At 29.5% G+C, this 144,179-nt stretch overlaps 6 protein-coding genes and 2 long non-coding RNA genes across 8 annotated transcripts; 3 read left to right on the top strand and 5 right to left on the bottom strand.

The window, feature by feature from the left end:
- The first annotated feature begins 14,283 nt into the window (after positions 1–14,283).
- LOC147807572 (uncharacterized) lies at positions 14,284–16,206 on the top strand. Its single transcript, XM_087166693.1, has one exon. It carries the CDS (start codon positions 14,284–14,286, stop codon positions 16,204–16,206), a length of 1,923 nt encoding a protein of 640 aa, XP_087022819.1.
- An 8,063-nt stretch (positions 16,207–24,269) lies between these two features.
- LOC147807571 (general transcription factor II-I repeat domain-containing protein 2-like) lies at positions 24,270–25,175 on the bottom strand. Its single transcript, XM_087166692.1, has 2 exons — positions 24,771–25,175; positions 24,270–24,647 (listed from the first exon to the last, which is right to left on the bottom strand). The coding sequence occupies exons 1-2, from the start codon at positions 25,173–25,175 to the stop codon at positions 24,270–24,272; spliced, it is 783 nt and encodes a 260-aa protein (XP_087022818.1).
- Positions 25,176–26,402: 1,227 nt separating this feature from the next.
- LOC122273883 (uncharacterized) lies at positions 26,403–113,473 on the bottom strand. The gene is made up of 2 exons (XM_087166572.1): positions 113,352–113,473; positions 26,403–29,020 (listed from the first exon to the last, which is right to left on the bottom strand). The coding sequence occupies exon 2, from the start codon at positions 28,289–28,291 to the stop codon at positions 26,624–26,626; it is 1,668 nt and encodes a 555-aa protein (XP_087022698.1). The 5' UTR covers positions 28,292–29,020; positions 113,352–113,473; the 3' UTR covers positions 26,403–26,623.
- LOC147807570 (uncharacterized) lies at positions 52,050–56,156 on the bottom strand. The gene is made up of 3 exons (XR_015434530.1): positions 56,015–56,156; positions 55,262–55,308; positions 52,050–52,234 (listed from the first exon to the last, which is right to left on the bottom strand). It is a non-coding gene; the product is annotated as an uncharacterized LOC147807570 (long non-coding RNA).
- Positions 67,860–69,308, top strand: LOC147807569 (uncharacterized). The gene has a single exon (XM_087166691.1). The coding sequence runs from the start codon at positions 67,860–67,862 to the stop codon at positions 69,306–69,308; it is 1,449 nt and encodes a 482-aa protein (XP_087022817.1).
- Positions 69,393–71,018, top strand: LOC147807568 (uncharacterized). The gene has a single exon (XM_087166689.1). It carries the CDS (start codon positions 69,393–69,395, stop codon positions 71,016–71,018), a length of 1,626 nt encoding a protein of 541 aa, XP_087022815.1.
- On the bottom strand, positions 88,075–99,172 carry LOC107441009 (transposable element P transposase). The gene is made up of 3 exons (XM_087165444.1): positions 96,818–99,172; positions 96,165–96,251; positions 88,075–95,350 (listed from the first exon to the last, which is right to left on the bottom strand). The coding sequence occupies exons 1-3, from the start codon at positions 98,499–98,501 to the stop codon at positions 94,794–94,796; spliced, it is 2,328 nt and encodes a 775-aa protein (XP_087021570.1). The 5' UTR covers positions 98,502–99,172; the 3' UTR covers positions 88,075–94,793.
- Positions 113,474–116,150: 2,677 nt separating the features above from the next.
- LOC147807567 (uncharacterized) lies at positions 116,151–119,251 on the bottom strand. The gene is made up of 3 exons (XR_015434529.1): positions 119,069–119,251; positions 117,986–118,087; positions 116,151–116,248 (listed from the first exon to the last, which is right to left on the bottom strand). It is a non-coding gene; the product is annotated as an uncharacterized LOC147807567 (long non-coding RNA).
- Between the last annotated feature and the right edge of the window lie 24,928 nt (positions 119,252–144,179).

Here is a 144,179-nt window from a genome sequence, read left to right as displayed (position 1 = left end):
CCTTCACAATCAGATTCTTTAACAAAACACCTATCACATTTTAAAGGGCATTTATGTTGATTTGAACGTTTATAACCCACTTTACAATAATTACAATAATTATTCTTACCTAAAAATCCTGTCATTGATGTAATGACATCGAAATGATTTCTATTCTTATATATAAAAATACATGTTGATTTATAATCACCATTATATATAATTTCATTACCATTTTCTCTACAAACTATATTGATCTGAATGTCTAAAAATTTTTCAAATATTTTAACTTCTTCTAAACTACACACTTCTAAAGGAATTTTACATACATCATGTAATTTTATAGCTAATGTTTTTTGTAAAACACGACCTTTTTTAATATAAATTATTTCATTACTTGATAATTTTTCAGTACATAATTTATCACTTAACAGTTCAGGATTTTGGATAGTTAAAGCTGTTACAATTGATCTAGCCAAACATATATTATCATCATTTTTTATTTGACAAATACTTTTCTTTTTTGCTGGATCTGTTTCAGAATACATTTTTAAAGCCTTGTGTCTACCACCATGAGGTAATTCGATGACATTAAAATCAAATATACACTCTGTTATATCCAGTTCTTTATATTCAATTTGGTTGGATAATTTATCAATGTATTCATTAAAAGCAGTTTTAGTTGACATCATTTTATCATGAAAAGGTACATTTAATTTAGGATTATGTATAATTACATCTACTTTTCCTATAATATTTCCAATAGCCCTTTTAAATATATTTCTTAAAATATTATAGTATTGTTCAGGTAAAATTTTAGATCCTACCACTCTATATTGTTTTCTATAAACTTTATATTTTTCAATATATTGACCTCTGAATTCAATAATTTTATAATCTGGTTTAAAGAAATTTTTAAGATTTACCTCTACTTTTACCTTATCTTTTATTTTTTGAGGCCTATACAAAACATTTAAATTAGTTTCAGTTAAAATATTTTTTTCTACTTTTGGTATAAATTTACCATCTTTATATTTTAAATTATAAGAATCAAATAAATTCTTGATTCTCTTTCTACTTTCTGGATGATTTATAAATATTTTCCTCTTACGATCTAAATAGTTAGTAGCATCTAATCCTAAATAATCTGATAAAACAGATTTATAATTTCCTGTACTTTTGATATAAGAAACTACTGATTCAATAATATTTGATTTTAATCTCTTATCAGTCAGGACAGAAATTTTAAGTTTAGTTATCAATTCTCTTAGTTTTTTAATACTGAAAGTTGAGAGTACATTACTCAAGTGTTTGAACTCCTTTGTCATGTTACTCATTTATAAGGAAGAAAATTTATAAATACTTTTATAAAAAGGAGTTCATACGTTTTATATGAAAATTACTTCTAAAATGTCTTTGTTTATGTGAATAAGTATAATTTTTGCCACAATCGCATTCATAATATATATATTTTCTTTTAAGATCACAATCTATACATCTTTTAAATAAATATTTTTTATATTTGTAAAATTCGTCAGCTGATTTCAAAGTCTTACAATCGCAACAAAATTTATCTTCCATTTATTAAATGGAGTTTTTATAAATACTTTTCTGTCTCTTTAAGAAACGAATTCCAAATTTCATCATAAATGTTTTGTTTTTTAGGACTACCTAACTTAATATTGTTAGAAATATTATAATATTCACATATCTTTTTCATAAAATATTTATAATTTAAACTCTTTTTAAAATACATATAATCTAAAAATTTTAAAAACATTTCATCTGTTTCAACTGTAAAAACCAAGTTCAATTTCCGTTTTAACCTTTTAAAAAAACTAATTCTAGAATTGTATCTCTGTTTTAAAAAAATATCAAAATCTTTCGTGTCATAAAAATATTCATCTTCTTCTGAATCGTAACTTATTTTTTTATTCTTAATTTGTTCAAATATTTCTGTATAAACTGATTCCATTTATTTACATAAGATATTTACTGGTAAAATTTTATATTAATAATTAAAAAAATAACATATGAAATTAGAGATTATAAATAGATATAGATAATTAGATTAATTTAATGTCAGTGTTTCTTTTATACTACTAGATGACACCACTGTTTCAAAGGAAATCAAAAAGTTTTATATTTTCTCTTGTTAAAATAATAAAAGCTCTTCTTCAGGCTGGGACCCCGTAGCTCTGTGGTTAAGTCTAAGCTTAGCATCACGTAGATCGTTGGTTCGATCCCCAGAAGCTTTCGTGAGTAGCAGGAGTGTTATTTGCGTTAAGCGTCAATAGGGGAGATCATTATAAAGCCATATTATAAAACATCCCACAGAGCGTCATGTTGTTTGTATGTTTATGTAATGTTGTTTGTATTGTTTATGTGTTTATATTGTTTATGTATTAATAATGTATATGTAATGTTATAATAGTGTCGGCCACGTAGGCTGGGTTGGTGTACTGGGACTCTGGTTCTGGAATTCGTAAACAGCTGTAGGAATCGGAGTCTCAGTACATCAATCCGGTAGGCCATTTTGCCATTTTTTTCTAAATTAATTAATGATGTTTTAATTAAATAGTAAAAATTATTAGAGACTTTTTTGATCAAGTTCCTTATCCTAGTTCTAGAAAACGTCAGTTAAAACTTTATGGCTAACTTTATGACCCCATTATTTTTTAGATATAGATAATAAAATTATATTACAAAAAATGTTCTTAAATAAATGGAAGAATTTAATGACCTCAAACGATTTCCTGAAACATACAAATTAAATGAACTCGAGATAGGTAAATATAATTTAATATCACTGAGAAAAATAAATACAAAATACGGTGACTCTATTATAGCTAGATTAGAAGTAGACAATGATGAGAAAGATTTTTATCTCTCGAAATGTCATGGTGAATTATCTGATAAAGCTATAAGAAAAATTAATAATGGAAAATATATTTTTGATTTTAAAGGTAAAAATAAATATTACGATTATGAATTACATGTAAAATAAAAAACGATATTTTCAATAAGAACATATAAAATACAGGATTTTTAATAAAATAAAAATTATTAATATAAAAATAAGAATTTTTAAATATACTGATATTTCGTATAAAAATGTAAAATATAGGCCTATTTTAAATTTTTTTAATATAAAAAATAGGAAATTAATAGTAGTATATAGGGAAGGGCAAAAGTGTCCTGTAGCCCCCCCCCTATATACTACTAATTACTTTTGTGTATTGAATTTTCTTGAATATTATTTGCAATAAGTTATAACTTTAATACAAGGTTGGAAGGAAACCACTTTTTTGTTTCTGATGAGTGGAAGGTTAAATTAATAATATTTTGGTTGGAGGTTAAATTAATAATAATAAAGTAACCATTGAAATTATCAACTTTCCTTGTATGAATATGCTTAAATGGTATTAAAATAAAATATTGATTTACATTTTATTATATTACTAGTTTTAAAAATAAGCTTACATGAGTTAAAGGTTTTTTGTTTACATATTTTATTATTATTAGTTTACATATTGTATTGTAACATAAATTGTGTTTTGTATATCCCGTTGCAATGCTTTTAGCTTTGTTCTAGGTTGTTATGATCATCAGTTAAATTTGAAAAAAAAGGCTCCTGCATTGACTGAATTTTTCACAGTTCTGACCTGAGTATTGTCAGGATTACCAGGTCAGTGCCTGTTGAAAATCCAATTTTGATCCTTCGGTACAGAAATAGAAATTCTACATTTTAATTTGTTTTACTGATATAGTTAATAGTGATTGGGTAAATTAGAGTTAATAAATCATATAGTTTACATTTCTTATTATTTGAGAGATTCTGCTTATTAAACATTACTATAAAGGACATTTTGAAAACTGATATTATAGTTTAAAATAATATGAAGGGACTTGAATAAAATTTGAATAGTTGAGAGGAAGCACAAATATGTACCAATGAGCAACCTGCATGTTTTTTTTTTTTTTTTTTTTTAAATGAAACTTCGTGACATTCTATGAAGATAGACACCAATTTCAGACCTGTGCGATAACTAGTTATTTTGTTATTAATAGTTAAAATCGCTCGATTAGCCCCGCCCCCTAAATCGCTGCTAGGTATCCCATCCGCTCTGATGACGTCACGATACAGTACAACCTCGACTCCCTTCATGTTTCGAAACGGCGAAAACGTGTGGTTGTCATCAGCGTTACTACAATTTACTCAAATAAATGAAATTCAAATGTAAACAAAGTCACTTTTCTCGATAGAAAGCTATGGTTTAACTCCTTCCGCTCGCTGAGATACTGTATCCTGACGTCATAGCAAACCACGCCCCGTTTTGTGTCACATGATGTTAGTTTCGTTTTGGGCTAATTAAGTTTTTTTTAATATTCGGGTCAGTTTTTTAAATTCTGAATTGATTTTAGTGAGTTTTAAGATATAAACTATTCAAAATAATCAACATTCTGCGATTACCCGAAGCATGCAGGTTCCTCATTGTAATGTAATGATGTGTTGTATTGTTATAGGTTATGACTTTTTTGTCATCAACTAATGAAATGCATACTTTTAAAGCTCCTTCAACAGCCTCAATGTGCCTGTATGTCTTAAGTGGGAGTTGTGTGGAATTTGTTGAATGGTTTTTATTTGAAGCAATTTTTTTTGTGCTCTTAATTATAATATTGGATATAGTTATAACAGTATGGAAACATATTCAAATTAATTACATGTGCTTATTGAATTTTCTTGAATATTATTTGAAAGGAAATAGGAATAACAAATAAGTTATAACTTTAATAATACAAGGCTGGAAGGAAACTACTTTTTGTTTCTTATGAGTAAACGATTAAATTAATACTATTTTGTACCGTAAATTTAAAGTAACCATTTAAGTTATAAACTTTCTTTGCATGAATATGCTTAAATAGTATTAAAATAAAAATATTGATTTACATTTTATTATATTACTAGTTTTAAAAATAAGCTTACATGTGTTAAAGTTTTCTGTTTACATATTTTATTATTTGTTTGATGCTGCAATGATAACATTACTACTATAAGTGATATTTATAAAATTCATATTAAAATTTAGAATAATAGTGAAAAGCACAAGTTGTATTGTAACACAAATTGTGCTTCGTGTTTTGTATATCCAGTTGCAATGCTTTTAGTTTTGTTTTAGGTTATGATCATCAGTTAAATTTGGAAAAAAGGCTTCTACATTGACTGAATTTTTCACCGTTCTGACCTGAGTATTGTCACAACTGCCAGGTAAGTCCCTGTTGAAAATCCAGTTTTGATCCTTCAGTACAGATATAGAAATTCTAGGTGACCCAAATGAATGTTATGAAGAAAGCTGACATAATGGATTAGTGTACATTTTAACTACTTGAAAATAATGTTTTAAACATTTTAATTTATTTTAATGCTATAGTTAATAGTACTTGGGTAAATTAGAGTTAATAAAGTATATAGTAGTATTTTTTATATTAACCCTATTTTTATATTGTAAATGAGTATCTCATATTACAATATAATTTACGATTTAGGACTATTTCGAGAGCACAATAAACTTGACATCAGAGATTTTCCTTTCCGTCCATGCTGAAAATGCCCTAAACCTTCTTCGAAGAAGCATTATTTACATCCCAAGTAGCACTCAATATCGATCGATCTCACAAAAACTTCGCTAACGACGTCGATCGATGTTGTTCCGAAACATCTATCCAAGTAAACCCGCCCGATTTTTTTATATTGTACGACAGTGGTACTTATGAGTTATATTGTACTTATGAGTTTTGTGTACCCATTCTAAATTTTTCGTAACGCTGTGTACCACTCATAAAAAAATGAATGCATTTTTTACTGTAAAAAAATTGCGCAAAAGTTAAAAATCACAACTGGCTATTGACTCCGCTAATTATTAACTGTTAACTCTGCAAAAAATAACCAATAGAAAAATACGTAATCGTACATTTTCATGGCTAGCTTTGTTTTTAATTAAATTTTTTTGAAATTTTCGTTTGTTGCAAGATATTTCGCATAAGAACGCGTACCCCCTCTAAACTGTTCCCGTACCCCAGGGCGTACGAGTACCACACTTTGGGAAACACTGTTGTACGACATTGTAAAAGTGATATGGATCGATTTTTCAATAAAGCCGTAGAATGTCGAGTTTGAAAAAAAAACATATTCCACGGCGTCTACAGATACAGTAGAATGTCGATGAATGTTTTCATCACGTTATTCATATAACAAATATTAATAAGCATTTAAAGATATGGCAGAACGCTGATCGATAATTTTGATACGTTATTCAAGAAAATTTTTTCACTGGGTATTGTAGGATATATGTACATGTCTGGTATATAAGCTTTGAACCTTCAGATTTTATTTCGCTAATTACACTCCAGGCTGTATAGTTGCAGATTCAATTAATTAGATTTATAATGAGTAAAAAAAAAAAAAAAAAAAAAACATCGATTTGTATTGCGCAAAATTTGTTCAGGATATCTTGAAAAGAGCTACATCATCTGCTCAGTCTGTGGCTATTTAACAGAAAGTTAACTATTTCCTCGCATGCTAGACAATAAGCATTCTGTAAACTAGTGAGCAAATATTTCATATTGTTTTTAACATTGCCTTAGAATAAAATATCTACAAGTATTTAAGCCATACTTTCAAAATACAGGGCGCATAGCCAGATTTTTCAACAAAAAATAAGTACTCAAAAATATTTTTAATCAGTTTCCAAAATAAAAAATATAATTATGATTTGCTAAGGAATTAATTTAAAAATTAATTAAGTGTAAAATAGGTGAATAGGAATAGGTGAATAGGAATAGGTGTAAGCACTGTAGGTGAATGGAAAGAAGTGAATATTAATGTAAGGCATGATAATTAATTATTTTCAGCTCAACTATGATTTATAAATCAAAATCAAAGATTATTTGCTTGTTTTAAAATAACCACATTTTACATGTATGTAAATTAGTTTTCTTGTTTTTTAGCATTAGCAATGCACATTTGATCTTCAGACAGGATTCAGTCACTGAAAATTAGTAATTTAATATGTTGAAATATTATGGGTTTAATAAAATTCCCCTTCTGATATGAACGTACTTTGTAATATAGAAGGTGTGAATGCAGAGGAATAAAACAAAAAGTAGCTATGAATATTTTATTTGAATTGGTAAAACAAATTGGCACATTTTTGGGTCTCTAAGTCTAAAGAATTGGTCACGTCAATTATCTTAGGTTTTCGTCCTTCCCAATCAGTGGCTGTAGCCAGGACCTTCCCAAATTTTTCCGCAAATCTTGGCCTCAAAGCGTTTGAGAACTGTAGTTGGAAGCAAAATATTGAGTAATATTATTTAAAAAATAAAAACTGAAAGACTATCTAACAAAACACAATTTATGAATGTGTATATAGCGAAACTTAGAGAACTGAATTGAATGAAGGGCTTAGAGCAGTGTTTCCCAATCTTATGACTTTTGTGTACCCTCTCTAAATTTTTCGTAACGCTGAGTACCACTAATAAAAAAGTGAATGAATTTTTTACTATAAAAAATTGCCCAAAAGTTAAAATTCACAACTGGCTGTTGACACCACTATAGTGGTGTCAACAGCCAGTTGTGAATTTTATTATAATTATAATTATTAACTGTTAACTCGGCAAAAAATAGCCAATAGAAAAATACGTTTTTCAAAACTTTTCATGGCTAGCTTTGTTTTTAAATAAAGTTTTTGAAAAGTTTCGTTTGTTGCAAAATATGTCCCATAAGAACGCGTACCCTCCTAAACTGTTCCCGTACCCCTGGGGGTACACGTACCACACTTTGGGAAACACTTGCTTAGAGCAATGATTCTAAACCTATTTTTTTTTTTTTTTTTTTGCGGCACACACTTTTAACGATTTTAAAATTTGACGGCACACAATGAAAAAAATTAGATTAAAAGTTGTTTACTTACCTATAATACACAGTGTTAAATAGTTTGTGATAATAATATGTACTATAAAAGCACGTTTATTAAGGGATTAATTATTTCTTTAGACTGATTTTTTATTATTTAGTAAGACATTTTTTTTGCTAGTTATTAATTGTTACTTTGTTTTCTATAGTTATTAACTGTTATTTTTTGTGATTTCTTGTTTAGTTTTTTTGCTAATTATTAATTGTTAGCTTACTTTTTTGTTAGTTATCCTTTGTTAATTTGTTTATTAATTGCATAGCTTAGTTTAATGATTAGCTTTTATTTCTGTTTGTAAGTTAATATTTAGCTTGCTTTCCTTTGTTAATTAATAATTATAATAGTCATTAAATTTCCTACTTATTTTAACATTTTTTTTAAAACTGTGTGTCAAAGACAATTTAAACACTTCCATCTTATTTTAAGATTGTCAGAGACAAGACAATCGCTGACAAAGATGTTCATGCGGTTAAAGCGTAGAAAAATTATAAATATTACATATATACGATATTATATACATACAATATTATATATATATACAATATTATATATAGATACACTTTTCTTTAATTTAAACTTCACTAAAAAAAAAAAAAAAAAGCATTATAATTTTTAATGTATCATTTCTAATATTTGGCGGCACACAAAAGTGCCGCGGCACAGTGATTGAGAATCACTGGCTTAGAGAATCGGCACAAGGATCAAAAAAGGACATGTTGCATTAGACTCTGTTTTGTAAAACTATCTGAATAATTAAGCGGCAATGCTATATCTGTGATTAAATAATAAATTCTTTAACAACAAAAAATACTATAATTATAATATTCTATTAATAGAAAGCGTATCAGTTCAGCTTTAATTGTATTTCGTAATATTCAATTTTACTTCTATGTATTAAAGAACATTCTCTTAACTAATGTGAATACAGAAAAAATGTTGAAGTTGAAAATAAGATTTATTTTTAAAACTAGTGGGCTGCACCCCCTGCTCGCCAACCCCCGAAAATTGCTACGCAATCTTATATGGTTTGCTTCGCTCGCTACTAACTTAGGTACATTGAAAATGCACAAAATTCTAAAAATTCAAAACAATCATTCAAATCCATATTAAAACGTTTTTTTTTTTTAAATTACATCTTTTTAGTAAATACTAAGTCAATAAAATAAATTTGAATTCAAATAAATGACATGAAAATCGTCAAAAAATGGGAAAAATCGTCAAATAAATTCGTAATATATAAATTCGTGAAAAAAAGCGCTTTCGACAAAATACTAAAATAGAGACAAAGACTACTCACAACTTAATAGTATGAGATTATCGCTGTTTTCTGAGCTACCTTAAATATACCTCAAAACAGCCTCGATACCTAAAAAATACCTTAAATTTTCGTAAGGGTACAGAGAGAAAGCGGTTTCGGACAGTTTATATCGAAAATGTGGTGCCAGTTGACATTTATATTTCGATGTCTCCGAGCCGTTAAATAACAGTCAACATTGCGCGTTGTTGCATGTTTATGCCCTTGCCAGATCCTGGAAATCATACTTTGTGAAACTGCAGTGGCTTCTGCTACTTCGGCTTGTGTTTGATCACCTTTAACGACCAACAACTCTTCAATTCGGTTAAATGATTTCGTAGAGACACGAAATTTTTATTTGTGACTCTCTTTTTTCGCACACAAGAAAATTTGCTCATACCGTTATTTTATACGAAATCCTTTTATTGTTTTGAGCAGTGTAGTACATCTCACAGTTTGGGCATTCACTCGATCGAAACGCGCATAAATATTTTCGAAATCATTCCGCTTTTAAATGTATTAGATTAGTGATTAAAATATTTTATCAAATAATGCATGTTTATGTTTTAATGTTATTTCAAACCTTACGTTAAATGTGTTGAACTGTAAAATATGAAGAGAAAAAGTAACAAAAATCAGCATATTTAAATAAAACTTTTGATTCCCAATTTTTCAGATAATTTTTATTTCAGTGTCTAATATCGTATTTTATATAACAAGTGGGCTGCACCCCCTGTTCACCAACCCCCGAAAATTGCTACCAAATCTTACATGGCTTCACAAACCAAACTCGCTTCGCTCGCTACTAACTTAGGCTGTTGAGGATTTATAATAACAGATGGCGCTGAGCGCAAACAATTTTTTTTATTATTTTTTCTTCACTTCTTAAGTTTCAGTTTGGATTTAACCACTGAACCACAATGAAATAAAATCCTTTTTATTATTACAATTTGTGTAATTATTGTCGAATTATGGTGGAATTCGAATCATGGTGCATCGGCCGGGAAATAGGCCACCTGCATGAAATGTAAGTTAACATTTGTTTTGTTTTGGTCTCCCTTAAGTCGGTAATTTATTTTGATATTTTATTGCATTAATTGTATTGTATTTATTAGAGTAACGTGCGAGCTGTTTATAATGGATGATTTTGAAAAATTAAAGTTCAAAAGAGCTGTAATCAGACAGCTGATTACAAAATTAATAAATAAAATTGATAAATCGTTATTAGAAACACTTCCTGATTATCCTGATTTGTATGATTCAGTAAATCAGTTAATTGATAAAAACGAAACTTTAAAGGCTGTTGATTTGAAAATTGAAAATTATTTTGATAAGAGCGAGGAATTAGAGAGTGAAATTATACAAAGTCAAGAGTATCAAGATCGAGTAGTGGCTTATAAAGGCAAAATCGAAAGATATTTAATGAAATGCCAGACTACAAGACAGGAAGTAACGGTTAATAGTGGTAACAATAATTTACAAGAAAATATAACTTATGGAAATATCTCGCACGTTGCTAACGTTAAGTTACCTAAATTGGAGATTAACAAATTTTTTGGTGATGCTTGTGTGTGGCACAGTTTCTGGAATAGCTATAACATAGCTATACATAGTAATGAGAGTCTTAAAAAAATTGATAAACTTAATTATCTTAAGATGTATTTAGGGGGAGTTGCTTTGAGTGCAATTTCTGGATTCTCATTAACTGAAAGTAATTATGATTCTTCTATTAAGTTGCTTACCGAAAGATTTGGTAGGCAAGATTTAATTATTAGTAGTCAAATGAATAAACTTTTATCAATTAATTCTGTAAGAAATTCATATGACATTAAAGCTCTACGTAAGTTATATGACGAATGTGAAATCCACATTCGCAGTTTGCAATCAATGAATGTAACAAAAGGTAGTTATGGTAATTTACTCTGTCCTGTTATTTTGCAAAAGCTACCAGAGGATTTAAATATAGATTATAATAAAAATAGAAAATCAAGTGTAGATTTTGACATTGATGAACTAATTTCATTTATTAGAAAAGAGGTAGAATGTAGAGAAGCCTCACATGTGTTGTCTAATAGTTCTAAAAAACAAAGTGTTCATTTTGAAACACAGCAACGGTCGGAGAGCCATAGTAAACATAATTATAATCGGAAGTTCTCATCTTCCTCAGCATTAGTTTCGGCATCTAACAACATATTTTGTTTGTTTTGTAATTCCAAAAATCACGAATCGAAAGATTGTTCTCTGACCATCGAAGAAAAAAAACAAACGCTAAAAGATCAATTTCGCTGTTTCCGGTGCTTAAAGAAATATCACACATCCAAAAAATGTTGGAATAAATGTATTTGCACATTATGTAAGAAACCGCATAGCGAATTAATTTGTGATAAATCAGCAATAAATAATGAGTCAAAAGAGAAAGACGATACTTTGGCATCCGTTACCGCTTCATGTGTTTCGAAACGAAAACAAAATGAAATGATATATTTACAGACTTCTTTAGCGTATTTGATTTATGGTAATGTAAAGAAGTTGGTTAGAATTTTATTTGACTCTGGTAGCCATCGCAGTTTTTTGAAACGGGATATTTGTAATGAGTTGAACCTCAGGACCATTAAAACTGAACGGTTGCATGTTTTCGGTTTTGGAGAAAAAATTTCCAAGGGGTGTTCTTATGATTTAGTGAAAGTGAATCTTCAGAACAAAAACGATAAAAAATTAAATGTGTGCATTGAAGCATTTGTAGTAGAAAAAATAACGTGTGGGAAAAATAGCCGCACCCCATGAGAGAATTAAACAATTAGCAAGGAAAAATAATATTTTTCTTTCGGATACCGGAGAAATTGCTGATATAGACATTTTGATCGGCGCCGATTTCCTACATGACGTAATCTTTGATACGTCTTTGAGGCTGGGAAAAGGGCTCGTTGCAACCGATAGTTTATTTGGTTTTGTGGTTCAAGGGAGATTCATGAATAATTGCCAATTAAGTAGGATTGTAAACAATACTATAATATCTGATGTTGATTATTCTTTGTTTTGGAACCTTGAAGGATTAGGAATAAATACTATGAACGAAGAAAAAGTTGATAATAAAAGTGAATTGTTAAAAGGTTTTAATTCTGATTTGCTTTTTGAAAATAATAGGTATAGTGTGCGACTTCTCTGGAGACCAAATACAAAACATTTGTTAAATGATAACTTATAGCTGGCTTCAGAGAGGTTTGACAAATTAAAAAGGAGATTTAAAAATGATAAATCCTTGTTTGAAGAATATAAAAAAGTTATAAAAACTTACGAAAATGAAGGGATAATTGAGAAAGTTAAAAACACTGATCCCCAAAATTATAAACAATGTTATTTACCTCATAGGGCGGTTATAAGAAACGATAAACTAACTAGCAAATTAAGGATTGTATTTGACGGTTCCGCGCATAAGAAAAATGTCTCTTAACGATTGTTTGTATATTGGGCCAAATTTATACCCAGATATATATGAACTTATGCTAGCGTTTCGGGAAAACAAGATTGCTTTTATAGGGGACGTGCAACAAGCTTTCTTACAAATAGGGATTAATGTAGAAGATCGAGATGTCACAAGATTTCTTTGGTCAGATGACCCCGATAATGATTCGTCTACAGTAATTTATAGATTTTGCCGCGTGCTATTTGGTATCAACTGTAGCCCCTTTCTCTTAAGGCCTGGTTTCTTAGGACAGGACGCCGTCAGCTGGAAATCAGCGTTAACCTCTGATTGGTCCATTTGTGAGTTAGATTGTATACGTCATCGTACGCTCATCTTGAACTGCAATTACCGTTCAACTCAACTGTAGTTGGATTACAACGTGACGTTAACCACAGAAGCAATGGCGGACAACATCCAACAGCACATTGAAATCAGCCAAGATTTTGATTTTGACATTAAACATAGCACTCTTCATTTAGCTCAGCTATAATGTGTTTTTTCTTGGACGAAGTCATTATTTGTTCTCTAAAACACTGGTCGACAATGACAAAATAAATACAAATTCAAAATAAATATTTGTTTACGTTATTAACGCATGCGCAATGAGAGATAATGTCTGCGTTGGACCGACTGCTCATGCTGAGCTAACAAAAAAGTATTTTTTTGGCGTCAGATCTACGTCAACTTTCCGCTGACGCCCAGATAAGGCGCTAGTTCTAAGAAACCAGGCATTGAGCTAACAAACCAGTATTTTGTTGGCGTCAGCGTGACGTTGACGTCCCGCTGACGCCCAGATAAGGCGCTTGTCCTAAGAAACCAGACCTTTAGCGGCTACTATTAAAGAGCATATTAAAAAGTTTGCAAAATCAAAGCCTCTTGCGTATGAATTACTAAATGAAAGGGTATATGTCGATGACGTCATAGGGGGAAGTGACAGTACAGATACAGCATTTCAAATAAGTTCTGATTGTGTTGAAATATTTCGGGATGCGGGCATGGTATTGATAAAGTTTCAAACAAATGATGAAAAATTACGCGAATTATGGAAGAATGCAGGTATAGATGTTCAGAATGAAAAGGAATCGTTAGGTCAATCAGGCTTTCCATTTAAAGTTTTGGGAGTTTGTTGGGATCCTAAAAAAGATGTATTTTACTTTGAGTCCAAATATCTGTTAAAATTGATAGACACAGGGCAAATAACAAAACGATTTATTTTGAAAATCATTGGGCGTATTTTTGATCCAGTAGGATTTTTGGGACCCTTTACAATGCTTCTAAAATCTCTAGTTCAAAGCATTTGGAAAAGCGGATTGGAGTGGGATCAAGAGCTACCCTTAGATATGGGAAATCAGTGGCGCGAAATATGTAAACAATTCGGTGAACTTAATGATTTGAAAATACCGCGTTATTATTTTTTCGAAGCAGGTAACAAAGAAATTATAAGTTCACAGTTACATATCTTCTCTGAAGCCAGCTTAAAGGGTTATGGTACAGTTGCATATATTAGATCAGAAACTAGTGATGGGCATATTTCTACATGTTTTGTTTCAGCTAAAAGTAGAATTGCTCCCATCAAAATGATTACATTACCACGACTTGAGCTACTAGGTGCCCTCCTCTCTGCTAGATTATTTCGAACTATTACTAGAGCCATAAAAATTCCGTGTGACAGTTTCTTTTGGTGCGATTCCTCTATTGTGTGTTGCTGGATAAAAACTCCTGCCATTCGTTTTAAACAATTTGTGCGTAACCGATTGGAAGAAATTCAAGAGATTACTCAACCTAAGGACTGGTTCCACTGCCCCGGAATTGACAATCCTGCCGATCTTATTAGTAGAGGTGCTTCCATGAGTATATTAAAGAATTCCGACATTTGGTGGAAGGGGCCACCTTGGTTGTCGCTTCCGACCGAAATGTGGCCAGAATTGAAACTCTTCAAAGAAAATGATGAACAAATTGAGTATCGTAAAAATGAAATCACCGTTATGAATTGTGTAGATGGTGAAGAACTTGAGTTGATAAATATCGCTAACTTTAGCAACCTCGAAAAAGTTGTTAGAATCATAGCGTGGGTAGTGCGATATTTGAACTGTTTAAAGAAAGTTAAGCCGAATATGGACACTCTGACTGCAGAAGAGCTCCGAAATTCTGAAGATATTCTAGTAAAGCTTACTCAAGCAAAATTCTTTGAAAGTGAGATACGAGCTCTCCAATCTAGTTTGCCTATTCCAGCTTCTTCTACTATTTTCAATTTAGCTCCTTATCTTGATGAAAAAAGTATCCTGAGAATCACAGGAAGATTGGACGAAGGAGATTATTCTTTTGATGAGAAAAAGCCTGTAATCATACCAAGGCAGTCTAAATTTGCAGAGTTGCTTGTCAAGCGAGAACACGAAAATGTATTTCATTCTGGAGTAGAGAGCACTCTAGTACAAATTCGGAGAAGATTTTGGGTGCCTAAAGGAAGACAATTAGTAAAAAAGGTTGTCTCGAAGTGTTTGATTTGTCGCAGATACACAGCCAAGCCTTCTACCCAAATGACTGGACAGCTTCCAAAAGATCGAATTAGTAAAACTCCTGCTTTTACTGTATGCGGAATTGATTTTGCCGGACCAATCTACATCAAGGGTGAAAATGGAATAGAGAAATCATATATAGCCTTGTTCACATGCGCAGTCACGAGAGCAATACATATTGAATTAGTCTCAGACATGTCTACTTCAAATTTTCTGCTCGCATTCAGAAGATTTCTCTCTAGAAGAGGTGGTTGTCATACAATCTACTCCGACAACGCCAAGACTTCTAAATGTACAGATAAAGAGCTTCAGAGATTATTTGATATTTTGGAAAATTCCGAATTCAAAAACTTTCTTGCTGCTAAAAGAATATCCTGGAAATTCATCGTCCAACTTGCCCCTTGGTGGGGAGGATTTTATGAAAGATTGGTAAAAAGTGTCAAAGAGCCTCTAAAGAAAATACTTCGAAAAGCTCTCTTAAATTTTGAAGAGATGACCACTATATTGACTGAAATCGAAACCATCGTTAATCTTCGACCCTTGTCCTACGTCACTAACGAAATTGGTGAACCGGAAATTCTTACCCCATCACAATTTTTAACCCCTGGTAAAGAAAAGGCAGAGTATCCAGCCCATTTCATAGAAACCATCTATAGAGAATCCACCAAAAAGATTCTTATAAAAAGAAAAGAATACCAGGCTACATTATTGGCTAATTTATGGAAGCGCTGGAAGGAGCGCTATTTGTTTAATTTGAGATCTGCACACAACTTTACTTCTCCTAACCAAACAAAATGTTTGAAAGTGGGAGATGTGGTTATGATGGAGGGCACCACAAAATCAAAACTATTATGGGACATAGGTATCATAACAAAAGTATTTCAAGGGCGTGATGGACTTGTAAGATCTTGCCTTATTCGCAAATCCAACGGCGAGTATAAACGCCCTGTACAACTTATTTATCCTTTAGAACTCAATGACTGAAATGAACAATGATAATGTTTTTATTTTAATTTTCTTATTAGATTATGTTTTTTTTTTAATTTTCTTTCAAGTGAATATTTGCATCTCATTTCAAATTTATTTGCATTTAAATGTTATTTTTTTAATATGTTTATGTTATTTTTGTCTAATTTTTATGTTTAAAATTTTAGTGAACTCGGAGGAGTTCAAGTGGGGAGTGTTGAGGATTTATAATAACAGATGGCGCTGAGCGCAAACAATTTTTTTTTTTATTTTTTCTTCACTTCTTAAGTTTCAGTTTGGATTTAACCACTGAACCACAATGAAATAAAATCCTTTTTATTATTACAATTTGTGTAATTATTGTCGAATTATGGTGGAATTCGAATCATAGGCAAATGCACAAAATTCTAAGAATTCAAAACAATCATTCAAATCCATATAACAACTTTAAAAAAAAAATTACATCTTTTTAGTAAATACTAAATCATTAAAATAAATTTGAATTCAAATAAATGACATGTAATTCGTTAAACCTATTAGAAATGTGCTATAGTATAAAATCTTAAGATAAAATTTCTAAAACTGATATCTCTTTCAAAAGGTTAAAATTTTGGCTGTAATTAAGTCTATTAAAAATTGAAATAAGTGAATTGCAATGAAGAAACCTGCATAAACAAATAAATTCTAGTAAAACAAATAAATTCGTGATATAAATCAAATTCGTCAAATAAATTCGTAATCTATAAATTTGCGAAAAAAAGCGCTTTCGATAAAATACTAAAATAGAAATCTATCGACGAAGACTACTCACTTCTGCCTAGCTTATGCTCTCTCTGGTTATTTCAGTTTCCGTTTTTAAAAGCGCTATATGTTGAGCCATCTCAGCTAAATTTGGCATGTGACATTTTTACCGGCAATCATTGGTCGATTTTCTAGCGTTGCCATTCGGGGAGTTGTAATGAGGCTTTTTTTTGCCGCCGTGTAAGAAATATATATATAGATTGAACGTAAATATATGAATGAATAAACCAATTTTCATTATTGAATAAATTTTGTTCAGAAATCAAATGGATTGATTTAAAAACTGAATTTTTTTCTTTTCTCCTGCTTTTTAAAAAAAAAACAACCAAAAAAAAAACACTTCTCCGACACTATCAAAATTACGATTTAAAGCTCATGCTCAAGTTAAAAAAATCATGTTTTAAGATGTAATTGTTTAAAGATAACGATATTATTTATATTCGAAAGCTTCATTACTATTTTATATTTTTACAGATTTATTAAAAACATTCTGAGCGAGTTGTTTCAGACATTTTCAGCATAAGGCTTATGCAAGAAATAATTTTCTTATTTCTACACTACTGGCCATTAAAATTGCTACACCAGGAAGGAATGCAAATAACAGAATGATATTTATTGGGCACATATATTATAGTTAGAAGAACAAGTGATTAAATTTTCATGATATTTGGATGTATAGATCCTGAGGAATCAGTCCTCAAAGCAACCTCCCCTGGAAGCAATAACAGCAGTTAAACATGTTCTGCGTCAATGAAGGTCAGGACAGTGCGGGCCACACACACACGGTCATGCATTGTCCTTCTGAAAGTAGCGTTTTGAGGCCTCAAAGATAAGGTAGAGCAACTAGCCCTAACACATCAGAAATGTAACAGCTGCTGTTGTGCTTACAATGCGAGCAAGAGGTCACCCCATAGCATTACTCCAGGCGATGGGCCAGTATGACGATATCGACTGCATGCTGCCAATGGGCGTTCTCTCCACGATGTCGCCAAACAAGGATGCGGCCATCATGATACAGAACATGGATTCGTCTGAAAAGACGACGTCATGCCAATCCTGTGTCCAGGTTTGTCGGTGATCACACCATATGATGCCGCGTCAAGGATAACCGAACTGACAGTCCATACTGCTGCAAATGTCGTCAAATTGTTCATGCAGACACTTGCTGTCTTGCAAATGACCCCATTTCTTGACTCAGGGTTCGTGACGTAGCTGTTACGATCCCTTAAGACCATGTTGATAACGCGTGTCTTCTCGGCAGTAAGAGATGGGGGAGGGGGCACTGAGATCCTGCACGTCGTTCCGTATGACCGCCATGAAACCATTGATCCCATATTCTGCTAACAGTCATGGGATCTCGACCAACGCCAGTCCAATACTTCGGTATAATAAATCGCAATCCCGGTAGGCCACAATTTGACCTCGATCAAACTCAGGAACGTGCGGGTAGGCATTTTTACTTCTTACACGAGGCACAATAACTTTTTTATTCAAGAACAACGCTCAAATTCATTCCTGTATGGGAAACTTACTGCCAAATATCGTCTTTTATAAACATTGTAGGTGTCGCTACCACTGCCAGCTTTGCATGAATGCGCTGATAAGTTAATCACTTGCATACCACAACATGCTTCATCCGTCCTGCAAATTTCACGTTCAAGGTGTGTTCCTATCTTGGTGTAGCAAATTTAATAGCAAGTAGTGTAGTAGTAGGTTTTTTTTCTTCATATTTTGAAATAATCTTTTTCCCTGAAAGTACTCTTTTTATAAACTAATGACTACGCTAAATTTAAAATTTTGAAATATGAGATATTCATTAAAAGCTATGTTCCCAAATAAACTTTTTAAGAGTATTTCGACCAATTTCAATTTAGAAAACCCTGTAACAATATAACTGTTACAGTGTTAAAATAAATTCTTAAATAGTTTTTTTTTTTTTTTTTGCCATTTATTTCCTACTCATGAGAATCCCCGCAATTACAACAATCATTGCGCATCATAGCACTTCACTAAATTTTACCTCATGCATTAAGTGTTTGTGGGTATAAGTTGAGTTGATTCAGAAAATTATAAGAAACCCTAAGTTATTATTTAACACTGAAGCAAGTATTCCCAATTACTAAATTTTATGTTCTTAAGTCAATATATAAATGAGCATATAATTATGTTTTAATAATATAACAAGAAACTAAAAATAGTATGGTTAACACTTTAAAGATCTTTACCAGTCATCAAATTGTAGTCTTTAAAATGTAGAACTCCGGACTATTAGACAAAATAAATTTAAATTGGAAACGCTTTTTTTAAAAAAATATAAGAAATGTCGTATCCTACTTATAGCCTAGTGCTATGATATTGTATATAGTCATGGCTATTTTTTGCTAGTTTTCGTTCAATTCTACATTTCCTTAATATGGATTTTAAAATATAAAAAATTATAGAATATAATTTTATCTGCTTAAAACTATATAATGTATTATTGATTCCGATATTTTATTTATTTTAAATAATTTATTTCTTAATTAATTTCAAAAACATTAAAAAATGAATTCTAATTACAGTTTTAAGACATTGTATAACACGTTTTGATAAGAAGATATAACTTTTATGTTAGACAATTTTAAGTTGTATCAAATACAGGTAAAATTTGATCAAAGTAATTTTTATAAAAAATTATTTATTTTGATAGTATAATATGCAGGCATTATTCTGAAAATTTATACTACAGTTTGCTGTCAAACAGAATGTTGTAGTAAAAAAACTTAACAGTCAGCCATTTATAGTAAAGTCAACAGTAAAGTCCCTATTTCGAAGTCTCATGATATTGAATGTCTTACACCATTTCCGCCCAAATGAATTAAAAGGAAAAAAATATTCTTCTTCTTCACAAACAGATTTGATATTAAAAGCTCTGGACTAGACAGTTAAAATACTTTTCCATAAAAATTGTTAAATAAAGTTACACGATGAGATTAATAACTAAAATGAAAATTTTTAAACATTATCTGTATAAACTTACAAAAAAAATAAAGTTAGTCAGCAGTATGAACAGAACATTAAGCATAAAAATCCTTAACAGATGTTTTCCTCGACACCGTATTCACTATGGAAACTAACCCACAGGTTTTACGAGAGCAAATCCAGGTAAGATTCCAAAATTTCTTTTCACCATGTATGTAACTGAATGTCAGTTGGTCCCAGAGTTAATTAAATTAAATCTGAAGATTTCCTCGGTTCGACTAACTGTAGGTGCATATTAGGCAAACTTTTACTTGTTTATGTTTTCAAAATTAACACGTTTGATGTTCAGTGAGGACAATTTATTTCTAGATGTAACTATAATTAATTTTAAATGTTTATTAATAAAATGAAAACTAAATTTTCTTGGGTTAATATCTTCAATAGAATATATTATGCATATTTCTCAAATTATTATTAGCAGTCATTCCTGCACTTAAATAATTTTTCAATCGGAAAAAAAACGTAGATAATTCAGATTGTGTCCATAATAATAATTCAAATGAATAGTGTAAGTAATAAGATTCTAAATAATTTAATTTGCTTTTATCTATATTTTTTCAATGAAAAAAAAACAAACAACTGATACTTCAAAGAAATATAAAATTTGAAAGAGAATACAATTCATAAAATTATTATAGATCCGAATGATGTACATTCAGATGATAGATCTTGCCCAAAAATAAAATATAGTATAGAGATGAACAGGCAAAATAATGTGCAATATTTAGATATGAAGATAGCGAATGACATTTTATAAATTTTTATACATAAAACAAAGCTACTAATAAAATTAAAAACATTATTTTACTTTATTTTTAATATATAATAATATTAGGGTGATCTGGGGAAATTCCTGATCAAAAAATGCAAACATCTTTTTTGTGAAAAAACTATTCAAAATAGAATTTTAATATTTACTGCAAGTTTAGGGCTATATGAGATGAGTCTTATGCTACCTTCTTTTGTTTGAAAATCTAATTAGAATTTAAAAGATTTGGAAATTTTAGTGATCAGGAATTACCCCTGGTCTTGATCATTTCTGGGGTAATTCCTGATCATTTCTGGGGTAATTCCTGATCATTTCTGGGGTAATTCCTGATCACTTCTGGGGTAATTACTGATCACCAGTTTTTATTGTGAATGGGCTGTTTAAAAATAATTATATAATGGTAATTAACAAATAAGACATCAAGATCAAACAAGTAAACCAAAAAGATATGTTTAACCAGCCAATAAAATGATTTATTTAAAAGCAAGAAGAAAGATTAACACTTTAAATTTTCCAAAAATCTTTGCATCGTGCCATACATTTTAGGCAATCAGCCAACTTATTCTCATGTTCTGCTGAAATATAAGAGAGTTCCCCCATGGGTTACTTTTGCTGGATTTTTTAACTTCATTAAGGGAAAGTGTAAAGTTAAGTAAGGTATGTCAACAGCTCTGGCACTGAAATTTTCATTTTCAATCATTAAAAGAAATTAGCTAATTTTGCTTTCTAGAAGCTTAGTATCCTTTTTAGGCTTATAATTTCTCACCATATTTATACTAGGCTAATGTATAAACTTAAAAATTATTCTAACAATTATACTAAGCTAATTTATAAACTTAAAAATTATTCTAACCATGTACACACATAAAATTAAGATAGAAGCAAGGTAAGACAAACCAGAAATGGTGCAAATCAGAATACAGTCTTGTATACAGTTAAAAACATATTTTGTGATGACAAATAAAATATATTTTATAGTTGTTCCACTTAATAAATATGAACTGTTATTTAAGAAAAGACAATTAGCTATTTTACATACTATTTATAAGAAGAAATGACAGTGACCAATAATTTTGATATAGTTTCCTATAATCAGTTATAATGTTTACAGTAGATGTGAAACAATTAAACAAAAGCTTACACTACTTTTACACCAAAGAAAAAGAAAGTAACTCAAAATATTTATTATTAAGAGAAGGAATGTGATGCAGAAATGTGCACATTTTGAAACTCATCTTTGAAATGGAAAATACAGAAAGCAGTTTAAAAGATACTTATTTTGTTCGATTAAACAAAAAACTATTATTAAGTAAATGTAGTTATACTTTAGTAAAGTGTACAAGCATTCTTGTACATGTCTCAAATTTAAAAAAAAATATATTTTTTTAAAATAAAGGTGATCATTATTTACCCCAGAAAAAGAGTGATCGTGAATTACCCCGGGTCACCCTATTTAAAATATATAATAAAAATTATGCTGAAATAAATATTACGTAATCAATACAAATCTTGATGAGAGGTAACATTCTGCATCAAATAACTTTAATAACCATTTAGAATTTTATAACTATCAAACAATCAGCTGAGTATTTGGAAAAAATAGAATCATTTGGGAGAGATTAATTGCTTAATATTATATGAAGATAAAATGCCATCTTTAATTAACAATTTTTTAAATATAAGGCCTGGCTACTTTATGACATCTGGTGTATATACGACTGATATATTTTTATTTACAATTATTTAAATGATAAAATTTTTAAATTGATGATTTTTTTTTTAAAGTTTTGGAATATTTGTTCATATTATGACATTTGCCTTTAAAATAATTGTTATATTATTCATCATATCTCTGACGGTAATTTTCTCTATCTGTTACGAACTAGCCACTCCCTCTATTGGAGATCCTCCAAAGCAACAATAAAACGCAACCGTAACTTTTGACACTGAGAACTGTTCTATGTTGATTCAGTCGAGGAGCAACCGCTCTGTTTAAAAATGGATACCTCTACTTTTTAATTTTACATTTGTATAAAAGATATACTTTAATAAATTTTCCTATTATTTCCTTATATCATTAGAGTCTCAAAGAGAAGAAGGTACTATTTACTTTCAGGAACATACGGCCAGACCCTTAGTAAAGAAGTAGCGGAATTAAGGAAGAGGTATGCTTTTACCTAAATCAGGGGTCTCCAAACTACGGCCCGAGGGCCACATCCGGCCCGCGGACAGATTTTGCCCGGCCCTCGGAGAGCTAGCATACTTGAAAACTCCTTTTAGAGAACATATTTTTTATAGCAAATTAAATTTGGTTTACTGAAGTGTTCTAATTTTATGTTGAATAATTATTAATATGACATCTACATTGATATGGTCATGGGCTAACTACTCATAACATTGTTGTAGGCTTATTGTTATTGTTTTTGTGATAAGTTGGATAAAGAAACACAGAATTGTAATGAGTAAATACATGTATAATATGCAGAAAATTTAACTACAGTATAAAATAACTAACAAATTATTGAAATGAATCCAACTAACATTTTATACATTTTAAATAAAAACATAACTTATAACAAGCATAATGACATATGAAATACTAATGAGATTTATGTAATTGAGATTTTCCACTGACAATAGTTTGTAGTTGTGGACTAATTTTACTTGTACCAATTATTAAAAGAGATTTAAGATGCTCATCAGTTAATTTAGATCTGTAAACATTTTTTGTGTACTTCATTTTGGAGAAGGTCTTCTCACACAAATAAGTAGTACCAAAAACAGAAAACAGCCCACGAGCAAATTTATGCAAATTATCAAATTGTGTCAGTGGAAGACTCTTATAAAATTCCAACAAAGATGAGTTTTGATATTTGTTCTTAATTATATCACTGCACTGTAGATCAATCATTTCCATTTGAAGTTCCGGGGCTAGGGTTTCAATGTCAGTATCAAAAGGATTCTGAAAAATCTTAATTTGATTCGCAATGGCATCAAAGTCCGAGAAACGAGTATCAAAATTTATTTTCAAAGCACTCAAAGTTTCGATTGCAAAATCGATAGGAAACTCAGTCTCAGTGGTGTGGCTGAATATTTCACATGTTTTAAAATGGGAAAAACATTTACTTCGTAGTTGTGATTGAAACAGTATCAATTTCTTCCGGAATGATTTGATATTAGTGTATAAATCAGGAAGATGCTGGTTTTCTCCTTGCAATCTCAAATTCAGTTCGTTCACATGTTTTGTCAAATCAACATAGAATGCTAACTTCCACAGCCATGCGTTGTTTTGTAATTCAAAAAGAGGGCAATGCTTTTCATTCAAAAAAATTTCGATCACTGCTCGAAGTTCAAAAAAGCGCTGAAGGACTTTCCCACAATTAAGCCAACGTACGGCAGTATGATAAGGTAAGTCATTTTCTCCAATCTCTGCAATAAATTGTCGGAATTGTCGGTGATTCAGCCCAAAAGATCTGATAAAATTAACAGTTTATATGACTGGTTTCAGAACTTCCGACATATCCAAACATTTTCCGCACAAAGACTGTTGATGAATGATACAATGTAAGACTAATGGTTTTGAACCACCGTCATTTTCTACAGCCTTTGACACAAGAGCGACCACTCCTTTATCTTTCCCACTCATGTTTTTGCCTCCATCAATTGTAATACATTTCAAGTTTTTCCATCGAAGGTTCTTTTGATTAATGGCCATTTCCACTCCTTTAAAAATATCTGTACCAGTAGTTGTGCCATGAATACTATACATATCAAGAAATTCTTCATGCACTTCATAGCTTTTATCTACTCCTCGAATATAAATCAACACCTGAGCAGTATCTGACACATCCGTTGACTCATCCAAGGCCTAAGAAAACCACTCAACATGTCCATTTTTGTCGAACAGTTGAGAGGATATATTTTCAGCGATGTTTTCTACCCTTCGAGCCACAGTGTTTGCTGACATACTGACAGTTTTTAATAAATTTACCTTTTCAGAGCACATTTCTTCGGCTACTGCAATTATGAATTCTTTGATCATTTCTCCATCGGTGAATGGTTTTCCACGTTTTGCAATTTCAAGAGCCACACGAAAGCTGGCACGAGTTGCAGCCTCTTGTTCAGTTTTGAGTTTTGTAAATGAAGATTGCTGCGATTTCAATCCGCGCTTCATAGCTTCGAATTTTTCTGTCCGCAAACTTCCTGTATATTTTGAGTAATTTTGAAAATGTTTTGTTTCATAATGACGCTTAATGTTATATTCTTTGAGAACGGCTATGCTTTCATTGCAAATCAAGCATAGCGCCTTGTTACTGGACTCAATTACGAAATACTGAATGCTCCACTGATCTTTGAATTTTCTGCATTCACTATCAATTTTTCGCTTCTTTTCCATACTACTAAATCACACACAAAAGCAACAAATCAAAATACTGTTACAAAGATGTCTTGAACTTAACCACGCACAAACACGTTTTAAGGAGGTACGCACTATTTTATTTCACAACAGTGTCATAGGAACTGACTTGTGGTTGCGCCACTAGCCTTCTTATATATTCCAATTACTGCCATCTAGAAGTGAGTGGAAGACACCAGAACTTTCTTGAACCAACGAGATTATTTTGTACGTGCTATTAGCGCCATCTGTTAGCGATAGAAGGTATTACCTATTTCCGCTTGTGTCCACCAGATTTCGTGTCACGTTACTCCTCATGGCTCGTATTCTGCGACTAATCTAGAAATTACAGATAATGACAGGAAAATTAATAATATGCAATGTTGCCGTTTTGCGGACTTTAGTCCGATTTGCAGCCTTTTTTAAACGTTGCGTACTTTTTCGGACTTTTTTTTTCATCAGTGGACTATTTCACTTTTTACCACCGGCAACAATGATAATATGGTTTTGGCCCTCGGAACTTACTGGAGTAATCAGTGTGGCCCTAAGGCTGGAAAGTTTGGAGACCCCTGACCTAAATAATACTTTATTGGATTTATATCACAAAGGAAGTTATCTCTTTTTTAATACTATCAATGGCAGAGGCAGCCAATAATAGTCATTTCTAGCTTATTTTGAACAATAGGAATGTATTGATTTATGCTTATCTGAGCTGAGAAGTTTATTGCATACAATTTCATTTTAAGTTTTTAGAAAAAAGGAAAATTTTTCTCAATGGTTTTAGCTATTGATAATATGCTATATTATTAATAAAATGTTATTGATAATATGTTAAATATTCAAAATGTGAATAAGCATAAGAATGATGTAGCATAATCTTCTTGATCCTTGTTTAAAATAAAAGTATTTTTAATTAAATTTTAGTAATATTTCTATGTTTGTGTGCAGCTTTATGATATCCATAATAATAAAATATCTAAATTCATAATGATAATACTTAGTTCCTTTTGCTCATTTATGCAACTCAGTTAGATAAACGAAACTTAACATCTTTTTCATTTGCCCAGTAAAAGAGTGATTCAAATTTAATTACTCAATGCCATCTATTTTTAATTCTTTCATAAAAAAATTTATTTAAAAATAGCAGCGAAAATTGAAAGCAATCACAGTTAATAAAGCTGTAAATCTAACATGGGTGTAAGTTAAGGGTGAGTTCAGAAACCCCCAGAAAAGTAACAAAGTGTATTTATTACATATATTTAGTACTTATTACATATACTGCACAGATAAGGTATTTCACAAGTATGAACATAACTGTGCTTAGTCAGATAACTTTTGCAAGAAAAACTCTTTACATGCAGCAACAAGAATACGGATATTCACCAGTGTGAACAAGACTGTGTTTAGACAGATAACTTATCTGCAAAAAAACTTTTGTTGAATATACGTTAAGAGTAAGGTTTCTCAATAGTATGAACACGACTGTGTTTAGTTAGATAACTTTCTCGTGAAAAACTCTTGTTGCATATACTACAAGAATAAGGTTTCTCACCAGTGTGAACACGACTATGTTTAGTCAGTTCACTTTTTTGCGAAAAACTCTTATTGCATATACTACAAGAATAAGGTTTCTCACCAGTGTGAACACGACTGTGTTCAGTCAGATGACCTTTTTGCGAAAAACTTTTGTTGCATATACTACAAGAATGAGGTTTCTCACCAGTGTGAACGTGACTGTGTACAGTCAAATTACTTTTATGCGAAAAACTCTCGTTGCATATACTACAAGAATAAGGTTTCTCACCAGTGTGAACATGACTGTGTGCAGTTAGTTGACTTTTTTGCGAAAAACTTTTGTTGCATATACTACAAGAATAAGGTTTCTCACCAGTGTGAACACGACTGTGAACAGTCAGATAACTCTTTTGCGAAAAACTTTTGTTGCATATACTACAAGAATGAGGTTTCTCACCAGTGTGAACGCGACTGTGTACAGTCAGATTACTTTTATGCGAAAAACTCTCGTTGCATATACTACAAGAATAAGGTTTCTCACCAGTGTGAACACGACTGTGTTCAGCCAGATGACTTTTTTGCGAAAAACTTTTGTTGCATATACTACAAGAATAAGGTTTCTCATCAGTGTGAACAAGACTGTGTGCAGTTAGTTGACTTTTTTGCGAAAAACTTTTGTTGCATATACTACAAGAATGAGGTTTCTCACCAGTTTGAACACGACTATGTTTAGTCAGATCACTTTTTTGCGAAAAACTCTTATTGCATATACTGCAAGAATAAGGTTTCTCACCAGTGTGAACTCGACTGTGATTATTCAGATAATTTTTTTGCGAAAAACTCTTGTTGCATATACTACAAGAATAAGGTTTCTCACCAGTGTGAACACGACTGTGTTTAGTCAGATGACTTTTTTGCGAAAAACTCTTGTAGCATATACTACAAGAATAAGGTTTCTCACCAGTGTGAACACGACTGTGTTCAGTTAGACGACTTTTTTGCGAAAAACTCTTGTTGCATATACTACAAGAATAAGGTTTCTCACCAGTGTGAACACGACTGTGTACAGTTAGAGAGAGTTTTTGCGAAAACCTTTTGTTGCACATACTACAAGAATAAGGTTTCTCACCAGTGTGAACACGACTGTGTTTAGTCAGATGACTTTTTTGCGAAAAACTCTTGTAGCATATACTACAAGAATAAGGTTTCTCACCAGTGTGAACACGACTGTGTTCAGTTAGACGACTTTTTTGCAAAAAACTCTTGTTGCATATACTACAAGAATAAGGTTTCTCACCAGTGTGAACACGACTGTGTACAGTTAGAGAGAGTTTTTGCGAAAACCTTTTGTTGCACATACTACAAGAATAAGGTTTCTCACCAGTGTGAACACGGCTGTGTTTAGTCAGATGACTTTTTTGCGAAAAACTCTTGCAGCATATACTACAAGAATAAGGTTTCTCACCAGTGTGAACACGACTGTGTTCAGTTAGACGACTTTTTTTCAAAAAACTCTTGTTGCATATACTACAAAAATAAGGTCTCTCACCAATGTGAGCAAGACCCTGTTCAGTTAGAAGACTTTGTTGTGAAAAACTCATATTACATAAACAACAAGAATAAAGTTTCTCAACAGTGTGAACAGAACTCTTCTTAGTCAGATGACTTTTGCATGAAAAAACTCTTACTATATACTAGAATAAGGTTTCTCACCAGTGTGAACACGATAGTGTTTAGTTAGATTACTTTTTTGTGAAAAACTCCTATTACATAACTACAAGAGTAATGTTTCTCAGCAGTATGAACATAACCGTGCGTAGTCAGATTACTTCTATGGGGAAAAGTCTTGTTATATATACTACAAGAATAAGATTTCACTCTTGTAGGAACACAACTATCCTTAGTCAGATAACTTTTAGAAGATATTTCCGTATGATGATCTGTGACGCCCACTAGATTCGCCAAGACGAGATTCAACTGAGGTCCTCTATTTAATACCAATAATTATATTTCTCCATTCATTGCCGATGTATTTTCGACAATCATTGTGGAAGTACTTAGAGCACATAAACTAAAATCAATTAATATATTTCGCACATATTGAAGCAAGATTTACTATTTAACATGATACACAAATTATTTCGAGCACATTTTTCCTGATTCAAATTTCCTAACTCATATAAGTTCGGATTATAGAGGCTCGGATTGTTTGGAATGAAGGATTGACAAGTTGATGTGTGTAGTATAGTGAGACGAGATCTTTGCTTAAGCTTATAGCTTTCTGATTCCATTAATAAGGCTCTGGCTTAAGCTAGAGAGACAGCAAATACCTTGTGACTTTACATGTTAAAAGCAGAATTGAGGAGTCTGCTTGGTGCAATACTTTTCTCCAGGCAACCACGATTCATGCCCCTGATTTTCTGCTCTTTTGGGAATGCCGTCTATATTTTTGTTTGCCAAGGTATTTGCCTTGGTCACCAAAATATAGGCCCGCTCTTTTCCGTTCTATCCTACAGTAAAGCTGCGTTCCAATATTCGCACCGGTAACACTGGTTACACGAAAGCAAACTAGTCACGTGACCTCAGTTCGCACCGTAATTTAGGAACGATCGGTGCGGTTAGGTCCAGTTCTGGTTGAGAACGATTCCAAACCGTAATGTTCCCAATCCTTAAGACGGGGAATATGCAACTTTTTCCCTCTTTCGCGGGAATACGTGATTCTAAGCAATGACGTCAGAATAAAATAGGTTTGTGCGCATGTACCTCTTCTGGAAAAGTCGCAGTATGTTGATATACAGCTTCGAAATCGCCATGCTTGAAACAACTATTTATGTCATTTTCATTAAGGTGGTCCTAAAGCCGTATACCTGTAATGTTAAAAATCGCCGAACAGTTACACAGATTAAATAGCGTACTAAGGGTCTCGAAATTTTTCACGACATTTAAAAATCTTGTTAGCCAGAACCTAAAATGTTTATTTTTGGAAAATTAGGTTGTGAATTATTTTTAAAAGCATATAAAAGTTTTGTTACATTTGATTTTGTAGTTCTGGTTCTGGAAATTAGATGGCGCTACAAGGCTACGAGAAATGCGAATTTACCGCTAGTGAGGACAATTTGCGAAAAAAAGCATAAAATACTTATTTATATTCTCATTAATTGCAAATTCTTTTTGTTTTAGGTATTAATACAGATTGTTAGCTTTATTCCAATAGCAGTTTTAAAACATTTTATTCAGTATTTAATTTGTTTAACTGTTCGGGAGAAAAGTCACTAATTAATAATTTTTCCAGCATCGAAAATCAGAATACTTTGTTTTTTCAGTTGTTTACGAACGCGTTTGAAAGAGAGTTATTCAGGATTTAGCCACTAGTATCAGCAATTTTAATGTTTACATTGATATCACGTAGCTTTCATTTATGTTGTTTCTTCACATTTAAATTCGAAATAAACTTGAAAGTTGAACCAAAGAAAAATCGTTGGAAATCTAGATGCAAAGGTGTTAAAACATCGTATTTCTTATGTTAAAACTTAGAGACATAAGAATAATTTAATCTACATACTCTGTTGAAATTTCTGGCAAATGTCTCAAAATAAAATTATCTGCTAGTTAGTTTTACTAATATTTATACGCTACTAAAATATTTCTATCAAAATCGTTATATTTTCTAAACGAATAAGAGCTCAATATTTTTTTGTTTTCTCAAGAATCGGAAGTTTAAAAAATTGTATTTAATGTTAGTACGTACACAAAAAATCAATTTCAATCTTGCATTATTTGGAAATTATTATTATCAAATAAAATAGATGATCCTGTTAATTAATGACCTATTATTAATAATTTTTTAAAAATATATATACGATTAAAGTGTTAAATTCACTTTTTGTGTATTAAGTGTTGATGGCACTGGAATTTGACTAACTGGAATTTCTCAAAAGAATTTTAAAATTTGCAAGCATTTTTTCTTCAAAAGCATCTACTAGAGTTTTGAGTACGGATAATTTAATTAAAAAATATAGCTTTACTTTTGAGTATTTTATTTATTCAAAAAGCAGTATTGTGATGGCAAATTTTGCAATTTGAGAGAACTAAAATTTACAAATTTTATAAATATGATCTTTCTTTTTTTTTCTTCTGAAAATAGCATGTTGAACTTTTGCAATTTATTTTAACTGCAACTAATTTTAACTAGAACCTGGTTACAGTGGTTTCACTCTTTTTATTTATTTGTTTATTTTATAACATAATTTAATGTTTATTATAATAATAAAGAGTTGTTACCTTATGCATACACATACATTTATTAATTTTTTGCCCATTTAAATTTTATTATATTTAAATTATATTATATAGATGAATATTGGAAAAAATTTAAGCAATTTTGCATTAATAAAACATGCTTAATTTATGATTATCATAACAAAAACAATCAAACGACAGTATGCCATGCTCCTGTATACATTCCTACTGCACCCTATTAAAAGAAATTTTCTACATAAGCAAGGTATACACACTTCCTTTGAAATAATGGCATTGAGTAGAGTACACACTGTGTGATTTTTGTGCCTTCAGCCCTTGGTTTTTCAAATTAACCATGTTTATGATTATAAAAAAATATTTGAAAGTATTTACATTTTTAAATGTAATATAGAAGATTTTTGTATAAGTATATCCTTCAAAATAAGTGACATTAAAGCAGTAGCATTTAATTGAATGTATTAAAAATTTATGATTATTCTGTTTGCGCTTTTGAAATTCGAATAATACTTTTATTTTCGTCCAACTAAGATTATTAAAACCCTTTTATATAAGATAGGTTAAATTTAATTATGTCAAATTATAATTTGAATACCTTCAGTTTGAAAGCCTTTGTTTTTTGTTAATATTAAAACATGCAGTCTTTAAATGTTGATTATTGCTTCAATTTTAAAATATCAGTTTTTAAAAGAAACACAATTGTCTAATAATGACTGATGTTTTATAGTTTTGCTAAATGGTAGAATAGAATTGTATTACCAGTGCTTTTGCAGATGACTTTTTTACCTTTTTTTTCATTCCATCTGATTAAGAAAATGTTTAAAAAAAGTTTATCTATTTTCGATAGTTTCGATTATATAACTTCAGTTTTATCCAGGATTGGCATGATTCTTTTTTTTCATGAGACATTCATTTGAGAAAAAAGAAAAATTTTAGTGCAGAATTTATCCCTATATTCACAGTGTTAAGTTTTTTTAAATTTTGATTTTATCAATATTAAAAGTCGTATCTAAAGTAACAAAAAGGAAAGAAATGTATGTAAATTATTTGATGTCAAAAATTAACTGATAAATGTAAAAAGATACTAGTATTTGTTAATAAAAGCTCCATGAAACCTTCAAATTGTACCATATATAAATAATAATGTTAAATAATTTGTTGTTTAATAACCATTATACATATTTAGTGTTGTTTATCTGATAGCAAAAACTTTAAAAATTCTGCAGCAGTTCGATCAAAGTCTAAGAGGTTTAAATTAACACTCTTTGCATTAGAATTCTGCAAATATTCTTTACTACTTTTTTCAAAATAATTTTATATAGTGATATGGTTGAATAAAATGACCAATCTAAATCCTGTAAAATTAGGGGTGCACAACCTTTTTCAGTGAAGGGCCACATGCACAACAGATTGACCAATGAAGGGCCGCATGCCAAAGTGTTTAGACCGACATATTGAAAGCAATTGTTGATAGTGATTGTTATATAAACATCATTGTTTATATAACACTAAATTCTTTTTGTCGGTTAACCTTGTAATTTCTTTGCAGAAAATAAAATACTTTAAAACGCTTAAAATTAGAAAATGCAAAACTGATTACTTAAGAAGGAAAACAGAATTTGAAAATCAGAATCAACAGAAAAAATTTAGATAAATTGAAATAATTAAAAAACTATGGAAAAATTGAAATTTTTTTTATCACATTACAAAATACAAAAGTCCATTTAAACATAAGTTTTAACGTTAAATTTTTTTTTTCATAGAATTAAATTTTAAATAAATAAATAGTCTAGTTATTAATATAAATTCAAGTTAAATTCTTTGATTTAAAGAAAGTTATAGGGTTAAAAATGATTAAAACTAAAACAAAGTGGAAAATAAGATTTAGCATTTATTAGGGAATGTACTTTAACTTTCAGACATTTTTATTTTAAATTAATAATAAGAGGCTGAGAGAGAGAAGAAAAAGAAACAAAGAAAACACATTAAATTTTAAGGAACTATATTCCTTAATAATAAAAAACTATTAAGATACTTGTTTACAACTTTTTATGACGAATATATTTTTAACATGACACTTACTATTTACAATTAATACACAATCAATTAACAATCAATAAAATTTACATTACTTTGCGAAACTTATCTTGATTTAATTTTTTATTCAGTTAAAATTTAATGATATACAAATCATTTCCCAGCATATAATCATAAATGATATAAAATGCTCCAAGAAGGTAGAAAATGGTTTAAAAAATTTCTTAATGGTTATACTGTAATTTGCAAAATTTTTGAATATTGTGATAATTTTATCTACTTGATCATGTGATATTTTTTGAGCCATTAAATGAAAATGTAATGATTGTATTTAAAGACTACTCCGTAATTTTGAACAGGCCAAATTCATTCTGGAAAACAGTCTTTCGACAGAAGCTGTTGTTGTGGGTAGTATTAAACTTAGAACAAATAACATCATCAGTTTTGGAATTTGTCCTTTCTGAGTTTTTAAATCGCGGAAATACAAATAGCGATGTGTTATTTTTTAATTGCTTGAATACGAATTGCTGTGTGTTACTTTTTAATTGCTTGAATACGAATTGCCATGTGTGATTTTTAAATTGCGTAAATAAAAAACTCGATGCTTGTTTTTCAAATCGCGTGAATACGAATCGTGTGGCTTTTAAATTGTGAAAGGACTACTCACAACATTTGAGTTAAAAATGCATGAATATGAATCGCGATATATAGTTTTTAAAACGCGTGCATATGAGTTGCGAGAAAAGTATCAACGGATGATATTTTAAACGCCAGAACACGAATTGCGATATGTGATTTTAAATCCCGTAAATACGAAACGCGATGGATTATTTTTAAATCTGGTTAATGTTAATACGAAATGCGATGCGCAATTTTCAGATAGCGTAAATGCAAATTACGATGTATGACTTTTAAATTACATGTGACAACAAAAAGAATAGGTTCGATGTGTGTTGTTAAACTTGCACATGTTCATGGGACTAAAGAATTATGCCGTGTTTTGAATTTTTTTTTTGCAAAACGGACCGCGTTTAATTTAAGCACGTCTCGTTTTTCCCCCCTGGGAAGGTGTTGATTTGGCTAAGGTACGCAATTACTTTTTAAGTTACGAAAAAAAATTAAACCTGAATCGAATTTCACGAGTTGTAATATTGTGTGAAAATATCAGGTATATTCTAAATCACAAATAAAAATGCAGCAATAACGGGAAAGAAGAAAAAACACGTTCGAAAAATCTCTTAAAAGATGCGTGTTAAAAACGGTACAACGCAAATGATAAAATCGGCACAAACAGAGCACGTAAAAAATAATTATTTTAATGCGCGATTCAAAACTCGCTTGCTGTCAAACCATAGTGTTAGAAATATCATAATCTTTTTAAATCACGGGGAAAACGTAATAACTACTGAAACAATAACCAAAATACTTTTATATTTCAGAATAAATTGGAGTAAATAAAATCCATCGAAATTTTATGTAATTTAAATGCGGGATTTGAAATTAAAATGTCCCAATAGCGTATAAAAAATATCGGTACTTTCAAAACCTTGTAGAAATGTGTAACAATAATTTCTAAAATAACGATTGAAAAATGATTTGATTTGCGATAACATCGTTACAAATAAGCCATGTCAAAAAATGGTTATCTAAATGAGCGATTCTTTACTCGCGATTCGTAATAATATCGTGCTAAAATATCGAAGTTTTAAAAACCGGGAGGAAATGTGCAGCAATAACTGTTGAAGAAAGGATCTAAAGTCATTTAGATTTTCCATGAAGTTTGCACAAATAAAGCGTTTCATAACTTTAAAAAATCGCTATTTCAGAAACTACTTGAAAATGGGTAGCAATAACTACCGAGAAGTCATTGGAATCGGCACATACGAAAAGCGTCAAAAGTGGTAATTAAATTTCGTAAATCGTAATAATGATGTATTAAAAATATTGGAATTTTTAAAACTATGCTGAAATCCGTAGCGTTAACCATCGAAAAACTACATTGATTGAGATTGGGTGCGTCAAAAACTTAAAAGTGTAAATTTAATTTTTTTTATTATTTTTCAAAAACAAATATTTAATTTTTTTCCCTTCATTTTGTTCAGATTGCGGCCGCGGGCCGCACATCGAGGGTTGGCGGGCCGCATTTGGCCCGCGGGCCGCAGGTTGAGCACCCCTACTGTAAATGTTATTATACAAATAGTGACGAAAGTTAGGTTTTGTGTTCTAACTACGAAATTCTTTTTCAGTCTTCCTGTTTTTATATAATTTAAAATTTTACTTCCTTTGACAATTTTTTTACGTTTTTATTTAAAAAAAATACTTTATTCTTTTAAATGTAACAAAAGTTTTAAATGTAACCACTAATTAAGAAATGCAGTCCAGAAATATAGTTGACTTTTTTTTTTTTTTGTATTAGCTCAATTGACCATCAGAAACATTTTATTAAAATTATTTGCCATGGTAGATTGTTTTTACCTCTTATTCAAAATATTTACCTTATTTTTACCCAAAATGATGAGTTAAATTAAAATGTTTTCCTTAAATTAAAGGAATTGAGACCAAAAATATATGTTATATGGTTATGAAAATCATATTTCTAATCTCATTTCTTAGGATGTACTTTTTATGTCTTGATCAAAGTTGTAACAATTGAACTGAAATTGTTTAAATTTTTTTTTTTTGATATTTAAATTGAATATTTTTTTCTTTCTTTTGTAAAATGATTATTTTTTAGCTTTGATGGATTCCCTCTCCATGAAATCTTCACTATATTAGGAAACTTGTCTCTATTTATATTTTTACCTTAGGTTATGCAATTTGGAACTAAAATTATAAATTTTATTTTGGTGTGTTTAATAACAGACTTAAATCACAAAATTTATTAAAAACATGTGGTGTAACTACCAATATGATTATTAAACATCGATTCACTACACACAGCCATGAACTTAATACAACTCTCATGGCTAAAGCTCAAAACCTGGTGACCTTAATCCAGCTCTCCTGGTCTTTCACAAATACAGAGGGGATGAATTGTGGCGTAACTACCACTACTAATAGGACATCGAAACCTATTTGATTGGTAAAACTAGAAGGCGTTTCTAAAATTCTGAAATCTATCAGGCTTTAATTTTTTTTCTGTCACAAAATTTATCAGTAATTAAAAATAATACATTTATTCCCAATATTGGTTCTGTTTTTTCGTTGATTAAAATGTTTAACATTAACAGATAGTTGTCTTTTAAAACATTCCATTCCATAATAAAATTCATTCCATATTCTACAATTGTAATTATCTAAAACTAATTGATATAAAGCATTAGTGTGTTTCATTGATATGTTGAATGCTCGTTTTGACTGGATGCTGCTCTTGCACATCCTAGCCACTATACACAAAGAGACGAGCTGATACTTCAAACCCGTATTACATTTATTCTCTCTGATATTTAATAGACCCTTTAATAAATCCTTAAAAATATAAGCCAAAAATTTACATAAATAATGACAATTTTTATTCTTGCACTAAAATTTAACAAATGTACTTGAAACAATTAAAAAGAAAGCAAAAGTAATGAAGAAATATTTTTAATGTAAACATCAATTAAATAATATCAGCTTACGAAATGTTCTTTTTATTTTTACAAACAGTATTAATATAACGGCCCTCACCTGCTCCAGGGTGTAGGGACTGCTGGATTGGGAATTGACAAGGCTACTGATTTGAATATTAGTAGTCGTAAACTCGAAACTGGGTTGGCTGTGCAATGACTGTTATAAAATAAATTAAAAATGTGGGCGGGATAGCCTGGTTGATGGGGCTCTTGACCAATACCTCCTAGATGGGATGTTCGTGAGAATTGGAGTTTGAATCCAGCCGGCAGAAGAATACCCATGTATAAAATGGTGACTGACGCATGTTAAATCTGTTGGGGTCACAAAGTCCTCCAAGTTCTCATAAGAAATACCTCTGGGTACTGATCCAGCAGTTCCCTTGTCTTCCGGCTTCGGTTCAAAATTACAAGGCTACCGAGTTAAACATTGGTAGTCGTGAACAATTGAGAATCGTAAAGAAAAAACAATTGAGAAGAAATTAGCAAAAAATCGTAAAAAATTGCAAATAAAATATATTCAAAATGAAATTTAAAAAAACTCTGTTAAATATATAGTGGCCCTTCCAGCATGCCAAATTTTTACTCTGTGCTTAAAATTTGTTTCTGTTGTAACTTTTTTCTATCGTTCAAAAAATGTGTGCAATAAAAGAAAGGTTCTACATTATAGTCTCATCACAATTAATATATTTAACAATAAAGTAATATCAAATTTTTAAAAAAATTTAATGTTAATACTCAACAATAAAAAATAATGACAGTTTACTTTAGGTGTACAGAAATAGAATTGAACTTATAAGGGCTCCACCAAGCTTAAATCCGGCCCTGTCATTTACTGATGAGATTTGAGATTAAACCTTACTAAACTGATGCCAAATGTTGATAATTACTTATTAAAGCATCAGGTTCATCCCTCCCTCTAAAAGCATTTATTTATTGCTTAGTTATTTTATATAACAGATAATAAATTTTAATTTGACTCGTTTTAATTTGAATTTAATTAATAAATGTATAAAATTAACATGTGTTTTTTCTTAAGTTTTTCACACTACACTTCTCTACAGTTAAAAATTTATATCTGTCACAGTAAGTAGCACTATACCAGCTGTCAAAAATACATTTGAAGTTGATGAATTTACAAAAAATTAATATCAGGTAAGCAGGGGTCTACGAGACAAAAAAGTTTGGGAACCAATGATCTAGGAGATAACGCAGCTTGTTTTGCCAATAGAATAATGGTTGCATTTAGAGCACTTTGGTTCTCAGAAGGAGTTCAAGATATTTAGTGGTGATTGTTCTATTTGCGGATAAAATGGTAATAAACTCTGCTGTGATCAAGGAACGATTTGTGTTGTCAATTAGCTCAGGAGCTCCGGAAGAGATACGAGTACTGTAGCTAGTCGGAAAGTAGTATAAATTTCGATCGCAATTTAATTCAGTTATTAATCTTTCGGTGATAAAAGAAAAGAGTTTTTTTTTTTTCATTGATAATTAATTCCGTTTTTATACTTAATCGAGATTTTGTACGTTATTGTATTTTTTATAAAAATTCGATACTTTTTTTTAAACATGAATATTAACTTCAAATCCACAATAAAAATATCTTTTTTACTTAATTTTTAGCAAACATTAGTACATTAGAAAACATCAAAGAACACCCAGAAAGTTTGAATAAAAATATCTTTTACAGAATTTAAATGAAAATAACTTGTGAGCTAGAGATTTTCTTAAAAAATTAAACACTAGAATTGGCAAAATTATTTTAGCTCGGAAGCTAAGGATACATAATATGTGATTAGCGTTGAAAACTCTAAAGCAGTCTTCTTAACCTTTTTGGTATAATGGACCCTTTTTAAAAAATTTTAAGAAGTCACAGACCACCCCCTGTAAAAAAATTATTGCAAAAATCATTAATTATTTTTACTTTACTTTATTTTCAATTGAAATAAAATTCGAAGGCTACTTTGTGTTTTTGAAAATGTTAAATTTTTTAATGGTTTGCGAATGTTCTTTTCCTCACATTATGGAGGATTGCTGGCATATCTAAGAGAAAAGAGCAAAGGGACGGCTCATAAAAAATGAGGGGTTGATAGAGGATTATAAAAATAACAAATCAGGCGTAATCAGGGGGTTGCCCTGCTGCTGCAAACTGAAAGTCGGTTGGTGGAGAATGTGAAAAATATGACAGGGATATTAGAGGGTCCGCACTGAATTTGGGGTATCTCAATCACCTAGTTTAGAATATGTATGTATTTTCATCTTTTAGAAGAAGAAAAAAAAAGATCAATGTTATTTAAATATTATTGATCCAATCGTCTTAAAAATAGTCGGCGAACCCCCAAAGTATGACGCATGGACCCCTAAGGGGTCCATGAACCACAGGTTAAGAAACCCTGCTCTAAAGCGTTACATGAAAAATTAATTTCCATTACAGATTATTTGCAAAAACCGTTTAATTTGGCAGTTTATAAATTCATTTTTGTTAAATTTGCTTTAATTTAACTTTTAAAAATAGTGTGTACACACAGATATATATATAAATATTTGGATTGTAATTTTTACAGCAGCAAATAGCATTATTAAAATTTATAATAAAATAATGCCACGTCAAAAATTTAAATGCATTTTTAGCGTGAATGAAATAAAATTTTATTTATTATCTTTACTTCATGTAGAAATTACGGCTTGAGCAAAATTTGATTTTGTATCTTTTATTCCGAAAAATCTAAATACATAATAAAAGATTTTCTCGGCTGTACGCAAGCTAGTTTCAATGAGTCATATGATTTTGTGAAATTAATAAAATACCAGCGTATGAACTTTTACTAACTGGGCATCCAAGGCCAAATTAAGTTTTTGCTCTACTTATGGTTAAAACGCAATTGTAATTATTTTTTAAATTTTTCTTTGAATAAAATGTTGCAGCTTTACACAGTGATTCTTAAGTAACTTTATCAATTTTAATTCGATTTAGTTTAAAATTTAACAGTGTATATTATACTGATGTAGTTCTTATAATACTTTGATATTTTTTATTGAACGATATGCGGTTTTCCTAAAGACATTTTCCATTGAATATATTACCAATTTGTAAAAAAATAATAATAGAAAATGCTCTTCATGCAAAATAAACATCAATAATAATAAACATCTTGTTCAATTTTTTGGTAAAGAAAATAGAAATTTGAAGAAGTTATGAGGCTTATAATTAGCAAATTAAACTTTTAAAAAAGAGCATTTTAGTCTATAATTTAATTTTAATCATTTTCAAGATATTGGTGCTCAGGGATAGGAGTCCTATCTTGTTCTCCACTAGTTAGTTACGCCACCGATTAGCATTGGAACTAAAAGACACAGAAACTTTAAGTTATATATCGATTTGAAAAATATTAGAAGTTCTAAATTATAAGGCTTTGCAAAAAATTTTGTACTTGACTTATTAAAACCCTAACACTCAATTATTAAGATAGTTTATCTAATTGTTTTTACAAAAATTATTATATTTTCTATTAAAGTTTTATTGGAAAAAAATTGTATAAAGAAAGAATCGTTGATTTATTGAAAACTTTCACGCGAATAATCTAAGTTCTAGGTACTTTTAGGTAGCTTTATGTTCAACACAGGAACGAAAAGAATATGAGCTTTGCTTGAGGTAAATTTCTTGGTAAGTAGCATCCTCGAGGTCAGAAGAAGTGGGGTGGAATGCCTGTAAAAAAACCTGTTTTTGAACAATAACACTGAGGGAGAAGTGTAAATTCCATTCATAGACGATGTGTAATTATGTCCCTATTCCCTGAAACTAGAAATTATTCTTTCAACCCATTTGCACAATAAATTTAATTTGAAACGAATTATCCTATTTTTGTTTAATTTGAATGTAACGTATGATTTATTTGACAAGTTGTAATAGAGTGTGTTAATAGCGTCCATTGGCTCACAATTAGATGATTAAATAACAAATATATAAGTGGTTGACGCGATTCCTTTAAATTATTCAGAAAAAAATTATAATTTCTTTAAGTTCTTTTAAGTTTTAGGAGCTCTAGCCGAAGCGATTACATTTCTACTTCCAACCTTAGCCTAATTAATCTATGTTTTCTATATATTTAGTAATAATCAGAACTGTGTTAGGTTTTGAACAACTTTTCAATCAAACTAATGAGTTATAAAATTTCTATAAGAGAATCCAAAAAAATAACTTAAAAATTTTAAATAAATAATTTACAACTTGAAAAATAAAGTAAATATCTTAAAAACAAGTAGGCTAAAAATGGGAAAATATATTTAATCAGATCTAAAATAAAAAATGTGGGGCGAATCGTTTTTAAAAATTGTGGAATAAATGTTCGCCGTTAATAGAAATATATTACGAAAGTGGTTTGTTCGAAGTGAGTGACTAACGTCTAAAAGAATAAATTTTTTTCTTTCATTTTTTTTTTTTTTTGACTACTTGTACTACATAGTTTATAAAATTAATAAATGAGAAACATAACTTTTCATTTCTTTTATTTTTGTAGAAACTGATATGCACTTAATTCGGTGTCAGTTTTTAAATTGAAAATTTAAGGGTACAATTACGCATTAAAAATTAAAAAAAAAACATAATTTCTATTCAACTTATGTGCACACTAGGTTTAAAAGTACAACTATAAATCAATTTAATTTTTTGATTACAAATCAGTGTATCAATTTTAAGAAAAACCAAAAACCTGTAAAGAAGAACTTTTTTAAAGAACTGATAACGTGTACGCTTTTGCATATTTTATCTGTCAAAAGACTTATATATGGCTTCTCGCAATCGGAATTCCTATCACTTTCCCTGTAGCTAGAGTTCAGAAATTTTATTAGATGATAATAAAAGTATTCTTCGTTTTCTGACCGTTACAATCAGAATCCTTCTCTCAGTTGATATTTATGGTAAATCGAAATTTAAGACCACACATTTAAGACAAGCTAAAATGCCCATATTGTATAATTATTTCAAAATGCCTCGAGCACAATTTATCTACATTCTGTTGTTAATTGAAATATAACCTATTTCCTTCATGAACGACCTATCAGATACAAAACTGAAAAAGAAAGAAATAAAATATTCTTTAAAAAAGTTTTTTTTTTTAAACCCAAGGAAATAATTCAATTTTTGGTACACAAAAAAACAGGGCGTACCACTTTCGTAAATAACTTTGATCTCCACCGAAAATCCCTCAACCATACTGATGATAAACTTCATCAAAGAACGTTCCTCGCATTTCTAATAATATATGTGGGAATTAAGTTTCTTATCTTACGAGGGTCAAAAATAGGCATTTATTCTACTTTTATGTCCACATGAAAATAAAATAGTATGAAATTAGAATGGTTTTTTATGATTAAACGAGGAAAATATTTTTTATTTAAGAAAAATCAGATTTTTTTCCTTTTAAAACAGTTTGATTACTTGAAATCTCTAAAACAGCCTCGTTGATTTGTTAATGACACCGACTGGAAAATATTAGTTTTATTAACCTAACTGATTTTAAGGGTTGAAAAACTTAATGATTTTTTGAGACAGTGTCCTCTTACTTTCTATTATTTGAATAAATTTTAAAAATTTTCCTTTTTGAAACTCATATAGAGTTCGATTGTTAACTTATGTATTTTTCATTTTTTTTCTTCTTTTTTTGAAAGGGTGATTATTTTAGATTAAAATATGAAACTCTTTTATAAAAAACCACAGGAAAAAAAGATGTTGAAGTTCACCACTTGTAATACTTGTGTACTTTTGTGATCAACAGATAGCCAACTAACTGAAAAATATGATTCTTTTTTTTCTTCCATATCTTAAAAATTACTTTTTACAGATATGTGTAATGTAATCCTAATTTATTGTGTAATTAAATTTTGTTTTAGAATTTTTTTTTTCTTCATCAAAATAAAGATGAATCTTATGAAATTTTGTCGATATGACTATGGCTTTAAAATTTTATTTAAATAACCCATATATCTTAGGAAAGGAGAGTGGTTACGGCATGAAACATAATTTTTTATGTAAATTTAATGTTATATAGCTTAGTTTAAAAAATGCATCATTTGTTATTTATGCATGCAAGCGATTTTTCAAAAATAATCTATTAAGGTATTAGAGCATATATACAATTACAAAAAATAACATTAAATTATTCATTTCAACCATTAAATGAACAAACTTGTGTTTTACATATTTATTACAAAAGCACCTAATAGATTTTTTTACATTTAATAACATTTTGTAAGGCTACTTTTTATTATATTCTTAAATTTAATTATATTCTATTAGGTTACTTAGGTGAAAAACTTATATTATTTATTAAATCTGTAACAAGGAAGTTTGATTAAAAAATATAAAAATATGTGTAATTGCCTGAAAAATTAAAGGGTAATTATTTCTCAAATGACATACATTTGGTCCTTAAGCCATAAATTTGTTGTCGAACAATGCTTAAAAGTAGTAGAACTAAAACCGCTTAAAAGAACTCTCTGTACATTTAAAAGACACTCTGTACTTAATATATTCCTTTACTTAACATGAGTACAAATACTTTTAAAGTTTATAACAAATGTTCAAAAAATAAATAAAAATTTATTGCATTGCATCATTTGGTTCATAAGATAGTTTTTTTCATTAAAAAGAAAGAAAATATAAGCAATTATCTACACAATCTATTTTAAAGAAATTTATTTTATAATTACCAAAGACTAAAATAATCAGCATATTTTATTCATTATGTGGTGCCCTAACACAAACATTAAGAAAAATATATTAGCATAAAGCTCTTTTTTCGTCAACTTTTATTTGCAAGATGCAATTTTATTTATTGTGCATTGTTGTAGGGAGAGCAAGATTCTGTGCAGATGCATGGTTCAGAGCAGTATTGACCATATGAAGTTTTTACGGTCCTAGGAAAAACCATGTTTTCGTATAGTTTTTTCACTCTATAAAAACGTAAGATTTCCCATAGTTTTTGTTGTTTTGTAAAATAAATCATTTTCTTATGGTTTTTACCATCTTCAGAACAAAGTCTTATTGTTTATTCCACTTTTGTGAACATCTCCTTGTATGTATCATTGGACACTATAACTTTATTGCAGCTGCACAATATACACAAAAACACTCAAATAGCAGAAAAGCTTTAATAAGCAGAATTTTTTTTAAAAAAACGAAGTATCAAAAAATTTTCTTTTCATGAAAGACTGATAAGGACATGCAAAAATATTAAATAATATTACCAATAAATTGAGTAGTTATTTATTCAATAAATGATACGTAGAAAGAAATCATATCTACAATATAGAAATCATATATTCCAATCAGTTATAAATAACAAACCACTACCTGTCAATAAACATGGGTTAACAATATTTACCTAATTTTTATAGGGAAAAAACAGAGATCTGAAGTAATGTACTACAAGTAGTGAAACTATGTACAATAATTGCTACTTTTTGTGTACTTTGTAGCATAATGTGTTTCTTCAAAAGAAAAAAAAAAAGAGTAGTGCAAAAAAAACAAACAGTAGTTTGTAGAAATTCCGCAATTATTTTTAACAATTACTTTATAGAATAGAAACGTTTGTTCTAAAGTTAAAAGATCCCTGTGGCTGCAGCTGAGCATAAACAAGAGTTATGTATTTATACTAGTCATTATGAATAAGAGATATCAATTTGACCATATATTCATGCCCAGACAATGTCAGCAATCAATTTAAACATATATTCAAGTGTGAATGTTCACTTATGAAAAACATTGAAGTTATTTCAAAGGAGATAAACATATTTCCAATGTATTTAATTTCTTAAGCACATAAAATTGCAAATATTAGATAACTTCCTCGCATTTTTCAAACTGAATATTTGTTGTCGAATAAAGCATAAAAAATTGTTGTTTTAGGATAATGTTTTAGAATAACAAACTGGTTCATGCAAACATGAATAAATAATTACTAATAATTTATGGTGTTTCAGCTCATATTTTATTAAAAATCATTTTAAACTTAAGTGTAAATTAAATTCTCCAGTTAAATTCATTTCATTTATTAATCTAAGATTATTTGTTTTACGATACTAGAAGTCGTTCTTTACATATTTACATCAATATACATCATTGCGATACATTGATTTATTTGCATCTAGAAACTGTTAAAAGGTAGAATAGCTCTTTTTGAGGTAGCCAATCAACTATGAGTTAGAATCTTTTTGGGAAAGGCTAAACTAGATCTTAGCCTGAGGCGGGGTGTGATTTTCAGCGCCATCTAGTTTTCAAGTTTGAGGCTAGAATCCACTTTAGGACCGCCTTAAACAAAAGAAGAGAATCTGCTAATTTCCTTGGTTGGAGTATCGACACATTAATTTAATAAAGAGTTCGTGAGTGATGCTAGGTAAGTCTAATTTTCTTAAGAGTACTGATGGTTCTTTTCGCGCCAAACTGTGAAGTTTTAACGCTTTTACTTTTGTTAGTTTTTCCTTTAAAAACCTTTCACAGATAGATACTAAGTGAAATTACGTTCAATATGTAAATAAACAGTTATGATAGGTATGTTGAATTATTAAAAATATATGTTCTTAGTAGTTATAGCTTTGGCTCCGTTACGAATATTATATTAAGTTATAGAATTTTTTATTTATATTACTTTATAAATTTTTATTGAATTTGAATTGTACTGTTATTAAGTATCCTTCCATTAACAGTCATATGCATAATTCATGTCATTGAGCAGCTCTAATGCGACGTAAATAAAGTACCTATTAATTATTAATCTCTTCTTAACAAAATATCGTGCATGACTTTAGTTTTCGGCATTATTTTTTCTAATCAGTTAATAATATAAACAATTGTATCTATTAATTTAATTTTAGTTGCATGGAGAAAAATTTTTAATAAACAATACATTTCTAGTGACAAAATATATAACATCTTACATCAGGCACATCTTAGTTTTAAAACACCTTTCAATTTCACAATGTATAGAAATAGATAATTTAATATTTGTTGTTACTATTATTTTTTGTTTTGTTGCTACAGAAGGAATTATGGTACTTATGTATTTTAGGTGCAATAAATAAGTAACAATTATAACACAAATAATTAACAGTAGTAATTATTTGTGGTGTTTAATTAAATGTGGATAATGGGAAGCATAATAGAAAGATTGTGGTAATAGTGGTTTTCTGACTCCAAAGATTGATAATTAACAATATAATCCTTTTTAAAAATTGTTTCTAACAAAATATTCTTCAGTTTCCTTAGTGTCAAAAATATTTAAATTTTAATGTTATCAAATGTTATTAAAATTGTTTAAAAATCGTGATTTATCCTAAATCGGTTCCTTATAGTAAGTACCTACCTAATTAAACATAGAATTTCTAGTAAATAAAGTTTGAGTACATTTATTCGTTAAACAGATACCCCTTCCATTGAATGCTTATGGCCTCACTTTCTTTTTTTTAAATTTTCAGCTACATTTATGCAGACAGCTTTCTATTTGATGAATGAGATGATTTTTCTACTGTAAAGAGAATTCTTATCCAGAAACTAATTTTGATATCTAAATTATGGACAGTGGCTAAGCTGAACTAAATATCACATGGCATCTTCAGTGAAATCACCAGTGCAATTAAGACAATGACAAAGGCTAGTAATAGATCATCAAGCAAGGTTTTAACTGATCTTCCAAGTAACCTCCCTAGACCAGCGGCTGCTACTAACTATCATTTATCATAGGTTTCATAATATTTTACAATGCTCTACATTATTTATGGACATCTTAAGTCTTTCTTTTCTTTTTGAAAAAAAGAGCTGTGATAATAGACTGTAATTTATTGTACTTAAGGATTTTCATTTCTTAATATTTTGAAATTTCTGTTACCTTTATATTTTTCAAACAATTGATTAAAATATATATATATATATATATATATATATAAAACCTGTATTCATGAAAATGTCTTTGATAAATTACATTTTTTTGTAAAATAATCTCCATGCTTAAAATATTTTAGTATTATGCATTAAAATTTTGTGAAATATTATATTTAATCATATTTTATAAAAAATAAAAAAATGCATTGATGTCTTAATCAATTTTGTGTTAAAATAGTGGTCACATACAAGGGCGCCGGCAGCGGGGTGCAAGGGGGTGCACTTGCACCCCCCTGGCTTTTTTTAAACTAATAAAGAGTATAAAAAAATTTTATTAAAAATATTTTTATTCAAAAGCAAATAGTCAAGCAATTATTGATTCATAACAATTAAAAATTGTTTAATCAAACAAGAATTGTAATCGTCTTGTTAGCTGTCCAAATCATTTTATAACATTTTCAATGAATTCTGAGTCATCTTTGATTCTTTTCTTATGCACACTGAGCAAGCGCAAACTATTTAATCTGTCGTGAGACATTGTAGTACCGATTCCATGTTTTCGTGCGTCGCATTGTACTAAAAGTATGTTCAATAGTGCACGTAGTAGCTTAAAGAGTTAGGCCAATTTTGATTGCCTCTGCTACAGCTGGATAAAACGGTGTGGGGCCTCAATATCTAAATCGATGTATTTGAGGGATTCATAAGAATTTTCTCTATTCCTCCACATTTCGGATCACGTAAATTCATAATTTTTTTAAAATATCTTGTTAACAATGAAGAAATGTACAGGTATAGGACAAAATAATAGGAACATCTGTGAAAGAATGGAGTCGTTCTCGACCGTCCAATAAGCGGCGGGCACGTGTCGCAAGAATGTGACACCTAGTGGTGAGGAAAGACAAGGTATCTGTCTAGCATTTGGCAGTGCGAGATTTGCAAGAGAAAAATCTATTTCTAGCAAAACGAGATTATGTCCGACCTCTCTGACCGTAAAAGAGGCATGATAATCGGAGCTCGCCTGGCTGAAGCGTCCGTGTTCAGAACAGCGAACCTTGTCCTTGTAGGTGTTTCAAGGACCACTGAATCAAGGACTCTGTCGGCGTACACAAAGTTGGGTAAGGTGTCTTCGGCGAGGCACAACAGAGGCAGGAAGTCGAAGTTGTCAGACTGTGATAGACGGGTGTTGAAGAGGATAGTCACTCGAAAAATCAAGACTACACTGCCGGTGATAACATTCGAGATGAATACCCACCTTCAGAACCCTGTATCCATGAAAATTATTCAACGGGAGTTGCATGCTGCTAACATTCATGGCAGAGTATTCCTAAACCGTTAGTTTCAGCGCGGAATGCTTTGAAGAGCTACAGTGGTGCCAAGACCACCTAAAATGGACACAACTGCAATGGGAACAAGTCATCTGATCTGATGAATCCTCTTTTGCACTATTCCAAACCACCTGATGTGTGTTCGTGTGACGAACGCCGGCAGAAGCATTTCATGTTGACTGCCTGGTTCCAACCGTGAAACATGGAGGTGGTTCAGTGATGGTGTGGGGCGCTATATCTGCCCGTGGTGGGGCCTCTCGTTTTCTTAAGGGGGTGGTCAAAGGAGACCATTACCAAAGCAGTCTTGCAGATCATCTTCATCCTATGCTTCATACTCTCTTTCCGGGAGAACGTCCTGTGTTCCAAGATGACAACGCCCCTGTTCACACGTCTCACTGTGTTCAAACATGGCTAAATGAGCGTAATTATGAAGTGGACCATCTAACGTGGTGTCCTCAGTCCCCTGATCTCAATATCATTGAGCCTTTGTGGGGTTTTTTGGAGAAAAAAGTCCGTGCTCGGTTTCCTCCTCACGCACACTCTCTGAACTCGAGACAGCCCTGCAAGAGGAATGGCTGCAAATTCCAATGAACTTTGTTCAAGACCTTTATTTGTCAATCTCACGTCGAATGCAAGCTGTCATTCAGGCCAAAGTGGCCCAACTCCTTATTAATAAAATATTTTCATTTTTTCACACGTGTTGCTATTATTTTGTCCTATACCTGAATCTTGAAAAAAATTAATACACGAAAGTATATGCAATAACAAAAAAACGTAATAATAGAATATTAAAAAAAATGGGGGGTGGTAGTTTGTTAGACGGTTGCACCCCCTTTTATACTATTCTGCCGGCGCCCTTGGTCACATATAGTAGTAACTTAAACTAATTTCTTTGTCTGTGAAAATCATTGACTATTTTAACAATGCTCATTCGAAATTGCTGTAAAATTTATGCAAATATTTAAAAAATTAGATGAACAGTAAAGACATATTGAACACTTGTTGAATTTAGTTGCATACAACAACGAGCCAGTTGCCCAGCACATTGCAGGTTCAAGTGAATTTGTTTTGTATGCATGCCTGTGCTTGATTGTATTCAGTTTTATATTATTTTAAAAACAAATGATCATGGATTTTATTCGTTTATTTGACATGCTGCGCTATTGATTTGAATTCTTTTTCTTAGTTGCTTGAAATTCACATAATTTGATATTCTACATAGCAAAATTTTTTCCTCGTTTTATCTGGTACATATGTTTTTTTAAAAACAAATAGGATTAATTTGTTTTGACATGCTTTAATGCATTGAAATTCACTTAATTTGATTTTAACTGTATATAGCAAATGTTTACCTCATTTTTTTATCTTGTATAATTTTTACAAATCATCCAAATCCAAAAAATATCCATTTGATTTTTCTACTATGCCTATCAGTCAGCTTACTAAAAGGCATATAATATATTAATTATTAGTCGAAGGGGAAAAATGCTATAGGGATAAAAAATTTTTACAATTATATTTGGCAGATCAAGTTAATTACTGCTAGTTTCTTATTTCCCTAGGTGTAGATAATTTTTTTTTTTTTTGGTCTGTATGCATTATTCAAGTGTTCTATGTTTGATCCGAGTATGAGACCAGAAAAAAATTCAAGTTTTCTTAATACCCTTGATTCATAAAGTTATTGTTTTAATTGTACTATTTTTAATTATTGATTTCAATTCAATAAGTTATTGATTATTATTTCTTCAAAGCTTTGAGGTTTAAGTAAAGTTATTTCACCTGTGCATATTACAAAATGTTTAAGTTTATTATATTGTTTATAAAATAAGAGATCTCAGATGTGCTTTGAAATCAGTCCCCATTGATAATAATTGCAATTACTAAAATATATAATAATTTATTAAATTGTTATTATTTACATAATTAATTGTTATAGTCGACAGTAGCATTATTTAAACTTCATTTACAAATTCAAATTTATTCTGTTTCAAGTATTGAATAAATTTGTTAATTTTTATTTTCTGTTCTTTATGAGGATATAAGATTTTTTCTTCAGTAATATTATTAAAATTGTATTTCCAAAATTCTGTTTTCATCTAGTTTTCAATATTTATTTTAACTGCATTTTATGGTTCAGAATATTTTATGAAAAAGTATATTTACATTGTTTAGCAATTATCTTTTTTTATAATTATAGTATTACATGCTTTATAATAGTTTCATAATCCACAGTGGGTATTGAATATTGTTTTAGTGCTTTTGAAATAAAAATTATTTAGTTAAAAAATTAGGGTGCTTTTTTTAGATTTTTTTTGCTATACATAACAAAGTTAATACCTGTTTTTGAAATGTAACTGAAAGCTTTCTAGCATTATGTTCTTTAATATAAGAATAAAATTAAATAATTTTTAATGGGCATTTTGGCAGCTTTTTCTTGAGGGATTATAAATATTTAGTTCACTGGAATTGTTCAATTTAAGGTTACTTTCAAGAATTGTAGTTTTTATTCTATTTAATGAATTTGTTTTAATTTATAGCTCATAATGTAAATTTCACTGTCTAAGATCGGCAAGTCCTTTTTAATAAATTTTAAACTTTGTAAGTTAGAAATTCTGCAACAATTTTTGATTAAAAATATAACTTGACTTTATTATTAAACATATTTTATTTGTGCTATTTTTTTCCTCCATGACCCTATCCTTACATTTTTTGGTCCCTGGTGATCTACAAAATAACAAGTGTTAATTTTTGATTTCTGGTGGAAAAATATATAAAATGTAAGAAAGTTTAGATGAACAAACTTTATCCTGCCTTACCGAATAGAAACTCAGTTTTCCACAGCGTTTTTTTTTTTTTTTTCGAACTCTACAAATCTGTTTTTTTTTTTTTTAAACAATCCATAATAGCATTCCATAATTTTTATATTCTTTTCCTCTTTTATCAATTATGCAAAAACATGAAAAGCTTTCTAAGACTTAAAAATGTAAATTGGATGCAATAAAAAATTTTTTTTTGTGTTTAATGAAAATAACTAACGTTTGTTAAAAGTAAATATTATAAATAAAAAATGTTTCGATTGAGTATAGATCTTGTATTTATCCTTTTTGAAACCTTTATTTTCATGTACTGTTGCTTTCATTGCATAAGTCTTAATTTCAGACCATCAGCACTAACAGCTATTCAACACAACTAATGCTATTCAACACTTAATGCAAGGTTCCACTCTTTTGACGTCGATTACTTTATACAGATAATTTTTTTAAAACGCACTGTTTTTTATTTCCCATCATGGTAATAGTTTAAGAAAATATTTTAATGTATTCACAGGAATAAACTTCATAAGCAAAAAATGTTTATTTCCACATTCCCTAACTGAATGACATTCTTGAGACGCCTTTAAAAACATAAGAATCAATTACAAGTTAAAAAAGATATTCATAAGCAATTTTATTTTAAATTACTAAACCTAATTAAACTACTAATTACTTCCTAAAACAATAATTTTCACACTTAAGAAATCTCTGACATAAATCTTTATCGATGTTATCTTATCACTATTTGAAAATAGCGTATATGTACTGAGATTTACTAGTTTCAATCACAAATCTTCAGTGTTAATAGTGTAAGATTATTAATTTTGCGCAACCAAACCTATCATTTTTATTTATTGTAATACAGCTGTATTATCTCATGCGTATAATTAAGAGAAAAAGTTTTTTAACTAAATTACTCCAGACTAGGTTAAGCTGTAATATCCATATGCCTACATTAATATATATGAAAATTAAACCTTTCCATTTTGAATATCAAACCTAAACAATTTGTTTATCTCTGTTCATGTACTTATTAAATGAGGGAGCATTAAAGTTCCCATTCTTGCAGTCCTTGTGCTGAAATATTTAAGAAATTATTTTACTTTTTTAATCATTTATTTTATTAATGTTTTTTATTTTATTGTTTATTTTAACATGTGTTAATTTATTTTTTATAAGTTTATTTCAATGTTAACTCAATTCATTAATTAAATATTTGAGAAATGTCAAGATTCTATTTCATTTCTTATATGCTTATTTGAATGTTTACTAAATTCAGTTTAACTTAAAAAACTATTGAGAAAGAAAAAAAGGTTGCAAGAAAAAAAATCAGATTTTTTACACATATTTATGAATACAAATGTAATTGTTAGTTGCAGCAATTGGTAAAATACCATAAATAAATAAATGTAGGGTTTATTCAAGAATTAAAATAAAATGAGAAATCAATTAAATAAATTTTTATTTCTAAAAGCATTTGCAAAACATTTTTAGCACAAAATGGTATAAAAGACAGATATAAAAACCCTCTATAATATATACCTAGAACAAAATAACTTTGTATCTGCTGTATAATAGAAGAAAGTTCCAAAGAAAATCTCAGACTCTACACAACACTTTTTCCAAGAATCTGAAACAAAAATCGTGCACTAACTTAAATTACAGTACATTTTAAAAATAAAATCACTTTGAAAACATCATAGCAACTGAATTTTTGATGAAAATTTTTCTACAAATTATGTATTAGATAAAACTATAGTTGGGGTTACGACAAAACCTTAAGTCAGAAGGTTAGCTTAATATCTAGGCTTTTTCAATAATAAAAAGTAAATTAAATCAACAGAAAACTTGCCCAGGAATAAAAAAAGTTTTTCAGAAATATTCTAAATATATATATGTATATACAAAGGAATTAATATAAGGAACGATTTTGAAAAAGATATTTCAGATTTTAGTCTTCCATTTATGTGCATTATAAAATTACGGAAATGAAGCTTCAGAAAATGTAAAGCCTGTTTTAAATTATAGATAAACGCACAAATAAAGGGAATTCCTAAATGCATGTCAAATCATTCCTTGGAATGTAAAAGCACATATTAAACATTCACAGCACAAGATAATTCTACTATATTTTACAATAAATTAATTCGCTGCAATATCCTTTAATTAAAAAAAAACAACAACATCAGTTTGTATCTTAATTATACTTTTTGCATTTGATTATATGAAAAAAACTTTTAACACACATTTCCTAAGTACAGATTACATAATTTAATGATTTTATTGGGTATACATAATTGTTTATTAGAATTAATAAATTAAAAGTAGACAAATAAATTATTCCAATAACGAACAAACAATTACAATGTGCATGCACATTTCATTAATATATGTTAATACATATAATATTATCTTCCATCTTCACTACAAAATCATCTTTACTAGTTTATTTGTATCATAATCTGTTAACAAAATTTAGAGTACTGAAATAATTTTTACTTATACATTCTTATGGGAATATGTATAGTTTCTGATTTATATTTATTAGAGAAATAGTAAATTTTAAAGCACAACTTAATTTCATAATTTAAAAAGAAAAAAAATATTTGAAACTTAATTTTAATGTATAAAATTTGCAAACTTTTGTGTTGATTTTTTAATATAATTTTTAATTTTTCACAAATTATGTCTAAATTTTCACAAAATAGGTACCTCTCAGAAAAACCTAGACAGACCCCTGAGTATAGATTATACTAAAAATTAGACATTTTTAAAGATAAACATTAGCAGTTTTGTACATTAGACATCTTTTAAAGAAAAATCTTTTTAATATTCTTTTAAATCTACTTAATAATCTTTTTAACATAAGACAATACTAATTTAAGTGCTTTCTGTTAAATACACAGAGTAGTTAGTGTCGATTTACAGTATATTCAGCCTATTCATTTACTATGCTGAAAATTTAGTTTATCCAAATACTTGTGAATTTCATTTTGCTGAATACTATATACATGGTTTTGTTGAATATCTAAATATTCAGCTGTTGAATAATTACTTCTTGCTTTCAAGATATGCATTATTTGTATTCTTAATACAAGTGGGGGGAAAAAATTAAGAGGTAAAAATTGTTTTAAAATGATAAGTGTAATAATTATAAATAAATATAATAAACAATATGAATTATATTTATCATTATTCCCAAATATAACTACTTTTAAATTCAAATTAACATACTGGATAATAAAGATATTCAGTATAACATTAAAATTTTTTTCATACACTTGTATCAAGTTTGTATTTATACAACACAGTGTTTTCATCATAGAAAAAAAATGGGTGAGAATTTCTCACCCTTTCTCAAAAACAGGGTGAGATTTCAGAAAGTTAAGTGAGATTTCTTAAATCTGAAAAAATACAAATAGACTTGAAAAAAAAATTTCTTTCATTATAATACATTTTTAACGTCTTCTATTTTTTTTAAAGCATTGAATATTCTTGCTGCATCATCATAGAAGATTTTGCCTTTACTAGGTATTTGTCCATCTTACATTAGTGCATAAAAAATTTGAACGTCTTACACGAAAAAACCTTACCGCGGTAAACACGTGGTTGCAGAGAAATGTGTTCTGAAAGGGGTTCCGTGGTTCGGAGAGGTTGTGTTCTGTTGCTCGAAAAAGTTCTGAACAATACTGGTAAATAGGGAATCTAGATAACGGGGCAAATGTTGAAAATAATGAAAGATCCAGGAAGAAAAGTGAAATGGATTTTATTCTAATTGGCGTAATTCGAAGCTTTTTCCAAAATGCGAGAAATTCGCGAATTTTGAAATTGATTTATAGAATGCGCGAATTTCTCGCGGTAATCATTTTTTAATGCGAGAAAAGAAAAAAATATGCGAGATTCTCGCGTTCTCGCGCTGTAGTGAAAACACTGCAACATAACTTGTAAGTCCCTTATAAATATTAGTTATATGCTCCTTATATGTCAAAAATGCATAGTAATAAACTTTTAATTTTCTTAAGTATCAAAAAAAAAAATTTTTTTTTTCAAAATATAAGTATTTAAAAAAATTTTGTGCAAAATTTTTCTGCACATGCATTTGAATATAAATTTCTGAGATTTTAAATCTGTTATTTTACCTTAATTTTAATTAAAAAATATTTTAAAACCTGCTGATTACCTATAGTGTAATTAAATTTCAATATAATGCATGGCAACTGTTGGCAGTTTTGAAGTTTATATATTTTTTTGGCAAACTTTAGTTTTTGACATTTTTGACGGTTTAAACCAGTATTATACCCTTGTCATGTCAAAAACCACTTTTTGACATCAAAAATCCAACCCTGATTATGACTAAAACAATGATAAGTATCTTAAAAGGTGAAAAATATCATTCGGTACCAAAGATATTGACAGATGTTAAAATAACATAAATTTATAACAGAAATTTATGATTAAATATTATATTATATATCATAAAAAAATTTTACTTTAAAGAAATCATTAGGCGTGTTAATTTAAACTAAATGAAAACTATCTAAGTAAAAAAAATATCTGAATGACAACCTTTTAATAATAAATTCTGATATTTTATAACTTGAGGGATAAGCAATAATCATTTTAAATATTAATGAAAAAAAACTTATAATTTAATTACCTCTTATGACTAAAACCAACCATTGCTCCTTCCATCTCCACCTGCATCTGAAAGGTAAACAAAACAAAAAAAAAAGGATTTAATGCTTATTATTGCACGCTAAATAATAATAATGCTCTTATAAATATATATATTTTATTATAATAAACATTCTATTCTGATTATTAATAATAAAACAGTCTTCTGTTTAAATAACATAGTTCTGAACCAAAACAACTGGTTTTATCAGTTGCTGCTGAAGTAATTTTTTTGTTTTTATAACAAAACTCCCATATATATCAAAATTAATGACGTGAACAAAATTTATAAGAGCAATTTAAATTTTAATATATATAATTATTCATGTAGCCTACATTCGTGCTATATCTACAGTAACTTCTCTTCCTGTTAGTAGTTTTATCTCTTTTCTAAAGCATATAAACTTAAATTTAACAATTTGCACATGGATGTGCACAACAAAATTAAGCTATCTAAAAATTTACATATTGCAATTTAAAACTTTACGTTTTGGGGACATAACAGAAAAACGTAACAGCACAGCATTATTCAAACCTTTGAATACTGCATTACAGACACGTGTAACATTTAAGCAATGAATGCAGGGAAAAACTAATGGCACACACACTATAGCGATATATATGGGGTATTAGATAAACAGTCAAAGCAAAACAATTAATTAAAACAGAAAATATATCAGAAATTTATTAGTTGTAATCACAAACAAAAGTTTAATGAAAATGATAAATTACTTACTTCACTGCATTATTAATTCACAGTTTCGCGTTCTCCAGTTTCAACGGAAAATAACAAACAATAATGGTTGTAAAGCTTTGCAGATTCCCGCCACAGCACAGCGTCACAAGACAGTACATGGCATGTTGCGCGCGCACAATTTTATTCTGACGTCATTGCTTAGAATCACGTATTCCCGAGAAAGAGGGAAAAAGTTGCATATTCCCCGTCTTAAGGATTGGAAACATTACGGTTTGGAATCGTGCGTTCTGGTTGTCATTAGCAACCAGAAGCAGACGCTCTCCTCTTTCGGAATCTTTGAGAAAAATATATTAGTGATAACAAATTTATTTTTTGTTCTATGATATTTATTTCTTGACCATTCTATTTTTGCATTACTTGTTAAAGAATTCGCGATCGCAACGCTCGAGTACGCCCTCTATCGAGAGCCTGTAAATATCAGACATTAATTTATCACGTTTTCATTTAGTTCCATCAAAGTCATCGGCTATGACGGACGCCATTTTCTTAGCAGCAAATAAAAATCAAAATTTCCCTAAGGAAGAACTTGAACTCCCTTGCTGAAGAACTTGAAAAAACTAACCAGAACATGCCAAACATTGAAGCAGAACACGCCAAGCATTTGAAGAACAATTTCTGAATAATTTTTACCTTTCCATTACCAACAACATAACTTACAATTTCATGATCACTTGCTGTTACAGATGTGTATATTACGGTAAAATAATTTTTTCTGTCTTCAATTCATTACAAATTAAAATGAAGTCAACATTGCTTTCGTCATTCCAATAAAGAAATGTGAATTCAGAACGTCAAGAACTGCAATAGTTATAGAATTCTTCTTTGTTATAGAACAGTATATATTTCTGTATCTATATAATTCGGAAAACAACAATAAAGAATCAACCAAATTACTTGAAATAGTGTCATTTGTGCTGATGATTAATAAATTTTTTTATCGTTTTCTTACTTGAAACAAATTTATTTTTTGTTCTATTATATTTATTTCTTGACCATTCTATTTTTGCATTACTTGTTAAAGAATTCGCGATCGCAACGCTCGAGTACGCCCTCTATCGAGAGCCTGTAAATATCAGACATTAATTTATCACGTTTTCATTTAGTTCCATCAAAGTCATCGGCTATGACGGACGCCATTTTCTTAGCAGCAAATAAAAATCAAAATTTCCCTAAGGAAGAACTTGAACTCCCTTGCTGAAGAACTTGAAAAAACTAACCAGAACATGCCAAACATTGAAGCAGAACACGCCAAGCATTTGAAGAACAATTTCTGAATAATTTTTACCTTTCCATTACCAACAACATAACTTACAATTTCATGATCACTTGCTGTTACAGATGTGTATATTACGGTAAAATAATTTTTTCTGTCTTCAATTCATTACAAATTAAAATGAAGTCAACATTGCTTTCGTCATTCCAATAAAGAAATGTGAATTCAGAACGTCAAGAACTGCAATAGTTATAGAATTCTTCTTTGTTATAGAACAGTATATATTTCTGTATCTATATAATTCGGAAAACAACAATAAAGAATCAACCAAATTACTTGAAATAGTGTCATTTGTGCTGATGATTAATAAATTTTTTTATCGTTTTCTTACTTGAAACAAATTTATTTTTTGTTCTATTATATTTATTTCTTGACCATTCTATTTTTGCATTACTTGTTAAAGAATTCGCGATCGCAACGCTCGAGTACGCCCTCTATCGAGAGCCTGTAAATATCAGACATTAATTTATCACGTTTTCATTTAGTTCCATCAAAGTCATCGGCTATGACGGACGCCATTTTCTTAGCAGCAAATAAAAATCAAAATTTCCCTAAGGAAGAACTTGAACTCCCTTGCTGAAGAACTTGAAAAAACTAACCAGAACATGCCAAACATTGAAGCAGAACACGCCAAGCATTTGAAGAACAATTTCTGAATAATTTTTACCTTTCCATTACCAACAACATAACTTACAATTTCATGATCACTTGCTGTTACAGATGTGTATATTACGGTAAAATAATTTTTTCTGTCTTCAATTCATTACAAATTAAAATGAAGTCAACATTGCTTTCGTCATTCCAATAAAGAAATGTGAATTCAGAACGTCAAGAACTGCAATAGTTATAGAATTCTTCTTTGTTATAGAACAGTATATATTTCTGTATCTATATAATTCGGAAAACAACAATAAAGAATCAACCAAATTACTTGAAATAGTGTCATTTGTGCTGATGATTAATAAATTTTTTTATCGTTTTCTTACTTGAAACAAATTTATTTTTTGTTCTATTATATTTATTTCTTGACCATTCTATTTTTGCATTACTTGTTAAAGAATTCGCGATCGCAACGCTCGAGTACGCCCTCTATCGAGAGCCTGTAAATATCAGACATTAATTTATCACGTTTTCATTTAGTTCCATCAAAGTCATCGGCTATGACGGACGCCATTTTCTTAGCAGCAAATAAAAATCAAAATTTCCCTAAGGAAGAACTTGAACTCCCTTGCTGAAGAACTTGAAAAAACTAACCAGAACATGCCAAACATTGAAGCAGAACACGCCAAGCATTTGAAGAACAATTTCTGAATAATTTTTACCTTTCCATTACCAACAACATAACTTACAATTTCATGATCACTTGCTGTTACAGATGTGTATATTACGGTAAAATAATTTTTTCTGTCTTCAATTCATTACAAATTAAAATGAAGTCAACATTGCTTTCGTCATTCCAATAAAGAAATGTGAATTCAGAACGTCAAGAACTGCAATAGTTATAGAATTCTTCTTTGTTATAGAACAGTATATATTTCTGTATCTATATAATTCGGAAAACAACAATAAAGAATCAACCAAATTACTTGAAATAGTGTCATTTGTGCTGATGATTAATAAATTTTTTTATCGTTTTCTTACTTGAAACAAATTTATTTTTTGTTCTATTATATTTATTTCTTGACCATTCTATTTTTGCATTACTTGTTAAAGAATTCGCGATCGCAACGCTCGAGTACGCCCTCTATCGAGAGCCTGTAAATATCAGACATTAATTTATCACGTTTTCATTTAGTTCCATCAAAGTCATCGGCTATGACGGACGCCATTTTCTTAGCAGCAAATAAAAATCAAAATTTCCCTAAGGAAGAACTTGAACTCCCTTGCTGAAGAACTTGAAAAAACTAACCAGAACATGCCAAACATTGAAGCAGAACACGCCAAGCATTTGAAGAACAATTTCTGAATAATTTTTACCTTTCCATTACCAACAACATAACTTACAATTTCATGATCACTTGCTGTTACAGATGTGTATATTACGGTAAAATAATTTTTTCTGTCTTCAATTCATTACAAATTAAAATGAAGTCAACATTGCTTTCGTCATTCCAATAAAGAAATGTGAATTCAGAACGTCAAGAACTGCAATAGTTATAGAATTCTTCTTTGTTATAGAACAGTATATATTTCTGTATCTATATAATTCGGAAAACAACAATAAAGAATCAACCAAATTACTTGAAATAGTGTCATTTGTGCTGATGATTAATAAATTTTTTTATCGTTTTCTTACTTGAAACAAATTTATTTTTTGTTCTATTATATTTATTTCTTGACCATTCTATTTTTGCATTACTTGTTAAAGAATTCGCGATCGCAACGCTCGAGTACGCCCTCTATCGAGAGCCTGTAAATATCAGACATTAATTTATCACGTTTTCATTTAGTTCCATCAAAGTCATCGGCTATGACGGACGCCATTTTCTTAGCAGCAAATAAAAATCAAAATTTCCCTAAGGAAGAACTTGAACTCCCTTGCTGAAGAACTTGAAAAAACTAACCAGAACATGCCAAACATTGAAGCAGAACACGCCAAGCATTTGAAGAACAATTTCTGAATAATTTTTACCTTTCCATTACCAACAACATAACTTACAATTTCATGATCACTTGCTGTTACAGATGTGTATATTACGGTAAAATAATTTTTTCTGTCTTCAATTCATTACAAATTAAAATGAAGTCAACATTGCTTTCGTCATTCCAATAAAGAAATGTGAATTCAGAACGTCAAGAACTGCAATAGTTATAGAATTCTTCTTTGTTATAGAACAGTATATATTTCTGTATCTATATAATTCGGAAAACAACAATAAAGAATCAACCAAATTACTTGAAATAGTGTCATTTGTGCTGATGATTAATAAATTTTTTTTATCGTTTTCTTGGTAAGTATTTCTTAGTTTTGAAAGAATAGATAATTTCAACTAGAATTCAGCTGTTCTGTTTTTAAGCTACATATTCAAATTCATATCGAGATCTTACAATTATAAAATTTTGATGTGTGGTACGTTATCTAAAAGTAATAAAGGGATAATCTATGTACATATTATTTGAAAATAAAACTTTCAAACGAAGAAAATTTCATTTGGAACTCTGCGGATTTATAAAGAAGGTAAGTGTTATGATTTTTATAATAAAAAATTAGCTTGTAATTTTTTTTCTTATTTGATGATAGTTCTCTACAGAATGGTTTCTTACGTCTGACTATAAGAATAATGAGATACTATAAGAATAATGAGAAACTATATGAAAGTTTTTATTTCAAAGTAAAGAATTCTTAAAATCGTTTTTTATCCTAAGAATTCTTTATTTTCCGCTTTATAGTTTATAATTTTTTGATAAAAATTGTTGTCAAAATACTTTTTTTGAAAACATAAATGGTATAACATTATGTGTTTATGTATACTTCTTGCATATTCTAATGTTTCAAGTAATATGATTCAGAAAAGTATGAATAAAAATTCGGTACTTATGTATTAACGCCACAGCAGCTACAGATTTGGCTGTTTTTAAGTGCCGCCAATCGACACCTAAAATTTTTGTGACAAATCATAAAACGAAACACTTTATTTAAAATCAAAGTAGTTTATCGGATTTCGGTGGACAATAGGCAAAATATTTCGCTCCTGAAAAAATAAAATTGCATTTTGTTCTATTTTTGGCAAATCCCAAAGACGCAATTTCGTAGCACTGAAAAATGGTAACAAAAATCGAAGAACAAATCATTTTGTAATTCTTCTGATTTATAAGCAGATAAGTGTTAATTTTTATAAAATAAAAAATTTTACTTTTAAGTAGTTTTTTTCTTGATGATAGTTTTCTATGGAATGGTTTTCTACGTCCGATTATGAATCAAAAAAGAAAAAACATGAAAGTTGTTTATTTTAATATAAGGAATTTTTAGAATTGTATTTTTTTTTGCATCGTAAGCATTCTTTACTTTACGTTTTTCTGTTTCTAAATAATGATTTTTATTAAAACTTAAAATTTTTTGATAAAATTACTTGTCAAAAAACTTTATTTACAAAATTAAATTACATAAAATTATGAAGCTTATGTACACTTTTTGCTTATTTTAATGTATGAAGTAATATGATTCTTAAAACTATGGAATGTAAAGTTTAAATAGGCCTTTCAGGTTATATTATTAAATTTAGTAAAACTATTTCTCAGGCATTAGGTTTTAACTTTAATAAGAAGATACATATTTTTTTCTGTTTATTTACAAATATTTTTCAGATGTGTTTTGGATGTTCCTTCTTTAAAAAAAAAAGAGATACCATCTTGTTTTCGGTTGTATAAGAAAGGATATCAAAAATTTTTCTTTTTTAAATTTAATAAGCCACATTAAAGAAGGAATGTTACTCTTACATCTTCCTTCCATTAAATTAAATTTTTACCTTGCGATAGATGGCGCAGTGTGCGCATCTGTAAGGATACATAGCTTTTCTCGTCAGTCTTTTGTTTGTTGTCGTTTCGTTAAGTTTAAATAAAAAACACTAAAAAATATTGGCTCGCACTGATTCATTTCAAACCAATAGCCAAAAAGATCCCGAGATACAAAATCTGGCGCTCCAACGTAAATATCCATTGACGAAAATATGGATAACAATTGCTTAATTCAAAGAAAAGTTCTTCGAACAGCCGTAACAAAAACAATAAATGAACTGGAATCTTCAATCGAAGGTAACAACATCCAGTCAGCATCAGTAGCATTTGCTAAACTTGAAGAAAAATCGAAAAGATTGTTTGAAAATGACGAAATCGTTTTTAAATATCTGTCTTTAAATCCAGAGGATCAAACCGAGACTGATAAAGAAGAAGTAAAATCCAAATCCTCAAATCTTGATGAAGTTTTAGAAAAAGAATTGGAACAATGTGAAAATTACAGAGATAACGTTACTGCAGCGAAACTGCGCTTCCAAGAGTTTTCGAAATCCTACGGAAGTGTAAACAAGCAAGCAGAAGTCATATCGTCAGATCGGATTAGCATCAATTTACCGAAACTCGAGCTAACAGACTTTGACGGAAATCCCAAAAATTGGTTCGCATTTTGGGCTATGTTCCAAAAAATCGATGAGGATCCTAAAATAGAGGACGACGTAAAATTCGCCTACCTGATGCAAACAACAAAAGGTAAGGCTTTCGATTCTGTTCAGTCTTATCAAGTTTCTAAAAGTGAATATAAAACTGTTATTAAAAATCTAAAATCACGTTTTGCGGATGATAAAATGCTAATCGAGTTATATGTACGCGAATTATTAAAACTAATTTTAAATCAATCCCAAAACATGCCTTTCATTAATTTAGTAGATCAATTAGATACTCAATTGCGCTGCTTAGAAAATTTAGGTGTTACTAAAGAAAAATACGCGTGCATGCTTTATCCGTTAGTCGAAGCGTCAATTCCAGAGCATATTTTAATTGCGTGGGAAAGAGAAAGAAATTCTACTTCTCGCTCAACAAATGCAAACACACGCGACCTTGAATTGCTAATGCAATTCCTTCGGAACGAAGTGATCGGTTCAGAAAGGATTCGTATTGCGAAAAATTTTTGCACTACAGATAAAAAATAGAACGGGGAAATTAAAAACAGAAAATAATCAAAACATGATCTCGGCGCCAGGCGCGACGGCTTCAACTTTGTTTAATCAAATAAAAAATGATAAACGCAAAACAAATGTATTTGTTTATTTTGCCAAAAGGGCACTCGCAGAAGTTGTGATTGTTTTACTGCTCAAAAAATGACACTTCAAGAAAGAAAAGAAAAAGTAATAAAAATGAAAGCATGTTTGGCGTGTCTTAGAATTAATTGTCGTGCGGATAAATGTGGAATGAGTGTCCGGTGTGTAATTTGCTCCAAAAAACACTTTCCTATTTTGTGTCCTAATTTATGCAAAGAAGAGGAAAAAACTTTTTCTTCTTTGAACAAAACCGAAACTAATAACGTCGTCAGTAATAGCTCATCCGGTTCGGGAGATATTTTATTACAAACTCTTCAAATAAGAGTATTAGGGCCTTCGAAAACAAAAGTTGTTCGTTGTTTATGCGATTCAGCTTCGCAAAGATCGTATATAACTCGTGATGTTGCAGAATATTTAAACTTAAAAACTGATCATTCTGAATTTCTGACACACAGTTTATTTGGCGGTATTGAAACGGAAAAAATAAAACATTCAGCCTTTAAGTGTGAGCTTCAGGAAATTCGAGGAAATTTTTCGTGTGAAGCTGTATTATTAGCATGGAGTCTAGAGTATCTTATGGAGACCCAGCTTATTGTAAAATTTCCCCCACAATGTGATACGTCAGACTTTAATGGATAACGGATGCAAAACTGCCGCTAGGTGGCATCTCAATCAGTAGACGTTGGAATTTTTCACTTGTTATTAATACACGTGCATGTTATTACTGCACGTGTTAATTATAAATTTATTGTTTAATCGCTAATATTAATATTGTTTTTTAGCAGCTTCCTAGTATCAGCTTGTTTAAAGCTCTAAATGTAAGTTTTTAATTATGATTTCGTTTGTTTGACTATTTTGCTATTAAACTTTTACTTATTTTATGCTTTCAATAACATCGTAAGGATATTATTTTCTAGAATTGTTTTTTAAACATCAATGTAAATAAATTTTGTTTTAAATCTTCCAGTTTGATCCACAAATGCATTCTTTCCTTCTTGTCTATTTAATTTGTTTATCAATTGTTTTAATAAACTTATTACTTAATCGTTAAAGTGATTGGTAATTTCCAAACAATGAGAGATTATAAAAAGTAATTCTAAATGCTTGCAGATTTTTATTAGAACATCTAGTTAACAGATTGAAATTTATGAAACACATTGTTAAAAATAGAATAATTTTACACATTAATTTGAATTGTAAGGAACATTCATTTATTTGGATTTGTATGGCTTTCACTTAATAATAAATGAACTGAATCAGACAAACATACTGTGATAGTATTAATTATGGTAATAGGTTTTGGATTCTCCTTATGTTATGGTAAAATTTATTGTTATAGCTTCTAATTGTACTATAGAATCTAATTGTACTATCTCTTAACATTTCATCTATTTTATTAAAAAATATTTGTAAATATCAACACACTTCATGTATATTGTTTATACACCAAAAAGTTAGGTACATGAGATTATCTGGAAAGAATTTATTGTGCTGAATGTTTAATAATTTATATTTTATTGAATGAGGTCACTATATTTAATCAACTCAATTGTGATAGAATTCATTGCCCTTTTGAATGTTTGATTGTTTTTATTTTCTAAGCAGAAAAAATCAGTCAGTTCAAATCAGATTATTTTTGATCAAAATCAAAATTAATCAAAAATCCGATTGTTTTTGATAATTTCTATTTTGAAATTTATGTTCTTATCTGCTTTATAATTAAATGCAATAATTCAGAGGACTCTGATTAATATTTTAAGAAAGTGTTCACATAAGTTTTGATACAAAATTAAAGTGTGATATCACTATTTAGAATAATTTGATCATAATTTTTTTAAACAAGTTTTTTTTGTATTACTTAAGTAAATGACATTGATTTTAATTAATTCTGTTTTATTTAAGAAATGAAGATTCTAATTTACGATGATGAATCAGATATAGTGTATGTTAAAAGAATAATTGTTCAATAATATGTGATAATGTTATTCATTAAAGAATACTACATTGTATGTTTGTTATAAGAACTATATCTTTTTCATCTATTATGTATTACTTTTAGAGTTTCTGTTGTTATAGCAGAGATTATTAAGATTTTTAGTAATTAAAGATATAGTTGATGTTCTATATAATTTAATGAAATATCTGTGTAACAATATTTACTTTACATTATCATTCTTTCTTCAAAGTAATATTATTATTAACTCATATCAGATATAATTTTACTTGTTTGAATGACAAAGTATTTGTTTGCCATTGTGTGACTTCTTTGCCAGTATTTACAAATTAAATAATTTTTTTATCATGAATTAATGTTAATTTTTTTTAATGTACCTATCGAAAGAGATTTCATAATGCATATTTTCTGAGTTGTGTAGATATAAATACCTCACTTTATTTGTATTAGTTTTTTTAAGGATATTTATTTTCTTAAAACAAAAAAGTGGCAAAAAGCAATTCCTCGTGCCGATAGGATGCTTAAGTTCACTGATCGTGTTTGTGCTTTGCATTTTGGTGAAGATTAAATTGAGGCCCATTATCAAGTTTCATTACCTGGCGGGGTAAGTTTCATGTTAGTTTTATTTTGGGCTATGTAATGATATGTCAATCGTTAAGATATAATATGAATGTTTCATGTCAATTCATGTATTCTGCTTCTGTGATAATAGAAACAACGTATTATTTCATATTTTTGGGTGTTTATTAATTGAAGTGTTTATTAATTTTAATTTATAGCTAATGGTTTCTAAACATGAAAAAGAAATTGTAATGTAATCTGTTAAAAAAAAAATTTCTGGCATTTGCCTGGACATTTTACATTTCATGATTATTTTGAACTTCATAAATTTCTTGTTTAACATATTTACTGGTTTTAATTTATATCTACTCTTAAGATGAAGTAGAGATTGTAATATAGTGTATAAATTTTTTCTGGCATAAGTAATTTATTTATTATTATTATTTTTTGCCTTTTATGAATTTTATGTTTCAAGTATTAATCAATTTTCGTTTCCAGCTGGGGGTCTTTACAGGTGATTTCTTTTTCGGCTTTTATCAGGATCTTTTTTTTTTCTTATTTTCTTACATGTCATGTTTGACTTATTAATTAATTCTCTAAAGATATATTTTAGAGATTAACTTATATTTCTTAAATTAAATAAATATAATTGTTTATTTGTATAGCCAGTGCTTCCTAAAGGTGAAGAATAAATTGTAATAGGATATATTAACCTGCAGTTTTCTTTGCTTCTTTAGATTTTCCTGACATTGTCCTGGAACTTTAATATTTTCTATTCATGCTTGAAGTATTAATTATTTTTACAGCTAGTGATCTCTAAAGATGAAGAAATTATAGTGTGGTGAATTAATTTATTCTTTCTTGTGCTAGAATTTGTAAATTGTACTTATATAACTGTGAGGTATAATTATATAACCCAAAGCTTGCTCTTTGACTTAGTTTAAAATACATAATTAAGTTTATTTGAAATTACTTTAAATGTTTTGGATCCTAGAGCGTTTTTTCCTTATGAATAGTGTGTGAAGTATCATCCTTTAAGTCGTCAAAAAATGTATTGCTAAATAATTGACTCCATTGAAGCTGATGTTAGTAAAACTATGCAGCTCTTTGGGGTCAGTCATATTTGGCCAAGAGTTAATGAAGCAGAAGCAAGAGTGTTCTTCCGATGTTAATTGCCATGGTATGACTTTTTTTTTTCCTATTAATTTGTAGTTATCCAGCATATTAGTCCAAATTTAAAGATTGATATTTCTTTCTTTTTTTTTTTAATGTTAAAAGTATTTAATTGTTTCAGTCATGTTTTCCTAAACTTTTTATGCTTGCCTTTTTTTATACAGAAATTTATTATTATTTTTTTTGACAATGTAGTTTATTAACAGTTGTTAAAGTTTCTAAAATTAACTATTTGAACCGAGGCAGAGTTTACTAAAAAATTGCATTAAAAAGGACAATAAAAGCATAATTTTTATTTAAAAAGTATTAAGAGAAAAACAGTTTTAATACAGTTCTTTCAAAGTTTAACATTCAATTAATTAAAATCAATAGCTATCCAATTGAACTTGAAAATTAATTTTTATTTTACGTTTGATTAATTTTTGAAGTACTAAAATAGCATTTAACTTTGTGAATTTGTTTTAGAAAAATGTAAAAAAAGGTAATAATGTCTGAAAGATAACTTCTCTTTTACCAAAAAACTAAATTAATAAATGTTTGCTTTTGCATTATGTATGTTTAGCCCTGAGAAAATACTACAACATCACTATAAAACAAAGTCTCAAAAATAAAAACCAAGCAATATTTAATAATAATTTTGACTTGTCTGAAATAATAAAAATGAAATTGGCAGATAATTTTATAGGTTCGTTTCAAAAAATTTCAATAAAATAATCATCAAAAAATGTATCTTAAAAAATATATTAGCCTGCTTTATCTTAAGTAAATTTTTTGAAATCACTGAAAAATCAGTAGAATCAATTACGTTAAAAAAGAAAAACAACAGATTATCTATTATTTAAATGAAACGGACTATTTCTTTAAACGTTTTTACAGTACTTGAAATTATTTATCATCTTGTGATGAGGAGAGAGACGGAGACTCTTCTCTCCCCCCTCCCACCCAGAACTTGTTTTTGACAGAGCTTTTACTCTGGCCGTTAGGCGGAGTTCTGTAGCTAGGTACAAAGTTGTTTGGGAGGGTGAAAAAGAGCTGCTTCCGTTTTTTAAGCGCGAGCTGGATATCCTACCGCTTTAGGATCCATGATTATTAGATAAAGAAACTATTTGTGGTATGATTCCTAAAATAAGAAAATCTGATGTAGAATACTTCACTAATAATGGAATTTACTTGTCCGATAGTGAAAACGATAATTCGAACATATCAGTTCTTATTGGCGCTGATTATTTAGGAACATTTCTGACTGGTTTTATCAGCCAGCAGCCAAATGGATTAACTGCTGTCCAAACATACCTAGGGTGGGTAGTAATGGGGAAACCAGCATCCTATAAAAATAGTTCTACTCATGTTATGCCCATAATTTCGCTACATAGCGCTAGCAAAATTTGCGACCTTTGGTCATTAGATATTCTTGGTATTAGAGATCCCGTAGAAAATAAAACAAAAACAGAAATTGATATTGAAACTTTATCTTTTTTCGAAAAAACTGTTAAATTTCGTGATGGTAGATATGAAGTTAATCTTCCATGGGTCGAAGGCCATCCGGAATTATGTGATTTGCGATATCAATCGGAGAAACGTTTAAACTCCATGACTTTGAAGCTCATCTCTTCAGGAAAATTTGATTCATATGACAAAATTTTTAAGGAATGGGAACAAATGGGAATCATAGAACAAGTGTCTAGCAATACAAATATAAAAAATTTATCTGACATAAAATGCCGATATCTTCCTCACAGAGCTGTTTATAGAGAGTCTAGTTTCACAACTAAAATACCTGTATTTGATGCTTCCTCGAAAGACGAAAATTTTGTTTCCTTAAATCAATGTTTAGCTACAGGTCCAAATTATATTGAATTGATTCCTTTCGTTCTAAATAAGTTTCGCAAAGAAAAAATTGGCGTCATTTCCGACATCCGCAAAGCATTCCTTCAAATAAGCGTGTCCCCTTCTGATAGAGATTTTCTTCGATTTCTTTGGTGGGAAGATTTTGAAAAACGCAAAATTAAGATATACAAACATTGCAGAGTGGTATTCGGCCTTACATCGAGTCCGTTTTTGCTCATGGCAACCATCTATCACCGTTTGGATAAAATGAACGAAACTGAAAATTATATCGCTGTGAAATTGAAAGATGCATTTTACGTTGACAATGTAGTGACAAGCGTTGAAAACATATGGGAATTAGAGCGATTTTCAAAGACAGCTTGTCAAATTATGTCTCAAGCAGGGTTTGAGCTTACGGGTTGGGTTTCTTCCTCACAGGGTGAAAAACAAAATCTAGATTTAAAAAAATATAGATATTCTCCTGTTCTCGGACTTTTATGGCAACCCAATTTAGATACAATAACATGTGATATTAGCAGCGTCACAACTGAAGTACATAACAAATGTACAAAACGGCAACTTTTGTCGATTGCACAAAAAATATTTGACCCAATCAGTTTTACCACACCCGTGACGCTCATTCCAAAGCTTCTAATGCAAAGAGCATGGAAAAATGATAAGCTGGGATGGGATCATAAACTTCCATCTGAAATAGTGGAGGAATTTAAAAACTGACTATCCAGCTTAGGATTTTTGAAATTAATTCAAATTCCGCGTTATTTTGGAGGATTAATTAATAAATCAACTACTACTATTCACATGTTTAGTGACGCTAGTGGGAAAGACTTCGCGGTGTGCGTATTTTTGCGAATTGAATGCGAAAAAGAAGTTCAAATTAAATTAGTGCAGGCAAAATCACGTGTCGCTCCTCTAAAAAAGGATCCCATCACCAAAATCAAAACTGAAATGTCTATTCCAAAATTGGAACTTTTAGCTGCACTGATAGGTACTCGTCTTGTTCAGACAGTCAAGACATCATTAAACATTTCTGATATCGAAACCTTCTATTGGACTGACTCTAAAGTGGTTCTTTGTTGGATCAAAAATCCCGGAACATGGAAAACTTTTGTGAACAACCGAATACAAGAAATTCACTTGAACTCATCTAAAGAACATTGGTGTTATATCCCATCTCAAATGAATGCAGCGGACATCGCTTCTCGTGGATGTAACGCACAAACTCTTTTCAGTCTTCGTTGGTGGGAGGGTCCCACATGGTTAAAAAATCGAGACTCTTGGCCAAACACTCACAATGCTGATTTCTCAGACGCTTTAGAACTTGCTACCTTGGAGAAAAAACCTACAGTTCCGACGAATCTTTCGTTAGGTAATTCCGAACCTAATTTTTTCGAATGGACTAAGCGAATTTCGAAATTTTCTACAATCGTTCGAATTTTGGCCTATGTTAAACGATTTATCTTCAATGCTAAATCAGTCGTAAATAAACAGAATGAATCCCTCTTGAATGGAAACTTAAAAGAAGAAGAGCTCACCAAATCTGAGCTCGATATACTCCTTTTCATACAAAATGACTCATTTGGGAAAAATCGTCGACTGATACCTCCCAATTTCATCATTTACCGCGACTCTAGTGGTCTTCTAAAAGTTGAGACAAAACTTATCTCGACTGGTGATGGTGATTTTTTCAGACGTCCTATCCTGTTGCCAGACAGGAATGAACTAGTTTTCAAACTCATCGAAGAGACTCATCGGACCTACAGCCATGTAGGTGTACAAACACTTGTCACAACCCTTCGTGAAAAGTACTGGATTTTGCGATCAAGAAAAACCGTTCGATCAGTTGTTTCTAAATGTGTAATTTGCCAAAGATTTAAATCCAAATCTGCTACGACGATGTTTGCTCCTCTTCCAGAAGAACGTGTGCGAATATCAGCAGTGTTCGAAACAACTGGAGTTGATTTAGCTGGCCCTTTGGTTCTGCGAAATCGTGACAAAGTTTGGATTGCAATCTTCACGTGTGCCGTGTACCGTGCGGTACATTTCGAACTTGTTTCGGACATCTCTACGCAAAGTTTTCTTCTCGCATTGAGACGATTCATTTCACGTCGAGGTCGAGTAAAATCAATCTATTCAGATAATGGCACAAACTTTGTTGGTGCAAACAACGAACTGAAAAGTATAGACTGGAATGTCATAATTGCTCACTCAGATTTGAAAAAAATCTCCTGGCATTTCAACCCACCTACCGCTGCTTGGTGGGGGGGTTGGTGGGAGAGGGTGGTAAGAATGTTGAAGGATTTGCTGAGACGCAATTTAGGAAAAGCGTGTCTTAACTACGAAGAACTGTACACCGTTGTGTGTGAATGTGAAGCTCTACTTAATAGTAGACCTCTTACTTACCTCTCGAAGAACCATCAGATCTAGTGCCATTAACTCCTTCTCTCTTTTTACAGGATCAGACTGAATTTTGTGTTGATGATCTCGATCAGAATGATATGCAGAATCTTCGCAAACGCGCGAAACACCTTCACTCCATTAAGCAAAAACTAAAAACACGTTTCTATAAAGAATATATTTCGCTCCTTAAGCAATCCAGACACTCTCATCAATCCCCACTTGAAGTGGGAGATATGGTTTTAATCAGTTCAGATAATAAAAAACGTGTTGATTGGCCTCTAGCCAAAGTAATTGAAATTTATAAAGGACGTGTTGGTGTTTCCCGAGTTGCGAAGGTTAAGACTCAAAATGGCGAAATAATTCGACCATTTCAACGATTGTTTCGTTTAGAAACAACAAGCATTGCAGGTAAAACTCTGAGATCTACAGTCAAACCTGTTAAGCTTTAACTTCAATTTTGTATTATACTTTAACTTTTATTTAATATTTTTGATAATTTTAAACTTTAACCTTTTGCGGTTGGAGGATGTTACATCTTCCTTCCATTAAATTAAATTTTTACCTTGCGATAGATGGCGCAGTGTGCGCATCTGTAAGGATACATAGCTTTTCTCGTCAGTCTTTTGTTTGTTGTCGTTTCGTTAAGTTTAAATAAAAAACACTAAAAAATATTGGCTCGCACTGATTCATTTCAAACCAATAGCCAAAAAGATCCCGAGATACAAAAGTTACAATGCTACACGCTACATTAAAGACGTCTCCAGAGTAACTGAATGACGGTTCATATAGAAATCGCAGGTATGCGTCTCATACAACAACGCCCCCTATAGTTCGTTGCGATGGCGAATATATATTTCTAGACTTTTAAAGCCGTTTCATATAATAAAGCAAAATATCATGATTAGTTTCAGTTTATCTTATTTATTTTTTAAGTTTAGTTGATAGAAAGTAAAACTTCAGTTTCTTATTGCATATTTTTCCTACTTAAATGTTTATTTTAAAATGCATCCATCATCTCAGTAAGTTTTATATTTAAATATTTAACAAAATTAAAGAGAAAAATAAAAATCTGCTTAGTACAATTTTTATTGTTTTTCTTTGAAATATTTTGGAAATCATATTTTTGAAAAATGAGTGAGTTATGATTTTTTAAATTAAAAAAATATATATATTTAGCATGCTTTAAACTTCATTCTTCATGTAAATAGCGTAATTAATTGACTTTAAATATATAAAAAACTTACTTTAATAATGAATTTTCTCAAGAGAGCAACTTTATCTTAATATACATAATAAGATCTTTTAAAATGTAAATTTGATAGCATTTCAAATGCATGAGATGGCATCTTTGTAATGTCTCTCATTGTAAGCTTAAATGTCAGTGACAAACAGTCAAAATAAGTTTAAAATTTGATTGCTAGAATTTAGAAAAAGTAACACAGCTTCTATTATGATAGAGATGGTATATAGTGCAATGTTTATGAACAAATTGACTTCAATTGTGTAATAAATATATTTTCATAGTGAAATTTTTCACGAAAGCTAATTTGTTTACATGAAGAAATTTTAAAGTGAAACTTCCTCAGTTCCTCTAACAGAAATTGAAAATAACCATGTGTTAGATAAGACTAAAAAGATCAAAATCCAGTTGTGAGATTTTTTTCTTAGCTGCAGTTTAAGCATTTATATATATATATATATATATATATATATATATATATATATATATATATATATATATATATATAAAAGAAGTTAGGTAATTTTTATTAGTGAACATACTGTAAGATATTTTTTATACTAGCCACCTTTGGCGAGAAGTTATGTCACCTTTCAAAATTATCTTGTACAATCTATAAACTTTAACGGTAATCAAGTCGAATGCAGAGCACATCAGTATTTAAATATTTTAATACTTCAAACCCACCTCCAATCCTAACAGCATAATCAGTTTTAAAAAATATATTAACCAAATTTTTTTCACCTTTTAGCTGTTGCCCCAGTTGAAAGTACTTTGATCACAATTTTAACAAAATAGTTAACACAGAGGAAAAAATTAGATTATTGTATGGTAAAAGAAATCCCTCCTAATACTGGATAATAAAACCAAAATATATAGTATTTATATATTTCACTTCAATTTTCCCATTCACAAGATAACGATTTTCTGAAAATTCTGGTTTTCAAAATTACCCACACACAATTAATAAAAAATACTTAACTGAAAAGCGGGTTTAAGTGAATAAATTAATTTTAGGCCATGCTCCAAGGTATCATGAAAAATTATTAAACTTTATCAAACTTAATTTCATATTATAAAACCATATTTTATTTATGGTCTTTATTTCTATAAAATTACAAGATGACTCTAAATAAATACTTAATGCATAACTAACTGTAAAGCTTAGTGCCAAATATTTTTATTAATTTACAAATAGCACATGGACAAACAAATTTGATTGATTACGAGGAGAGAAAAAAGGGCCATTCGGTTTAAAGTCTGAGCATTCACTGCCTGGTATGTGGAGGTGCTGCAAGTTTTTATATAGTTAACATTTCTGTATGAAAAGCTACTTGTTGAATTCTTTTTTTAAAATTTTTTTTTTATTTTACCAGTTATTTGAAATTCTATTTTAGCATTAATAGTATTAGCAATAGAAAGAAAATAGTTGTCAAGCCACTTTTCTTGAATTCTACTGTGAAGCACTTATGCTGTTTAAAATTTACTTTGAAACACTAAACAGTGTTGCTAATATATAGAGAAATACCATGGTGCCACATGGGAGAAATATTTATAAATAGATAACATACTTACCTGAAATGAGTTTGTGTTAAAAAGAGAGAAAGATATTATTATAATTTTGCTACAAGTGGGAGCTTTAGTATTCCATCACAACTATACAATTATAGTATTTAAGTAAAAAAAAATTTTTAACACAACAATATCATTTTATTGTAAAATATACATGTAAAACTATTTAAAAAAATTAAGTTAATTTAAATTAATTTAAGTTTAAATTATTTAAAAAAATTAAGAAACAAAAATGTTGCAACAAAACAAGAAATGAACTAATGATAAAGTTTAAAGCGTTTTTATTTGTTTACATTCAAAAATAAGAAATTCACTAATATTGTAATCTGCAGATATTGTTGTAATAAAAAATTCTCTATGTTGGACAGAAATATTTAAATTTGTAGTAATATAATTACACATAGTGACAGCAACCTTTGCCATCAAGTTTAAAATCGTTTCAGATAAACTTAACTGTTGTTTCAATTAGTGTGAAATAATGGTGCATACAAAGATGTTTCACATAAAGTTAAATCTCTCTGTCATAACTATTAAGTTGTATTTGTCAAAAATGTTTTAAATCAAACTTTTAAAATAAGTTTATATATTAACCCGAAAGTTTAAGATGACACAAGCTAGTCAATAATTCACTTATTTCAGTCATTTTTTAAAAAAATTTACCAAAAGTTAGATTTAGTAGTATAATTAAAAAAAAAGTACACAAAACAACAATTATAAATAAGTGTTTCAGAAATTTTCAAGTTAGTGTTATAAAAAATAAATATTTATATTACATATAGATCAATAATCACGTAATAAATACCTTGAATTAAAAAATAATTATCATTAAGAAATAGAAATCTTGAAACAAAAAGTAATGAACTAATAAGAAATGTAAGCAGAAGTCGATTTTTTTAAAATTTTAAACAGAATCAAGGCTTAAATTAAAAATTTACCAATAACATATAAAATCTTCATATTTTTCAAAATTATCATGTCATAATATAATACTAGAATGTTTATTATATTGTGATTTTCAGAATTTATTTTAGTTAACAATTATGAAAGAAATATAAATGCTAAAAATCTTTGGCATTAAAAGTCTAGTTCTAATAACACAGGCCAATGAACGACCTTAGTCGTTGGGCTCTATTTAAGATCCTTCTACAAAAACTAAACTTTTATATAATATCATCTGTTATTAATCTAAGACATTGATTTACACGTGTGCTGAAGGAGGTACAGATCAGGATAGATTTCCCTATCATCACTACTATGTTGTGGTTATCAGAAATGATTTAATATTATAAAAAGAAATACATACAACACAAATTCTAAGCATAATACATTGAAGGCCTAGTTTAACAACTTAGGTCAGTCCCTTTAATGAAACTCATATGATGTATAATATAGTAAAAACTAAAAGCATAATTTGTTATTAAGCTAGGATAATATTCATCGTTCCAGGTCTGATATGGAATATAGAAAGGATATAAGAAAAATTTATGACACAAAAGAAAAGTATTTAACAATCAAATATTGATTGGATTTGTTTATTTTAAAAACAATATACATTGGACAAAAATGTTTATGAATGCATATGAAGCGATAAATCTTTTACTGATTTTAAAGTTCTATCGCTATTACAAATTTAACAATGCTTTGGATAGTTGTTTGATTTACAAAACGATAGGTTTATTGAAAATCACAAGTCAAAATTCTTTCGATGTGAATCTATCAAGTAAATCTAATTACCACACGTATCAAAATTCAGATGAATTCTTAGTCTTGAAAACAAAAACATACTAATATCAGAAATAAAACGTTTATGAATGATATCCATTGCTATAAACAGCATCAAGGCGATTCATCTACAGAATACATTTCCAATAATAATTATTATACTTCAACTTAATACAAGAAAATTTATTTTAAATGATAAAACAAGTTTTTATAACAAATTTATATTAAAATCCATTCAAAAATACAGCAAAATTATGACGATCTCAACAGCAGTATAATAAAGTTTGTAAGCAAATAAGGGTAATGACGTCATGCGAACTGACCAAACCGACCAGAAACCTGGTGCACTTCGTGCGTAACTGGTGACACTGGTTTGAATATTGGAACGATCGGTGCAGTGCACTGGTGTAACTGGTTTTAATATTGGAACGGTCGGTGTGGCAAACCAGTGTAACCGGTTACACCGGTGCGAATATTGGAACGTGCCCTAAGTGTGGAAACAAAAATATAGTGCACCTCCAGTCTCCCTCCGCGAGGGTAATAATTCAAAGCTGTCAAATTGAAAACCCGTTTCACTGTCTCCCCTACTTTTTTGGTGGGGTGTTAAGTAACTCGAAACTAATTGACTGACCATTGGCGATCGAAATGGGCTGCAGGTGGCGTAGAGCAGAACTCTTTTCCTATGGCAACACTTCACATGCTTTCCCCATTAGCGTGTGGAGAGTCATAGAGGAAGGAAGTACGTTAGTTTCTCTCTTGATTTTCATATAGATTGAAATCTCTTAACTTGAAAAACTATATGGAACTGAAAACTACATTAAACATAGTTCTAAAGAAAACTATTATGGAAATTTTAGAAAATATTCTTATCAAGTAAAAAGGAGAAATATTAAGAAAAGGGAAAATATCGTAGTACATTCCTATACAACTGAAAAGAGGAGGAGAGGGAAGGGAGAAGGGCTAAAGGCATGAAACCGGTCTCTCACCAGATGGCGTATTCGAGTGTTGCGATCGCGAATAGTCTCTTGCAACCCGCGAGTGCCTTCCAAAAGATATCTGAAGAAACTCGCTCGACAACTCTTATTTTTCTTTTTCTCGTTCTCGTATTCTTTTTCTCGCTTCTTAGAAAAATTTTAGAAATATTTCTTTTTAACTCTAAAGCGGCTTTATTTACACAAATGTTTTATCATTTTATTTAACATGCACTTTTTCTAATTATATCTTGAATTGTTTATTATTTTGATTTAATTATTTTGGGATTTAATAATAACCCAAATATTTAAATTTATAAAATTTTACTACATAGTCATATAAAAGTAATTCATTTAAATTAATTATTCATTTAAAGTAATTATTCATTAAAAAATAAATCTGAAATTTTTCTATAAATAAAATAAAGTTTGTTAAAAAAATTTTTTTAATTTAATTTTTATGTTAAGAGTTTTATTTTTATTACTTTTTTTTCTTTCAATTACAAAGACAAATTTTTCTTTTTCTTTTTTTACAATTTTTGTAAGGATAGTTACACCGTTTTGAAGCTAATTAAATTCCGCCACTTTAAAAAAATATGTTGACATTTAATCCATTGTTTAAACAAATATGGTTGCTTGCTATGTAAATTCAATTTAGATCTAAAAATTTGAATTTTGCAATTTGAATGAACTAAATTCACCTTCACTGGAAACTAACTTCATTTTAATTATTACTTTTGTCTACTACATTTACTATTGTATAAATATCTCCAAACTAGAATTATGATTCGATCTTAAAAAATAAACACCAGGGATATTTGTTATTTATCACAAGCAAATTGTAACATCAAAATTAAAAATTAATCGATTAAATGATCGCAACATTTTAAATTATATTAATACATATCTGGCTTCCGATTATATCACTAAACTTATTCTAATGCGGTGCTCGCCACTCTCACCAGTCTTACCGCCAGCTTGGCGATTTAAGATCTTTAGGTAAAAGCAACCCTGTGATCCTAGTGATATATATTCTGTCCTTCAGAGGAAGAACAGCCACTTACCTTTTCAACTTTTTCACTAGCTAGCTTGGTCGCAGGACGACCCATAATGTTTAATTTAGTTTATGTTATATTGATGTTTGTGTTCATGCAATAAATATGCTTTAAGAGAAACCCGCATTTCGTACTCACTTCAGTGGTGACCTGGACTTCGCAGTATGCTAAAATCAAATTTCATCGAAGAACCCTTGGATTATACTGTATGAATTATGGGATTACAAAGCTAGCTGGCGACGATTCAATCCAAACGCTTTGACCATATACATCTTGATATCGTTGGCCCATTACCACCATCTAAAGGATTTTCATACTGCTTGACAATGATCGACAGATACACTAGATGGGTGGAAGCTGTTCCAATTCCTGACATTACAGCGGAGACAGTAGCGGAAGCTTTCTTTAAAACCTGGATTGCCCGCTTTGGATCACCTTCAGTGATAACGACCGACCAGGGTCGCCAGTTCGAAAGTAGACTCTTCAAAGCGCTAGCACAACTTCTGGGCATCAAAAGAGTTCGATCCTCACCTTACCATCCTCAAAGTAATGGGATGATAGAACAATTGCACCGACCCTTGAAAGCTGCACTCAAGGCCTACAGTACAGACCATTGGTCAGACGCCTTACCAGCTATCCAGTTGGGTTTTCGAGCAGCATATAAGGAAGATCTACAGTCATCATCAGCAGAGCTCGTGTACGGGATAACACTTCGTCTTCCAGGAGAATTTTTTGACTCAACAACAATGGACTCGTCCCCAATTCAACTAGTCGAGGATTTAAAGAAACATTTCTCTACTATCAGACCATCTCCAGCTTCCAGCCACTTTACAAAGTCAGTGTTTGTGCATCCAGCCTTAAAAGAATGTAGTCACGTCTTCATTAGGAATGATGCTGTGAAGAAACCCTTGCAAGCCCCTTACGATGGACCTTTTAAAGTGATTCAGAGAACTGATAAAACTTTTGAAGTTGATATTAGAGGTCGGAAGTCGACAATCTCCATAGATCGTGTGAAACCTGCCTTCATTGAAAGTGAATTATTACAACCTTCTGAAATAACTAAGACTCTAAAGTTTGAAATACCGTGTACTCCTGTAATGCGGGAGACCAAAAATAGGTTTGGAAGAACTGTGCGTTTTCCAAAAAAGTATAGTAAGTGATACACTGCGGGGGGAGTGTGCGGTGCTCGCCACTCTCACCAGTCTTACCGCCAGCTTGGCGATTTAAGATCTTCAGGTAAAAGCAACCATGTGATCCTAGTGATATATATTCTGTCCTTCAGAGGAAGAACAGCCACTTACCTTTTCAACTTTTTCACTAGCTAGCTTGGTCGCAGGACGACCCATAATGTTTAATTTAGTTTATGTTATATTGATGTTTGTGTTCATGCAATAAATATGCTTTAAGAGAAACCCGCATTTCGTACTCACTTCACTAATACTTTAACTCGGATACTATAGCAACTTTATCCACAAACTCATATTCGACATTTTTACTTGCATGACTTCTACTTTATTATTGTTACTTTAAAAACTTATCGCAAAAATATTATTTACAATAATACGGTTTTGTTTTTTTTTTACTGATCTAAAACAATTATTTATTATAAATTTATTAAACTGCATATTTTGAGAGAGCATAGTCTTATATGAAGTCTATTTTTTAAAAAAAATATAACTTATTACTTTTTGTTGTTAAACGGTATTAATATTCTCATCAAATAGTATCTATTAAATTATTAAGTAATGTCTTGTGATTACTTTATATAATGAAGGAACGTCATTTTTAATTTTAGGCCTTTAAGTTAAAATTATAATAACCATAATAATTATAACAGAGAATAATGCTATAAGTGGGTAATAAAAGCACTTTATTTGTAAATGCCGTTAAAAAAAGACATGATAAATAAATAACTTTCAAAGGAATAACTTATTTCGAAGAAGATCCTTAAAAGCTATCTTTGATAAGCTGTGTAATTTTCTAAACGTAAAAGTAAAATTATAGGAAAATTGATTTAAATCTTTCATTTCAGTCTTGCTGGTTCATAAAAAATATCATCGTTTCTGTTGTAAAAATAAATTATAACATTTTCAACTAATAAGCTGAAGTGACAGTTAGTTTAAATTTTCTTTTCTCTAATAGATCATTTCGAAGAATCCTGAAAAACAACAAAATAAAACAATTCTATGTTTTTTTTTTTTATATTTCAAGATTCAGATTTATGAGGCTGCTCACTGTAATAAATATGAAGATTTATCAAAATAATCGATATAAATAAAATAAAAAATTACGATATCGAAATTTTGCGAAAGAAAAGGCATTTATTGATTTTCATTAAAACTAACAACAGATTGAGACAAGTTTCAGTTACAGAATTTTATCAAGTACAAAAAATTATCATTATCAAGTTTATACATTCAAAAAGACAGTATATAGATGTAAAAACAAATATAGTACAGTCCGCAAAAAAAAAAAACGAATCACCCTGAATAACTTTCGTTCTAATGATCGGATTTTCACGAACTAAGTGTCAATCTTAATGGTTCCTGGGGGTGACCTCAAATATGTTAATTAATTAGTGCTAACTATTAATTAAGTTACGAAATCAGACACTAAAACGTACTTTTTCTGAATAAACATATAATTTTTTTTACATATTTGGAATCCAGACACTTGAATTAGGGGGGGGGGTAGACAAAATTTTAAAAAAATTGGGTGGTAAATTGGGTCACAATAAAGGTTTATATATTTGGCGATAGTCCAGAAAACCGCCAAAAAAAGTCGCCTGCGCAAATAAATATTTTAAGATAACCCATTGACTAATTCAAAAGAAGAGTGCTTAATTTTACTAGGTTGCTACGCAACCAGGCTCTGATAGTAAAAAAATTGAAATAATGTTCAGTGATTGCTCGGAGAGGTTTAATTTATTGTTAATAGAAAATATCTCGAAGTTTCTAGGCAATAAACAATTTTTTTAGGGGATTTCTGTCCGAAAAGCAAAAAAAAAAATTATTTTAATCTCCTTTGAAAAGTAAATTTGAATCGATTTATAAATTATTTATGATAGTTTTTAGAATTTAAATACATGAACTTTTTATCTGATATTATTTAGATTATACTGTTTTTACTATATTTATTTGAGGATTTTATACTAAAATCAAATGAACATAACTTAATATATCTATATACAAAATTTTAGGGATAATCATTTCTACAGTTTTAATCGAGTCTTCTAGGCAAGAAAGTTTGAAGAAAAAAAAAGTGCTTGAAAAATAAAATGTATATTGTATAATAGTTCTAATGCACATTCACAAGGTTTTCTATAATTTACGATATTTCTTTTTTCTATAACTCAAGGAATTGCTGAATGTTTAGTGGCATTTTAAAAAGATTGAAATATGTTATGTTTAAGAATAAGATATTGAAATAATATGTTGCATATTGTAGGATTCATTGTTTGAAAAATCGCTTCATTCTACTAGATATTTAGGTTACATCGTCTTCTTTGGATAAAGATGATTAGCAAATAGCATCCTCATGTTTCGATACATTCTGAAACTTATACGTTCGCAAATTCACCATAAAATGTCGCACAGCATATTCTTCAATTACGATAAGCTACATTTATAACCAAATACTGCTACTATGGTTATTTTTTGTTTTCTTATATATATCTGATGCTCTCTTTTTAAACAGAGCTCGTAAGATCCTTAAGATACTGAAATGGGGGCACAAAAACTTAAAAGATAAAATATTTAATTTCATTAACTCAAAATATCTGGTGTCAAAATGTTTATTTTTAAGTTAAATATAACTTTTACAATATTGACGTTCTTACGTTTTTAAAGACCACATGAATCCTGATAAAATATTAAAATGCATATGTTTACTTTAACGAGTGTAAATTCCTTATCAAAATAATGATCAAGACCCAAATGTAAAACAGTATAATTGACGATTAAAACTCAACTGGCTTCAAAACATATGAAGAGGGAAGTGAAAGTCGACATGTTTCGAGATTTCAAATATAATCGCCCATTCTCAAGACTTGTCAGGCTTGGATAACTTGTCACTTTTATTATTGGACGCTCAGAACATGTCTATTTTTATTATCATCTGTTATTTTTTTGAATCAATGAAGTTTTTATATTTTCGATTCAGTTTCTTGGGATTATCCATTTAGTTACACAACATAATAAATTATTTCACTCGATATTAAAATAAGTTTTACATATGTTATAGGCACAGGTTCTTAGATTGAAAAAATAATAATTCACTACTTTGTCAAAAAATCAATGTAGTAAAAAAATTTTTTTTTTTTTTTTTTTTGCTGCAAGCCTTAACATTTTAATTTAAGGTCATAAAAAAATTCCGTTTACAATTGAAATTTCAAAAGTCGAATGTGAAAATGGAATGTCCCCTAGTACTTGGAATCGAAATTAAATAGTTACAAAGACAACTTTTTTAAACAAGTTAGCGTTTCCGTCCTCCTCGAAGTTGTTTGAAAAGGTATTTTTTATATATCGATTCCAAAGTTTATTCTACATATATTTCAGGGTATACTTTCGGAGTATTTCGATCGAGTTTATTTTTACACCCTTATTTGCTTAAAATTATTAAATAATTTACTTAAAATAAATTATTCAAGCTACATGATTTAATGCATTTATAGTATAATAATAAACGGAGCTTCCAACGCTATCCTTAACGTTAATACCAATATCATTAAATAAATGGAATAAGCTTCGATAAATAATAAAAGTTAATTTTTCCCTCGTTTTAATTTTCAAGGAATAATATGTTTCGATCAAACAGATTTCATTCTGGAAATAGCGAAATTATTGAGTAGGTCCCTTGGAGTAATATCCTTCATATCCTCTTTTGACGAAATATAGGAAAAATTAGTTTTTACAGTTTCTGTAAAAAGTATGTTAGCCTACTTGCCACGTTTTTTTAAAATTTTTTTTTAATTAAAATAAGTTCGGAAATTGTGTATTTTTTATAGCATTTTTTTTAAAAATCAGATGACTCTAAAATTGGCACAGCTTCGGAATCCTTACAAATTTCAATTTTTAGTATTTCCTGCTTAACAAAATAAGGCATTTTCCTGATAACAAATTATACTACAATAATATCTTGGAAATCATGCTAAAGTAAAAAATTAAACAAAATAGTTTAGTATATTATCAGAAAAAAAAATCGACTTGGTATCATAAAGAGTAAGAGATATAATGAAATAATTAGTGAATCACACGTGGCCAGATAATTAAAAATTTAATTTCACAACTAAGATAGTAGGACGACATTTAAGATACTGAGATATTTTAAGACTCTAAAAAAATTGGCTACGTCTACGTATTCCACAGCTTTTTATGTTCGGTATCTTTATCCTCTTTATAGTGACTTATAAAATATCAACACTATTTTAGATAAGTCACAAGAAACAAAAAAAAAAATAAGACAATCAATAATTTTTATTCTTTTTACAAAAAAAAAATAGTATGCCAAGTAAATAATCAGCTGTTTTGCATTAAATAATTTTAAACAGCTGAATGTTTTTAATTTCTTAAGAAGGTTTTATTCTTAGCTAGCAGACAATAATTCTTAAAAAACTTGACTATAATTTAAAAAGGAAACCTAAATTAAAGAAAATCTAAATTAAAGTTCTAAAAAAAATTTATTAGTATATTAATGAAGAAATAATAAACGTAAAATGGTAAAGAATAAGATTTTTAAAGTGTTAAAATTCAATTAAATAGTTGGTAAAATAGTTCTGTGATACACTTCCGGAAATTTCTTTTAAGATTAGATTGATATAGGGTAAACCAACAAATGAAGGAGCATTTCATAGATATTTCTTAGAAATAAGATTTTGAACGTTTTAATTTAGATTGATTGGTAACAGTAGCTTACTACCTAACAATAGGAAGTCATCTAACAATGCATTTAGTTACCTGGTCTTTGAGTCTTCTCAGGAAAAAGTTTTGAATTTGTTAGTATCTGTTCAACGCCTTGTTTCTTTGACAAAATTATAAGGTCAGTGTTTGTTGTTATCCGTTTAAACTACAATTAATTGCATATAATAATGCTTTTTTTTCTCATTGTGAAAAAAAGAATTCAAAATATGGTCATTGAAGTTACGTTTTATTTATTTTAAGCATCATAACATAAGCAAGTACTGAGATTAGGGGTGTTTATTAACTGGATTTCCGAACGATGAAAAACCAATGAATAAACAAGTGTTCCTTTACTGGGATTTTTTCAAGTTAATGAAAATAAAAGAAAAATTTTAATTTTCTTGTACCTTTTGTCATATTATAAATCAAAATTATGTTAAAAATAAAAAAACAACAACTTCTAACCAGTGAAGGAACAGGCATGTTCTTTCACTGAGAATAGATTTCCCAGTGAATGAATAGTATGTGTGAAATATGATTTTACATGGATAATTAGTAGTTCAGCGATATAGAGGACTCCTAAAATTCAGTTAAATGTTGTATGAATAGTTTCTATAACAATTTCATTTAAATATGCAAATTTAATTGCTAAATTTATTTAAAGAATTATAATAATAATTAATTTATTATTTATCTTTATAAATGTAGTGATTAGTTATTACATCATACTTTAGACACCTTAATAAACTATTTTTATTAACTAAATATAACAACTAAATATAATAATAAAAGCTTGAATGGAAAATTTCTTTGCATGATTTTGTGCCAATAATTAGCTAAATTATTATCTTATTGCCGTCTTTAATGTCCTAACGGGAACTGGTATGAAAAATCTATTTAAAGACAATTATTTAGATGAAAAATGGGTGAAGTTTTTTTAAGGCGACATCCACCGATAACTCAGTGCAATGCGAAGATAATTTCAAAAGGCAAAACTTCCCTTGGAGAATAATATTCGAAATACTGGTTTTAAGAACTTCAGAAGAATCCTTAGGAGGGAAGTAGCCCTAGCATCCTTTTATAAATGATTGCATTTACAATGCGAATGAAACAAGAGTTGAATACTGCCCTTAAACGGGAAAAATCTTCGGCCTTAAAAATTATAAGGATTTATATTCTAAAGTACATAGGAAAGAAAAAGTACCTCCATTGGTAGTTTTTCCTTAAAGAAGAATTTGTTGAGATATTAAAGAATCAGTCCCTGCTACATATTTCATTGGAAAAAGCTATTCATGAAATGAAACGATGACAGCAGCAGCATTTTACAAATAAATTGCAAATGTTTCTACCCATGGCTAATTAAAAATGCAATCAAATTCCATATTTTGCTTCTTCTGGATAGGTATAAATCTCATATCAATTTGAAACTAAGCAAGTTTTGTTCCTCAAAACAAATTTTCTGGTTTAGTTTTCTACCCAATTCTTGGAAATCTCTCGTTAGATCTTGAAAACAAAAGAATTGTAAAATAATATGTCTAATAAATTTTACATCCATTTTTAAATAAGAATTGAGGCATCAACTGATGAAGTTAAAATGCTTTTATGAAATGCGATATTTTTCCATTCGATGTAGAAAACGTTGACTGTAACAAATGCATGCAAAGCAGACACCAGGAGTTAATGAGCAAGACAACTTATCAACAAAACACATGCTTCGAGAGTAACGATGCGCTATTTCTTCAGAAGCTTGAGAAGGAAATCTCACAAGTTATGTTGCAAATTTTTAAAGGAACATTGACAGAAAAGATTAATCTCCCAAATATCCAATAGCCTGTGCTTTTCTCAATATTGAAGAATTTATTTCAAAAAGAACAATTGTATAATCAAATTTTGGCTCTGAAGCTGAGACAACTAACATTAATAATGAAAGTGTCTTGAAAACTGATTTTGAGATAAGTCCTCTTGAGGCATTGTTAGTTGCAAAAAAAATTGGTTTCATAAGTAACTACTAGATATAAGTCAATGAAAGATGGGTTTTACTCAGACTTCGAAACTCCTTTTTCTCATTTATTATCCAGTGAGGAATTCTGGAAATGGAACTGGAAAATCAAAAGAAATTTCGAAGATACATTTACATTGGCCAAAAATTTGGAAAAAAGAGGAAGGTTAAATCAAAAGAAAAAGAAATAAATTACTCATGACGAAGAGGAAAAAAAATACTTAGAAAGATTTAAAAAAAGCTTAAAAAATATGGGGAAAAGAGTAAACAAAAAAATGATCGAATTCTAATAATAATAAAAACATCATCGGATTACACAATGATAAACATTCATAATTTTGAACGGACTATTAAACTGTGAGAAAAAAATGAAAAACATTTTTTAAAAATTATGTATTCAAACATATTTTACTTTCCATTCCATGACTGAAAAAAAAGTAATATTTTCCACATTAACTATGGTTATATGTCGTAATTCCAAGAAAAATCTTGTTTTTAGACATTTGTGTGGCCTATGGATTCCTAACGAGCATCAAACATTCTCAAAATTAAGTGTTCATTCACTGGAAAATTTAGTGTTTATTTACTGGTAAGAACTGTTCCTTCATTTGGTCATCTTACTACTTATTATTTAAACCACCAAAAGCTTAAAACAATATTATGTAAGTTATCTAACTTTTTTTTACATAATTTGCATTTAATAACAAATATGTCGACACCACCATTTAGCTAAAATTGCAAATTTTAAAATTTTTATGAATTTTTTTTAGTGGCAAGCTAAGCTTAAGTGTTCCTTCATTGTTTAGTTTACCCTATAAGATGTTGAGAAATTTGCGATGTTGTGAGAGATGTTTAAAAATGTTGACTACGTATTTTTATTAATATTTATAAAATATATATTCAAGAAATTGATAAATATATTATTCCAAATCTATGCATACTTATGTATATTATTGAAATTGTATCAGTTATTGAAAAACAAAATAAAAAAAAAACAAAAAATAATCACATTAAATAAGCACAATCTGGTGTATTCCATCAGAAGCACGCTTTTCTAAAACTAGACATTTGTTGAATAAAGTATTTTTTATTCAAAATTCTTTACTAAATTGCAAATAATTATTAAATTACTAAAAAAGAAACATCGTATTTTATAGTGTGAAAGAAATAAAAATAAAAAGATTAGCAAACGATTATTAGCGAAAAAAATATGAATGAAATTTTACGCTACGCGCGCGAAGTCAAGTTCCTCCCAAGTTTATCACATTTTAATATTAATCACCCCAATTAGTTATTTCTTTATTGTCGCCAAATTATTTTTTTAAAAATAATTCATTTTAATTTTTCTCAGCTTCTAATAAATAAAAACAGTTGAAACTTCAGATTTTTCAATAGAAAAATATGTAGATTAATATGGTATAAAAAAATTCATGCCTTATAATTCAATATTTTTTCATCCTCACTTCAATTAAATAATAAAAAATAATAAATAATTATTAAAAATTATTTTTTGCATGAAATTATCTTTGGGAAAATGAGTGGGTGCAATTTTCTTTGAATTGCTTTATTAGTTTTAAAAATATTACTGAAAACGCAAAAAGCGAAATTAACATTAAGGGGTACGAACTTTGAATCGCTCTCCTGACCAAACTATGGGGACCACATTTCCCAGATTGCGGCTACCCCCTATATTTTGAAGATAAGAAATCCAAATATGTAAAAAAAAATGCATGTTTATTCAGAGAAAGTACGTTTTTGTGTCTGATTTCGTAACTTAATTAATAGTTAGCACTAATTAATTAGCATATTTGAGGTCACCCCTAGGAACCATTAAGATTGACACTTAGTTCGTGAAAATCCGATCATTAGAACGAAAGTTATTCAGGGTGATTCGTTTTTTTTTTTTTTTGCGGACTGTACATATAATATCGGTAATCAATATATCTGTAATGCAAAATAATAATTATCTGCAAAATAGTTGTATCAATATCGATGACTATACATGCAAAATTGAAACAAAAAATCAGATTGTCTATCATACATACCATAATGAATAGTACTCCGACCCGATTTCTGTTCGTAAAAATTAATTCAAAATGGAGAAATCACGATTACCGGTAATAGGGTTTATATTTCAAGGTCAAGTTTTTTTTATTAACTTAACGTAATTCTCAGATACTATAGCTATTTATAATTCTTGATGTTATTTATATTCATGATGTTGCTTATTCATTTCCCTCCCTCTATGTTGGTAATTAGTAATTTCATCACAGATTTTAAGACTGTATGCTGAGGTTTACAACTAATTTCATCTTATCATTTCATTTTTTCTGCTTTAGTTTCTCTGACAAATCTCTAATGCTTGTTTCTTGTTATTTTTTTTTATTCAAGATTGATTGATCACTTTTCCTTCTTCTCACTGTTAATTTTGAATCAATTCTGAAATCTTCTTTGAACCTTGGTCAGTATAACAATATTTCACATGTACAATACTTCACTCGTATTTCATAATTCGCGTTGTATCCCCGTTTTAACATACGGAGTCAAACTAACATATCATAATACTGAACGGAATAAATTTTCGTTGAATGAACATATTATGCATGTAATGATAAATTAAAAAAAAATTTAAGAAAATGTTTTTATACCTAAAACAATTTGCAAATGATTGCTTTTAATGACATAATTTTTCAAACCCAATGAAGTAAAATATGCACAGTTCAATAACGTAAAATGAGGATGGTTCTTTACTTTGGCTGTTGAGAGCGAACTTGCGACTGGAACGCTAGAAAGGCTTTGATGATTGAGAGTAGATCTACAAAAATTAAAAATTGATTTTGAAGAATTCAATATCAATTTTTATATTCATATTAGTCATCCTGTAGTGCCTAGAATCAGGAAAGAGTGTTAACGATGATCAATTCGTTAACTGTTCAAAAGCATGTGCCTTCATCTTCTTTTGCACTGTGTCTTTTAGAAGAATGCAATATGGGGGGGGGGTGCGTCTAAGAATCTCCAACTTTTTTTTGTCTTCTTTATTTTATTCTTTTTTTATTTTTATTTTTATTTTTATCTTTAACACTTTGAATTTGTGTTTCAAGTTATTGTTTGTCTGAAATGGACTCTTCAGTTATCCTTTGTATGGAATTCATTTTCACTATAATTTCACTGAGTGGAATGTTGAATTGGTGGGCTTATGCGTTATGCAGTATAAAAGTGTCCATAATTTTTCTGTTATATTTGCCACTTGAAAAGATATAATCTGAGTCACCATTTGAAGCTTTCTAGGAATGGAGACATGAAGCTTTCTTCTTTTCTTTAGCTGCTGGAATACAGTTTTGACGTTATTAACGCTCAAATTGCATCTGAAAATTAGCACTCAAAATCTTCTTCTTCATATGCACTACAGCCCCCTACAGGTCAAGGCGGCCTCAGTTTCCTCCAATGGACCCCATCAGATGCCATGATCCACCAGCGATTGATTTTTAATGCTTTAGGGCCTGTATCTGCACGATTATCAATCTTGTATGAGGTCTTTCCCACTTACTTGGAATCCTGTACATATGCAAAAAAGACCTATTAAACAAATATTACAGCCATTCGCATCATCATTATTACTGCCATTCGCAAGTTCAATACTCAATATTAGAAATCATACTGCCGATGTGTGTAAATTAATCAATGTTCTCGAAATCATAAGACTTTATATGCAGTAGGAGGGAGTTTTGCGTTTTACTTTTCACAGGCAAAAATTTTACTCAGATTTATAGAAAGTTAAATATTTTTTTCTGCAGACTTAAGTGTAATAAATGCATTATAAATAATTTAAAAGTTCTCACAGGCTGGTAGACCATCTTCAGTATTCACTTCTCTTGTCTCTACTTGCGTTGTATCAGTCTGCGTAGGGACCGAGGGGTCCTCGTTAAACTGTTCTACCGTAAAGTTCTCGACTTCGCGTGCAGGTCGTCGGGCTACCGAAGACGGGGTGCCATTCGCTCTGCAGATGATCAAAATTGTGATGGCATGTCTTCGGATCATCCTCAGGGATGTATCCCTGACCGTCGCCAATAGCTCATTTTGCAGCTCTAGTGTGACGTAAAGGAAATATTACTACTACTCTACTTGCGTTGTTCTATCATTAGATGGATCTTTCTGATGGCTGCTATTATGCACTGAAATTTTGAGCAAGTGAATGATTAGAAAGTTGGAACGGTTGCTTTACTCGCAATCAAAATTGTCATGCAAGTACAAAAATTTCGTATGTTATAATCTTCTGATCACATGAACAGACATAATTTGTTTTGTGCGTTAAAGCATTATACAAACCTTGGATTTTAAAAACCAAGATACAAACGGTAACTTCTCATCTTTTTCACCTGCATAGTTTTGAAGTGATAAGTAACATGTTAGAGACTCAGAGATAATGTGAATCAAATTATTTATGACTCAAATTATGTCTGGAATCTAACTTTATAAATAATATATATGTTTTCACTTGCTCCTAAGCCATCTTCAATTCTCCATGTCTGTTTTTTTAACATTTTGAACATATTCTGATATATTCATATATTTGAATATATTCAACTCAGTGCTCTGACAAACTCAAAAATTTGAAATGCTTTGACTGTTTTACACAAGGTGCAAAATCATTCAATCTCGTCCGTTAGATCATTTTCTCTTAGGTAAGAGCTATCCAAACTTAACTTCGTATAACTATTAGTTCTTCTTATCTTATGCTAGGGATTGATTATAATTTTCTGAAGCTCCGTGTTTTAAATCATGTCTATTTTTTCCTTTTTTTCTTCACATTTCGTAATTATTAATCAGATGTCTTCACTTGTATGAGCAGCGGTTAAGCATGTATGAATGAAACATGCATAAATTGAAGTAATTATGTATTCTGTTTCATAAAAGTTTTGACGAATTTAGTTTTTCTTACATTGATCCAGACAGAAATAATCTTGACTATAGCTTTTAGAAATTATTGACTTTTCATCTTTTTCACAAATAATATAAGTTACAAGTTATATATGGCACAAATTTTCACTGGTTTTTTTATTACTAATAACTAATAGATTGTATAATAACTAATAGATTGTATAATAACTTTCGACAATCCATTGTTTCGTTTCTGTTTATTTTCAACTCCCCGATCTTTTCTTAGATGGATCTATTGATTACTTGTATGATAAGAAATTTTCACTGAATGGGTACTTACATTTAAACGGTAGTTACTGCATGCATTACAGCATAAAATTTTTTGCCGAGATCACACTGAGTGTAATCCGTATTATCCGTATTATTTATACATCTTGATCTCCCATATTTCTTGAATATTAATATTTCCAGAATATTAATATGTAAATATTTCCAGCACTATTCTTTTACACGTTATAAAATCCATAGACATTTAATCTTTTATTAAACCATAGTCAATTCGAATTTCATACAAAAGCATTCATTTCTCGCCAGACATTGTCCCGTTTATATAAACTTCTCCATTGGCAAGAATCAATCCAGAAACAATTCTAAATTTTCATGCTTCTTAATTTACCATATTTTATGCTAAAGATATATTAAGACGCATTAAAAAAATGATTAGTAGTTAAAAAAAGTGCTGAATGATGACTATATTCCAGTTTTTGCATTGTCGTTTTGTTATCCAATTTTCTCCTGTACTGTTAGTGCAGTGAATAACTAACAATATTACATAACAATATTATCAACATGATTAACACAAGAAACATTTACACTTAATCACATCAGTTTTACAGAATAAAACAAAGCGTTAGATAGAATTGAATTACAAATTTTTCAAAATATAAACAAGGAAGCAAATGAGCAATTAATCATCGCATGAATAATATGAAATAATCCAGATATTTCTAATTTTATGAATTTTCCACAGCAAAAGTAATAAATTATGTACAAGAGCAGCTATAGCAGTATATATTCCTACTCTTCAACATGATTAACCCAAGAAATATTTACGCATAATCAGATCCGTTTTATATAATTAAAACATAAATTTCACAAAATATGAACAAGGAAGCAAATGAGCAGTTAATTATTACATGAGTGCTATGAAAACTGGTCCATACATCTGAATTTCACGAATTTCCCACAGCAAAAGCAATAATTTATGTACAAGAGTATATACAGCTATAACAGTAGATAAAGTTACTCTTCAACATGATTAACCCAAATAATATTTACACGTAATCAAATTCGTTTTACACAATAAAACAAAGCCTTAAATATAATTGATACATGAATGATAGTAAAAATATAAATTTTACATTTTAATTAAAACAAAATATAAACAAGGAAGCAAATGAGCTGTTAATCATTACATGAATGTTATGAACACTGATCCAGATATTTCTAATTTCCCGAATTTTCCACAGCAAAAGCAATAATTTATGTACAAGAATATATATAACTATAGCAGTAGATAAATCTACTCTGCAACATGTTTAACCCAAGAAACATTTACACAAAATCAGATCCGTTTTACAGAATAAAACAAAGCTAATTGAAATATAAATTTTACAAAATAGAAACAAGGAAGCAAATGAGCTGTTAATCATTACATGAATGTTATGAACACTGATCCAGATATTTTTAATTTCCCGAAAGTTCCACAGCAAAAGCAATAATTTATGTACAAGAATATATACAGCTATAACAGTAGATAAAGTTACTCTTCAACATGATTAACCCAAGTAACATTTACTCGTAATCAAATTCGTTTTACACAATGAAACAAATCTTTAAATATAATTGATACATGAATTTTACAAAATAGAAACAAGGAAGCAAATGAGCTGTTAATCATTGCATGAATGTTATGAAAATTGATCCAGATATTTCTAATTTCCCGAATTTCCCACAGCAAAAGCAACAATTTATGTACAAGAATATATACAGCTATAACAGTAGATAAAGTTACTCTTCAACATGATTAACCCAAGTAACATTTACTCGTAATCAAATTCGTTTTACACAATGAAACAAAGCTTTAAATATAATTGAAATATAAATTTTACAAAATAGAAACAAGGAAGCAAATGAGCTGTTAATCATTACATGAATGTTATGAACACTGATCCAGATATTTTTAATTTCCCGAAAGTTCCACGGCAAAAGCAATAATTTATGTACAAGAATATATACAGCTATAACAGTAGATAAAGTTACTCTTCAACATGATTAACCCAAGTAACATTTACTCGTAATCAAATTCGTTTTACACAATGAAACAAATCTTTAAATATAATTGATACATGAATTTTACAAAATAGAAACAAGGAAGCAAATGAGCTGTTAATCATTGCATGAATGTTATGAAAATTGACCCAGATATTTCTAATTTCCCGAATTTCCCACAGCAAAAGCAACAATTTATGTACAAGAATATATACAGCTATAACAGTAGATAAAGTTACTCTTCAACATGATTAACCCAAGTAACATTTACTCGTAATCAAATTCGTTTTACACAATGAAACAAAGCTTTAAATATAATTGAAATATAAATTTTACAAAATAGAAACAAGGAAGCAAATGAGCTGTTAGTCATTACATGAATGTTATCAACACTGATCCAGATATTTTTAATTTCCCGAAAGTTCCACGGCAAAAGCAATAATTTATGTACAAGAATATATACAGCTATAACAGTAGATAAAGTTACTCTTCAACATGATTAACCCAAGTAACATTTACTCGTAATCAAATTCGTTTTACACAATGAAACAAAGCTTTAAATATAATTGAAATATAAATTTTACAAAATAGAAACAAGGAAGCAAATGAGCTGTTAATCATTACATGAATGTTATGAACACTGATCCAGATATTTTTAATTTCCCGAAAGTTCCACAGCAAAAGCAATAATTTATGTACAAGAATATATACAGCTATAACAGTAGATAAAGTTACTCTTCAACATGATTAACCCAAGTAACATTTACTCGTAATCAAATTCGTTTTACACAATGAAACAAATCTTTAAATATAATTGATACATGAATTTTACAAAATAGAAACAAGGAAGCAAATGAGCTGTTAATCATTGCATGAATGTTATGAAAATTGATCCAAATATTTCTAATTTCCCGAATTTCCCACAGCAAAAGCAACAATTTATGTACAAGAATATATACAGCTATAACAGTTGATAAAGTTACTCTTCAACATGATTAACCCAAGTAACATTTACTCGTAATCAAATTCGTTTTACACAATGAAACAAAGCTTTAAATATAATTGAAATATAAATTTTACAAAATAGAAACAAGGAAGCAAATGAGCTGTTAATCATTACATGAATGTTATGAACACTGATCCAGATATTTTTAATTTCCCGAAAGTTCCACGGCAAAAGCAATAATTTATGTACAAGAATATATACAGCTATAACAGTAGATAAAGTTACTCTTCAACATGATTAACCCAAGTAACATTTACTCGTAATCAAATTCGTTTTACACAATGAAACAAATCTTTAAATATAATTGATACATGAATTTTACAAAATAGAAACAAGGAAGCAAATGAGCTGTTAATCATTACATGAATGTTATGAAAATTGATCCAGATATTTCTAATTTCCCGAATTTCCCACAGCAAAAGCAACAATTTATGTACAAGAATATATACAGCTATAACAGTAGATAAAGTTACTCTTCAACATGATTAACCCAAGTAACATTTACTCGTAATCAAATTCGTTTTACACAATGAAACAAATCTTTAAATATAATTGATACATGAATTTTACAAAATAGAAACAAGGAAGCAAATGAGCTGTTAATCATTACATGAATGTTATGAAAATTGATCCAGATATTTCTAATTTCCCGAATTTCCCACAGCAAAAGCAACAATTTATGTACAAGAATATATACAGCTGTAACAGTAGATAAATCTACTCTGCAACATGTTTAACCCAAGAAACATTTACACAAAATCAGATCCGTTTTACACAATGAAACAAAGCTTTAAATATAATTGAAATATAAATTTTACAAAATAGAAACAAGGAAGCAAATGAGCTGTTAATCATTACATGAATGTTATGAAAATTGATCCAGCTATTTCTAATTTCCCGAATTTCCCACAGCAAAAGCAACAATTTATGTACAAGAATATATACAGCTATAACAGTAGATAAAGTTACTCTTCAACATGATTTACCCAAGTAACATTTGCACATAATCAAATCTGTTTTACACAATAAAGCAAAGCCTTAAATATAATTGATACATGAATTTTATAAAATAAGAACTGAATAATTATTGCTAAATTGAATAAGTAATATTATATCAATTGAATAAGGACTTCACTGTCCAATTTTCAAAATTTTTTTAGTAATGAGCTTTTTTTTAATATTTAATCGATGTGCTTCCAAATATTTTTCGTTATAATCTTTAGCATAATTATTAAGGAAAGGTGTTAAAAATTTTTGCAGAGCAAGTTTGCAAAGTTTGTCGGCATGAGTAGGTTCTCTGCATTTGAAGATAAGATTTTTTGATAAATGTGGAAGTACTATTTCGCACAAGTAATTGGAAAGCTTGGGTTTTCTTTCACAATGTATTAAAATTTGCTTCAGAAATTTTGCCACCTTTAATAAAACCATTACAAAAGATGGTTTTGGATATTTTTTCCCACCTCTGTCACTGTTGTGAATTAAACCCATTAGAGGAGAAGGGCAGGCTTGTGTTGAGATTGACTCTATGCAGTACAAGCATTCAATATCTTTTTCTGCTGCATATACGACGTAGCCAGCAATATATGCGACTGATGCAGATTCTATAGACACTGTGGGCATACCGGAAGGAGCATACTCCAGGAACTTCAGTTCATCACTTAGTCCAGGCAAGCTTCGTGAAGAGTTTGCTAAAAATTTAGATTAAAAAAAAAAAAAAAAGGACATCGTCATTTAAATTAGTATTGAATTAAGATATCTTTTAAGGTTAGCATTTAATTAGTATTTCAAAGTAGTTTTTATGGTCAAAAAGATTTTATTCTTATTCAAAGAGTCCCGCAGTGGACTGATCGTTAAGACACGGTTCCCAGCAGATCACCGAAGTCAAGCATCACTGGCTTTGGTCAGTGTGCTGGTGGGTGACCGCTTGGATCAGTCTGCGTAGGGACCGAGGGTGAGAGGTATTGGTCCTCGTTAAACTGTGCTACCATAAAGTGCTCGACTTCGCGCGCAGGTCGTCGGGCTAACGAAGCGGGGGTGCCATCCCCTCTACAGAGAATCAAAATTGTGATGGCATGTCTTCGGATCATCCTCCGGGTTGTTTCCCAGACCGTCGCCAATAGCCCATTGTGCAGCTCTAGTGCGACGTAAATTAACAACAACAACAAATCTTATTCAAAGAAATAAAAAGGACTTCAAAAAGAACTAATTTTGAAAGACGATTTTAGTTTAAAAGGGGGAGCTTAATAAGCTTAAAATCTCATATTAATTTCTGAATTATTTAAATAAATCTAATTACAAAAAGAAAAAAAAATAACGGCAGAAAGTGAAGAATTGATTCAAGCCAAACGTACAAACGTGAGAAAACTTTAAATGTGTTACAACATTTTTGTATGAGAAATAACAAATAGCTAATACTATTTCTATATAATTTGATGTGGTTATTTTCGATTGCCCCTTATTTCTAAGTACACATCTTAAAAACGAAAAAAATTAGTAACATACCTGAAACAATGTCCATTTGGTTAACTTCCAGCGACATCGGTCTAGTCAGATTATTTGTCTCGTTCGTCAGACTAGATGAACAGCAAGCTAGTAACAATAAAAATGATAAATAAACTTATTATTAACAAGCATAGTATTCAACTTCATATAATCCTCAATCTGCAATATATATATATATATATATATATATATATATATATATATATATATATATATATATATATATATATATATATATATATATATATATATATATATATATATTAATGAAAATGTTCAGACAGGAGAGTTAAATGTTTAACTACTTTTCTTTGAGTGTAATAACAAATAACTTACATTTGTTTTACATATTTTGATATGTTTATTTTATATTGTCGGACAAATCTTAAACAAAAAAAACCTTTAGTAACATATCTGTGATTAATTTGTTGTTTTTATTACATGTTGACTTTAATGGGGTTTAAAAAAAACTTAGAAAATGATTTTTTTTTTAAATTTTAAGAAGAAAATAATTAAAAAAATTTAAGTATGGTTTTGATATAAAAAAAAAATACTAGGACAATCTATTGGATCGGATAATTGTGCAGTCATTGATAATGAGTTCATTTAAAGAAAAAAGCTAAGGATATAAAAAAAGACACTTATTTTCTTACCATCTGTTGCTTCAATCTGTACAACTTCAGAATCAGCCAGCCATTCGCTTGATGTTGACTCTACATTGCCTTTCGAAGCTGCTGACACAATACCAGTAACTAAAATTTTTTGAATATTTTGAATGCAGTTATTTGCATTAGTCACATCATTTGATCCTGACATTTGCCTTAAGGCTGAAAAAAATAACTCCACTTCATCGGATGTCATTTTTCGAGTAAGGACATACTGAAACCCTGACTCCAGCAAATATTTTATGCACTTTACGGTAGATTCAGTTGTAAATTTCAGAGCTTCGTATGTCTCCTTACTTAAAAAAGAAGTAGAATCAGCTAATTCAGACCACTCTTGAAAATAGTTTAGGAAGTCTTCTTCCAACCAAGTTAGTCTTTCGTCATCTATGGAAAAAAAATGCATTGTATCTGGATTTCTTGATGTTATGTACTGATGAGTATTTTTAACGTTAAGAATTGTAAACCATTTATTGATCATTTCTAAAAATTCTATTGTGTCAGTTGAATTTAGAAATAGTGGCTGATTTAATCTTTTAGAATTTTGCTTAAGAAATTTCAATGCAGCTATTGTGTCCAGACTAAATATTTTTACAGCTCTAGAGACATTCATTTTTTCGAAGTTTGAAGGATATACGTGTTTCCGTGTTAAGTTTTTCACAAGTTTAATGACATTACTCTTTTGCAAATTATACAGAGTTCTAATGAAAATAACGTTAATTGGGCCTTGAAAATGTAGGGGTCTGGAAAATAATTGATTTCTTAAGTTCTTAAGGATATGGCAAGGATCAAATGACAGAAATAAGGATCTTGCTGGGTCCAAAGGGTGAACAATCACAGGAATAAGTTGTCCACCAGCAAGAATGGAAAAGGCCTTGACATTCATTTTGTGATTGTCTGCAGATGTTCTAATCACCCTGAAACCTATCTCTTCAAGGCTTCGAAGAGCTTCTGTCATTAGGGTGGCTAGCTCTTCACCTGTCAGACCTCTTGTAAAGTAATAAGCAATAGGAAGCCTGAAGTGGGTTGAAAGCCCAGTAAATATGAAGCAAAGTGACGAATTGGCCAGCTTCTTCTCCATTCCTAGTTCTGAGATCTTTGAACTTTCAGTTGTTGTGAGTCCAAAAAGTTCGTCTGCTTGCTTGTTGTAAGTTGCAGATGGCTTGATGCTCATTTCATCTACAATAATGGATCCGAAAAACTGTTCTTCTCTCGTTAACTGGTTTGCTTCCATTATCAGGAGCTGCTTAATCAAACTGGAGATGGTGTTGCCAGTAGTAGCACCAATAAATCTTTTGAATGTAGATTTTGAGGGCAAAGAAAGAAACTCCTCACTTCTGATAAATCTATATGCGCTTGGCGATCTGCTGTGCAACAAGATTGAAAATCTGATGGTTTTCTCAATCCAGCGTGGTTTGAAACATTTTAGCTGCTCTAGCAGAAATTCGCTTTTTCGAGTTTGAGTTTCCTCTAATTCTAAAACGCTATATTTTATCAATTTCTTCTTTAAATCTTCGTTTTCTTTTTTCAGGCTTCCTATTACACTCTCTTTTTCCATAGAAGACTTCAGAACTTTTCTATATTTTTTTTGAAGTTGTATGCGTTTTCTTCTATAGTTTATAATTATGGACCTCGTTACGTCACAACCTTTTTGACAAGTAGAGCCAACAGTCATCAGAGAGTTAAGTTGCAGAGCTGGGCTTTCTGCCTGTGGAGAATTATTGTCAACATTATAAACCAGTTTCCTGCGTTAACTTGGTTGCTTTTGCTTATGCTGTGGAAATTCTGGAAAAACTGATGGTATTGCCGTGGATTGCAAACACTTGTATTTTAAACCAAGCTTGAAATCACTTTCTTTAAAATGTCTGCTGCAAACCACTGAGGAATTTTTTGGTTTCCATAGTTCATTAGAATTTTATACTAGAAAAAAAAAGCGTTTCTTTCTTAGTAAATACTGTGGGAATGTTAAATACTACAGGATTTGTATTGAAGGTACTGGTTTATAAATCGTTTTTCTTTTTGTATATGGGGTGTTTCGAAATTATCTACTCCCAGTCTATATATTTTGAATTCTTGTGATCGTAAAAAAAAATATTCGTAAAAAAAAGTATTTAAAATTTCAATATTGGAACATTGAAAAAAAGAAAGAAAAAATAAATTTTGTAATAACTTTATAAATATAAACATTCACTGGGCAGAAGATTATCCCACATAGTATTTTTTGCAACAAATTTAACAGATAATAACTCTGGAACTAATTACCGAATTTTATTTTTATTTTATCCTACTCCTTTATAATTTTTTTAAAAAAACATTCGTAGTTCTAAGACTTTCACTTTTCTAAGCCTTATACTTTTTGAGCAGCAAAACAAAATGTAACGTGAAACAAAAACCAAAAAATAATAGGAATAATATTAATAAATAAATAAATAAATAAGGATAATAAATAAAATAAATAAATAAATTATGAAATAAAATAAATAAAAATGAGAGGAAAAAAATTTAGAAAAAAGCACTTATGTATAACGTTGCAAAACTCTCGAAAAAATTTTAAAAAAAATTAATATTGTCAGAACATTTTTAGTATCGAGGCTTTGAAAACAAATTGAAAGCGGTATATAATTTAACTGTTTTCCAATTAATTACAGTAAATAGGTTATATTAAATTTTATAGTAAGCTTTATATTAAAAAAAAATTCTAGTCAAAAGTTCACTGAAAATAAAGAATACAAAATTATTATTATGAATTAACATCATACAAATTTCTTAAATGAACTGACAAAAATATTTAACTATTTTTGTAATGACCAATAGTTGAATATTAATTTTTAAAAAAAAATCTATATAAAGAGGCAATAACAACCGAACCAAATCGTTAAGTTTGAATTTTATTCCAATAGATTTTGAAATTGAACTTGCATGAATGCAATAAAAAGTTGTGTAATCTATTTATGTAGCAATATTTTTGACGAAAAGTAATAATAACAATAACATAACAATTTAAATTCCATGTTTTTGTTTATACATACAATGATGATTTTCTTTTCGGGCCCAGTGGTGCTGTCGTGAGGTTGTAGAGTAAATGAATTTTAGTTTTCTTAACATTACCATGGGAAATATAAGAAAATTTCAGAAATCTGTTTAAATTGTTCATGATAAAACAATTGTAAAATATTACAATTATATTTAAATAAAAGGAAAATTTTGATGTTCTGTTTTTCATTTATTTAATGTTTTAAATTGAGGTTGTACGAACGTTATTTATTTATTTATTTTAATGTGGTGAAAAATTGCCGAAATTTCTCGAGACTCTGTAGGGAAACTTACTATACCCTCAAATTTTTTGCAAATTTTCTGCTTGTGCAGTAGATCACTTTGTTTCCTTTCCTTTTACTTAAACTTTAATTTAATTTATTTTTTAAAATTAATTGGGAATTTCGGAAAGTCAAGAAAAAAAGATTATTGTAAAATGAAGAAAATTTTTGTAATTGATGTGCAAAAAATATGCTTTATTAATATTCTATAAGATTTCTCAATCTTCTGAGAGTTCAGAAGCGCACCACTGATGTCTTATCGTTTTATTAGAGAGTCTACTTAGCTGTAATGCTTTTTTGAAAATATTTTATTATCTGAATACAAATTTTTAAAAAAATTGAAGAAAAAGAAATCAAGTGATGTTGTATTATAATAACAGACTACGCATCTATTAGATAAACACTTGAAATATTAAGATAATAAAAACTAAAAATAGAGAATGTAAATACAGCTTTACCTAAACATTATCACAACTTTTCCTAATTCAAAAACTTTACCTAAACATTAACACAAATATACACTCACTCCCCCTCCTTTTTAAAAGTGCGATCTAAGGTTATATGCAGTATACCTTGCAAAAGTGCAATCTAACACTTTACATGGTTATATGCAGTATACCTTGCAGTATACTCTCGATATCTCAAAGTTGAAGGGACATAAATTTTTTTTTTGAGATAGCCAGTTTTCGAGATAACAATTTCAGATATAAATATAACTAAATATAAAAGTAAGCCAAAATTAATTATACATTAAATAGAAAAGAATTAGTATATAATAATTTTACATCGAGATTTTTCCAAAAAGACTAAATTCTATTTCGAAAAAAATTTGACATAACAAGGATTCTAAAAGAAACTCTTCGACGTAGGAATTTAAATTTACATTAATAATAATAGTCTTATAATTTATATTTCTGGTGCTGCGTAATTTTATTTGTTATGTAATGGCGCTATATAGTTTTTAATTTTTTTTCCCTTTTCAGAAAATAAAATTAAAATTTTTTTTTTATTAACTTATGTATTATAATTATATACCTTGGCCTGCAATACTTGATGCCTAAGTTATACACAATTTTTAAAAATTCTTATTTGAGAAACACTTTATTTTATTTTACTTATTAAAATACGGATCTTAAAAATTTTAAAATATTGTTTCAAAACTTTTTATCAAATTTCTTTGAAAAATTCAAATAAATTGTAACAGTTACAACATATTAAATAAATAATTTTCACCTATGCAAATTTGTTTAATGGAATCTATCGTTCTCTTGGTGGAACCTTAGCATACAACATAGGAAAATATGGAAATGGATTTCATTAATCGACCTATGAAAAAACATATAATGTGTTTTTCAATTAATTTATTTAATATTTTATAAAGCATATTTTTTAAAAGTTAATAGTATGACTTCGTAATTAAAGAAATTTTTAAAGAATTTACCTCCGAATGAATTGGCAGTTAAGATTTTGATGACCTTAAAAATTTCTAAAATTATCCTTAATAAAAACAAACAATAGTCTATCAAAACAAAAACAAAATTAAACTCGTAATTAAGCAAGAATTTCAATTTATTTCTCTAAACTCTTATGTAACATAATAGAGTTTTGAAGCAGGTAAAGAGAAGTTTAAATATAATTTTTATTAAAATTTGTAATTTATGTTAAATGCAAATACAAAAAAAAAATTAAACTCGTAATTAAGCAAGAATTTCAATTTATTTCTCTGAACTCTTATGTAACATAATAAAGTTTTAAAGCAGGTGTAGAGAAGTTTAAATATAATTTTTATTAAAATTTGTAATTTATGTTAAATGCAAATACAGAAAAAAAAAACTATGGAAGAAAGGAAGAAGATATAATACATACACTGAAATTTCACTACTTGTAAGAACTGCATTGGATTTTTAAATGCTTTTCGGCATTTTTAAATAAGATTGCATTGTGCATTCCTGCCCAAATAAAAGTTTTAATATCCGGAGAACTTTCCTCAATATCTATAGATGTTGTTAGTGCATAGTTGAAGAAAATTGACTCACTGGAACTTTTTCAATATCAAAAGTTGTCAAATGTAATACATTAAAAACCTTTGACGTTACGTTATATTTTGACATTGATTTGATAAAATTGTCAGATGTAATGTCAAATTTATGCATTATCGAAAGTTGTAAATATAGTGCACTATAATGCATTGAATGTTAATACACAATTTAAATGTGTAAAAGTTGTAAGAATGAACAAAAAAATTTAAACATGCTCTTCAACTTTAAAAAAAGGAAAAAAATCTTAAAAATCCTAAAAAATTGCAATGAATAAAAAGCAAAATTAAAACAATACCCCTAAAAAAATTAAATTTAAAAATATAAGAAATTTTAAAGTTGCGATGTCTTTAAAATATGGTCGTCATATCAAATCTATAAAATTGTACTTTTTTCGTTTTTCATAAATTATGTAATAGATCTACACAAAGTTTGCATTACATAAAATATTATAAAATAGAAGGACTACACAAAGGACAACAAAAAAATCTTAAAAATCCTAAAAAATTGCAATGAATAAAAAGCAAAATTAAAACAATACCCCTAAAAAAATTAAATTTAAAAATATAAGAAATTTTAAAGTTGCGATGTCTTTAAAATATGGTCGTCATATCAAATCTATAAAATTGTACTTTTTTCGTTTTTCATAAATTATGTAATAGATATACACAAAGTTTGCATTACATCAAATATTATAAAATAGAAGGACTACACAAATTATTCAAGGAGAGACTACTCAAATGAATAAATGAAACCGGTTACACAATTAAAATAACTACTGTTGTGATTAGGTAATTAAAACTTGTTTTTAATAAATATCAAATATAAAAATACTGGTTTGACAATTTTTTCTTTTATTACTTTTCATCTTTAGACAACAATAAACAACAATATACGAAATAATAAATAACACGTTATTTCTAATACTGTATGATAATTAACAAAAATATTATTACTCGCATATTTAAATATGCGAGTATGTATTTATGAATTATATATTTATGAATTATGTAAAGTATTGTATTTTAAAATCTCACCATGTCGACTTATTAGTTGTATCCAAGCCGTCAGTCGATTTGATTCTTTAGGATACGCGTGGAAAGTTATTTTGCTTCCATCATCATTAATATTACCATTTCGATCACTTCGACTTGGACATAAGGGCACAGAACAATATACCATGATAAAATAATTAAGTAACAGTATTACGTTATAATTCGCGAAGACTTTCTTTGTTAAAACTGAAAACATAGATTTTTATCATTCAATTTGGAAACATCTGTATGAAAATCGGTCAATATTTAACAGAGGTATCTTTCCATCTGAAACATTCAGTTTAGGTTTAAAAATAATACCCCTTCAGCTTTTGAGGAGCGAAAAAAAAAATTTAGAAGTTAGACCTGCCACATAAAATAAAGAACAGAGATTGGACACTGGCTATGGCCATTATTTACGAAAGTTAGTGTTTTCATCACTTTTAAATGTCACCCTCGTTATCTAGCTCATAAAAAGTGTGAGGCGTCTAAACGAGGTGTGAAGTCATAAAAACAAATTTTCTCTGAAAAAAAGGGGAGCCAGATCAACCTGATATGCTCCCACACTCTTAGAACAAGCACCCTTACCACCTTCTTTTCTCATAAAAAATTTAAAAAAATAAGAAAAACTATAACATAATCCTACTTTACGTTGGCAAACATTTCTGGTGGCCAAGTACTTTACAGACCATTTCATGAGAGAATTTTGTAAGTTGTTGTAAAATAAATTTTTTTATTTGAATTCGTTTTACCCATTTTTTTTAAGATCACTTTCTAATATTAACTTTAAAGTAATGGAGAATGAACACAGAGATATGCGTCTTATCATTAAATTATTATGATAATATTTAATATATTTAAAGCCTACATATTTCAAGTTTTAATACGGGTTAGTTTCTTTCCCTCGAGATATATTAGAAAATTATCTGACAAATACTTTCACAATTACGAATTTCTTACTTTGGAATATTAATTCAGGTGGCCAAGATTTTGAAGTATAACAAATTACTGATAACCTTCTTTCTCCATTTCCATAAATGATAACTACATTTCTGCCGTGCTATAGAAAAGTCAACGTAATTGACAAGAAATTGAACATTGAGAGATTTATGTACTTCTCTTTTTTTATAATGAATTATTTATTGCAAAAAGAAAGGGAAAGAATTTTGTTTAATTTTTTATTTGAAATTCATTTTTAACATCCATAGCATTAGAAATTGAAAGAAAATTATTGTCAATCCACATTTCTTAAAAATGAACTGTTTTTTTCTTCTCCTTTTGTCTTTTTTCAATCACACGGCAGATTTAATGTTAAAGTTAGTTATGGATTTTTTTTATGATGATGATGAACTGCTGCAAAGCACTCACCGTTTTTGTCAGCTTCGTGAGAATATTCAATCACAAAGTAACATTCTCACTAAGGCAACAAAGAACAAGTGTTGAAAGCATTGTTTGCAATGATTGCCTTTATTAATTGGAAGCATAGTTACGTATTCTTAAAATGTATTAACTTTTAAGATTTAACTTTAATAAATTAAAAAGGAAATTTCAATTGGGATGTTATTCTCGTTGGGATATATACAATGTGCTTTATTCTTTTTCAGTTGGTTATATGGTTTGTTTCCTAGTTTTTTAAATGTGTTGAATTTGCCCAAATATAGCTATGCAGTAGAAACATTTTACATATTTCAAAAGCACCCAAATTCTAGTTGTAGGGTAATCAATTACATAATTCGTTACTGATACATTGTTTAATAATGATGCATCTATTATTGAAAATTTATTTGTAATTATTCATGAGATCTCGTTCTAGAAACGTTTAAAATAGAATAAAAAAAAAACTACAAACTTATTTCAATAATAATTTTTATCTGAAAGATTTATGAGAATTGCGAAAAATATATTGTTTATTAGTAATTTAATCATGTAATTTTTAGGCGTAGAACGAATTAATAACTAAAAGAATGTAAATTTTTGTTTACTGTAATCCTATTTTTCTGTCACTTTTGCACATTTCATGCGTTTGGTGCTCAATCTCCAAATCTTTTGTCAAAATTTCAAAAGTTATTTGACGTTCTAACAAAATATTTTACAGTTCATTTTATTTATATGTAACAAAAAGTCGAACGCTATACACTTAGAATGAATTAGAAATAAAAATATTTTTTTTAACTAAATTTATTGCAACACCTGGTTAAAAATTATAAGAATATCAAACATAGATAATCCTGAAAGCAAGAAATTTATGCTTCAAACAAATCATAAAGTAAATTTCGAATTTAGAACTCGTTGTAAGTATCGTGCACGATTGAAAATAAAGTATACAAAATTTATCTTTTGACAAAAAGGGAAAGTGACTATGAAAATTATTTCACTTATTAATTGGACGAAAAAGTTAACATTGTCCAATTAACTACTCTGAAAAATTGCTAACTAAAATTATAAACTTGGTTATTTTCTCTTAAATTGAAATTGTTGCAGTCAAGTTGAATGCAATTTTTTCAAAGAATCATTAAATGGCTTTTAAGAAATATTATTTACGTAAAAGAGATTACCCAGATTTTATAATTAAACCATCTAAATTTTTTATTTTTATAAATAAAAATAATTTCATGAACAGAAATATGACTTTCCAAGAGATTCATAAAAAGAAATGAGATTGAAAATATTGACACTTAGATTTGGAAAATAAAAAGATCCAAAACCAATTTCCATACTCATGAGTTCCTATCTGGTCTCTCCCCTCCTCCCTCTAAACCAGTGTTTCTTAACCTGTGGTTCATGGACCCCTTAGGGGTCCAAGGGTCATATTTTGGGGGTCCACCGACTACTCCTAATTTTTAAAACGTTTGGATCAATAATATTTAAATAGCATTGATCTTTTTTTCTTTCTAAAAGGTGAAAATACATACATATTTGAAACTAGGTGATCGAGATACCCCAAATTCAGTATGGACTGCACACAGCCCTCAAATATCCCTGTCATATTTTTAACATCCTCCAATTTCAGTTTGCACCATCAGGGGCAGCCCCCTGATGACGTCCGCTGTACTATTTTTATTATCCCCTATCAAGCTACGTACATTTGACACCTTGTTCAGGTTACTAGAGCTAGAATTTTTTACTAAGAAGAAAGCCTAGTTTTTGAAATCTGGAACATTAGACAAACTTGGATTTGGTATTCCACAAAAACCTCTGGTTGAGGCATCTCTCAAAGCTGCATATCATATTGCTAAAATCAAGAAACCGCATACTATTGGAGAGACGTTAATTAAGCCATGTGCGCTGGAGATGGTTGAATTAGTTTGTAGATTGGAACAGAGAAAAAAAACTTGAGGCAATTCCATTTTCAAATGATGTGACACATTCAAGAATAGCTGAAATTTCTTGCAATATCTTGAAAAAGATCATCGATGAATTGAAAGTATCGCCATTTCCCTTTAGTATGCAACTGGGTGAAACTACAGATATCTCGAATTATACTCAACTTCTTGTTTTTGTTCGTTACGTGTCTCTTGATACTATCAAAGAAGAATTCTTATTTTGTGAGTCTCTTTTGCAAACTACAAATGCAGTTGATGTTTTAGCAATGTTAAATGCTTCCTTTACCAAAAAGACTTCGGCTGGAAAGAAAAACTCCATTCACTTCGTACAGATGGAGCACCTGTGATGCTTGGCAATAAATCTGGTTCTGCCCTGTTGGTAAAAAAAAAGTCTTCTAATGTTCTTGTTACTCATTGTTTTTTACATAAACATGAGCTTCCAACCAGCTTAAAAGAAGCATTTTCAAAAGTTATTAAAACTGTAAATTTTATTAGACGTAGAGCTCTTAATCCTCGTCTCTTTAAAACGCTGTGTCAAGAAATGGACGTAGAGCATGAGGTACTTCTGTACCACACGGAATTGCGCTGGCTGTCACGAGAGCAGGTTTTGAAACAATTTTTCATGTTGAAGATCGAATTATCACTTGTTCTAGAAGAAAAAGATAACTCATTCTTCGAATATTTAAACAAAAAGGATTTTACCTATAAATTGGCTTACCTGGCAGATAATTTTAACCGCATGAACAATATAAGTCTTTTAATCCAAGGATCCGATATACCATTATGGATGCAACTGAGAAATTACAAGCATTCTAATTGAAAATGCCACTTTGAAAAAAATAGAATTCCAAATGAGATATATGCAAACTTTTAAATGTTGGACGAAGTGCTTTCTGAAAATGGATCTTGGCAAGATAATTTGTTACTGAATAACTTAAAAATGAAATCTGTGAGCACCTGGAAGTACTTCAAGTTTCATTGAAAAAATATTTTAAATTGGATGAGATAAAGATAAAAGATGAGATGTGGATTCGTCATCCTTTTCCTTGTGATATTGACTGTATTGATGATATGAACCTTGCCAAAGATGAACTTATAGATCTTAGAACAAAGTCCTTGCTAAAAATGGATTTCGATTCAAAAACACTCGGAGAGGTCTGGTCTTCTGTGAAAGAAGCCTACCCATTGCTTGTAAAGCGAGCGATTTCAGCTATAATTTCGTTAGCTACAGTGTATCTTAACGAAGCCAGCTCTATTCAATTTATTATTTAAGGAAAAGCAGCAACAAGCTTCAGACTAAAAATTTTAATTTTAAATATTTTGTATACTATTGAAATAATAAAATTAAATACTAAAATAAATAAAATACTAAAAATTGATGTTTTTTGCAATTTTTTTTTTCTCAGGGGGGTGGTCCGTGACTTCTTAAAAATTTTTAAAAGGGGTCCATTGTATCAAAAAGGTTAAGAAACGCTGCTCTAAACGAAATAGTTTAATGGGCGCAATATGATACTGAAAGGAGTCGGATGACCAGCTTTCTTCCATGGTCGATTTTGAAAAGATGGTTTTACGATGACGTGTTGCAGATGTTCCCTTTTATAAATTGTCTCTCTTCGGTTTAACTTTTTTTTTTTAATCGACAACCAAAGAAGACAAAAATTTAAATTTACAGAAGATGAATGAGGTGTTTCTTAATAATTTGATTAGATATTAATTAAATTGGTAAAATCTATAAGATTTGTTTTTATTTGTTTTTCTATTTATATTTATTCATCTATTTATTTATAATAATCAATTATTTGAATTCTAATGAGCATTAGTTTTTTTAATTATCAGTCTTCCTACTATATGCTAAGTATGTTTATTTGTTTAATGTCCTTGGTAGATTTTTAATCATTAACCTTTCATAGCATACATTAAAAATATTTCTGGAAGCGTAAAGTTTGAATCCGTGTAGATTGTCAATCATAAGAATGCTAGAGCACTAAACTTTTTATTTGCAAAAATGTTTCTAAGTTGGAGAAAAGAAGACATATTAGGCTAACTAAATTTATTCAATTAATATTATTAATGAAACATAACTTGTTTCTTTTTTTCTAAGTATATATATAAAGAGTTTTACTCACAATAGTTTACTCAAATCAACAGTACAACAATACTAATTGTATTGTCATCACTTTTTCTCTATAAAAGTTTTTGTGCTGTACTACTTTATTGTAGAAATTATAACAAACGAATGTTTTTATTGCCATTTCAGTGAAAATTCTTAGGATATTTTAGATTTACTTTTTAGAATGTGACTTTTGAAAATAATTTTTGATGCCTTACATAACATTACGCAAATTAATTAGCTGTCACATTCATACGAAAAAGTTCAGTGTTTTTTTTCTGTAAATATTTAAAAAAATTTTTAGCCTTTGTATACCAGCGGGACTTTTTAATCCCACTAACACCAATTCTGTAGCATTTAAACAGAACAAAATAACCCATCTGAACAAATATCTCCCTACAGAAATCTGATTTTCCGTTTATCACTAATTATTGACACCACGCGATTATTTGAAGTTGAACTTCATCTATGGTTATGGAACTATTTAGTTGTTGATATTTCGTTCGAGGATGCCATTTTATGGTTTTTAAATTTCATTCCTCAATTTTCAGCTTTCGATCTCGTTAAAATTTGCAAGTAGTACGTCTTTCATATTTTTTTATTGATTTATTAACATTTTCAAACAGTTATAAGACAAAGTAATAAATTTTCTACTTTAATTAAAATTTTATAAAATGGTTTAAGTCCCAAATTGATTTTTTTATAAAAAACGAGGAAGTAATATTGGATATTAAATATATATTTGTAGAAGTTTAAAATTGATATTATTTAGTGGGACAAAAGATATTCACAATTTTTTGATAGTTTTTCAATAATATGGTAAATAAAAGGTTAAAGTCTTTAGAAGTATTTATATTAATTAGAATTCCACTCTTTTTATCGTATGAGTGGAATATTATACTATGTGGAGTGGAATATAATTATAGAAACTTTGAATTTTAATTTATAGAAAATAAGTCTAAAAGTAGATGGGACATTTTTTAATGCAATAATTTGAACTTGTGAGTGGTTGTGCCCATTGATACCTTAAATAACTTATTATATACTAGCTGAAATAGGAGTTAATTTTGAAATGGAGAATAAGCACAAATATTAGTGTCTTCAACTTTTGAGACACACTCATAACAAAACTCTGAAATTACAAAGTCAAGATATTTTTAAACTCGATCGATATTGTATTTTAGCATCAATCTATACTATGTAATGTTTTTGTGTCAACACTGTGCTTATCTTATCACATCACTCAAATAGTTCATTCATTGAATTTCTAGACATTCCATGCTGAAAAGGGAGTACGTTGTTAGTCAAGCACATATTTAAAAGAAGCACTTTGCTTGGAGAGGACAATGGAAGGAAATTTTGATTTTAATTAGGCGTACAAAACTTCCCACTAAAGCCTTACCGAACAATTGTGTTTCATCTGTGTACCTAGAAAATCTTCTTCAAGAAGCCATCCATACGCACAGCAATTGTCTTCCTAGTATAGGTGCATCAAGACGGAGCATTAATTGTTATTAAATAATATAATGAGCAAACTAAGGGGGTAGTATTTAGGTCCTTTGAAGGAGGTTGAGGAAAGGTTTAAGAGTGAAGGAATTTCATCTGTCTATTCCTTTTCTTTCTTTTTTTTTTTTTGGTACAATTTTATCTGATATACTATGGAATAGAAATATACCATTGAATATCTCATTTGAAGCTTCCTTGCCCTCTCTCCTTGTCTTTGCATTTTACAACTTATCAGCTAAACAGTTTATTATTATATAACAAATTTAATTTAATTAATAATTATTAATTAATTAATTAATAATTAGATAAAAAATTTAATATTTTATAACAAATTTAATTATAAAAATTACAGTTTATAATATTATAAACGGAATTACGGAAACATTTTAATTAATATTTAATTAAGAAAATAAAATTAAACAATCTTTTCAAACTCTGTTTCTTATTTTCTAGTTAAGGCCATATTATCTTTTAGTATTAATAGAGGAAATTAAAAAAATAAAAAAATATGACATAGTTTTAATATCATTTTTATTTATCCTATGTTTCGCTTATTTTTTTCCATGTTATTTCAAGGAATATATTAAATAAAAATAACCTATTTAAAGCTTTTTTTTTTTTCATATCATTTTAAAGAAATGAAATCTATTGAAACATACCTAACTTCCAATGTGGTGAACCGGGATAGAATCCCAGTCATAACTGGTCGATGCGAATTCCTATCTAACATTGGGAGGTTTTCGTGTTTTTCCTCGCCTTGTAACCCAAATGCGGGTTAGTTTCCTTCAAAAAGTCTTCCACGAAGGCAAATTTTCTCCCAATACTTGATCGAAAAATTCCCTTGTCATTTGGATTGGATTCAAAATAAAAAGACTACGAAGTTAAGCATTAATATTCGTAATTGGGTCGGCAGTTTCACGACATTTATAAAAAAAAATTACAGAAAAACATTCCTATCTGTAAGAATATTTAGTCCAAAGTTTGATACCAACATGTGGAGCGTTAAAACAAGAGTATTAAAATCATTTTAATAAATGTTCTACCAAATACACATCACACGCAATAATTTAATTTTTATACGGAAATTTTAATTCCACATCATTTTAAATTTTTTTTCAATTTTTGAAGAACACTTTTCTGCATGTCTTAAAGTTCATAACATTTTGACGAAGGGCTGAGCAAACAAATTTTTCTACAACAAGGACTGTAAATTCCTGTAATAAAAAAATTGGACTTTCTTATATTAATATCCTTTATTATATTTAACTTTCAAATTTTCAATTTAACTTTATTTAAAACTTCACTTTTTTAAATTTTGCTTTCTTAAATTTAGCTTTCTAATATTTCAATAAACTATAATTAGATTAATTAAAGTTAATTCCGTCATTGTTTGCAGTGCAAAAATTTTTTCTCAGAAAACACTTCTCTGGGAATGGCTAATAAGGGGCATGGAAGAGAAATTAAAATAGCACATTGCTCACATACTTTATTCTACCAATGTAAAAGAACGAAAAAATGTGAAGAAAAATTATATTATACACTTTTAATGTGAATTTGAAAAATTTCTCGCTATTAAATACATAAGTGATTGCATAATTACTACCCTTAATATATATTTTTAGAATCTTGCAAAAAAAAAATTGTTAAAAAGTATACATTAGGAATGACAAATTAATGTTCAAGCAATAAAAAAAAAAAAAAAAAAAAAAAAACAATAGTTTCAAAATCTAGTGAAATACAACAAAGGAATCAGGACTGAAAACATCAAAACGAATTTGATTGCCTGATGTAACAAAGAGAAGCTTAACTCTAAATATTACAACTTAATTTTTAAATTATCACGATGAAATTTCGTGGTGTTTATAATAATCACAGTTCGCATTCTTTCTATTTCCCCTGGCAATCAAACTGGTTTTAATATTTTCAGTCTTACCTTCTTCAGCAGTGATTCATTGTATTTTGATATCGTTTGTATTTTTCTCCCGTAAATATTATATGTGTCCACTAATGTTCTTTTACTTCATTTTTTTAAAAAATTTATAAAAATTCAATAAAGGATTTTATTACTTAACACCTTACATATACATATGTTCATATTTTTCTTCGTTTACTGAATTGAATAGAAATTTCACAATACAGGGCTAAGTGCTTGGTCATGGTTGGAGGATGTGCGTTCTTGAGTACTAGCTTATTTTACTTTATTTTTTTTTACCGTGGAAAAACAAATTATCCCAGCCATTAGAGTAGTTAAAACTATTTATAGGATGGAAAAATTGCACCACTTTAAGTTTATATTTAATGTAAATGTTTTTTTAAGACGACAAATGAGTGTACGACAGATTTTTTTTTAAAAAAAAAAGGAAAAGAAAAGATTAGGTTTTTTTCATATTGTATATTGGTCTTTATAGTTTCGACTTTATAGTATAGTGGAAGATCTTTACGTCATTATCTTGATTTAATTAAACTCACTATTTCAAAAGCTAAATATTTTGATTCTAAAATATCTTTAAAAAACAAGAAGAAGAAAAAAATTACAAAAAAAAAGGGGGGGGGGAGATAATATATTTAAAAAATAAATTCTGCTCTCGAGTAAAATGCAAGAAAAATATTACTTCTAAATAAATAAAATTTATACGAAAGGAACGAATTAACAGCGAATATATTTTTCATAATACATTATAAGCTTATAAATGAAAAGTAAGCTATCGATTTTTAAAACGCCGTCCCCGTATCAGTTCTTCAAAAGGGCAGTGTGAGAAAAAGATTTCCAAAAGAATGTGAACAGTATTTCAGAGAGAGAGGGAGGAAGACCCCCAACAGAGAAGATTAGTCACGGTGAAACCGCAGTCGTATGAGCTTGGGGGAGAAAGTTGCTTCCCTCCCTTACCCAAAGGTAGAAAGTGACTTGAGTTTCAAAGCCAATATTGCAAAAAGTAATAAAGATCAAAAAATTTGACCCACATTTTCGTGGATAGGAAAGATTGAAAAAATTATTAGTATTTTTTTTTAATTGATTACTCCGATTCTTAAACAAGAAAAATCGGTTCAAAGTGTGAGAAGCCTGCCATAGACTTCACATGTTAAAAGCAGAATTGAGGAGTCTGCTTGGTGCAACACTTTTCTCCCGGAAACCACGATTCATGACCCTGATTTTATGCTCTTTTGGGAATGCCGTCTATATTTTGCTGGCCAAGGCAAATACCAACACTTTCCATGAAAGAAGAAGGAAGTTTGCTTTTCCGTAGATATAAGGAACAGAAGGTCCCATCTTCCCAATGGCAACGAAAAATCGATTTTCAAGGTTACCCTACTACTTTTTTTGTGGTTTATCTTATTATTGGCATCTAAAAAAAATTTACAACCTCACTATTAATGATTTTTGTAGATTTTCGCCTAAGATTAAAAGGAAGTGAAGGTCTGTTTTATGTGGTGGCAACGATTAAAAGGTTACTATTTTAATTCTCGTGGCTACATTATTTGCTGTTTTAGTCGCCAGTCTTGGCTCCATTGTAGTGTAGCAGTTCAATAATGTAAAGGTGGGTTGACACCAGGGCTAAAGAGAATAGAAGGGCTAGTTCACTCCGCTCTTAGAGCTGAAGCTACGATTTCCCTCCTCATGACGTCACTGTGTCCACAGATCTCGGAGATCACAAGCATAGATATGATAACTTTGCATCTTTCTCTTTGTAAAAATAAGTTATACTTTTTCTGGTTATTAGCCTTCAAACTTTACGTAATTAACACATTATTTCCGTTCATAAACATAGTTAAAAAAAAAACTATCTTGGTTATTATATTAAAAAAAATACCATTTTAAACTTATAAAAATGTTTTGCTAGTTGGTGAAAATGACACGATAAATACTTTATTTTAAAAAGTTCAGTTTTAACTTTAAATATTAAGAAAAATGATGGCATATATCGACACTTTTTTATCTACATATTCTTTTATAACTATAAGTTAAGTTAAATTTAGAATCCCTATTTTTTAAATATGCCGTTAAAAGCACATTGTGCATACTTAATCATTAGGAAACATCGACCTTAAACGCTAATTTCTGAAACAAAATAATAATTTAGGTTCATAATGACATTAGAAATTTTACAATTGTTTATAGACATTTAAATTTACGATGATATAATTTATAGATATTTAAATTGAAGAGAATATAATTTTTAAAAAAAAAATCATAAATATTTAGAATAACTACATTAAAAAATATGTTATGAAATTAGGAGAATTTCAACTATATAGGATATTTTATTTAATATTTGAGCCATATATTTTATTTCTTTTATCACTCAATAGTTTTTAAGGTATCATTAACTAATATTTTTCTTAAAATCACATATAAGCTTTAATGCAGGATTAAGTTCATTTTTATAATTGTCAAAATTTGTTTCCCACAGTGTCAGTAAATATGGGTACACACAATTAATTTAACTTATAACATGAAAACCCTATAAAAAAAGCTTTTAATCCTAATCAAAAACATTACTTTGTGTTTATATTAAGTGACCTGAAATCATTAGCACGCATACATACAGGCTATAAGGCTCTCAAGATACTTGGCATCTAACAGCAATGAATGCTCTGCTTTATATGTAAATAACAAGTAGCATACAAGATAAAAATCATAAATTAAACTAGCATAAAAAGTTTCAAGTTAAGTTTAATAATGGTTTAAAAATTTTTTGGCATTTAGACTGTGGTAATTGGAACTCTAAATTCATGTATATTTTTATAAATTGATTTTCGATAAAAATTAAATATTTCATAATTATCTTAATAAAACGCAAGTAAACTATATAATAATGCTAAAATGAAGCAATCAATCTGCCGCCATATGGCAGAACTGTGGTAAATAATTAATTGGTGCAAATTTTAAAAATGGAAAACAGTCTAAGAATAAGTAACTAAACTTATTTAAGTAAATGAAACAATCTAATCTAAGGAACTAATTTAAATGGAATTTGATGAAATTCTAAATCTGCAAAACTTTTAGAGAAATTTTATGGCTTTATCTATCAAATCACTGTGAAACTTATAAAAAGGTACATAATTGTTTTTATAAGACAATAAACTAGTAGTAATAGAAGACAGTTAACCCAAATTATACAAGGCCCATTTATGGAGTTTTAAAACAACAGATGATCAGTTTCCATTTCTGCTCTCAAATAAGCTTTAACATTTTATCAAGATGATTTGTGTTAGGAACAAGAAGTGCAATACATTGAAATCAAGGCTGTTTTCAGGTAATAAGAGCAAGAAAAAAATTGTGTCAGAAGTTTCTAGGTTTTTGTTATGAGACACAGGAGAATCTACCAGGGAAGAAAATTTTTTAAGGATTTTTATAGGAAATTTTTAAAGGAATGATTAACATTTTCTTTTGAAGTTTATGTCCATTAAGCAACAACACATATTTTTAAACTATTCTATAGGAGGAAATTATATCACTCATTAATACATCTTTAGAAAATAAACAAACTTCATAAATTACGAAACATGCCATCCTCTCACAAAAAGGAAATAAGTAAGAAAATATGCATGAAGTTTTGTCAGAACATATTCTTATTACACATACAATAATATCTACCTAAATAATAATGCAATCATCCTGAAATATTCTTAATCACTATGAATGAGGGATTGATATGAATTATAAGTTTTAAGCCTTTTTGCTAAATAACAAAAACCATTTAAATACCAAAAAATGAAACTTAATACTTAGAAACAACACTACAGATGTTAATTTTAAAATATATAACTTGACCAAGAGTACTTGAGAGAGAAATAATATTTTCTGTATTTATAGGTTCCTGAGGGTTGCTAGAGAATAAGATTTATAACTTAAAAATTTGTTAAAAATATTAATTTCAAGTAATACTTCAAACTTAGGAAATACAGCAATCAAGACCTTTTTAAAATACATATTCAACAAATAACTTGTTAATTTTTTTCCTAGAAAAAAAAAGTGAATTATTAATTTACATTATTTTAACATATTTATAGAGAATTACCCAGCAACTACTTCCTTGCTACCAGTTATGGAACAACAATCATACCACAGAAAAAATTCTGCTTACTATCCTTTTCTTTCTTAAAAAAAAAAAAGTCATTTTTAATTAAAAATTATATGTGAAATTCCAGTGCAAAATTTTGAAGCTACAAGAGATATGCATTGATATTAAGCTTTTTGCATTTCTAGTATATCTAGTCATTTCTAGTTTATCTAGTCTAAATAATATACAAAAAAATACAAAAGCACGAACAGGTAAAAAATTGTTAAAGTCATTTTATTTTAAGAATTAATTCAGTCCATCAACATTTTTTATAATTAAATATTATTTTATCATTTAAAATTTAAATTCAATAAAAAATATTTCAATAAAAGTCAATTTTCATAAAATCAATAAAAACTACAAGAAAAAAAAACATTAAAAAATATTCTATGAATTATAGTTTTGAAAATTAACATATGTAGAAATGATTTATTATAATAACATTCAAACTTTTATGAAATAGCATACACTTTTAAGACCTCATAGTGGATCACAGAAAAAAAAAAATCAGGACAAAAACGAGGATATTTTTCAGATCTGTAGACATATATCAGACTAATTTTAAAAAGGGCAAACTATGAATACAAGAGATATGTAATTTGTCCTAAAGTAAAATAAAGGCAATACTGCAGACGAATAATCAAAATATTTGCCATTTTAAATTTCAAAATTATAATTTAGTGTAGAATAAAAGTTTTAACATTTTCCAGTATTAATTTATTTTTACTGAACAACTTATAATAGATAGAGATCAATATGAAGACAATTTTTATAAAACTGATGAGTTAAAAAAATACTATAAATTAGTTAATACTCCCTAACATCAATATTAACTTCATATTTGTACTCAAGTTCAAGATTTATTTAATTAAATAATTTTAAAGTAGAATAACAATAAGAAACATGTAAGATTTCAATATGAAATTCTCGAAATGGAAATATGGTCATTATACATTTTGTACAATATTTAACCCATGACCTCTCAATTAGCCATTTAAAAATTCTATGTTCTGCAGTTTATTAAAATCAATAATTTTTGAAATCAAATGAAAGAGGTAAATGAATAAATGTTAAACTACAAAATTCCAATAAACAAGATTTGCTACACAATATAATGAAAATAATAAAACTTGTATTAGACCAGAATTCATCACCATAAAAATTGAATTAATTTATAGCAAAAAAATATAACTAAGTTAATTTTTAAACATTTTATACATCCTTCAATATGAGCATTAAAATTTTACAGTATAAAGAAAAATATTAAGTTTTAAGATAGCAAAAATTTTTCAACTGTGTAATGACCAAAATATAATTTTAATTAGTAAATTAATACATAACACTAAGTTTAAAAATTGACTAAATTGATTAAAAATCGATTTAAATTAAAAAGACTTTTATGCATTTCAGTAAAGTTCTATTTTACAATCTTTAGTATGGGCCACTAAAAGATTAACTCAATAAAAGACCGTGTATAAAAGTTAAATGGATATAAATATGCTTTTCTAATTATCAAAAAAGCCACTACAAATTTGACAAAAAGACAATCTAAGATAGTATAAAGTTATTTTTATCAAAACTTTTTTTTTTTTTGTGATGCTCCATCTACTACTTTTAAAAAAAAATTTACTATATTCAGCAAACAATTTTTTCATGAGATAGATCATAATAAAAAAGCAAACAATAGAAGATCTTTATAATACAAATAGTGCAACTTGGGGCTTTGAATAGAATTTTATGTTATATAGATCATTACACTTATTATTAAACTTACCTTCTAAACATGTCAAAATATATCTGAACCAGATCAATAATAATTGTCATAACTGGATTGTGATGGCTAAGGGGACTTCAATAGACAAGATATAAATTATACCTGGAAATAAATTTCACATATAATATAATAATATAAGTTGGTTTTAAGTAACTTATTTCAATAAATTTAATTTTTGTTCAAATAACTTATTGACAATATAGAATGATCTTATTCACACCTAATTGGAAAAAAAAATTCAAACTACTTAATCAAGTAAAGAACATATACAAATAAAGCTAGCGTTAATTTCACCAGAAAACTGAGAATTGAAAAATCACGAACTTATCTTCCATTAATTGGATTAGGTTAAGAAACAGCACTCCAATTTTTTAAGAAATAACCGATATTTCACAACGTAATCAACCGATATTTCACAACGTTTCATCAAGATAACGTAGTTTTTAAATTAATAATTGCTTTTCTTGTAATCATATTTGTGATAAACAAGTACTAAGATGGTATTTAAACAAAGAGAAATAAGAAAGTCTTCATCGTAGAACAAGAAAACTACGATTTCTTATTAGATACATAGTAGTTTTAAAATATTCTAATAAACATTAAAATTTGCCCCAGACACACACTTTTCTCTAATACCCAGTCTTCGATTGAATACTGACATAAACAAATCCAAAACAAAAGTTATAAACACTTAATTTTGTGAGAAAATAGCCTTGTATAAAAATCAAGAATTCAAAGTATCACTAAAGGAAGGAACAGTAATAAATCATAAAATGGCAGCTGAAAAACAGATTACATTTTTTTTTCCAACTGCAATATAAAATTATTTATACAAAAAACGATCGCGAATAAATAAACTACTAGACCTGAAATATAAAGAATAATATAAGGTTCACAGTTATTTGTTTTTATTAGAGATTACAGAGTTCAGAAATACTTTAAGTAATCTACTACTTACTCAAAGATGGTGTTGATATATAAGTACAATATATATCAATATGTTTTAAATTAGTCTAAGTATTTAAAATAATAACCATAAAATCATTTTAAAAGCACATTATAAACGTTGAAATTCTAACTTACCCGATAATATAGAGAAGTTTTCAAATCCTTTTAGTACGTCCAGATTTCTTGAAAGAAGGGTTCAAAATAAACATATTCCCTGTAAACAAAAACAACTTCTTCCAAAACGTCACATTTCCCTAAAAATATTTCCCTATTGGTGAATGCGCGCGCTTACTTTGATCAAAGTACTTTGATCGTGTCAACCCAGGGCTAAAGAGAATAGAAGAGCTGGTTCACTCCTTTGAAGTATCTCTCGCCGCGCCGATCCTATGACGTCACTCTAGTGACGTCACTTTGGCGCAAAACTCGTACTTTTACTTCAAGAACGGAGCGTTTGGCCTTACTAGCTCTAACTAATATTGGATCATTTCTTTTTGCGAGATATTCTAAGACATTTGTTATTTTCTATAATGACTTTCCTCAGTTTTTGCAGTGAATTTACAAGAATTTAAAACTGTTATCGAAATGCCAGTTTGCGCGATTGCAACTTGCAAAAATTCTGATAGAAAAACAAAAGGAAAAAGTATAATTTTTCGCTTGTTCCCTAAAGTAAATGAACAACTATGCAAGGAATGGATTCCGAAATGATACAGTTAATATAAAACAGCAATACGTTTATTCTATCGTAAAGAACTTTTATAAAAATTCATTATCTAAATAGAAACCGCCTCGTTACTTCATAAAGAAAGGCAGGTGAAAAGAATTAAAAAATGGATAAAGTCAAAGAAAATTAAAATGCAAATAAAAAGTATAAATAAAATATATAAACAGTAGGCTCAAACAGTAGGAGTTAAACTTCATGTATTTAAAAAAAAAATATGTTCAGTCCTCTCAACTGTGAAATTTCAAATTAAAAATTTGGTTTAGATATGGCATTCCCATATGCAATCCAATAAGGCAACCTTCACTCATGATATTCTTAATTAATTCTGTTTTTCCTGAAATTCTATTGTAATGTGTGGACCTCTTTCTATCTGATTAAATTTTATGGTTTCAGCAAAAAAGTATTTTATAGCATTTAAATAAAGTAATTCTCATTCAGGAACTTTTTAAACTGTTATAACTCTTCTAAATAATTTAAGCAGTTCTAATAATTTTGTAAATATACAATATTCATAAATGGTGAAATCTATTTATAATGCTCTGAACAATGAAAATTTTAAATCTACAGAAAAGTGCTGATATTTGTAAAACAAAATTTTAAAAGAAAAATAAATTTGAGTGGAGTTCAGTTGTAGTAGAATATGTGCTATTAAATAATCGAGCTGTGTGCAAATGTGCTACTAAAACTGAAAAAGACATTTACCAAATGTAATTTTTATGAAGTATGGCATTCATATTTTCAAACTCTTTACACTATATTTAGTTAAAAATTTTGTTATTTAGTAACTATCACACAATGTTTTATTTTGATTATACAGTTTTTTCTGCGATTAGGGCATACATTTAAATGTTAATATAAACAAAAATAAGATTTAAATTTTAAATGCACTTTGTATATATATATATATATCTTTTTTTAATTCAATTTTTGCTTTCATTTTTCTTAGGTTGAAAAGTTAAAGCATATTTAAGTTGTCTCGTGATGAGTAAAAAATGCTTATGTTGAGAACGGAGTTTGTAAGTGGCACTACATGTAGCCACTAAAGTTATGACATCATTATTATTCTTGATCACCTAATAAAATTACTCGAGCGTCAATCGTTTTTCCTTTAATAAACGTTTTTTGTGAAATGAACTTGAATTATATTTCAACTAACAACACAACCGCATCTGATAGAGCCAGATTTATGAAGTTATTTTAGTGTTGTTCGCAACAGCTTATTTTTTACTATAGAAAATTTGTTTACAGGGTTTTTTTATTACAATGAAAATTTTTATTATTTTATTAATGTATCAAATGACAATAAAAAGAAACAAGTAATAAAACATCTCCAGATTTGATTTGTTTTGTGTGACCTTCATTCATGTTTGGGTTAAACGTATAAATGTATAATTTTTTTCTCTTAATAAATTACTACTAAATAACTTTTAACTTCTATTTTTTTTTAAAAAAATAGTCTTCAAGCCATTGCCCATTTGTTTTATGTACAGTAGGTTAATATGAAGAAAGATTGATAATTAAAAATTCGAATAATCAATATGTGAGAAAGTGTCCTTCAACCAAGTGTATATATAATACAAAACTTCAGTTTAATGAATATATCTCTTTGGGAGCGCCAAAATAGCCTTAAATGTTTTACATGAATCGCCAAAAACTTATTGAGTAAGTGTTATTTGTGTTTTTGCTTCACAAATGCTTAAGATAAACTCTTAAAGCAGTAAATATTAATAGGTTATTATAAAAATGGCATTGCAAGAACTTTGTTTTATTGTGCCCAAACCCATTTTTCCCCTAAGCAGACTAATGCTTTCCTGCTCCAATAAGAACTGCATTATGTGTTACAGTTGGATTTTTTTTGTAAGAATTCATACCATTTTATTTGTTGCATGATTTCTATATTATTTTTTACGTAATTTTGGTTTATCACATTTTCACTTCTCATTGCAAAATGCAAACTCAATCTGAAATATTAAAAAAATCTGTCTTACTTCGAAATAATGATCTAAGTACACAGAACATGTGAAGCAATAATGACAATTACTACAATTGAATGTTGAAAAAAAAATTGTGTGTTAGACATTGAAGCTTGTGAACAGTGCTTTTAAGCCAAAAACATTAGACAAATATTTTAAAGTACAATAAACCTGATTCAGTAATATAATGAATATTGTAATTTGGTGTAATGTGGTACATGTAACCTTATCATCTAACGCAAAGTAATGATATCTAACCTATTTTAAATTAAATACTGAAATTTAAAAATTTCTTTTTTTTTCGTATATTAAAATGTTTCTTAAATTATAAGTTTTTGATAATTCAAATATTTAAAAATTCGAGGTAGGCTGGGTTCCGTCCACCTCAATCTATTGAGACACTATTGTATATATATTTATTAATACCAGAAATATCAGAAGAGAAAATATCAGAAGGTTGCGTGTTCCAATCACGTCCGAGTCACCAATATGGGGAGAGAAGTTATCGACAATGTTAACCTTCATCTATGAAAAGGTACCCCGACATAGAGTCGAGTTAACATGTCTTATATACTAGTGAATTGTAGTTGTAATTTTGTAGTGTTAGATACGCTACAGTACTCCCCCACCAGAATTATAGCTGTGATAGAATTCGATGAATGGATACCACTAGTTGAATCATTGCTGTTTTTGTGCGAAGCCGGGAGAGCTGTATTAAGATCACCGTACTTTTTGAGTGCTGAATGTGAGAGGTGTATTAACTTCACGGTCGTAATCGCTCCTGTGTTGCCTTTAGCAGTCGAGTGTATACACGTTGTACGTTGTGTGTGATTGAAACTGACTAACAGCAGCGGTAGGAGGTGGATGATGTTGTAGTCGCAAGTACCAAGTCAACTATTCAATGTGGACCACCCAACGAAGTAGGCGTTACTGTTGATGTAGGCGTATTCATATCGAAGTGGACGTTGCTGCCAAGGTAGGAGTGTTCACATCACGTCCGGGTCACCACTTTTAGGTCCCCGTGTCTTCGAGGGTCTAGTGAGCGTTATGCATAAAGAAATAAATATCATTCATACATAAACTAAATTTATTAACTAAAACAAGAACACAACCATCTGATCTGCCAGCCGAGCATGTAAAGTAAAGCTGAAAAAATGAAAAACCAAATTACAACTACAGTTGTCAACTGAACGTTGCCAACGGTGTTAAATAAACTTAAAGCTTTAAATAAAGCTAGGTGGGGCTGGATCTATAGCTCACCATAAGCCCCCCCCCCCCATCTTGGTTTGACTTCTTGATATCTCGCTAACCTATACTGTTACCTACATTTATGTAAGCAAAGCATTTAATTATTTGTATTATTTTCTTATATTTTTTGAAGTTATCAGCAGATGACCGCTCAAATTATGGGTGGAGAAATATCTTCTCATCGACTTCTAAATATTAATGAAATTGATGGTAAGTATGCTTACTATGGCCTTATAAAGGGTTAATATAAATTCACAAATAATCATAAAAGGAGCTTAACGGGAAAAAATATCAGTTTTATTTATTTATATTTTGTTTACATAATCTGTTGGCAAAACAAAACGATTGTTGTTTGCATGTCGGTCTGACTACAGCAACGCGAGGATAATAATTATTATAAAAAGGCCACATGCAAGATAGAGGCAATTTAGTTATAATTAATTAGAAAAGTTATATTTCCACACTCTAATAATAGATTTTAAATTTAAAAAAACAACTGTTATCATTTGCATTGATACAACAATCAATTGCAACAGATCAACTTTTAAATTAATTGTTAAAATAACTTAATTTAACTAGTATTTTTTATTGTGTTTAGGATCTTTAATCCATATAAATAATCTAATATTATTTTGAAAATTTTCATATTGTTCAATTATGATTTTAAGGATGGATTAGAAATGTTTTAATACATTAATATAATATGCTGTTTTTTTTATATAAAACAATATATTATAAATTATATTTCACTAAAACAGTACATTTTCATTTTAACAGTTCACTCCACAATTCAATCTTACAACTACTCTTTTTTTAACTGTTTCCTACGCTTTATATTTAAAGAAAATGTAAGAAATCGTAAAGCGTCACTGTAGTAATTGATAAAGTTATTAAAATGAAAATTATTAAATTTAATCTATTAAATTATGAAGAAACAACACACACACACATAAAGCTTGTTAAATTAGCTGACGTTGACCAGTCTATTTTTTAATTTATACTAAACTGGTTTTAATTATATTCAAAATAGTACTGATGGAAATGTTAACTCTAATATAGAATTGGAAGTTTTTTGTCAAATGAATGAAATAAAAAATTTAATCATGAAAATAAAGATTTAAAAAAACTGCAGCTGATATGTTCAATATTTTTTAAAAATAAAAATAAATTTAAAAAAAAAAAAACTTCTAAATCTGTGCCTCATAACATGAAGAAGGAGAAAAAAAATAGAGAGAATTTGAAAATCGATTCAATGTTTTCTAAGAAAGGCTGGAAAAACAGAGGCCATGTAAGGGTGCAACTGGTCCGCAATGATGATCAGATACCCTGTAGCATTCATGGTCTGCTCTGTCACAACCACGGGTTTCAGTGACGCCCAAGGGAACGTCCCCCAAAGCATGATACCGCCACCACCTGCCTGTGTATGACCTACAGTACATTGAGGGAGCAACTGTTCGCCTGGAAGCGTATCCTGACACGGCCATCGGTGGGATGAATGATAAACTGTGATTCATCTGACCAGGCAACTCTCTGCCACTGATTCATGGACCAGTCGCGATGTTCCCGGGCCCAGCGCAGGCGTAGTTGGCGATGACGCTTGGTTAGCAAAGACACACGAGTGGGACGTTTGCTGCGTAGCCCCATATCCAACAGTGTCCGCTGATACTATTCTACTTGACCCAGCATTGTATTGGGCTGTCAGATGAGCCACTGTCTGGCTCCGGTTTTGCTTCACCAAGCGAAACAATCTCCGACGTCCTCTTTCTTTGATAGCGTCCAACACCATGTCGTCTACTGCTGGTTTCACCGTCATTCGTCCACTTTGCATAAGCACTAACAACTGTAGATCGCGAACAACCCACGAGTCATGCAGTTTCGGAAATACTTGTTCCGAGCCTTCGAACCCTTACAATCTGCTCTCTATCAAAGTCGCTTAGATCCGCAGCCCTTCCTATCACACACAGAAGTAAGTGAAAGAATGATTCTTCAAACTCTCCAGCAACAGTTAAATACCACCTGATCACGTACCTTCCACGTCATCCAGGAGAGTTCGTTGCAAAATGTAGTGGTGGTTATAATGTTTTGGATCTTGAGTGTATAAAAAATAAACTTCTCCAGAAATCTTGATAATTTTAAATAATTTTTTTATTATTTTATGTATTTCTTTAATAAATTATATATTAATGTCTTGTCCACAACCAATCATTTCTTGTTTACATAGCCTCTAAGATGATTTAAGGAGAAATTTAAGACAAAACAATAATGAAAGGATGGATACGCACAAAATTGATAAATTGGTTGCATATAAAACTATTCTCATTTGTCCTGATATTTAGTTTTCAGTCATCTCTTCAGAAGATCTTTGTTGATAGAAAATATCAAATCAAAGATTTTGTAAAAATCGATTTGAAGAATCGAAAGATTTAGAATTTTGATCTAACATCTTTTTATTCGCATAATAGTGCTAGTAAAAATAGCAAAATCTAATAAATCAAACTTGAGGACCGCACGCTGTGTATATACAAAGTTGATTAAAGCTCTGTGATTTCAACCAGTTTATAACATCTCAAATTTACAATCCGCTATTAATATTTAATAGGATAAATGCATCCTAAATTTAAACATTATACTATAACTTAATAGTAAAGTAGAAAATTTCTTAATTCAAAATTTTCTTTCTTTCTCCCTTTAAGTAGCACTAAAACTTAATTAACTTTATTTCAGATTCATTGCGTATAAAAAAGTAATATTCATGCCGTGTAAGATGCATATACAAATCTTACTTAACACTAGATTGCCTAAGGAATTTGCATTTGACTGCTTTTTCATTTTCAAAAATTGTACGAATAATAATGCATAAATTTTTTTCCCAAGTGAAGTAATTTTCATTCCCTTAATATTTATTATTAGCTTGTTATATAACTGTAGATAATATAAAAAATTGTTATATAACTGTAGATAATATAAAAAATTATAAAAATTACATAAATTAATTTTTTTACACATTAACCATTCTTTCAGAATGCAATCATTTTGACTGCTTTTGGGCAATATAGGTATAAAGGTAAAAATAATATAGATAAAAGGGCAGTATGGGTAAAAATTACATAAATTAATTTTTTTACGCATTAGTTACTCCTTCAGAATGCATGCTAATACTTTTTCAGAATGCAATATAGGTAATACTAAGTTTCAGTCTTTCTAGTATTAATTAAAAATGTAGTAAAATTTTTGTGATATAGCTTTACAAAATGGTTTTCATGTCTCCTTTTCAGCCGTGTTACTGAAGACCGTAAACTCTTAAATTACCGGCATAGGAATGTTTAGAGTATGTATTTTTTATTGTTCTTTGTACTGCGCCGAAAATTTAGGGAGTTACTTTTTTTTTTTTTTTTTTTTTTTTTATTTATTTATTTTTTTTTTTAAATCCTGAAATGTGCCTCAAGAACGATTGCAAAATTCACTTTTTATTTATAACATATGAGCAGAATACCTGTTCTTCGTATGGACTGAAAAAAGCAAACAATGAATTAATCAGTGCTTAACCACATTGTGGAATATGCACAAGACAGAAAGACATAACAATTAAAAAAAAAAAAAGCGAAAATTATTTAAATATTTTTATATAGTATTTAATTTAGCCTTAACGCGTGATTTTACATAATTATAATGAGCGAAACACATTTTCAGTTGTTCGTTATGATTAAACAGGGTCATGTTATGCACGAAAAAGATTTGCTAGATTTTTAAGAAACATATTATTTTACATAAAATGGTTTGATTAAAAAATATAACTAAATGTGTTAATTTATATCAATTTATTTTAGAAGTTAAAACCCAATTTTTAAGCTGAAATAGTTTATCTACGTAAATATCTAATTTTAGAAAGACATTTTTTATCCTTATAAGTTTTTTTTTAATATCTGAATTTAATTTATTAAAATCAATTATATATTGTTTATCTAATCTCTTCTGCCTTGATCTTATTTTCTTAAAAAAAATAGTTTTATTTTTAAAATTCAGTGATTTTTTTACGGAAAAAAAAAGAGGCAGTTATTGTTTAGAGAATATAACTATGATGAAGTTAAATTTATTCCTGTTCTGTTTTCTGCTCTAAATGAACTATTAATTATCAAATCGTATACTGTTTATTAACTTTACTAAATGAATATAACAACAGTTATTAATTAGTTATTTGTAGAAAAAAATTATAACGAAATCATGTAAATATTAAAGGAGTTATCAAATACCTGAGTAAAATTTATGTAAAATTTTTAAAAGCTTGTTTTATACATCTGAGAATGCATCCAAAGATTTTTTTATCGCTAAATAGTGTCAATTTGAATAAAAAAAATTTCAAAATTGCAGGAAATTGACTTGAATAACGAATAAAAGAAATTGAATAAATTTGCAATACATCGTAGTAAACTTGACATTTAGTGATAATCGATATACTTAAATTTATTTCATTTAATGCCCAGACAAATCATATAAAAAATCATTATTATTGATAAAGGTTAAATTCTAAAAAAAGAACACATAAGTCATCTCTGCTAGAGTTAGCTAACTAGAAAAAAAAATTCAAGTAAAGAAGAGTTAATCACTATATAGAATATATCATACAGTTATATTCTATATGAGTTTTACAATATTTCATTCATGTCAACAGGGTGCTCTACAAATGGGGATCTGAAATTTGCAAGTAAAACAAACACTATATTCTTAGAAGAATAAATAACTGGTATTCATTTAGCATATGATACGAACATGCATGAGTAGTGCCTCTTAATGTAGTTTCTAGAGAGTTACGGGTGCGTGTGGAACACTTGAATAAAATGCTAGTTATTGAATTAACTGCTAAACGTCAGTCCTGAGATACAGTTGCAGATACATAAATTATAGTTTTGAAACAAATATTTATCACTCTAAACACAAACCAGCAGGAAAACTTCATGAAATATTCCATTCTCACGTGCTTATGTAAAAACTGAGATATGCTTTAATCCTGACATTATATGTAATTAAATTAAATAAGTGGCAATTAATGATTTAAAAAAACAAAAGTAACACATTATTAAAAAAAGAAGGAAAAAAACCAAAGCATTTACGCATGATATTGATTACTTTTTTTCTCAAACCTGTTCTTAACGTACTTTATGAATATTCAACTAATCATCTAAATAATAATTTTCTAAGAAAAATTACGATCGCAACAGAATTACATAATTGGGTATAAAATATTATACAGCTAAATTTCCGAAAGCAAATATAGAAGGAAAAAAAAATCTATACACAGAAATCAATACAAGTATATGTACCTTGTTGTAAAATACCTTGATAAGTATGAATACTCTTTAATTCGTTAGAATCCGGAAGAAAGAAAAAGAGAGTACATATAGTATTTTTATTTGATTTGAATTGACTCGCATGAGTCTGAAAAAAAAATACGCTTGCAAACCTTTCTTGCAACGATTTTTAAAAATAATTATTTGACGATTTCACCACTAATTTAAAAAACATATCATCAAAGAAAGCTCTTATTTTATTATGCATTCAGTTAATCCCTTCTCCTCAGTTAAGTTCATTGACAGTTAGATTTTTATTGGATGTCATTGATACGTGACACCGATATGGTTCACACTGAGATATGATCACACACAAAAGTATCAAATTTAAATTAAATAACTGCCATTTTTGAAGAAGATAATTCAGTTGTTCTCTAATCCGGGCAGTTAATATATATTTTACGAATCCTTATAAGTAATGGAATAAAAAACATGTGTAGGGATCAAATTAATATTTAGGAGAGAAAGAACGCACACGCTGCTGAACTTTGATCAAAAGCATGATATAACGAGGTTAATAAGAGATGAATAATTAAAATCATCTGAAATTATTTTTATCGAGAACAAAGTTTTAAGGCGTTTGTGATAGAAAGTATGTTTCAAAAAAATCAACAGGTATTTTTTGTCTCTTCCTGACTCAAAGAACATTTGGTTAGAAATTTTTTTTTTCTCCAGATATATGAGATATTTCAATATACATACATCAGATATTTCAAAATACATATATCAGATATTTCAATATAACATATGTCAGATATTTCAATATAACATACTAGAATAAGTTATTAGTAAAATAATAAAATCATAGGAACCCGAGTACTTAAGTTTTTTAATTTTAACACTGTAAAAAAAGTTCATGTTTATTTTATCATTTGGATATTTTCGCCATTACAAATACAATACTATTTGCTCGAATTTTATTCAGATGTTGACAAAAGACAACCTGATGAACCGTCAAATTTTCTAACAGTAATGTAGAAGAATCATTTTTCACTTAAAAAAAAAATAGTAATGGTAAGAAGGAAAATTTATTGAATCAAAATATACAGGCAAGTTCATCATAATTCCAAATTCTGGACGTATCAGTTTTATAATAAAGCATTTACACTGGTTTTTGGAGTGGTTAATAATAGTATAAATATTTTTCTTCCTTGCTTGAATAAAAATTTGAGAAAAAAATCATATTTTGCATTATACGTGAAGGGAAACCACGAAAATATCTTTCAGATGGCTTGATTCCATTTAGAAGTTCAGTAATCGCAATGAATTTTTTTTTTTATAATGAATCATTTTTCAGCATCTTTGAGAAACTTCTTTGTGACTATAACGAGATGTTCTTCAAATTTTTGTAGTTTTTAACCGAAAATCAAAGTAACTCGCTATTTTAGTATCGGAATAAAACCATATTTACGTTATAAAAATAATTATGTTTATAAAAATAATTAAGTTATAAATAAATTAAAGTTAAGTTAAAATAATTAAGTTAATTAATTATTTTAGTTAATTAATTATACATTAAGTTAAAATAATTAAGTTAATAAATAATTAAGTTGTAAAAATAATTAATTATAATCAAGATTAAATTGAAATTAAAATGATCAAATTTCGCGTTACACGCTATGAAAAACAGACAAAAATGTTTTTCAGATTGCTGTTATTGGTATATAAAATGAAATAATTTGCAATTTAAGTATCGGAGTAAAATTATAAATAAACATTTTTTCATTATTATTATCCTTAATAGATAAGGTACCATCTTTCTGAACAGAACGAAAATCTCTTCTTATTAACTCAACCCAGAAATCGAAGTGTGAGCTTTTTTATTTTGTGAATGTAATGAAACACCCTTATTATGCTTAATTCAATTCAGAGATCAAAGTAATTAACAATTTAAGTATCAGAATACAATCATATTCATGAAAGCTATAAGAATAATTTATTTTAATGAAGATTAAATTAAAGTAATCAAATTTGTGTTACATGCGAAGGAAAACCACGAAAAAGTCTTTTGAATTGCTTAATAGTAATAGGTTTCCAGCTTAATGTTGATTATCGCAATAAAATTATTTTTTAATAATCAATAATTTTTTTTTATCATCTTTGATAAATAGTAAATGCTGTGAAATGCTCTAAATTTTTTTTGTAATTTACTGAATTTCTGTAGGCAACCCAGATATCAAAGTTACTTGTAATTTAAATACAGGAATGAAATTATATTTTGAAAGACTTTTTGAATGAAAATAATTAGAATTTACATTACGCACAAATGAAAACCATGAAAAAGTTTTAATAACTAACTGAACGCTAACAGGCAATTATGAGACTCTATCTCAGCAATTATTAACATTTTCCAATTTATTGTTCTTTATGAAATTAAATGCTTTGGGCAGCTTAGATTGCTTAAAAAACTGTTCTATTTTATTTTAATTATTTTATTTATTTTTTAGCTATTTTTATATTTCTTATATATTTTTAATAAGCACTTAAATTGTTTTTTTAATATTTATTTCAAGCATTTGAATTTCAGAACAATATAAAAATCAATTTTTCAAAATACATTTAATTTTTCATTTAAAATTTACAAATTATAAATCTTTAAAAAAAATTTGTGTTCAGATTTTTCTGGCACAGAGACAGAATGTTATTATTTATCATAACAATTTATGAAAATCAAATAAAAAAAAATAGAGACCAGTGATGTGTCCAGTGTCAAAGTTCACCCTGACATCTGTTTGGTACAGTGATTGATCTTTCCATCTTTATGTCTTTGTTTGAGTATACACGAGCAAAGGAGGGGATACAGGCTTCTATATTCATTGTCTACGAAGTACTTCGATTGGTTTGAATAAATTATCAAACTGAGCATGCGCGTTATTAAAATTGCGCCAAACAAACATGCTAAAAACGCCATTCTAGTAAACCTGACAAAACGATTAAGCCATAACAATGAAAACGATGATGTAATCGACCAATCAAATGCCCCTATTTATTAAAAAGGCGGTCAGCCAAGCAACAGCCTAATAAAATATAAAAAATGGATAATAAATTGTATATTCACTTTGGCTGTTTCTTGGCTGACCGATTTTTTAATAAATAGAGACATTTGATTGGTCGCTTACATCATCGTTTTCATCTTTATTGCTTAATCGTTTAGTCAGGTTTGCTAGAATGGCATTTTTAACATTTTTGTTTAGCGCAATTTTACTGATGCGCATGCTTGGTTTGATAATTTATTCAAACCAATCGATGTACTTCGTAGACAATGAATATAGAGGCTTATATCCCCTCCGTTGCTTGTGTATACTCAGACAAAGACATAAAGATCAATCACCATGCCAAACGAATGTCAGGGTGAACTTTGACTAATGTGGCCTCTACTCTATTTCTTGTATTTGATTTTTGTAAATTGTTATGATAAATAATAACATTGTCTTTATGCTAGAAAAATCTGAGCACATTTTTTTCAAATTCTTTAAAGATTTATAATTTGTAAACTTTAAAATGAAAAATTGTATTCTTAAAAGTTGATTTTTATATTGTTCTGAAATTCAAATACTTGAAATAAATAAAATTTAAAAAATAAAATAAAATAAATAACAATTTAAGTGTTTATTAAAACATATAAAAAATATAAAAATAGTAAAAAAATAAAATAATTAAAATAAAATAAGGAACAGTTTTAAGAGCAATCTAAGCTGCGCAAAACATTTAATTTCATGAAGAACAATAAATAGGAAAATGTTAATAATTGTTGATATAGTCTCATAATTGTCTGCTAGCGTTCAATTAGTTTGTTATTAAAACTTTTTCATGGTTTTCATTTGTGTTTAATGTAAATTCAAATTATTTTCATTGAAAAAGTCTTTCAAATTATAATTTTATTCCTGTATTTAAATTACAAGTAACTTTGATACCTGAGTTGTGTACAAAAATACAAAAAGAAGCCAAAAATTTTTTAGAGCATTTCACAACATTTACTTAGATAAGCTATGTATCAAAGATGTTAAAAAAAAAAGAGATTGATTATTAAAAATTATTTCATTGCTATAATGAATCCTATTGCCATCAAGAAATCTGACAAACGTTTTCGTGGTTTTCCGTAGCTTGTATCGCAGAATTACTACTACAATAGCTTTTATAAGTATGCTTTTATTCTGATACTTGAATATCAAGTTGCTTTGATTCTTGGGTTGTGTAAAAAAAAATATTAATATAAGAAGAGTGTTTCACAATATTCAGTAAGATGGCAGATTGTTTTTGAAGGACGATGAAAAAAATTTCGGATTATAAAAAATAATTTCATTGCGATAATCAACATTCAGCTGGAAACCTATAACCATTCAACAATTTAAAATACTTTTTTGTGGTTTTCCTTCGCATGTAACGCAAATTTGATTATTTTAATTTAATCTTCATTAAAATAAACTATTCTTATAACTTACATGAACATGATTGTATTCCGATACTTAAATTGTTAATTGCTTTGATTTCTAAATTGAATTAAAGATAATAATGGCGTTTCGTTACATTCACAAAGATGATAAGCTTCACAAGGATGGAAAAAAAATTATTGGTCATTAAAAAATAATTTCTTTTAGATAATAAACATTTAGCTACAATCTTATTACCAATAAAAGCAATTTTTAAAAAAAGCATTTTCGTTGTTGTTGCTTATCCTCCTCTGGTCTGACGAAGTCAGACCAGATCTATGAACCCGTTGACCTGAAGAAAATCAAAGACCAAAAGAGGAGTGGAGTAAATGTCTTCCCAGAGAAGACCAAGACAGTTCAGGATGTGATCGGCGGAAGCCCGGTGTAGATGGCATTTAGGGCAGAGGGGGTAGGTTTTAGTTCCCTCAGAATATAGTAAACCTTTAAGATGGCCGGTAGCTAGGCGGGAGATGGTGGTGCAGGCTCTCCTTTCAAAGGGAAGGGTCAGAGAAGCTCCAGGCTTATTGTACCAATGGTGGGTGGGGGGAATCAACCAGTCTCTGAGAAGCTGGGATTTCTTCAGGGAGTATTGGTCTGGGATTTCTTCGTGGTTTTCCTTAGCGTTTAACGCAAAATTTGATAGTTTTAATTAAAATAAGTTATTTTTATAGCAATTATAAATCGATACTTAAAATCCAACTTACTTTTATTTCTAGGTTGAGTTAATAAGAAGAGCTTTATCTTTTATTCAGAAAGATGTTACCCTACTTATTAAGGATAATAATAATTAATAAAAATGGCTTATATTAAAATATTTTCATTGAGGTGAGATGATGAACCACCACTTATCACCAAGCTATTTAAAAAAAAAAAAAAAAAAAAAACAGTTTTGTGGTTTTTCCTTTGCGTGTGACGCAAAATGTGATTATTTTGATATAATTAATTAAAATAAACTAATATTTTAACTTTCATAAATATAATTTTATTCCGATGCTTAAATTGCAAGTTATTTGATTTTATATACCAATAAAAGCAATCTGAAAAACATTTTCGTTTGTTTTTCTTAGCGTGTAGCGCGAAATTTGATCATTTTAATTTCAATTTAATCTTGATTATAATTAGTTATTTTTATAACTTCCATAAATATGGTTTAATTCCTATACTTAAATAGCGAGTTACTTTGATTTTCGGGTTGAGTTAAAAAGTACAAAAATATGAAGAACATCTCGTTATATTCACAAAGTCTCTCAAAGATGCTAAAAAAATGATTCATTATAAAAAAAAATTCATTGCGATTACTAAGCTTTTAAATGGAACGAAGCAATATGAAAGATATTTTTGTGGTTTCCCTTTACGTGTAATGCGAAACATGATTGTTTTCTCAAACTTTTATTCAAGCAAGAAAAGAACAAAAAATTTATGCCACTACTAACCACTTCAAAAACCGGAGTAAATACTTTATTATAGAACTGAAATCTGGAATTATGAAAAATTTGGAATTATGAAAAACTTGCCGATATATTTTGATTCAATAAACTGGTTTATTTTCTGTTCCCTTTTTACATTTTTTTTAAAGTGAAAAATGAGAACTTGTTACACCTTCTGACTCTTATAACATATATATGAAATAAACATGTACTTTTTATACGGTGATTCAAAAACTTGAGTACTCGGATTCCTATGATTTTATTATTTTACTAACAACTTATTATAGTATATTATATTGAAATATCTGATATATTGAAATGTCTAATATATCTGGAGTAAAAAAAAAATTCTAACTAAATATTCTTTGAGTCAGGAAAAGACAGAAAAAAAAATCTGTTGATTTTTTTGAAATATACTTGGCTTTCAAAACAATGCCTTAAAAATTTTGTTCTCGATAAAATTAATTTCAGATGATTTTAATCCTTCATCTCTAATTAACCTCGTTATATCATGTTTTTGATCAAAGTTCAGCAGCGTGTTTGTCCTTTCTCTCCTAAATATTAATTTGATCCTTACACAAGTTTTTTATTCCGTTTCCTATAATGATTCGTAAAATATATATTAACAGCCAGGATTAGAGAACAACAGAGTTATATTCTTCAAAAATGGCAATTATTTCATTTAAATTTGATCCTCTTGTGAGTGATCATATATCATTGTCAAACATATCAGTGACCCGTATCAATGACATCAGATAAAAATCTAAATGTCAATGCACATATTAGCTGAGGTATGGGGATTAACTGAATGCTCAGTAAAATAAGAGCTTCCTTTGATGATATGTTTTTTAAATCAGTGGTGAAATCGTCTAATAATTATTTTTTTAAAATCTTTACAATATACAAGGGAGTTAATTTAAATCAAATAAATGTACTGTATGTTTATATGTACTCACGTTTCCTTTCTAAAGGATTCCAGCGAATAAAAGAGTATGCATACTTACCAAGTTTTAACCAACCGAAAAATAAGATAGATTCAATACCTCCTTAATTTACTCTTCTTATATATTTGAATTTTTGTATTAAAGAAATATATCAAATTTAAAATTGAAGCCTAGCTAACAGAACAGAATTTTACAACGAATTGTGGTAACAGGTATGTAAAAACTTAAGTACGACATTTTAAATACAGTAAGTTGATGTCGTTGTTCTTCAAATATAATAAAGAGAATACTTTACTAATAAATTTAATAAAAAATAATTCCGTTTTTGTTATGTTCTTCAATTTTTACTGCTAGCTGATCATGTAACTAATATATTCAGAGAAAAAACTTTTTGAATCCTGCATAATTTTCAGAAAACTACTGATGCACATTTAAACCCTATTTCTTACATAGATTTTATCATCTGTATTTTATAAAACAAATCGAAAACAAGGTCGAATTTCCAGTCAGAATGAGAGGGGGAATAAGTAAATACATACGAAGGGCAAGCTTATAAATTATAAAATTATCTATGAAAACTTATATAACTAAATACTTTCTATTTATTCACGTAATTGGTATTATTTGCAACTTTCACGCTATCATTGTTTAGCAACTTGTCTTTTAGGCGTCCTCTTTTCTTCAAACTCTTTGAGAGACTTACTCCAGTGCACCCTGGTATTGCTGAAAAATAAAATATCGGTAAAAAATTTTTAATAATTAAAATCTTACGGTTATTTCATTTACTATATAAATACATGTAACCATTTAGTTTCAAGCTTGTTAGTAGATATCCCTTATTATACTAGATGATTTTTTTTAAAAAAACTATTAAACATCATACTATTATTGACACAGTCATACTATTATCAATAGCTGAGACCACTTTTCATATGCTTTACTATAATCCTAAGCTAAAACAAAGAAGTCTACTAGGTAAGGGTCGCAAATTAATCTTTATCCGACTATAGTACAAAAACGCTAGCGACTTTTCACAAATCTCAGTACAAGAAGGTGGGTGCAAGGAACAAGAAACAGAGAAGAGTTAAAAAACACCTATAATTAAATCATTTTTAGTATTTATTACATCCTCTTTATTCTATTTGATTTGTTAAATTTCGTAGAAGTTTTGTTTTTAGTGTTTTAAAAAATTTGCAACTCCCATTTCATTACATGTTTGTTGTCATCTTTGATACGAATTCTTAAAATATATGTTAACGGTGTTCTATACAGACTAATTCAGAGTAAACTTTCACGAATTCGATATTTGGTCCTAAACTTTTTGTCACGATAAATATCTGTTGTAATATAAAATTCAATTTCAAATTAGAATGGTAGAACTATAAGGAAATTCAAATATTGATATTATAGTGTTGAAGCCGGTATGAATGTAGTAATAGTAGCGCCACCTACATTAATTAGAAAAAAGTTACTTCCTTGTTGGCTTCTTGGCGTCATTGTTCTCAGCCAAGAGTCAGTTAATGTAAAACAACCAAAGAGCAAACACGCTCGGTTTTTGCATCTCCGCAGCGCTATCAGCGCACCCGCAAAATAAATTCTTTACAGTTCACGTTGTCCAAGTTTGATTTTATACACCCCGCAAGCTATCGCAAATCATCTGGTCCGAACGATCAGGAGAGTAAAGATCCAGTATATCGCACATTTACAATAAAAAACCCGCATTCATTATTGGACTGACCACGCATCGCATCAGAAATAACGCAGCATATCTCCAGCCATCGAATTTTTGAAAGGTAGGCAAATTTTCATTATTTATTTACCGCATAATTTCATTTAATAAATAATGGATAACATCGAGAAATGTAGAAAGAAACGCGCTACAATCAGAACTAGCGCTACAAAACTAATAGCAAAAGCAGATACTATAATACAAAGTGACACTAAAGAAATAACAGAACTAAATGAAATATTTGAGCAATTAAGTCAAAAGGAGAGTATTTTGACGTCATTAAATTCTGAAATTGAAAATTTAATTTCGGTTCCAGCAGAATTCGAAACTGAAATTAGCGCTAGCGAAGAATACAGCGAAAAAATCATCAGTGCTAAGTGCAAAATTAAAAATTGCTTAACGTATTTAGAATCAGTTAATCAAGTGAAATTAACTCCCGCAAGTTTTGTAAACAATAGTGTTAGCATAAAATTACCAGAAATTCCGCTTCCGAAATTTTCGGGTAAATGTGAAGAATGGAGTACTTTCAAATTGCAATTCAATAATGTTATTACATCCAATAATCAGTTGACAAATGCACAAAAACTACACTATTTAAATTCAGCTTTAATCGGAGAAGCTAAAAATCTTATTACATTAGATGATACATTCACTTCATTAACAGCTTTAGAAGAAAGATACGAAAACAAAAGGTTAATAGTAGAATCTCACGTTAAATCAATATTAGATATTGAAAAATTAACGCATGAGTCGGCTAAAGACTTACGTAATTTAATTGATTGTGTAATGAAAAATATAAGAGCATTAAAAATTTTGGAGTATAATCGCAATGATCTTTCTGATATTTTTGTTTTAAATATAGTACTTCAAAAATTGGATAGGGAAACTCGAAGGCAGTATGAATTAAATATTAGCTCAAACGATGTTCCTAAATTAGATTATTTATTTTCATTTTTGGAAAAACGAGCTCAAATATTAGAAAATGTTAGCAAAACCACTCCTTTAAGATTTAAGTTAAGTCAAGAGAGAAATCCGAAAACGAAAACATTTCTAATTAATAAAAGTGTAACTCAATCATGCATTTTGTGTAAAATGAATCATCCTATCTTTAAGTGCGATTCTTTTTTGAAATTGAATAGTCATCAGAGAAGTGAATTGGTATCAAAACATAAATTGTGTTTAAATTGCCTAAGCAGTCAACACAAGTTATTGAATTGCAAATCGAAACATTTATGCTACATATGACACTCAAAGCATAATACACTACTCCATAAGGAACGCGAAACTATAAACAACTCTGCGGTTTTGGATTCTTCTTCTCACGGTCATGACCTCAATCCCGAAGCAGCGGTATTTAATATTCATCAACAAAATAATGAAATTGTTTCTGCTTCTTTATCTGGCATTAATTCGAAAAATAAAACAGGGCTTCTTCCGACTGTTTTAATTTGGGTTTTAAATCCTTTAAATGGATCTTATATGCAATGTAGGGCGATATTAGATTCAGGCAGCATGTCGAATATTTGTACAGCTAATTTCGCTAATAAATTAGGTGTACCTCAAGAAAAAATAAATTATCGGGTTTCGAGTTTGGGTGGAAACGAAACTACAATAAGATCAAAAATACAAGCTACAATTTGTAATGGTAATGGCTCTTTTTTGAAAACTCTTGATTTTTTAGTGGTATCCAAAATTACCGATTTTCTTCCTGTTACATCCTTCAAAGTAGATAAGTTAGAAATTCCGCAACAATTAGCAGATCCTAATTTCGCGGTAACTGGAAGAATAGATATGCTTTTAGGCGCGGAGGTATTTTTCGAAATTATCAAGGCTGGAGATATCCGCGTTGCAAACAGTGATTTGGTGTTTCGCAATACTGTTTTTGGATACATTGCTACTGGAGCAATAAATACCCGCACTCCAGAAATTCACTGCGGTTTCATAACCACTCAAACAGAAGTCGAAGACTGCTTAGAAAAATTCTGGAGAATAGAGGATATAGACTATAAAATGAAAATTCAGAGTGAAAAAGAAAAGTATTGTGAATCACATTTTCAGAATACTTATCGCAGAGATGAGCATGGACGATTCATCGTAGAGATGCCAGTTAAGGACGTTGAGCGTTTAGGAGTGTCCAAAGGAGTGACTTAGGAGAGAGGCGTTTAGGAGTGACTTAGCCGTGCGACGTCTGAATCAACTATGGAAAAGATTATCCAGAAATCAAGAAATGCAAGATTTATACAAATCATTTATACAGGAGTACTTAGACATGAATCATATGGAAAAATATGATGATAATGAAAGCAATTCCGGTAATCAAATTACCTATTACCTCCCACATCACGGTGTTTATCGTCCTGAAAAGACAACCACTAAGTTACGTGTTGTGTTCAACGCTTCATCAAGTACCTCAACGGGTGTGAGCTTGAATGATGTCATTTTGAAGGGGGACGTGGTCGAGGACATTTTCGAAATCATGACTCGATTTCGTAAACATAAATATGCTTTCACAGCAGACATCCAAAAGATGTTTCGACAAATCAAAATAGATCCATTGCAGCTTGATCTTCTAAGAATTGTTTGGAAAGATTCAGAGTACGCAAAACCTGTAACATTCAGACTCAAGACAGTCACTTACGGAACTGCTTGCGCTCCATTTCTCGCAATCAGAACTCTCAAGCAGTTGGCTAAAGATGAATTACGATTTCCACTGGCATCATTAGTTCTTTTAGAAGATATTTATATGGACGATATCGTTTCAGGTGCTCAAAGTTTAGAAGGTGCTCAGAAAGTGCAACAACAGCTGAACGATATTCTAGCAACTTGTGGAATGTCTCTTCATAAGTGGAACTCTAATTCAAGGGAGTTAAGGAACAGTTTACCATTAGGTGACCCAGCAGAGCATGATTTTGCATCAGAAGTTGATGCGAGTGTCAAAACTTGGGGTGTAAGGTGGAATTCAATTGAGGATCAATTTACGTTTAAAGTATCCATCCCAGAAATGACCATCAAATTCACTAAGCGTGAAGTGCTGAGTTTTATAGCAAGACTGTATGACCCATTAGGCCTTTTGCAACCTGTCATCACGAAAGCAAAGATGTTTCTCCAAAAATTGTGGGTACATAAACTGTCGTGGGACGATCCCCTTCCACCACAAATCGCAGGTCAGTGGCTTAATTTTGCATCTTCTATGCAACATATAGAAACTATTCGCATTAATAGATACATTTTAACTGACTTTTTCACAAAAACTGTTTTAATGGGTTACGCTGATGCCTCGGAATTAGCGTATGGAACTGTGGTTTACATGTATTGCCCAGGCCTAGCTGAATCAAACACTTGCCATATTATTGCAAGCAAATCTCGTGTTGCACCCATTAAAGTAATTTCTATACCACGTTTAGAACTATCAGCTTGCTTACTTCTTTCTCAACTTGTAAGAAAGGTTTATAATTCTCTTAAAATGGACATTGACGAAGTCATTTTGCATACAGACTCAACCATCGCACTTGCATGGATTAAAACGCCAGCCCACCAGCTTAAAACCTTTGTTGGAAACCGAGTCTCCAAGATCCAAACCTTGACTGAGAACTACCAGTGGAGACATATTTCCACTCATAACAATCCCGCAGATCTCATTTCCCGCGGCTTGAATCCTCAAGAACTTTCCTCATCAGACTTGTGGTGGTCGGGTCCGTCTTGGATGAAAAGTGGTGAAATATCGCATTTGGAGGAAATCCCTCTCTCAACAGACACTCTCAAAGAAGAACGCAAAAAGATATCGTGCTTGATTGAAACAACTCCTATTGACTTTCCGATCATTTACAATGTTTCATCATACGTTAAGTTAAAAAGAATTATAGCTTGGTGTCTCCGCTTCATAATGAACTGTAAATCTCCGAACCATCGCATAAATGGTTATTTAACTAGTAGTGAGATAAAACTAGCTAGAAACGTTTTGGTCAAAATAGTCCAAAAACAAGAATTTCCAAACGAATATCACCAGCTAAAAAATAGCAAACCAATTTCTTCGAGTAGTAAGATCCTCTCCTTGAATCCGTTTTTGGATGAAGAGGGCCTTATCCGTGTTGGCGGTAGGTTAGAAAATACACAATTATCGAATGAAAGAAAACATCCTATTCTCCTACCGAAAAAACATCACTTAACTAATCTAATTATAATTCATTATCATGAATCCTTCTTGCATGCTGGAGCACTTTTACTATTATCAGTTATTCGCAAAGAATTTTGGATAGTAAATGCTAGATCAGTTATAAAAAAGCAAATCTGGAAATGCATAAAATGCTTTCGATTAAAAGAAAAAACCGCGACACAGATAATGGCTCAATTACCACCTTCAAGAGTAACGCCTTCTAGAGTATTTTCCATGACTGGTCTGGATTATGCAGGTCCATTTTTTGTGAAACCGCGATCTGGACGTGGAGTTAGATCTGTTAAAATGTACATTTGTATATTTGTGTGTTTCGCGACAAAGGCGGTGCACATCGAAGTTGTTGGAAATTTAACCGCTGAATCATTTATTGCAGCTCTGAAAAGATTTGTTGCGCGAAGAGGAAAACCAAATGAATTATTTTCAGACTGTGGTTCAAATTTTGTTGCTGCAAATAAGGAAATTAATCGAGTAGTTAAATCTCTTCAAAAAGAAGAATCCATCCATCAGTATTTTGCCGATGAGCAAATTAAATGGCACTTTAACCCACCTTCAGCACCTCACTTTGGAGGAATTTGGGAAGCTGCTGTGAAATCCGCAAAAGCGCATTTGAAAAGAACAATAGGTGATCATAAATTGACCCTTGAAGAGTTTTTAACTCTTACTGCACAAATTGAATCCTGCTTGAACTCTCGTCCTTTGTGTCCAGTATCGGACGATTCCACTGAGCTTTCAGCACTTACCCCAGGACATTTCCTTGTGGGAACCGCTCTTTCCTCTATACCAGATGAGAACCTTCTAAGCCAGTGGTCGGCAAACTTATTAGCCAAAGAGCCAAATATGAACATTACAACTGTTCCGTATTTGTAAGTTACGCTTTTGGCGTTCGAGCATCTCCCCTTGGCCCACTGTAAATACGCCAACTTGGCAAGATATCTATGTTTGTACGCCATTACAGTCTACGCTCTACACCCGAAAGGGAAACGCTAATAAACTCCTAATTTACAAAACGCTTTCTCTTCATTTTACGCTACCTCCGCACATTTTGGTCCGTCGAGCCGGAGGTGATCCACATCCTATGGAATACGCCTCATGATTGAATTTAATAAATTCATCCCGCTAAAATATGGCAAATATCATAGCCTTAAACCGCAAGCGTGGCAGCATAAAAAGCCAGCTTACAAAACTAAATAATGTCCTCACAGAAGGACAAGACAATATGGACATTTCTGAGCTCCAGGCTCAATTGGATATTGTGCTTAGTATCCATCAGAAATTCGAAACGCTAAAAGATGACTACTACAAAATCGCAGAGGAAGAAGATTTCCAGAAAGTCGAGGCCTCTATGGAAGAGGTGAAGGAAAATTCAGAGGTCGAAACCGGATACTATCTACGCCCATCAAACAAAACTACTAAACTTCGTGTAGTTTTCAACGCGAGTTCAAAAACTTCTAGTGGATATTCTTTAAACGATTTACTGTGCAAGGGAGGAGTACTTCAAGAAGATCTCTTCTCGATCCTAATCAGATTTAGAAAACACGCTTACGCATTTACAGCAGATATAAAACAAATGTTCAGGATGATTGAGGTTAATCCTTCGCAAACCAAGCTTCAAAGAATTCTATGGAAGAACTGTAAAACCGCACCAACTAAAGTTTATGAGTTGCGAACTGTAACATACGGAACCGCATCCGCACCATACTTAGCAACCAGGGTTCTGCAACAACTTGCCCTAGATGAGCAGAAAGACTTTCCTTTAGCGTCAAAGACAGTACTTGAAGATTTCTATATGGACGACTGCCTCTCTGGTGCTCCAGAACTTAGCGAGTTCGAAAAACTCAAATCAGAATTAACACAGCTGCTCCAACGAGGAGGTATGACTTTGCACAAATGGTGCTCCAACAAGGCATCATCAATTGAACTAAAGGAATTCTCGCTTGACCGAAATTCTGATGAGACAATGGTCAAAACTTTAGGAATGCTTTAGAGCAGTTTAACTGATTCATTTACGTATAAGGTTACCACCAGCACAAATAGCAACTACACCAAAAGAGATGTACTTTCACAAATAGCTCGCATCTACGACCCACTAGGACTCCTAGGACCTGTCATTGCCAAAGCTAAGATATTTATGCAGCAATTGTGGTTGCTTTAATTGGACTGGAACGAAGCACTACCTCCAGATGTGTCCAACCAATGGAGAAACTTCATCAAAACTCTACCAGATCTCGAATCCATTCATGTTCCCAGATGTTTCTTGAAAGTTAGTGCAAGATTCGTAGTGTTACACGGATTTGCAGACGCATCTTCAAAAGCTTATGGAGCAGTGATTTACATACAAAATGTATCTAACTCCAATGAAGTAACTACCCAACTTCTTTGTAGTAAATCGCGGGTTGCACCAACCAAATCCATGACAAACCCTAGACTCGAGCTTTGCTCCTGTCTACTTCTCTCAAAACTTACACAGAAGGTCATAGCTGCAATAAGACTCAACATAGACTCGGTTATATTATATTCAGATTCAACGATAGCCCTAGCATGGATAAACTCTCCTTCTAATTTGCTCAAAACATTTGTAAGCAACCGAGTTTCTCAAATTCAGCAACTATCCAAAGATTTCCAATGGAAACACATTCCATCAGAGCTTAACCCCGCAGACTTGATTTCCAGAGGACTTGATGTTAAGGCCCTTGCAGCCAGTGAACTGTGGTTTAAAGGACCAGACTTTTCGAAATTAAACTTACCTGATCTTCAGAGTGTGCAAATTTCCAGTGACTTAATCGACAAACTTTATATTGATGAGTTAAAGCCAGTTTCCAAAATAACTTTGACTTTAATTAATGACTCTAAATTTTTAGATGATTTTCTAGTTATCACTAATGATTTTCATAAATTAATCAGAATTCTAGCATTTATCTTTAGGTTTGCCCATAACTGCAAACTTCCTGAAAGGGTAAAGGGATTCCTCGCACAGGAGGAATACATGAACGCGGAAAATGTGCTCTTAAAAATTGTACAGGTGAAGTATTTTTCTTCTGAGATCTCTGCTTTAGAAAAACGATCGCCAGTTCCATCTACCAGTAAGTTAAAATTTCTTAATCCCTTCATAGATCCATCCGATGGACTAATTAGGGTAGGTGGCAGAGTTGCGCATTCTAATTTAAATTTTAATCAGAAACATCCAGTTATTCTTCCGGCAGGAAGTAAATTAGTTAAACTCATATTTCAGTACTATCATAAACGAGATTTCCATGT

This window comes from Parasteatoda tepidariorum, chromosome 6 (assembly GCF_982258835.1).
Source record: "Parasteatoda tepidariorum strain Cologne lab strain chromosome 6, Ptep-v5.0, whole genome shotgun sequence".
NCBI lineage: Eukaryota > Metazoa > Arthropoda > Arachnida > Araneae > Theridiidae > Parasteatoda > Parasteatoda tepidariorum.
Note: the sequence above shows the minus strand (reverse complement) of the source record. Positions and strands in the feature narration are given on the sequence as shown.

Excerpts from the sequence above, each read along its gene's own strand:
- LOC147807569 (XM_087166691.1), top strand. The coding sequence starts at position 67,860 with ATGATTCCTAAAATAAGAAAATCTGATGTAGAATACTTCACTAATAAT.
- LOC147807572 (XM_087166693.1), top strand. The coding sequence starts at position 14,284 with ATGATTACATTACCACGACTTGAGCTACTAGGTGCCCTCCTCTCTGCT.
- LOC147807571 (XM_087166692.1), bottom strand. The coding sequence starts at position 25,175 with ATGGAAAAGAAGCGAAAAATTGATAGTGAATGCAGAAAATTCAAAGAT. Across the intron at positions 24,648-24,770 it reads AAGAAATGTGCTCTGAAAAG|GCCTTGGATGAGTCAACGGA; the intron begins GTAAATTTATTA and ends TGGTTTTCTTAG.
- LOC107441009 (XM_087165444.1), bottom strand. The coding sequence starts at position 98,501 with ATGACTGTTGGCTCTACTTGTCAAAAAGGTTGTGACGTAACGAGGTCC. Across the intron at positions 96,252-96,817 it reads ACAGATTGAAGCAACAGATG|CTTGCTGTTCATCTAGTCTG; the intron begins GTAAGAAAATAA and ends TATTGTTACTAG. Across the intron at positions 95,351-96,164 it reads CCAAATGGACATTGTTTCAG|CAAACTCTTCACGAAGCTTG; the intron begins GTATGTTACTAA and ends CTAAATTTTTAG.
- LOC122273883 (XM_087166572.1), bottom strand. The coding sequence starts at position 28,291 with ATGAGTTTTTCACAACAAAGTCTTCTAACTGAACAGGGTCTTGCTCAC.
- LOC147807568 (XM_087166689.1), top strand. The coding sequence starts at position 69,393 with ATGTTTAGTGACGCTAGTGGGAAAGACTTCGCGGTGTGCGTATTTTTG.